Genomic DNA, 144,179 nt, shown 5'->3' on the forward strand with positions numbered 1-144,179 from the left:
TAAGAACAGTTTCAGGTTAAGAACGGCCCTCCGGAACGAATTAAGTTCTTAACCCGAGGTACCACTGTATACTTTTGTCTCTACTCATTTATCCTATTTTTTCCCCTCCCTCCCTCCCCCTTAACCCCCTGCCCAAAATGTCCTCTCTTCCAATCTTTAACCATGTACACAGATTTTATTCTAATTTGGATGCTTGGGTTGGCTTCCCCCTGTGCTATCCAATTCCTATAACTTGTCCATTTATTCAAAATCTTTTGACATTTGTTTTCCCATGTATCTTCCGTCATTACCTGTTCAAATATATCAGATTGTATGTATTCAAAAAACTGGAGGTGTTAATGACTGAAAGGCTGGCATCACTGTATCAAGTTAATCATTTTCTTCTGAATTAATTAAACTAAATAGTTTTCAATGTGCAATTAATTGCTACTGTTTTGAATTTTATTTTGTTTTTTCCTTCCTTCTGGTCACACAACCTGCTGTTTTGAATAATACTTTTCAGAGTAGGGAAAGGGGCACGAGGGATTAGTTTGTGGAACCAAATGGATGGTGGCTCTGAAACGTTTGGGAACCCCTGTCTTAAAGAAAAGGTGTATGATAGAGATGAATGAAATTATGAGCTGTGTGGAGACAGCGAATAGGGTTCTCTCTCTCTCTCTCATAGTTCTGGAACTCAAGAACATCCATTGAGGCTGAATTTTGGTAGATTTGGGACAAACTGATGGTGTGGAGAACGTGGATCCACTCTCATAATCACAGAACCCATTGGGGCTATCCATTGAATCTGAACGAATCTGGAATATTCAGGACAGACAAAAGAAAGCTCTTCTGCACACAGAGTATAGTAGTGATAGCCACCAACTTGGACAGCTTTCAAAGAGGATTCCATAAATTCAGGGAGCAAAGAGTATGACTGCATGAGACAAGCCTTTAGGCAATGATGTTAAGCAGATAATTTTGCTGCTACTGAATGTCAGGATGCTGTCAGCAGCTCCTGGCTAGTTGCCCAGGGAACTATTAAGACAAGGAAAAGTTTCTTACTGCCATTTTTTATTTCAGACTTTACAGAGAAAGGCTATACGATACGATAATCTATATTGTCATTGTCCCATACAGAACAACAAAATTGAAAAAATCTACATCAGACTTTCAAAAACCCACAAGCCTGCTATCCCAGCTATCCCAGCCTGCTTAGCCCCCTAAAAACTCTGATACCCCATAATTAAATACAGTATACTCCCATAGAGACTATGGGTTTAAAACCAAAATTGCATTTGGATAGAAACTGTTTCTCAGATGGCTAGTCCTAGTCTTTATAACCCTGTACCTTCTTCCAGAAGGCAGAAGCTGAAAGAGATCATTTCCGGGGTGCGCACTATCCTGCACTATCTCTGCAGCTTTCGTATGACACCTGGAAGTGTAGATTTGATCCAAGGTGGGAAGAGTGCACCCAATTATTCTCTCCGCAGTCTTTACAACCCTGGACAGCATTGTTTTTCCCCTGACCGTGCAGCTCCCAAATCACACAAACAGACCATAAGTTAATACACTCTCAACAGTACAATGGTAAAATGCCATCAACAGGTCCTTTGAGAGAACCCAGCCTCTTGGATAATGGCGTTGTCCCGGGTGAATCTCCACACACACCCCTGTCTCTCCCACTTCCTCATCACTTCTACGGGTACTGCTAAGTGCCCTCTGTCTTTGAGCTCTTTGCTCTCCTACTTTTAAGGCTCGCCGGGTTCTGGGAGATGGAGGGTCTGGAACGCTTTCTAATGGCAACGTGTCAGCTGGGTGTTGTTCTGGCTGTCCCACAATTTCCCAGCTTCCCCCTTCAACTACCTCTGAGCTGTGACCTCCTTCAAACCGCTGTTGTAAAGCTATATTGTCTTCCTTTCACTCCTCCCTGGAGGGGTCCGGATGGGGAGGCAGTCTCCACCATTCCTCCTCTGTCCAGTCCCTGAGACTGAATTAGGTTGTTTTGACCTAGGGAACAGGGACATCGGCCAAGTGTGGGTTAGTTTCACATGTCTCCCTTCAGAAGTCCATTCTGTTTCCTCATTCATTTGCATTTTTGTTAAAAAAGAAGTAAATATTTGTTTTGTTTTATTTCTTTGGGAATATATACGGCTCAGTCAAAGAGCTATCTCTTGAGCATCTCCAGGTCAGACTAGGTCTTCCTTATGAAATAAAAAAATTAAGGTCTTATATATATAATAAATGTTCATAAATGTACCTGTCTAGCACGCACATACATATGGGGACCACATATCTGGAGCAGCACAGGAAGACTGTCCTGAAATCATTTTGACTCCCAAACTGACCAAATGTTTGTTCTGCAAGGAGGGAGGGGGTGAGGGAACTTTCCCATTGTCTCAGGAATTAAGAAATCACCATCTCAAAGGAATAGCCAGACTACCAGGAAAGGCAATCAGATAAGGCATTATCAGATAACCTGGCAGACAGAAAAAACAACAACATTCAAATTTCTGTTGTAGACCACCTTTTCTGTGATGTAGGTATGATGTTTGTGTGGGGTGGTCTTGGGTTACACCCCTTCTGTGATGTATGTATGATGCATGGAGGAGTGGCCTTGAGCTCCAGGGCAGGGAATTTAAAATGCCTATATAAGAGCAGGCACACCTTGGTTCTGGGTCCTCCTCCTTCTCCTGCGGGTGAGGGGAGCACCCTGTTGCAACAGTTCAATAAAGATCAGGCTTTGCAAGTTGCTTTGCTTCTCAATATTCTCTGGTTGGCCTCTGTTATTTTCTCCGACCTATGGAGAACCTACAAAGGACTCTATAAGGGCTCTTGTGTTCCCCATAAGGGAATAAGGCAGATTTTTGTTTATTACACTTACATTCTTGTGCTCGACTGAAGGGAAGGTAGAGAGGGGTTTGTGGGTGAAATGAGCCTATGGGGCAAAGATAGCACAGGACAGGCAAATCAATACCATACATTTAAAGTACATTCAATGTGCATTTAAAGCACCTGACTTCCCCCAAAGAATCATGGCGACTGTAAATTGATTCTTTAGGCAAAGCCATGTGCTTTAAATCGGCTGCTCCTTTTTTTTCTTTTTCTTTTTTTGGAACAGAGTCCATGCTATGATGGAACAGGCGCCCTCTAGCGGTACTTTCCAGATTGTTGTTTTGAGGAACATTTCCAGCTGCAGGAAAAGGTTTCTGAGGACTGGAATCGTGCTCTGTTTTCAGGAAACGAATTGTACCTCAGTGATCGATCCAGTGCCAGATTTACGTAGAAGCTAAACAAGCTATAGCTTAGGGCCCCACTCTCTTGGGGGCCCCCAAAAATTTTTAAAGGGGGAAAAGCCACGATATGCATTTCCAAAATATAAGATAAAAAAACAAATAAAATAAAACCTACATACAGCAACAGTGTTTTATGTTGTGTAGGCTCCTATGATGTAAGTCATGGGCCTTGTCTGCTAGCCTGCTCCCTAAAATATCATTGATTTGCTCATTTCCATATATAGGGTGCCTATATTCTGCATGGACTGGTTGCATGGCAACACGTGCAAATGGCATTAGATACCTATTAGGTCCATAAATTACCATATAGCGTATATTCAACACACAAAAACAGCAACAATTTGTTGTTGACAAAGGACAGCTGGACATATAAAGGGCCCCATTACCTTCAGTAGCTTAAGGCCTCATCCATGAAGATAGTTCCTGCTTCCAACTGCAGCATCTCCAGGTGGGACTGGGAATGCCCTGTTTGAAACTCTGGAGAGCTGCTGTCAGGCATTGTAGGCAACACTGAGCTTGATGTTCTAGTGGCCTGACTGAATAAGGCAGATTCTGATGTTCCTAGAACTGTCAGAGTAAAGGATAGATAGGAAGACTATACATCCAATCAATAGAATTGAAAGTGACCCAGACAGATCTATCCTCATTACCAAGTAACAATTCTCTGTTTATGCTCATGAGGAGCTTTGCTGGATGTTGTGGCTACTGATCTGGGGTCTCCTCTCCCCTGAGCATTTAGCATGTTCCTCCAAATCTGGAAAGAAGAAGTTCCTCAGTCTTCTTCCAGCTGCTGGAATGTCATTGGCCAATTGCTTCTGGCTTCTGGGATGTTCCAACTTCAACATCAACAGGTGAGGTTCAACATGACCCACTTAAGCCTGTGGCTTCCTGGCACCTCACCACAGAGTACCTGAGTGGAACATCCAAATCCAAGAACAGTTTGACCTAAAGCTGGATGAATCATTCATTCCAAACATGGCAAGTCCGCAGGAACATTCCATTCCTGATCCCAACATGCCTCCTGCAGCCAAATAATCTCTCTCTCTCTCTCTCTCTCTCTCTCTCTCTCTCTCTCTCACACACACACACACACACACACACACACACCTTGACTGGTGGAGGTTGTTCCTTCTTTTTGGCCACTAGAGGGAGAAGGAGACAATGAAACTTGGAGAACAGTTCCAACATAAAAGAGTGGCACACCAAATTACTCTATGTCTCTTGGAAATAAATCACTCCATCACAGTTAACATAGTTTATTATTCTTTCATTTATTCATTCATTCAATCAATCAATCAATCAATCAATCATTAAATTGGTATAACACTTTTCATCTGAAGAACACAGGGCAGTTCCCATCATCTAATGGATGGCCTAATGACACAAAAAGACCTCTGCTGGGTCAAGCCAAGGGTCCATCTAGTCCTGTATTCCATACCCTCCAACATTCCTCAGATGAAAATAGGGACATTTCTCCCTCCCCCCTAATTGACTCTCCTCAACTCACAATTTTCTTCTGTGTCCCCCCACCACCACCACCAACAGAGCATTTCCTGTCAGAAGAAGTGCCGACACTGCTTCACAAACAGGACATAGGACACATGCCCTCCGCAATCTTGAGGGGAAACCCTAAATCCAAATTTTATTATATTTTATTCCAGGCATAGGCAAACGTCGACCCTCCAGATGTTTTGGAACTACAATTCCCATCATCCTTAGCTAACAGGACCAGTTTGAAATCATGTAAAATGGTGAGCACCCTCTCAAAACCCTTTAAACACCCTCTCTGCAGCTCTCTCTTCAATCCATAACAAAAATACTGTATCCAAAAATATTCACAACCAGAATTGAAGCTCTGGGGCTGGCAGGAGGCTGGAGGATGTGCAGGAAAGCAGCTGCTGCTGCACCACCCCACACACCAGCTGTTAGGCGGGGAGGCGAAGCAGCCTAAACAAAGCCCCGCTGAACCTCAGGTCTCTTTGGGGCTTCCTTTGCCCTCACTGACATACTCTTCGGGCTCTGCAGAGGTTCTCCTCATGAACCACAAGGACTCTCCAGCTCGCTTCCACAATTTCTGGGTTTGAATTCAATTATTTAGTTATTATTTTATTATTTCCTGGTGCCACATGAATATGCTGAGCGATACAGCAGACGTGCTGCCTTTTCCTTCCCCCTGTGCTGTCTCCTAAGTTGCTGAGATTTCCCATAGCCTAGCTCTTTGCTCTTCCCCTTTCCTTTTACCTCTCCTCTATCATGCATTCCTTCCTCTCTGATTGGAATGTGCTGGCTTTGATCTTCCAGCCGGTTGAGCATGTGTGGGTTTTTCCTTTGGACCTGCCCTGCCCAGACTCTTCTGGTCAACTCACCTCTAGAGCATGAGCAGAGCATAACAGAAGAAATTAAAGTAGTCTCCTGGATTAGGCCAATGACTCATCTAGTCCAGCATCCTGTTCTCACAGTTCCCCAGATCCCTCAAGAAAGAACCCTCAAGAAAGACTCCAGCACATCTGCGGTCCCTGAAGCTGAAGTATTACTGCTGGCTAAGCCAGGTGAGAGTGGCTATTGGTGCTCTAACCCTCTGTGAGTTAGGGACTTATCCTGCATGCAAAGACAGGCTCCGGCAGATGGACTGAAGGAGACCTCTAGTGGGTCCAGTGGTCAAGAAGGCTGTTTCTGCATGTGATGTAGAGGGAAGTGAGGGGGAGGTGGAACTGGTCAATGTGGCAAGGAGAAGGAAAACTCTCATCCTAAACCTCCACTGCCTTCTGGGATATCTTCAGGAGAAGAAAAGGCTAAGGAGTAAAACCTATACAAATCCAGATTGGAGTCCCTTAGATGATAGGGTGGTGCCTAATATGCCTCCTTCTGGCAGCCAAGCTGGTGCCAAACATACTGCTCTGCTTTCCTGTGGACCACATCAGTGAGGCAGACAGGGGAGTCTTGTCATCTGGGCAGCCTGAGACCACAATGCGCACTGCCCAGCCTTGCGAGCCAGGGAGGTTGCTTTGTTGTTGCTAACACAGCAAATTAACTTCCCCTCGGAGGTGCACTCTCAAGGCACACAGATGCCAATTGGCCCTTAGTGTGGAGGTACAGCGCAGTCATCATGGCTAGCAACTATTGGTAGCTTTCTCCTCCATGAATTTTTCCATGAATTTTAAAGTCATCCAGGTTCTTGGCCATCTTTGCCTTCTGTTCCAGATTTTAACTGTGCTGCCGTGAATATTGCAACATTCATCTTTATTGAATGTCCATGAGTTCTAGTGCTATGGGGGGGGGACTTTTTTCTAACTGATGCACTAGCCAGCTGCTCCTGACAGTGATTTTATTACTGCATTGTGGGAGGTTGTTGTTTTTTTTTTTAAAAAAAAACTTTGGTTGGGATAATGCTGGGACCTCCTTAGCAGGAGGTGGTACACAAATTTAATGAAGCTGAACTTAAAAGAGGCATGTGCCAAACGGATTATGACAATGGAATTCAGGTGGCAGAAAAAGACATCATAGATGTGTTGATTTAGAGATAAGCTTTATTCTCTCCCATGCATTAAGGGAGATTGAAACAAGGAAATCAGCAGCAGTGGGTGGATGAGGAAACACCCATCCACCACAAACATCCACCACAAACATTCATAAATTACATTGAAGAATGAGCCACACACTGAACATTAAATGCTATTGAAGAATGAAAGTGCATGCAGAAGTTTCCTGGGTTTAACATGTCGTTGTCAGGATGCTGATGCAAGGTAGCAAATTTAGCTTTTCTTGGGTTGCTTGGCAAATGCTGCATTTTACTTGATGTTTGGCAATGGGCAGACCTGCTTGGTTTGCCCAATGCATGGTGGGACGACAATGGGGCACTTGGTCTGTGAGGATCCGCCACCAGATCCGCCGCTGCTGCAACAGACAGCTCCGCCACTGCCGCTGCTGCAGCACACAGCTCCGCCACTGCCACTGCTGCAGCAGACAGCTCCGCCACTGCCACCACCACTGCTTCCACCAGGTACAACAATGGTTTTCCCACTGCCGCCACATCCTCCACTGGATCCTCCTCCAATCACCTTAACCCCACCTGAGCTTCCACCACCGGATGAGCTACAACAAACAGCACCACCGCTGCCACTGCCGCCGGACGAGCTGCAGCATACTGCACCGCCACTGCCGCCGCTACCTCCACAGCAAACCCCTCCAGATCCTCCACCAACAACTATGGGGATCTTTTGCTGGCCACCTCCATATCCACCTCCATATCCACCACCCATTCCACCTCCAACGCAACACCCAGAAGACTGGCCACTGCCGCCGGATGATCCACAGCACACTGCACCACCGCTACTGGATCCGCAGCAAACTCCTCCAGATCCTCCGCCAACAACCATTGGGATCTTTTGCTGGCCACCTCCATATCCACCTCCGCTTGGTACAATGATGACTCCGCCGGACTGTCCGCCATATCCTCCTCTGCCGCAGCCTCCGCCTCCACCACCACCTCCAGAGCAGCAGCAGCAGCCGCCACTTGAACTGCCGCAGCAGCAACAGCTGCCCCCACTTTGTTTTTGCTGGCTCATCTTTTGGCTTTTGTGTGGTGTGTTAGACCTGGAAAGTGGACAAAGCATAGTTAATGCACACTGCTGGTTGCAATGCTCATTTCTTAAAGGGCCTCATCCTCATGGTGGTCAACTTGTGTCCAGGCTGCAGCACCAGAGAGTACAGGTGGCGATTGGCAGTGTGTTGGATCACATGGTTGAATGCATGCATGTATACATAAATACACACACAAACACACCACCTTACTCCATATTTTCATCTGAAGAATGCTGGAGGGTAGGCCATTTGGGTAATGGTCACAAAGAGGATGCAGGTGGAACAAGGAGCCTGACCCAGGTGAAAACAGGAGGGGGGGAGAAGGCCATAAGCTGAAACTCAACATGTGAAGAGACACTGCCCCCTACTGGGATTCAGCCAAGCAGCAGACCCCGCCACCTGCACTCTCGTTTCGCCGCAGCTGCAGCTATGCCGCTATCCCTCTTGTTCCCCAACTAACCATAAAAGGCTGTTTATTTCCTAGTGTGCCCTTCTTTCCCAGGGCCATTTTTCAAGCAGACCACTTCCCCTCCCTCATTCATGGATTCCATGCCTCGCCCAGGGATCCAAATTATTTTCCTCACCTCTTCTCAGGTTAGTTAGCAGTTCCCCCTACATGAAAGTCACTGTTGAAACAAAGGATTCTTATCATGGAGGATCCTTCCATTGGGTGATCCTTGCCCTGTGATTTGAATTGGCGCAACCCAGTGACCAACTGACCACCTCCAGAATCCCTAGCTTCATCTCTCTGTTTCCTGTACTTTCTGCCTTGATCTGTTTCTTCAGTGCTACCTGGTTGGCTGCCAGCTAGCAAGCCAAACCATATATCTGGTGTAGATACGGAGGCCAGATAATGTGAACAACATGGCTCCCCTGCAACAGCTAAGCAGGTCTGGCCCTGCAAACAGGGAATGGATGCATAAGGCTTCTTCCGGGAACAATTCCTCAGTGAACCTTTGTCTGACAGATTTATCCCTTGATAATCATAAAGGATTAAAATGTCTCTTGGAACAGGTTTAGGTAAGGATGCAAACTCTGGCTTAGCTGCAGCTATCATTCAAGCATTGCTGTTGGGGAGGACATACCAATTCATTTGCTGTGATCTCAGCTGCTCAGGTGCCATCACCCATTCCCGAATACAACAATCCTCTGCATGTTTGTGGATACAGTAGCTACACTGCATGCCCGCATTTCACCTCCAAACCTTAGCAGCAAATACATATACAGTGGTACCTCGGGTTAAGTACTTAATTCGTTCCGGAGATCTGTTCTTAACCTGAAACTGTTCTTAACCTGAAGCACCGCTTTAGCTAATGGGGCGTCCCACTGCCTCTGCACCGCTGGAGCACGATTTCTGTTCTCATCCTGAAGCAAAGTTCTTAACCTGAGGTACTATTTCTGGGTTAGCAGAGTCTGTAACCTGAAGCATATGTAACCTGAAGCGTATGTAACCCGAGGTACCACTGTACCCAGAAACAAATCTGGGCTCCTTTGTGCCCTAGGTATGGAGCTGTATTGGTGCCCACCCCCATTTCATGAAAAGGAAAAACCATGTTGTTATCATAAATGACTCTCAAGTGGGACATTTAACAGAACAAGCCTATAAATGACTACTCAAAGGCAAACCTCACCGAGTTCAATGGGGCTTACTCCCAGGAAACTGAGTACACAGGACTACCGCCTAAATCTGGCACGCCAGAGACAGAACGTCTGGCCATATTTCAACTGCCTCTTTGTTACCTTTGACAAGGTGCCAGCAGAAAGGCAATAACTTTGAGGTTCCACACTTTTCTCAGAAGAAAGCCCTACTTAAATCAATGGTCCCTATCTCCCTGGCAAACTTGCAACGGTGTGTGTGTACTGGAAATTGGCCGAAGCGGGAAAGAAACAAAGGAAAGCCACTCGGCTATAGTAAATTAAGAGGCTCTCCTGACATGTCTCAGCCAGCACATCAACTGAAAGGCTGCTCTCAAGGCAAGCAGGAGTGGAGTGCCGGAAAAGCAGGCATTCTGTGATGTATGGCCCTGTAATGGAAAGCCACACTGCACAAGCTAACCACCAGCTTTGCCAGCCAAGTGGGGAAGGGACTCCACAGGGCTCCTGCGATGGCCAGTGCAAGCAGCCAGATTCGTTCGCCGAACCGCCAACGGAGGCAAAATTTTGCGCACCCACAGTCTGGGCCCTGGGTGGGGGCAACCTAGCCAACCACTAGGTATTTCCCTGCCTGGACTAGAAAACAGAAGAAGAACTCTCAACAGATTCTCCTGTTCCTCACTTAAATCTAGATGGATGACCCTCTCCCTCCATTGATTGTAAAGGAAATCTATACTGTATCAAGAATCCAAATCAACCCTTTGCACCACGATCCTACAAAATGAATAGTATATTGGTTAAAGCTGCAGATGGTTCCGTGCATTAAAGAGAAGGAAGATTATCAGAGATCTAAGCCTTGAACTTACCTCGTTGGACAAATGTGGAAGAATGAAGGACACGCTGCAATGGATTCGAATGATGAGCTTGCAGACCAGAGCTCCTCTTTATACCCATTTTCTGGCCGCTCCTATGGGAAGTGAGGCACCCCAGGAATGGTGAGTGACACAGCTAGAATCTCCCTTAACAACCGGCCTCATCAATCCCAAGATGTCAGACACGTCATAGGAGATCCATATCTCTCTTTTGTATCACTTGCTATTTTTATGGGACGTAAACAGCTTAATGAAGGTGCTACACCTAATGAGTAAGTTCCTGCTTTGTAGTGGTGCCTCACATGTTTGTGGGGGCTCTTGATGGGTGACATATGCAAGGACTGGTTTTCTTTAGGAGAGAGGGTGGCTTCTGACAGGTTTAGGCAAATCAGTCAAATCAGGCAAATTACCAAGGTGGTTTATTTTCCTCACCAGAACTCAGTTCTGGCACCTCTCAGGTGGGTGCCAATGCTATTCTAAGAGAATGGGGGTGCTATTTGTGTTGAGTTCCAGCACCTCTTTTTTATAGAAAAAAAAGCACTGGTTATTACAGTTGTACCTCGGGTTACATATGCTTCGGGTTACAGACTCCGCTAACCCAGAAATAGTGCTTCAGGTTAAGAACTTTGCTTCAGGATGAGAACAGAAATTGTGAAGAATGGAGACTGAAATTGACAGACTATGCGGAACTGGATAAATTAACTGGGAAAATCAGATACACCAAAGACCAAAAGTTCATCGAAGACTGGGGAAAGTTTGTAGATTATCTGAAAAACATATGTGGAGTGAACACAACGCTAGTGGGATTTCAAGAGGCACTGTAAAAATAGAGAAGTATTGTTAATATGAAATAGTGGGAGAAGGGAAGTATAATGGCAATATGTAAGAAGGGAATGTGTAACTAAAGTTATAAACACGGATGATTGTCAGAGACGCTGAAGGAAGTTCAAAAAAGAGACAATTGTTTGTATTTTGGATAAAAATGTATAACTGTATGCAAAATCAATAAAAAATTATTATATATATAAAAAAAGAGAACAGAAATTGTGCTCCGGTGGCGCAGCAACAGCAGGAGGCCCTATTAACTATAGTGGTGCTTCAGGTTAAGAACAGTTTCAGGTTAAGTATGGACCTCTGGAACGAATTAAGTACTTAACCCGAGGTACCACTGCACTGCACTTATTTTTCCATAAGTTAAGAGACAGCGGTAGTGTGATATTTAGAATGTCGGACTAGGACCTAGGAGACCAGGGTTCAAATTTCCACCCAACTATGAAGTTCAGTAAATGTGGCCTTTGCTACCTCATAGGGCTATTGAGGGGATGGAATGAGGAGGGTGAGGACCTTGCATGCCACCTTGAGCTCCTTAGAGAAAAAGGAGAGATATAGATGCAACCAACTAATCAATCAAATCTCCTCCCTGCCATTTCTACACTAATCTGCATTAAGAAATAAAAAAAGAGCAAGTAGATTTAATGTTAGACACGTTAGGTTGTACCCTATTAGATTCTGCTTAGATTAAACCTATTGAAAACAGAGGGCATAAATTTAGTCATTAATATTGGTTGGTATACTCTGAATATGACTAACATTGGATTCTCTGAAGCAAAGGATATGTTCACACATTTCACAGAGCGCAAGTGCCAGCTGCTTCTACACACGTACACCGGTTGTGTGAAAGAGCGTACACTTGTTAATTTGTACGGCTCAGCAACTGTGTACACAGATACATTGCCTGTGCACTGATTGAATGTTACATATATGTGTGCAGACCAACTGTTTGTGTGCGTGGATACACAGATTGTGCGGACAACCCTAATGTCCTCAGAAAGACATAGCAGGTCAAGCTACTTCTAATATAGTATGAATCTGAAGTGGGATAATATGAAACGGACACATACAGTTTAATTGGGTATTTTTAGAACTGTGCCAGACCCGGTTATGACTTGAAGCCTGATTGAGCCTCCAGTGGCCCCAGTGGCCTCCAGTGACCAGATACAGATCCCAAAGCTGAACCAAACTGGGAGGGGGGTCTTACACACTTTTAATTAGGGTTTGACTCCCTAATTAAGCATGTGAGGGTGGTGACACAGCCTGTTTCTTAGTCTCTGACTCTCCTGCTGTTTAACAGTCCTAAATCACTCCAGCTGGACATGGTCTGACCCAGGGTGATTTGTGGTTTCCTCAACCTTCTCTGGCTGAATCTCAAATTGATCTAAACTGGTCCAATTCAGTTCGAGATCTGGGATCACAGCCACACATTAATGCTTTTGAATAACAGTTGCTCGAAATCACAGAAGGGGAGAGTGCTGTTGCACTCATGTCAATCTTCCACAAACCAAAAAGAGAACATGGTAAGAGGACAGGACATTGAGTTTTTGCTTACATTATTCACATTGCTGTCGAAAATATATGTATTGTGCTCATTGCATGTCCCCCAAGCATGTTTTCCAAAGATTAATGGGATATGTAGAAAGTTAATCTGGGATAGTGGACCACTTCCTTTTGATTTGAGAGAACACAGCTGCCAATAACAGAAGGAGGTTATTCCAGACGTACTTTATATTTTATTAGTTTAGCCAGTGTGGTGTAGTGGTTGGAGCGTTGGAGTAGGACCTGGGAGACCAGGGTTCAAGTCCCCGCTCAGTTATCAAGCTCATCACTCACAGGGTTGTTGTGATGATAAAATGGGGATGGGGAGAACTACATACAACCTTGAGTTCTTGGGAGGAGACGTGGGATGTAAAAGCTATACATAAATAAATGGAATAAAAAAATATCCCTCAAAGCATATATCTCAGCACATAGAAATGATTAGCAAATGCTTTCTTTTATGAATAGCCCAGATTGGGTAACTTTAGAGATGGCTTACTTAACCCTCCCTCTTTGGTCCCTTGTTGGACCTTCACCACTTTCAATTTTAGCAACTAGAGAGATTTGGTGTATCTCAATACCTACCATTTGAGCCACATGCTTACACTAAATTCATCCAGATTTGTAATTCTGGATTTGTAATCCAGAAAATGTAATCCAGATTTGAAGAGAGAGGCAGCCTTTATGTGGAAGAAATGGGCTGAATATGAGATGCCTACATTAGAGCTGCTGTTTAGATGCATATTTTTTTTGGTCATTTCCTGATTTGCAGAAATGACTGGCAAGTGCAAAATAGAAATACAGTGGTACCTTGGTTTAAGAACAGCTTAGTTTATGAATAACTTGGATTAACAAAGCTGCAAACCTGGAAGTAGGTGTTTTGGTTTGTGAACTTTGCCTTGGAATAAGAACATGTTTCGCTTCCTGTTGAGTGTGTTCCATTTGTAAATTGAGTCCCCCGCTGCTATGGGAAAGCACACCTTGGGTGAAGAGTGCTTTGGTTGAAGAATGGACTTCCGGAATGGAATAAGTTCGTAAACCAAGGTACCACTGTATCTCCAATTACCGATGGGGTTTATTTATGGACCATCTGCTTTGAGCACTTCACCACCTCCTACATTATGGAGAGAATTATTGGATCCTTACAGAAAGCTAAATCTACAGTTTTAAATGTTTTATGAGTCTTTTAAAGGTTTATGTTCAGGAAAGAAAGGTGTGGAATATGGAATTATAATATGTCACACAGCCTAAATAATGGAAAATTGCTTTGGAATCTAAAGTATACAATATATTTCCTAAGACTTGAGATAGAGTTTGATGTAGCAAAATTTAACATTATGAGCATATTAGACTCAAAAATGTTTGTATAGAAACCCACTGTCCAATACAGATAAATGTTGGAGGTATTGACTTGTTGAGGAATATAATGTGGGGCTTGTTCACTGATATATTCTTCTTTGTACTAATACTGTTGCCTGAATCAATTTTGTATTGGTGAAATCCATAGTGTTTGCATAGTGCTCATGTTCTTGTAAATGATATTCCTCTAGTATGGCGATTAATGGCAGGACAACAAAAAGAAACAAAGAGATTTATACTTTGAGTATAAATTCCCTTCCCAGATCTACAATCCCAGAGTTTCCTGTGAAGAAAGATGAATTGTTAAATCACTCTGGAATCTGTAGCTCTGGGGTGGGAATTGAGTCTCCTAACAATTCTTAAGGTAAAGGGGACCCCTGACCATTAGGTCTAGTCGCGGACGACTCTGGGGTTGCGGCACTCATCTCGCTTTATTGGCCGAGGGAGCCAGCGTACAGCTTCCAGGTCATGTGGCCAGCATGACTAAGCCACTTCTGGCGAACCAGAGCAGCACACGGAAACACCATTTACCTTCCCACCAGAGCGGTACCTATTTATCTACTTGCACTTTGACGTGCTTTCAAACTGCTAGGTTGGCAGGAGCAGGGACCGAGCAATGGGAGCTCACCCCATCGTGGAGATTTGAACCACCGACCTTCTGATCAGCAAGTCCTAGGCTCTGTGGTTTAACCCACAGTGCCACCCACATCCCAACAATTCTTAGCACCATTAATAAACAACAGTTCCCAGAATAATTGGAGGGGAGAGCCATGACTGTCTAAAGTGATATCATGCTGCTTTAGACAAATGGTGTCAATGTGGTCTAAGTCTCAGAGGTGGTGGTTCACAAATCTTTTTCAGACTTTGGGGTACCCTAAGGCTGCTGATGCCCACCTCTTGTCTGTGGATAGTACCATTGCCACCATACCAAAGAAGACTTGAGACAAGACAACGTCCCCACTCCTGAACCAACTACCAGCTGTACTCTATGACCATGCAGTGAGGCTCAAGGAAAATCTCCCCCACCCACATGTGCTCCTTCAGTGCACAAACCTGACAGGTGCACCACGGCCCTGTTGGTCAACATTCACCCCAATGTGCTTGCCAGGATGCTTTTCAGCAGCCTAAATAATGGCTTCCTCTTCCCTTGAAATGCCTTGGAAATTTATGTCTCCAAATGTTGCTTTTCCTGAATGTGCATATCAGTTCTCATCCCAGATCTCAGCTTGTCTCATTGCACAGTGAGTGCTTTCAGTAACTTCTGTCCTCAGTAATGCATCTAGTAAAAGCCACAAGTGGAGGACAACCCACGATGGAACATGAATAATGACCTACATATGTGTCTTGCCCACATATAGGCGCAGAGAACAAAGGCACAAAACAACAGTGCATGCATTGAAATATGGGCCACAAATTTATGAGCCTGATGTGCTGCATTCTTGACTAGTTCAAAGCAATATTTCTAAACTCAGGGCAGGTATGCTTACTGCCAGTAAGACAATCAAAAGAATCACAGGAATTGCTGGAATAATTTTCCTCCAAGGATCATAGAAAGCTGCTTTATAAAGTCGGATCACTGGTCCATGTATCTCAGTATTGTTTCACAGCTCAACAGCATCTCCCTATGGTTTCAGGTGTGGGGCATTCCCACACCTAAAGCAGGTATACTATAAAACAATGGCCAATGTTATGTCTGCCAGACATCCGTGGACTGCAGCCCCTATCATCTTGACTGATGACCATCCTGGCTGGGGGCTGATGAGATTTGTAGCTCCCGCCATATGGGGTTTGTTTGCGTAAGCCATGCTTTTACACTCTGATGTACTCTGGTGTCAGCCATGGTCTTCCTGGGTCTTCATCTTCATTTGACACTAAGCCTTCTTGAGCCAGCATGTTGGACTGTGAAGTAGGAGATATGGGTTGTAATCCCCATTCAGTCATGAAGCTCACTGAGTGACCTTGAGCCAATCATCCTCTTTCATGGCTACTAGCAATGATGGCCAAGGTCCTCTTCCATGGTTGGAGGCAGTAATGCTTCTGAACACTAGCTGCTGAAAACTTCAGGAGGGCAGTGTGTTCATTTGTTCAGATCCTGATTGCCAGTTCCTGATGGGGCATCTGGTTGGCTAATATGAGAAGATGTTGGACTTGATGGGCCTTTGGCCTGATCTACTAGGTGGCTGTTGTTGTTACAATTCATACTTGTCTTTCATGTCACAAGGCAGGTTACAACAATTTAAAGACAACATTAATATTAAAACATAATATTACATATTTTTTTTAAAAAAACCCAGTTCAAAACAAATGAAAATTGAAAAAAATAAGGTGAGTCTTGAAAATATACAGATGTTCAGCCTACAACATAATATTATTGAATGAAGACAGCGAAAGGGTGGGGAGATCTGGCTTGGCAGACAAGTGGGATAATAATAGTGAACTCCCTTTTTTAGTGCATGTTTGTGTGTTAATGACTTTCCCTTCCGTCTTATCATCAACACAGATCAAAGTAGCAGATAGACTGGAAGCAACATATCTCCTCAAGATTCTTGGAATTGACCTACCTCAGGAATGGCAGTAAAGAGAGGCAATTGAAGTTGAACACACTTAACTTTCTGGTGGAGGTTGTGGGATACAAACAGGAGCAAAAGATCTCACAAACACCTGATGCATAACAACAGAGGAGAGCACTAAAGCACACCAAGCAGATTCCTACATCCTAGAACCTCTAGATATTACTGACACACTTCACTTGTGACTTCTACCAACCTCAAGGAGAACAGTATTCTGGTTACAGCTTAGCTTTTAACGCAACGCTCAGGGGACTTAGCTAGACTGGTAAATAAAAAGTGTTTTATATGCATTGTGTATGCAATATAACACTGTGACACCAGATGGTGCTGTGGAGTCCCATCTTTCCCTACTAGATTTCCCTGTATGAGTTTGCAATGTGTTTCAATGAATCACTTCTTTGACGTGTCTAGATCCAGTCCGTTCTCTACCCCCTCCCATTTCCTTGACTCCCTTTCACCCAGCCCTATCCTCCCAAGTCCCCTTCGCAACATCCCAGCCCTTATCTCCCACTTCTGCATTCCTTTAAGCCTTCCCCTCCTTCCCTCCCTCCCTCCCTTCCCTACCCCCCACCCCTCTTGTTTTTCTATCCTTCAAGCCATACTCTGCTATGCTGTACTATAGTGCACTATATTAAATCACACCAATTGCTTAGTTCTGAAAAACCTCTCCTCCTAAAAGAGGGGAGGGGTTGTGAGCGGGAGCCAGTCTGCAGCAGGGGGGGCGTCTTTGCCCCCCTGTGTCAGCTTACCTGGCTGCCAACCAATAGGGCTGACTTGGGGGCAGGGTTTAGGTGCATTCAAGCAGCCGCGGCAACCCCGTGCCTTCATTGTGCTCCCAGAAGTCGATGGATCACCCGCCCTACCTCTCTTAGGTAACATCTATGCTTCTGACCTTGCTCTGGACTTTGGTTGGTTGCCCTAGTTGCCCGGGGGGGGGGGGCTGGTAGGAATTTTTACCCATCTGGCAAATTGGCACCAGCCTCTTGGTTTTCCGCCTACCTCGTAGCAATTCGTCACAACTTTTGAGTATTGGCTGTTAGGCATTGGAATATGTGTCGTGTGTTGGAGGGCAGGTTGTGACCATCACCTACCCCTCCCCTTTTTGGTATTCCGTTAAAGGAATCCGGTGGTCGTGGATCCTGTCCAATGCCCTGCTGGTGGCTAGGGCCAGGGCACGACCCCCAGTGACATCAGGGGAAGCTTCCAGTTGTATTTGCACCAACAACCTCCTCCCACTGGCTGTTAACCTACGAATGACTCCCTGCCGAGCGGGGTGGAGTCACGTATAGATTGTTTGATCCAATGCCTAAGCCAATACCGCTCACATGCTGTAACCAATAAAGTTGTGGCCTTCTTTAGCCCATTAACCTAAAATACCTGTGTCCCTGTGTCTTATTTATCTCTAGCGGGTGGCGGGTCCTCAACTCACAATAAGGGCACCTCCCACAGAGGGAATGTGCTTTCTCCAGTCAAAACCAAACAAAGTGTAAAGTGAAGTGGGCAACAGCTGAGCCTATGGCTAAAAACAACATCCTGGGTTAGGACGTTGCCAGCACTCTACACATCACAGCTGGAGACCACACGCTTGTGGTGGAAGATGATTTTGTCTGGTTGATCTACATTTAAATTTAAACAAAGTTTAAATTTGGCAAAGTTTTTATCGGTGGTTGCAAGAACAAATGAGCCCTATATTCTAAACAAAATGCTTGATTAACCTGGAGGTAGGCTGTATGAATTGTGTATTGATTTGTAATGATTTGTTGGGTCTCTGGACTGTAATAAAGATTGACTGATAAATTTAAACATAAATAATTCTCTTTGAACCCGGCTTCCACATTCATCATATTGTTGTTGTTGTTGTTTAGTCGTTTAGTCATGTCCGACTCTTCATGACCCCATGGACCAGAGCACGCCAGGCACTCCTGTCTTCTTCATCATATTACCAATACTTTATATCGTTTCCATGTTATATTTCATCATTACAATGTAATGATACAATGTAACGTAAGAGGGAAAATGACTCTTACTCACACAAGGGATTCTAATTAGGCATTTCAGCTATGCGATGTTGAGTGCTTTCTGTTAGCCCTGTCCTATCTTGTTTCTGCCCTGCTTTCCTTTTTTAAAAAATTCAAGCAACTCCATGAATGAAGAACTTGTACATTGACCACTAAGAAGGAACAATATGTTGTAGATATCATTGCGAATTTATTGTGCTATTTTTGTGATGTACAAATGACGTAGAAGACTATTTATCATTTCTTATTCCTATGATCCCTGTTTATAAATGGTCCTTGTTTAAAAGGTTTATATACATTCAGGCTATATTTCAACATAATATTCTTGAATGAGGACAGTGAAAGGGTGGGGAGATCTGACTTGAAGGACAAGTGGGATAATAGCAGTGAACTCCCTCTTCCTACTGATATTATGCTCACCTGGTGCTGATATTTCAATTGGACCATTAGTAGATGTCATGTACACTCAGGCATTCCACAAATGTTTTTTTGGTTCCTCCATCAAAAAATGTGTTTGTCGTGACACTGCTGCTATGTTTGAATGACATTCATATATTGCAGTGATATTTTCATGTAAAAAATGCACACATGCCTTCACACCCTTGACTTATTGGCCTCCCCAAAAATGGTATTGATGTTTATTGGAATATTAAACCTTCCAAGTTGCTGATTATCACTTTCCTCAGCCTGAAAGTTGGTGTTTATACTACATTTTTAAAGATTTGCCTTGAGAGAGTCTTTAAACCTCTTTTGTTGACCACCAACATTCCGCTTTCCATTTTTAAGTTGCTTTGGAAGACGATAATCAGGCATCCAGACAACATGACCAGTACAACGAAGTTGATGTTGAAGAATGGTGATCTTTGCTTCTTCGAGTACACTGGCATTAGTTCGCCTGTCTTTCCAAGTGATGTGTCAATTTTTTTGGAGACACTATTGATGGAATCTTTCGAGGAGTTGGAGATGACGTTTATAAGTGGTCTTGGAAATATAGCTAGCCATAAGCTAAATTGGTCAATTGTTTGAAAGACTGCTGTCCTCAGGTAAACCAACACACTTGGGCAAGGAAGCCAACAGAATGTTTTTCTTTAAGATTCATTTAATTGGTGTGTTTCCCTGGTTCATAACAAGCCAGAAGGCAAAATGCCTTTCAATACATTACAGTGTTGTTCCTTCCAGTCTTACTGTTGAGGTAAACTTAAGTGGATGCTTGAGATTCTTCATGGCTTCTGTTCTGTACCAACTTGATCTGCACCTCCCAGACTAAGGGGTGAATCCAAATTTAACTCCCCATTTTCTGAAATTTTGAAAATTGCAAGTATTCCTTGTTTTGAGAGAATATGGCATTTAAAATATCTGTTTAAATGCATTGTGTGTGCTTGAGTGGTGTGGAATCTGGAGTTGGAGCAGTCAGCAATAGTTTAGCAAAGGCAAAAGTCAATGAACCTGGTATTTTATATCAGACCTGTCCATTCCAAACATTCTGTTCTGTCTCCCAGACACAAGGTGGTAACTGTGATGTTGAATATACACCTGGGAAAGAGTGTCAGGTAATCCTGGGCCTCTCGCTCCACTGGATCTCAGCCTAAGAACCTAATGCCTAGCCTTGACCTGGTACTGGACACAGAATCCTCAGAGGATGAACCAGACACCTCACATTGACAAAGATCAATGACTTTGAGTAGCATTCAGGATCCCATGAAACCAGTATCCAAGGCCTTCTTGGGAAAGGAACCTGCTGAAGGGCCCTTGGAGATGTCAGAGGAGGTACTGGATCCAGCAACATACTCCAGTCTTTGAGAATTCTGGAGCCATCAGACTGAAGATTGACAACATAGCATGTGTTTACAAATTCAGAATCAACACACCTCATGAGTAAGCAATCTCTAAAGTGCCATCTCTTACCAGCACTTGGTGCTATGGTATTGTGGGGCTCCTTAGGTAAAGGTAAAGGGACCCCTGACCATTAGGTCCAGTCGCAGATGACTCTGGGGTTGTGGTGCTCATCTCACTTTACTGGCCGAGGGAGCCAGCGTACAGCTTCCGGGTGATGTGGTCAGCATGACTAAGCCGCTTCTGATGAACCAGAGCAGCACACAGAAACGCCGTTTACCTTCCTGCCAGAGCGGTACCTATTTATCTACTTGCACTTTGACGTGCTTTCGAACTGCTAGGTTGGCAGGAGCTGGGACCGAGCAATGGGAGCTCACCCCATCATGGGGATTTGAACCGCTGACCTTCTGATCGGCAAGCCCTAGGCTCTGTGATTTAACCCACAGTGCCACCCGTGTCCCATGGGGCTCCTTAGGTCCAGTTTAATCCTCCATGCTATCTAACATCTTCATGAAGCTGCTGAGTGGGGTCATCTACTCCCCATGTGAAATATCTCAAACCCTGTAATCATCATCCGAGACCTTTCTCCATGTGCCTCCTCCGTGAGAGGTCCAGAGAGCATCAAACTTGAGAACAGGCCTTTTCTGCGTTGGCTCCCCGCTTGTGGAATGCTATCCCTAGGGAGTCCCACATGCTGTCCTTGTTGCATTTCTTTAGGCGCCAGTCGAAAACATCGCTCCTGACTTACTACACAATCGATGATCTTTTAACATTTGTGTTGGGTGGCATTGTTTTTGCTCATTATTGCGGTACGAATTTATATATTTTTACATTGTAAAGTGCCCCGTGATCTTCAGATGGAGGGTGGCATAGAAAATTAATTATTTTTATTAATAATAGCAAATTGCTGTTGACACTGCTATTCCACTTTAAGGAACAGGCATGGGATTGTTGTGTGTCACATGTCTGTTTACATTCCAGCACAGTAAGCTGGGAACTTCAGTTGTACATGTAAAGCTTTTGCTTTTAGCTGTTCTCTCTGAGATGACATGAGAGAGACGACATGTTTCTTTGTCCTGATTTATGATTAATAAATCTGTAGTTATAGTATGTTTCCACAAGCCTCATGCCTATTCTGTGTGCGCAGTTTGATCTGCTGATAGTGTGTCCTGGCTCAGAAGCCCATGTCACTTATTTACATCGGAGCAGAGGCGATGGCCTTCACAGTGGCAAGGCTAGAAGTAGACAGTCCAGCCAGGGCTAGCCGGCTGGCCTCCCGGCCCTCTGCATTCCAGCACTCTCTACACTTGGGATTCCTCACAACTAGTATTCAGAGGCATATTGTCCCCAACTGTGCAGGCGGAGCATAGCGATTGTGACCAGCAGTCATGAGAAGTTAATAGAGAAGGAATGCAGCTTAGTTAGTGAGCATGCCTATTAGAAGCCCAATGATAGATATTAAGATGATATGTCCATAGTCTTACTGACAGATCTATCCTCATTCCCAAGTAACAATTCTCTGTTTATTGGCAGGCAGAGCTTTGTTTGATGTTGTGACTAACTGATCACGGGTCTCCTCTCACCTGAGCATCCAGCATGCTCCTCCAAACCTGGAAAGAAGAAGTTCCTCAGTCTTTTCCCAACTGTCTAGCATGACAGCTGCTGGAGTGTCATTGGCCAATTGCTTCTGGATTCTGGGATGTTCCAACTTCAGCATCAACTGGTGAGGTTCAACATGCCCCACTTAAGCCTGTGGCTTCCTGGCACCTCACCGCAGAGTGGAACATCCAAATCCAAGAACAGTTTGGCCTGAAGCTGGATGAGTCATGCATTCCAAACATGAGAAGCCAACACCATTGTCTGGTTGCTGGGACATTCCATTCCCACTCCTGACAAGCCTCCAGCTGCCAAATGATGTACGTTTTTCATCCACCGCTTGATTGGTGGGGGTTGTTTCTCCTTTTGGCCACTAGAGGGGAAAGGGGACAATGAAGTAAAGAATCATAAAAAGGTAAAGGGACCCCTTACTATTAGGTCCAGTCGCAGACGACTCTGGGGTTGCGGCGCTCATCTCACTTTATTGGCCGAGGGAGCCGGTGTACAGCTTCTGGGTGATGTGGCCAGCATGACTAAGCCGCTTCTGGCAAACCAGAGCAGCACATGGAAATGTAGTTTACCTTCCTGCTGGAGCAGTACCTATTATCTACTTGCACTTTGACATGCTTTCGAACTGCTAGGTTGGCAGGAGCAGGGGCCGAGCAAAGGGAGCTCACGCCGTCGTGGGGATTCGAACCACCGACCTTCTGATCGGCAAGTCCTAGGCTCTGTGGTTTAACCCACAGCACTACCCACGTCCCAAAGAATCATAGAATTGTAGAATTGGAAGGGACCCCATGGGTCATTTATTCAATTTGTATTGAATTGGATAGTAGAAGATCACAGGACAGTTCACAATGTAAAATGGCACAAGAAGAGTGTGTGTTTCTTGGTGGCTGATTAGCTGTTTTCCCTGTGTAAAGGTCAGAGGGGGCAGGGTTTCTGTTGAGGCAGGGGATTAGCTGTGGGAGGAGCTTATCAGAGTTTGTAGGGCAGCAGTTGAAGAAGGAGCAAAAAGGGTTTTCTTGTGTGTGTGTGTTTCTTGGTGGCTGATTAGCTGTTTTCCCTGTGTAAAGGTCAGAGGGGGCAGGGTTTCTGTTGAGGCAGGGGATTAGCTGTGGGAGGAGCTTATCAGAGTTTGTAGGGCAGCAGTTGAAGAAGGAGCAAAAAGGGTTTTCTTGTGTGTGTGTGTTTCTTGGTGGCTGATTAGCTGTTTTCCCTGTGTAAAGGTCAGAGGGGGCAGGGTTTCTGTTGAGGCAGGGGATTAGCTGTGGGAGGAGCTTATCAGAGTTTGTAGGGCAGCGGCGCGCGCCTAGTGGCGCGCGCAGTTATACCCATCTTTTAGATTTAGGGGAGCTAGTCTCAAACGTTTGTTGGGGGAGACCTAGGGGTTTTTTTTGTGGGGGAAGTTATTTGTCCTGTCTTCAAGCTTTTTATGATGGAGGACCTCTGTAGCCACCCCCAACAACACGATCTCATGATGGAAGGGGAGGGAACAGCTGCAGTCGCCTGCGATTCCTGCGCAATGTTTGCCATCTTGCCAAAGGTTGCAGGCAGCTTTACCTGCAGCAATTGCATGTTGATTGCCCTATTAAAAGACAAAGTCCAGCAACTGGAGGAACGTGTAGCTACGCTCCAAAGAATTAGAGAGCTGGAGCTCTTCTTGGAAGCAACAGAGCACACCGTCCCCACCAAGGAGGAGACAGGGGACTCCCCTGACAAGGAGGCTTGTTCACCAACACAGGAGCCAGATATATGGAGAAACGTGACTCAAAGAAGTAGGAGGCCCAGGGTCCACTCTGATTGTCTAGAAATACACAATCGCTTTGAGGTCCTCTCCCCTAGCATGGAAGACGAAGAGCAGACTCCATTTGAGGATCTCTCCCTCATTACAGTCGATCAGGTATATGAAGACGAGCAGCAAAGTCAGTCCTCAGGGAATGTGCAGGTGACCTTGGAACGGACAGCTCACGGAAGAACCCCGACCAAACCCAAGAGGAGGCGTGTAGTGGTGATAGGGGATTCCCTACTGAGGGGAACAGAAGCAGTGATCTGTGGGCCTGACAAGATGTCTCGGGAAGTGTGCTGTCTCCCCGGGGCTAAGATCCAAGATGTAACTGAACGACTGCAAGGAATCATAAAACCCACTGACGAATACCCCTTCCTCTTGGTTCATGTGGGAACCAATGACACTGCAAGCAATAGCCTCCAGAAGATCAAAAGAGACTACGAGGCTCTCGGCAGGAAATTGAAGCAACTAAATGCACAAATTGTCATCTCGTCTGTCCTCCCAGTTGAACGACGTGGCCCAGGGAGAGAGGGGAAAATAGTGGAAGTGAACAGCTGGCTTCGCAAATGGTGTAAACAGGAACAGTTTGGATTCTTAGATCACGGACTGCAGTTTCTTGAAGATGGACTTCTGGCAAGCGATGGGCTGCACCTCACAACGGTTGGGAGAAATGTTTTTGCCAAAAATCTCAGAAACCTCATCAGGAGGGCTTTAAACTGACTAATGTGGGGGAGGGAGACAATGCTCCTGAAGGTAGGAGTCTATCAATAAATGAAGATGATCATCCAAATGTCATAGACCAAATGGAGCAAACAGCACGCGGACCTAGTGGTGGGAGGAAAAAATCCTTAAATAAGAGACACGGGGGAATGATTAATGGACTTCAATGTCTGTACACTAATGCGCAAAGCATGGGAAATAAACAAGATGAGCTTGAGCTCTTGGTACAGCAAACTAAATATGACATAATAGGCATCACTGAAACCTGGTGGGATAAGTCCCACGATTGGAATGTAATAATGGGGGGATACAATCTATTTCAGAGAAACAGACCAGACAAGAAAGGAGGAGGAGTGGCGTTATATGTCAGGGATGCGTATACCTGTGAAGAGATCCAAGATTTAGAACCTCAAAGCCAAAGTGAGAGCATTTGGGTCAAAATTAAGGGAGAGAAGAATAACAGAGACCTCATTGTGGGAGTTTACTATAGATCCCCAAGCCAAACGGAGGACATAGATGATGCCTTCCTGGAACAGATGGCCAAGCATGCAAAAGGAAGGGAGATAGTAGTAATGGGGGACTTCAATTACCCGGATATTTGTTGGACGTCAAACTCAGCCAAGAGCATAAGGTCAAACAGATTCCTCACTGGCCTAGCAGACAACTTCATTGTCCAGAAAGTGGGAGAAGCAACAAGAGGAACAGCCATTTTAGATCTGGTCCTAACCAATGTTGATGACCTGGTTAGTGGGGTAGATGTGGAAGGATCATTAGGCGCGAGTGATCATGCTCTTCTGAAGTTTACTATACAGCGGAAAGGAGCAGCCAAGCATACTAGGACTCAATTTCTTGACTTTAAGAAAGCCGACTTCATAAAACTTAGGGAAGTGCTGGGTGAGATCCCATGGACAGCAATACTTAAAGGAAAGGGAGTTCATGATGGCTGGGAGTTTGTTAAGAGAGAGATAATAAAAGCACAACGACAGGCAATACCAATGAGACGGAAACATGGAAGGTGCCTAAAGAAGCCAGGGTGGCTATCTAAAGAACTTTTAACTGAATTAAGATTAAAAAAGGATGTGTACAAAAAATGGAAAAGGGGGGAAACCACCAAAGAGGAATTCAAACAAATAGCCAGCACGTGTAGACACAAAGTCAGAAAAGCTAAAGCACAGAATGAACTCAGGCTTGCTAGAGAGGTTAAAAGCAACAAAAAAGGCTTTTATGGGTATGTTCGTAGCAAAAGGAAGAACAAAGAAACTGTGGGGTCACTCAGAGGAGAAGATGGTGAAATGCAAACAGGGGACACAGAAAGGGCTGAACTACTCAATGCCTTCTTTGCCTCAGTCTTCTCCGATAAAGAAAACAATGCCCGACCTGAAGAATTTGGAGCAAATGATTCAGCAAAGGAAACACAGCCCAGAATAACTAAGGAGATAGTACAAGAATATTTGGCTAGTTTAGATGTATTCAAGTCTCCAGGGCCAGATGAACTGCATCCAAGAGTATTAAAAGAACTGGCAGATGTGATCTCAGAACCACTGGCAGTCATCTTTGAGAATTCCTGGAGAACAGGCGAAGTCCCGGCAGACTGGAGGAGGGCAAATGTTGTCCCTATTTTCAAAAAGGGGAAAAGAGAGGACCCAAATAATTACCGCCCAGTCAGTCTGACATCAATACCAGGGAAGATTCTGGAGCAGATCATTAAGCAAACAGTCTGTGAGCACCTAGAAAGGAATGCTGTGATCACCAATAGTCAGCATGGATTTCTGAAAAATAAGTCATGTCAGACTAACCTGATCTCGTTTTTTGACAGAATTACAAGCCTGGTAGATGAAGGGAACGCAGTGGATGTAGCCTACCTTGATTTCAGCAAGGCATTTGACAAGGTGCCCCATGATATTCTTGTAAAGAAGCTGGTAAAATGCGGTCTTGACTATGCTACCACTCAGTGGATTTGTAACTGGCTGACTGACCGAACCCAAAGGGTGCTCATCAATGGTTCCTCTTCATCCTGGAGAAGAGTGACTAGTGGGGTGCCACAGGGTTCTGTCTTGGGCCCGGTCTTATTCAACATCTTTATCAACGACTTGGATGATGGACTCAAGGGCATCCTGATCAAATTTGCAGATGACACCAAACTGGGAGGGGTGGCTAACACCCCAGAGGACAGGATCACACTTCAAAACGACCTTGACAGATTAGAGAACTGGGCAAAAACAAACAAGATGAATTTTAACAGGGAGAAATGTAAAGTATTGCACTTGGGCAAAAAAAATGAGAGGCACAAATACAAGATGGGTGACACCTGGCTTGAGAGCAGTACATGTGAAAAGGATCTAGGAGTCTTGGTTGACCACAAACTTGACATGAGCCAACAGTGTGACGCGGCAGCTAAAAAAGCCAATGCAATTCTGGGCTGCATCAATAGGAGTATAGCATCTAGATCAAGGGAAGTAATAGTGCCACTGTATTCTGCTCTGGTCAGACCACACCTGGAGTACTGTGTCCAGTTCTGGGCACCACAATTCAAGAGGGACACTGACAAACTGGAACGTGTCCAGAGGAGGGCAACCAAAATGGTCAAAGGCCTGGAAACGATGCCTTATGAGGAACGGCTAAGGGAGCTGGGCATGTTTAGCCTGCAGAAGAGGAGGTTAAGGGGTGATATGATAGCCATGTTCAAATATATAAAAGGATGTCACATAGAGGAGGGAGAAAGGTTGTTTTCTGCTGCTCCAGAGAAGCGGACACGGAGCAATGGATCCAAACTACAAGAAAGAAGATTCCACCTAAACATTAGGAAGAACTTCCTGACAGTAAGAGCTGTTCGACAGTGGAATTTGCTGCCAAGGAGTGTGGTGGAGTCTCCTTCTTTAGAGGTCTTTAAGCAGAGGCTTGACAACCATATGTCAGGAGTGCTCTGATGGTGTTTCCTGCTTGGCAGGGGGTTGGACTCGATGGCCCTTGTGGTCTCTTCCAACTCTATGATTCTATGATTCTATGATTCTAAGAGCTCTGCTGGATATGATAATGATGATGATGATGATGATGATGATGATGATGATAATTTATACCTAAAGGTCAGGGGTACCTTTACCTTTACCTATGGAACTAGAACAGATGGACAATGGTAAAAGATGCAGCAAATTTAATCTTAAATGTGGAACCCATGGAGGGAGGGAAGAAGGTCTGAAGGTTCAAAAGAACCTTTTATTTTAATGTTTGAAATTGTTAAAGTTAAAATGTAAAAAAATGTAAAAAAGTAATACTTTTTTAAACCCCCCCCCAAAAAAAGAGTGCTCATTAATGGTTCCGTCTTGCTCTGGTGACAGGGACAGCCTAACTACTGTTGCCTATGCTCTGGTAACGTCAAGGTTAGATTACTGTAATGTATTATACGTATGTCTACCTCTGAAGATGGTTCAGAAACTTCAGCTGGTGCAGAATTCAGCGGCCAGGCTGCTCACTGGAGCAAGATGGTTTGAGCCTCTTGCACCGATCCCGGTCCGACTGCACTGGCTACCACTTAGTTTCCAGACCCAATTCAAAGTGCTGGTTTTGATCTATAAAGCCTTAAATAGCTCAGGACTGCAATACCTCAAGGACTGCCTCTTTCCATATGAACCTACCTGGACCCTAAGATCAACTTCTGAGGCCTTTTTCATGTGCTTCCTCCTCCAGAGGTCCGGAGGGTGGCAGATCAAGAACAGGGCCTTCTCGGCAGTGGCTCCCCGTCTGTGGATTGCTCTCTGCAGAGAAGTTTGCCTGGCCCCTTCATTACACACCTTTAGGCGCCAGGCAAAAACGTTCCTTTTTAACCAGGTCTTCGGTTGATCTGATTTACATCCTATGCCCTTTTAAAATGCTGGGGGGGGGGTTGCCAGCGGGGTTATTGGGTTGATGTTTTTATTTTGATTATGTATTTTGTGATTTTATATTTTCATTTTATTCTGTGAACTGCCCTGAGACCTTTGGGTTTAGAGTGGTAGGTAGGTAAGTAAATAAATAGCAGAGTGTTTGACTAGATAACCCTCAGGGTCCCTTCCAACTCTGCAATTCTATTTTATGATTCTTCTCACCTGTGATTCCTAGAAACTAGGATTCAGAGGCATACAGTGGAGGCAGAACATAGTCCTTGTGACCAGTAGCCACTGATTGTCTTCTCCTTCATGAGAAGTTAATAAGGAAGGAATATAGCTTAGCTGGTGTGCATGCATTCAATCCCTAGAATCACCAGGTAGGACTGGGAATTTTGCTTGCCTGAAACCATGGAGACAGACAGACAGAAAATGAATATACAGTGGTACCTCGGTTCACGAACTTAATCCGTTCTGGAAGACCGTTCTTAAACTGAAACCATTCTTAAACCAAGCCACGCTTTCCCTAATGAGGCCTCCCACCGCTGGTGCCCTTCCACCATTCGGATTTTGTAGTTAGACCAAGGTAAAATTCCCAAACCAAGACACAACTTCCAGTTTTGCGGAGTTTGTAAACCAAATTGTTCTTAAACCGGACTGTTCTTAAACCGAGGTACCACTGTAGAGAAATCTGAACTAGATGGACCAATGGCCTGAGTCTGTGTAAGGCAGTTTCCTCTGTTCCTATGCTTATCTGGACCTATTTAACTAACGTGGCTAATAGCCTTTCACAGCTGGAAGAAAGAGGATGAGGACAGAAGAATAGCAGATGCATCAGGCCAGTGGACCATCTAGTCCAGGATCCTAAAGATCTAACCTCACAGTGGCCCATCAGATTCCCTAGGAAATCTGCAAGCAGGATCTGACTCTCCCCACAGGGAATGTTGTAGGTTTTTTAAAGGGGCAGTGAAATAATATAAACTATGTAGACTCTAAATCATGGTAATCATGATTGTACTATCCCTAGGGAAGCTTGCCTGGTGCCCTCACTAAACATCTTTAGATGCTAGGCAAAAACATTTCTCTTCTCCCAGGCCTTTGGCTAATTAAATGATCTATGGCCTTTCAAACCGTGTTTGGTGGGTGTAATGGGTATGAGTTACTCGTGCGTAAGCGGGTGCCTTTCTCGGTTAGTTTGCCTTGTTAAACCTTTCTGACTGCACAAACCCTTCTCAACGCGGCTGCCTCAGTCACTGGCAGAATCCGCCAGTGGGTGTTTCTTGAACCTCTTCCAACATAAAAGTTGTTTGACACCCAGTCTCCTCCTCCTCTCACTGCGTGGGAGTCTTCTGCGCAGGGAAGGCGTGGGTAGCGGAGGACCTGGGCTCTCCTCACTGATGTCCAATGAAGAGTCCTGGAGCCAATCTCTCCACTTCCCCCGTCTCCCTCCCTTTATCCCCGGTGTTGCGCTGATTGGCTTCCCCCTCTACTGAGCTGTTTCTCCCCCTGCTGCTGGGTCCTTCGCCAGCATCATCTGGGAGCCTCCCCTTCGCCTCTCGCTCTGATGTCAGTTCCCTGACAGTGGGTTATTGTTTTAGTTTGTTATTACAGTGTGTTTTTATATTGTAAAGTGCCCTGTGAGTGAATGAGACCCTGCCCTACCAATCTCAGTCTCTGTAGTCTCCCACATGTCTGCCTACAAGTCCAGGGGGTTGTCCTGCTTATCAGCTTCCTCATCCTTAGCCATCAGTGCCATCTTTGTAGGACACAACAAGGAAGAGAATGAGGACCAAACTAGCACGATCTTTTATATGCGGTGAACTTGTAAAAGGGTAAAAGAGTATTTGGAAATGATCCATAATAAATTGAAGAAGAAAAAATGTTTACAGTCATACCTTGGGTTGAAGTTGCTTCAGGTTGAGCGCTTTTGGGTTGCGCTCCGTGGCAACCTGGAAGTAACAGAACGCGTTACTTCCAGGTTTCGCCGCTCGCGCATGCGCAGACAGTCAAAATGATGTCACGCGCATGCGCGGAAGTGGCGAATCGTGACCTGCGCAGACGTGGGTTGCGTTCGCTTCAGGATGCAAACAGGGCTCCAGAATGGATCCCGTTCGTATCCAGAGGTACCACTGTAAAAGTACTTTCCCCCTAAAACCCAGAGTCCTTTCTGTCGGGAATAATTCAGACTGAAATTCCCAGGTGTCAAAAAGGGTTATTTTTGGGCTTGCCTCTTGGGCTTGCCACTAGGAAAGTCAGCAGTTCGAATCCCCGTGACGAGGTGAGCTCCTGTTGTTCGGTCCCAGCTCCTGCCAACCTAGCAGTTTAAAAGCACGCCAAAAAGTGGAAGTAGATAAATAGGTACCACTCCGGCGGGAAGGTAAACAGTGTTTCTGTGCACTGCTCTGTTTTCACCAGAAACTGCTTAGTCATGATGGCCACATGACCTGGAAAAACTGTCTGCAGACAAACACCGGGTCCCTCGGCCAGTAAAGTGAGATGAGTGCTGCAAACCCACAGTCGTTCACAACTGGACTTAACTGTCAGGGGTCCTTTACCTTTACCTTACTGCGGCCTATGTTTTGCTAGCCCCAAAATGGAAAACGAGCAAGGTCCCAACCAAAGAAGAATGGCAACTTGTTGAAAGAATATGTGCAGCTTGCAGACTTAACATATATAATAAAAGAACAAGAAGAACATACATTTAGAGGAGACTGGAAAACGTTTATTAAATATATGGGAAATAATTGTGTATAGCTGGAAACGTTGGCAGCATTAAGATGAATTCAACAGTGTAAATAAGTTTTGATGGATGCAATAAGCGCATACTGAATGGGATTGTTTTTGTAAAATATGCAGGGTTGTATGACCTATAAAATGAACCATGGAAAGAGAAGAAGGGAAGTCATTGATATTTTAGGGATGTAAAAATGAGTATTTAAAATTATATATATATGAGAGAGGGGGGGGGGACCAAACTGACCAAACTGACTCTTCCTAACTGACTCTGACACAGTCTACTGGAGGATTCCCAACCTTCTGCCCTACCAGTCCCATTGGGGACCAATAACCACTGCTGTCCAGGTTTGATGGGAGTTCCCTATAGTGAAAGCCGCTCCACTGACCTTTAACATCCAGGTGTATTCCTTTATCACATGTTGTGTTATTGAGTGATGGACATTCTTGTGTGGAATAGATTGAAACTGCCTGAGTTGTGTGTGTACCTTAGCTGTACCTCCTGAGTTTGGAACTGGATCGAATAAAGGTTCCTTCAAATCCATCAGGATTGGTTCCAAACTTTTCAATTTTATACAGCTTAGGAACCACCTAAAACACCCCACCTTTCCCCATGTGCAGCTACCCAGATACTGAGATCATCAATTGACGTCCTCCTTTTCCTGCCACCTCCGAGAGAAGTCCATAAGCAGGTATGAGGAACTGGATCTTCTCTCTGGTAGTCCTCCATTTATGGATTTCTTTCACTATAGATTCCAACCTGGCTGCTCTTTGTCTTCCTTTTTGTACCAAGTAAAGACTTGTTTTTGGTTTTTTTTTTTTAGAAGTTTGGCAGCTGAAATTGATGGAATTTTTCAGAATTGGCAAGTTTAACAAGTAGAATTAGAGATAAGGATGAGGCAGACTTTAAGGAGTTGTGGTGAATGTTCATAGATTGTTTCTTTTAAGAAAAACCTACTGTGATCTTGTTAAAACACAAGTATGCTTTGAATAAGAACAGCAGGAGATCTTATCTGAGAAAATTGTGTTGAAGATAAGGTGTAGAATAACTATAATATGCAGCAAGATTTGAAAATTTGGGGGAACCATGGAGGTGTGTTGAATTATGACAATGGCAATGGCGTGATGGAAGAAGACACTGCAGATGTGTTGATTCTGAAATAAGTTTTATTCTCTCCCATGCATTATGGGAAATTGAAGCAAGGAAATCAGCAGGGGTAGGTGGATGAGGAAACTCCCATCCACCGCAAACACACACAGCCATTCATAAGTTACATTGAAGAATGAGCCACACATTGAACATGCAAGCATAAAATGCCATTGAAGAATGAAAGAGCAAAGAAAGCAACATGCAGAAGTGTCCTGGGTTTAACATGTCATCGTCAGGATGCTGATGCGAGGTAGCAAAGTTCGCTTGGGTTGTTTGACAAATGTTGCATTTTACTTGATGCTTGGCAATGGGCAGACCTGTTTTGTTGACCCAATGCATGGTGGGACAACAATGGGGCACTTGGTCTGTGAGTATCCACCACCAGATCCGCCGCTGCTGCAGCACACAGCTCCGCCACTGCCACTGCTGCAGCAGACAGCTCCGCCACTGCCACCACCACTGCTTCCACCAGGTACAACAATGGTTTTCCCACTGCCGCCACTGTATCCTCCTCCACCGTATCCTCCTCCAATCACCTTAACCCCACCTGAGCTTCCACCACCGGATGAGCTACAACAAACGGCGCCACCGGAGCCGGACGAGCTGCAACATACTGCACCACCACGGCCGCCGCTAGCTCCACAGCAAACCCCTCCAGATCCTCCACCAACAACTATGGGGATCTTTTGCTGGCCATATCCATATCCACCTCCATATCCACCACCCATTCCACCTCCAACGCAACACCCAGAAGACTGGCCACCGCCGCTGGATGATCCACAGCACACTGCGCCACCGCTACTGGCTCCGCAGCAAACTCCTCCAGATCCTCCGCCAACAACCATTGGGATCTTTTGTTGGCCACCTCCATATCCACCTCCATATCCACCTCCGCTTGGTATAACGATGACTCCGCTGGACTGTCCGCCGCCGCCATATCCTCCACCTCCAGAGCAGCAACAGCAGCCGCCCCTTGAACTGCCGCAGCAGCAACAGCCACCCCTGCTTTGTCTTTGCTTGCTCATTTTTCGGCTTTCGTCTGGTGCGTTAGACCTGGAAAGTGGACAAAGCCTAGTTAATGCACACTGCTGGCTGCAATGCTCCTTTCTCAAAGGGCCTCATTCTCATGGTGGTCAACTTGTGTCCAGGCTGCAGCACCAGGGAGGTGAACCCATGTTTGTGTGTTGGTTTGTTTGTGTGTGTGTGTGTCAGGAAGGAGAGACAGTTCAGGACCAGTTTCCTTTCTCCATAAATGTCCATTCATTTAAACACTTTGATCTCTGAAACTGGCACTCTTACAGATGCCACATGGTACTCATTGCACATTTCTAAGAAATTGATATTTGCACCACCCACATTTCGGAACTTCCTGACAGTTGATATCAGGTTGCAGTAGCATTTTCTGCCCCTGCTAGAATATCTTTCTTTAATCAAGCCTATTGAGAAACAATGATGGTTTAATGTGGCTTTTAGCTTATTGGTTATTTTAATTATCCTTTGAATGTTTTCATTTTTTTAAAAAACCTGGAAAGTCTTACTGTTTCTTTTTTAAAAAAAAACAACCTTCTTTTGGAAACAACTGAATAGCATACAAATTTTGAGAGCTATAGGTAGGTAGATGGATGGATGGATATGATTCTAGCTGCCATGTAAACGTATCTAGCCAGTGCAAAAGAAGTCCCCACGTGTAGAACATAACCATGTTGGGGCGAAAGGTTGTAATCTAGTCTACTCACTGACGTGCCATGTTTCTCAGACTGTATTGTCCTGTATCCCTTTTTTTCTATTTTGTTCCTGCTTTGCAGTGATGGAACTCAGACACTGATTGACCACCTCCAGAATCGCTAGCTTCAGCTGTTTCCTGTACTATCTTCCTTGAATCTGCTTCCTCAGTGCTTACCTGGATGACTGCAAGCTAACAAGCCAAACCATTTATCTGGTGTAAATATGGAGGTCAGATAATGGGATAACATTGCTCCTCTACACGAGTTAAGCAGGTCTGGCCCTGCAAACTGTGCATGGATGTATAAGGCCTCTGCCGGAAACAATCCCTGGGTGAATTTTTGTCTGACAGATTAATCCTTTAATTTAAAAGGATTAGAATGCCTTGAAGAAAACTTTGGCTTAGCTGCAGCTATCATTCAAGCATTGCTGTTGGGCAGGACACACCAATTCATCTGCTGTGACCTCTGCTGCTCAAGTACTGTCGCCCAATTCCAATTACAACAAGCTTCTGCATGTTGGTGGATACAGTAGCTACACTGTGCACCAATATTTCACCCCAAAGCTTAGCAGCAAATACCCAGAGAACAAAGGGAGAACTGTTGGAAATCAAGCCACTTCTCATTTCCATCGAGAAAAAAGTCCCTCTCCCTCCAATGATTGGAAGGAATTGCACACTGTATCAAAACCCGAATCAACCCTTTGCAGCCTCCTACCCAAATAGCATTATCATTGCATCAGTGCATAGCTGAAGATGTTTCCATCCATTCAAAGGAAGGAGGATGTTCTGAGCATTGAGCTTACCTTGTTTAGCAGATGTGCTGGAACGATGGAGAAGTCTCAATGGATTCGAATGATGAGCTTGGGGACCAGAGCTCCTCTTTATACCCATCTTCTGGCCACTCCTATGGGAAGTGAGGCACCCCAGGAATGGTGAGTGGCACAGTTACAACTTCCCTTAACTGTCGGCCTCATCAAACCCAAGATGTCAGACAAATCATGAGATCCATATCTCACTTTTGTATCACTAGTTATTTTACAGAGCGTAAACAGCTTAATGAAGGTGCTCCACCTAATGAGTAAGTTCCTGTGATGCTGCTTTGTAGCGGTGCCTCACATATTTGTGGGGGCTCCGGATGGGCGATGTATTGAAGGGTGGGCTTTGCTAAAGATAAGCAAATCAGAATATATCCTGTCCCAATTGCTACTGCACTTGTTTATCCATAGGTTGAGAGACTCTTGTGGTACAGTCCTTAGGGTGCTGGACTGGATGTGGGAAACCAGGGTTCAAATCCACTTTTGACAATGAAGCCCATTGAGTGTGACCTTGTGTTCAGCCTAACCTATCTAACAGGACTGTTGTAGGGATAAAATGAGGAAGGGGAGAACCATGTAGGCCACTTTGAGTTCCTGGGGGGAAAGGAAGAATATAAATGCACTATATCAATCAATTAAGTCAGTTCTCTGTCATTTCTATGTTATTCGGATTATTATTTTCTAAATGTGTGGATTTGTTGATAAACACTTGTCTAAGTTCTGCTTGGAGTAAACCTATTGGAAACCAGCAGCCTAAATGATTTGTGAAGGGATCTACTCTGAATAGAACTAACTTTGGGTTCTTTGTAGATGTGTACACACATGATATTGAGCAGAAGTGGAGGCTTTTTATACACCTGTACATCAGTTGGTGTGAAGGAGTGTACACTTGTTAGATACCCTCCAACATCCCTCAGATGAAAATAAGGACACTGGGCTTTGAGACGCAGCTTCTCTCACTCCAGACAGCTACTCCCACACCACACCACTCCCCCTCTCCTATCTCCTTCCTCCCCTCCTTCCCCTTCCCTTCCCTTCCCTTCTACCCTGCTCTCCCTCCTTCCACGCCTTCTACCATTCCTTCCCCTACCCACTCCTTTCCCCTCTCCACCTTCCTTCCTTTCTACCCTTCTACCCTTCTACTCATCACCCTCCCCCTTTCCCTATCTTCTACCCTACCCTACCCTACCTACTTTTCCAACCCTCCCCTCCCCAAAGTGGGGGTGAATGGCATGTGCCCCCTTCCACCCTCATCAAACACAGGGCACAGAGAACCCCACCATCCTCCTCCTGTTTCAGCTTGCTAATGTGCTTGCTAAATGTGCAACACCTCTCCCAATTTTCCTGTTGGGTCCAAGCAACACACCCCACAAACTTTCATTCTGCCTCTCAAGTAGCTTGAAGCAGAGTTCCAAAAACCTTCTTACAAGCATCCAAGTGGCCCTGAGGACAAAAGAGGATGAAATAACGAGTTCCCTTGTAATATATCAGTGCTCATTTCTTCTCTTTCCAAAATAAGTTTTATCTTGAACAATTGCAAACACAATTAGTTAACCCTTCCCATGTTTCCTAAGAAGGCTTAACAATCTGAAGGACATCGTCCTCTTTCTATGCTCCTCCCAATGGAAACATGCAGACGGGGACAGATATACCCCTGCTTTAAGTCATTTACACACTGTCTTCACTTTTATATTATTTACTACAAAGCTCGATGAGTAAGCTCTTTAGCGACAAAATGTTGGATTACTGGAACGACATCTGAGCACGTTATATCACAAGTGGGCTCTTTATTACTGCACTTGCTATTGTTTAAGATAAAAACTACAGTGGTACCTTGGGTTACATACGCTTCAGGTTACATACACTTCAGGTTACAGATTCCACTAACCCAGAAATAGTACCTCGGGTTAAGAACTTTGCTTCAGGATGAGAACAGAAATCATGCTCCAGCAGTGCGGCGGCCCCATTAGCTAAACTGGTGCTTCCGGTTAAGAACAGTTTCAGGTTCAGGTTCAGGTTTCAGGACCTCTGGAACGAATTAAGTTCTTATCCCGAGGTACCACTGTATTTGGGAAAGAAACTACTTTTGCCATTTTTATGGATGTTTATTGTTTGTTTACAGATAGTTGTCTTGGAGATAATATATGGTGTCGATTGCAATAGTCATTGCATCACCACCCTGTTCATTGTTCTATTGATGACCATTGGAGCAAGATGGAAGCCCAGAACAAAGGATGGCTCCCACTTTTATCAGTTTTACAAAGATACCCACAACACCCCTAAAATTACTTCATGCATACATCACAAATTGGGAGGGTCTGGTGACAGAAACATGAATGTCAGGTTTGCCCCCATCCTTCCCTTGACCTCCACCATACACCCAAGTTTACAAGTTCCTGGTTTCCCAGGCCAAGTTAATCACACCTCTTTGTCCTTACTGAAGACCTACTGGTAATCCATTCTTGGATGGTTTGCCATTCTCCATGGGATGACTGCCTGTCTGGCACCCAGATGCCAGGATGCCAGTGATTATCTCTTGTGCAAGAGGCTGCTGTGTACATGATCCCAGGTTTCAGGGATTATGGCTGCCCATATCACAGACTCTCCCCTTAGTAGCTACTCCTTTCTTGAACAGAACAAAGTTGGAATGGTGCAAATCCATACTGGATCGTTTTATATGACTTTGCAAAGTTTTCTGTATAGTTAGAGTTATGGTTTTCCCAGTAGTGATTTATGGAAGTGAGACTGGACCATAAAGAAGGCTGATCGCTGAAGAATTGATGCTTTTGAATTATGGTGCTGGAGGAGACTCTTGAGAGTCCCATGGACTGCAAGAAGATCAAACCTATCCATTCTGAAGGAAATCAGCCCTGAGTGTTCATTGGAAGGACAGATCCTGAAGCTGAGGCTCCAATACTTTGGCCACCTCATGAGAAGAGAAGACTCCCTGAAAAAGAGCCTGATGTTGGGAAAGATGGAGGGCACAAGGAGAAGGGGATGACAGAGGACGAGATGGTTGGACAGTGTTCTCAAGCTACCAACATGAGTTTGACCAAACTGCGGGAGGCAGTGGAAGACAGGAGTGCCTGGTGTGCTCTGGTCCATGGGGTCACATAGAGTTGGACACGACTAAATGACTAAACAACAACAACAAAAGTTTTCTCAGTGAGCCAGGACGTAGATACGTCCATCAGTGAATTGTCACATGTGATAATGTGCAGCAAAAGCGCCTTGAATAGATAGGAAAGACTGTGATGAAGTGCTCTGTGGGGACACCTGCAGAAGTGATTGCGCCAATCTTGGTAGTCTGGTTGTGTGTGCACAATATCTGCTGGAGTGGCAAACCCCCCAACCTTTACATAACTTCCTGCAACAAATGATGTAGCTGTTTGAACAATGCTTGCATTTGAGCATGATCAAGGATGGACTGGACATGTGAAATGGCATTTTTTTATGTGACCTGATGGGTTTGAGAGACATGGCAAGGCAGGATGAAGATAAGAGAGATGGGGTGTTGTAGAGGCAATGGAACAGTGTACTTTAAAGGTAACCTGATAGACAAAAATGTTGCTTTTCATGAGTGTGCATGAGCAATGTAAGCAATGATGTGACAAAATAGAACCAATTAGCTTAAAGTTCTTTGTTTGAGAAGATGTTAAAGAGTCCTTTGTACTATGACATGGGCATCTCTGGCCCCCACCTTACCTGGTGGGTGAGGGATTCTACTAAAGCAGTGAAATAAAGATCACCCTCTTGAGTGCCTTCAATTTGTTTAGATTTGAGCTCTGTCTATTTGTATAGTCTCACCTGGAAAACAGACTTTGGTGGGTTGGGAGAGTTCTCACAACAAAAATATCCCCTCCTTCAAAATTCTGAGAGCAGGAGTCTCCAATACCACTTTAACAAAGACAAAAAATGTGTGGGTGATTGAAACACCCCCCAAAAAATGCACCCCCTGACTTTCTGGTCTTAAAAAAATGGTATTAATGTGGAATATCAAAATACACACACACACACACACACACACACAATTTTTAAAGTAAATTTTCTACATTTCAAAATATTCATTTAAACAATCTTAAATCAGTGACTTCTCTTCTATTTCCGTGGTTCATTTTGCATACCAAACATCCCTGCATATTTTACATGAACTAAACCAGTCAGTACCATTGTTACATCCATCAAAACTTATTTATACTGTTGAATTTATCTTAATGCTGCCAGCATTTTCAAATGAACTCAATTTTCACTCATATATTCAGTAAACATTTTCCAGTCTTCTTTAAATGTATATTCTTGTTCTCTTATTCTATATATTAAAACTGCAATTTGTGTGCATTCCATCAGTATAAGTTGCCATTCTTCTTTGGTTGGAACCTCGCTCGTTTTCCATTTTGTGGGTAACAAAACACGGGCCGCAGTAGTAGCATACATAAATAGTATTTTTTGACACCTGGGAATTTCCCTCTGAATTATCCCCAACAAAAAAGGACTTTTTTTTTGGGGGGGGGGGGAAAGGTACTTTTAAACATTTTTTTCCAATTCATTATATATCATTTCCCAATAATCTTTTACCCTTTTACAAGTTCACCACATATGAAAGTCTTTTGATGACTATTCTCCAGAACATTTATCCTCCTCCTCCTCATCTCTCATTGGATTCCTTACCTGCCCAAATTAAATGACATCATATATTTTTCTTTTCTTTTTTAAATGCCACTTGATACAGCCCAAAAGCTACATTTCCTCTTGTAGAACTTCTCAGGAACCACATGCCAATGGTGAGCAGGGTGAGAGGCAAGACTAGATGTGAATTTTACAGACCCAGTATACCTGAAGGAGAGTCTCCACCTTCATCGTTCATTCCAGACCCTGAGGTTCAGTACTGAGGGCTTTCTGGTGGTTCCCACCCTGCGAGAAGTGAGGTTACAGGGAAGCAGGCAGAGGGCCTTCTCGGTAGTGGCGCCCATCTTGTGGAATGCCCTCCCATCAGATGTCGAGGAAATAAACAACTGTCTGACTTTTAGAAGACATCTGAAGGCAGCCTTGTTTAGGGAATTTTTTAATGTCTGGCATTTTATTGAATTTTTAATATTTTGTTGGAAGCTGCCCAGAGTGGGCAGGGTATAAATAACAACAACAACTTCTTCTTCTTCTTCTTCTTCTTCTTCTTCTTCTTCTTCTTCTTCTTCTTCTTCCTATAGGCTACATTCACATCAGAGGTTTTCTACCCATACACAATTTTACCATCCGAAATAGCTTTTGTTTTATCATGGACTTCCGTTGTTGCCTTTATCTGTTAAAATTAATTGATTCATTAATGTATTTAACAAGTAATGCAGTTAATGCAAATCAGATGGATTGAATGGATCAAATAAATGACTGACTAGACATATATTTATAGTTACAGATAGGTAGCCGTGTTGGTCTGCCATAGTCAAAATAAAAAAAATTCCTTCCAGTAGCACCTTAAAGACCAACTAAGTTAGTTCTTGGTATGAGCTTTCGTGTGCATGCACGAAAGTATCTGAAGTATCTGAAGAAGTGTGCATGCACACGAAAGCTCATACCAAGAACTAACTTAGTTGGTCTTTAAGGTGCTACTGGAATATATTTATAGTGTTATAGATCCCAGATACTAGTTGGATTTTGATTATTTGGGATATGAAGGGAAAACCCAACCTGCCATGAAATTCCTCCTCTAGCCTATTTAAAACAACCTGGCTGAGTTAAGGCCATTAAGGAAAAATAAACGGCCATTGAAAGCCATTGGCAATGCCAGAGAACTGTCCCTCCCTGCCGTTCCGGGGTGTAAAGAGGGAAAGGAGATTTGGAAGTTTCCTAGAGTAACTGGGTATGATGTCATATGAAAAGTTTGTGGCCTTTTTAGCACAAGGCTCGGGACAGGAGAACAAAAACAGAATGATTTTGGTTGGTTGGCTGAAGGCAGGTGTGGAGACTCCAGAGCTGCACTGCTGTGAGGTACAACCTCTCTTGAGATGACCGTGCTATAACACAGGCATAGGCAAACTCCGGCCCTCCAGATGTTAGGGACTACAATTCCCATCATCCCTAGCTAACAGGACCAGTGGTCAGGGATGATGGAAATTGTAGTCCCAAACATCTGGAGGACCAGAGTTTGCCTATGCCTGCTTATAACATCTGCCAGTGGCGCCAACTCTAGGGGCCCCTAGGAGTCCTAGCGATAAGGTTACCAGATTTTTTTAATGAATCCGGGGACACTTTTCAACTTCAATGAATTTTGTATGGGGACTGATTTGTAAATCTGGGGACTGTCCCTGGGAAATGGGGATGTCTGGTAACCTTATCCTAGCTCCTACAACGTTTTATTGTGGGTGCTCAGATCCACAGCCTCCGCTACCATCTGCTGTGCACCGCTGCTGCTGTTTACACTGGCAGAGGAAGGGGGGTTTGCGGGGTTCGGTGCGCACTGGGTATCAACCGTGAGGGCATGTGACATCACCGCACCACACCCAACCCTCTCTCCGCGGGGGCAGCATCCCCAGATGCTTGCCGCATGGGTGGCAAGCTGTTAGGGACGCTCCCTGCACAGGCGACTAGCAGAGCCCCCCCCCATGCTCGCCACATGGGTGGTGGGTGGCCAAAGATGCTCGCCCTGTGGGCGGCTAGCCTTGCCCCATGGGCCGGCTAGCCCGGCTTCTGCACCGCTCCGGGTGCTGGGACACGTATCTTCACCCCTGGCTGTGTATCACGGCTGCCACTACACCACACTGCTGCTACACTGCCACTGTGGGGTGCCTTTACTGTGAAACAGGAGCCTGCCACAGTCTCTGGAAGGCCCACCAGTGCTTGTTGGGGCCTCTGTAAAGCCTGATGAGGCTCGTTGGGCCTTCCAAAGGCTGTGGTGGGCCCTCACACGTTCTCCCACGGCCCCATTGGGCCTTCTGGAGGCCACAACTGGCCTCGTCAGGCCTTCTAGAGGCTTTGATGGGTCCCACTGGGCCTCCTCCTACCATATGATGTCATACTGTGTGCCATGTGTGACATCCCAAGCCCAGCGCCTCTGACATCTACAATCCCTTTATCCTAACTCAAGTGTAAAGATTTGAATAAATCAGATTTCAAACAATACGTTGACCAGGTGTTTATGAAATATTGGTGGACATCAAATTGTATAATGAGTGCTCTCCATTTGGAAGTTGAAGTCAAATTCATAAATGGAATGCTAAGCAACAGCCAGTTATAACTCCCCAGCTGTTTACAGATAAGTATCCTCTCCCTGTATCCTTAACTATCAGGAAGAACTTACTTCCTCAACCACAAAAAAACACTTCCCGTATCTCGGACAGTTGCACCACTTGAAATTGCAGTGTAAGCTTCTGAGAACAGGGAGCTGCCTTATCTATTTGGTATCATGTTTATTCCAACTCCACCACCGCCTCTTCCATTGGATTCCTTACCACTCCTTCACCATAAAGCCCCATGGTTAGGCTTGCCATACGCCAGGAAAATTCCTGGCATGTCCTGGTTTTCAGGTGTAAAAATGGCATCTGGGAGAATGTTGCCAAATCAGAAAAAAAGTCAGGAAATACCCAGATGTATGGCAACACAATGGGAAAAGCAGGGAAAAGAGCTCCATAATTTTGCTGGTTTCCTTAAAAAAACCATTCATCAACTTTGTTGGTGTCAGGAGTTTTACTCCTTGAAATATGGAAACCCTATCCATGGTGATTTCCATGATTTTTTAAAAAACACAAGATTAGAACCAGTTAAAAGAATATATATACAATCAGAAGGACAGCTGGAGTCATATATGCAACTTGGATGACTATTGAAAAGTATCCACCAAATTCATGGTACATAAAGCTATCAATGAAGACTGCCAACATAGCAGGATAGATAGTTGAAACTTTATTTACATTAGCCAATGGCGATAGCAACAATAAAACATTACAGTGTACGCAGAAAGGGAAATTTGATATAAGAGCACAAGTCCTGAATCAATCAGCCCTTATTCTGATTGCACCTGCTATGAACCTAGCAACCTTTGCTGTTATCCACTCACTTTGATCTGATGGAAGAAAGGACATTGTGGCAGTGGCTGAGCGCCCCGGGATGGTTAGTACGAGTGGGGTGATGATCTTGTTCCTCAGGTCTTTGTAGAGAGTGCAAGGCAGGAGGACATGTGCCACTGTTTTGGTGCTACCGTCTCCACAGCGGCAAAGACGTTTCTCAGGCAGGATTTTTTGGAATCGACCCTCAAGTACTGCAGATGGCAAAACATCCAGGCTTGCATGTGTAAAAGCACGTCTGTATTTTGGGATAATAGGTTTGTGCAAATATGGGGCCAGAGAATCAAAATGGAAAAGTGGAAAATGAACATACCAAGGGCAGAATTTCCTTATAGTGGCCAGGTTGTTCTGATGCCAATATTTGCTTTAGTAGGGCCCACAGTGAGTAGGTGTTGTGGGGATAGGCCACAAGAGTGAAGTTTTTGATAGACAGTTTTAAGCCAGGCACCTTTATGCCAACATAGCATGTATATACAGACTCAGAGTTGCCAGATGATTTGTGAGTAAGGCATCTCCTTGCAACTGGTATTATGGTCTAAGAGGCCAGAGTAAATAAAGTCTCCCTCTGGACCCTTCTCACTTCTGGAAGCAAAATGGGCCTCTGGCTTCCGGTGCTTCTGGATTTTGCCTCTGGATGTCAATGATTTTGAGCTGGACTGATTCTCTGCGCTTGACGTTGATTTGTTTGGACGGCATTGCGTCTCAAACTCTGCATTTTTTGGTGAGCCTATTGCCAAAAGGTTTATACTTTCTAAGACTGGGAGGTTAGCCCCTAAGTATACCTGAAGGAGTGTCAACCACTCCCATCGTTCTGCCCAGACACTGAGGTCCAGTGCTGAAGGCCTTCTCAAAGGAGTCTCGAAGCAAGTCACAAATATAAGACAGAATAAAATGAAAATAAAGCAACAAGATGAAAAATACTTGCAATAACACATAAGATAGAATGAATGAACCTGCAGCGAAGTCAAATAGGGTCCAGTGCCAGGGCCTTCTGGTGGTTCCCTCACTGCGAGAAGCGAATTTACAGGGAACCAGGTAGAGGGCCTTCTCAGTAGTGGTGCCCACCCTGTGGAATGCCCTCCCATCAGATGTCAAAGAAATAAAAAAAACTATATGACATTTAGAAGACATCTGAAGGCAATCCTGTTTAGGGAAGTTTAGATGGATGGGGTAGAAATAAATTATTATTATTATTATTATTATTATTATTATTATTATTATTATTATTTCCATATGAGTGTGGTATTCTCCCCACTGTGGATGGTCCTATTAGGCAGCACAGCACTTCTTCCAATCAGAACTGGTTGGTGGCCCTTAAGACTTGTGCCAAACAGCTTTCACTTCAAGTTCTCAGAGTTGCATCATTCTGGAGTTTTGTAGGAAATGTAAAATGGTGGTTTATTACTGGGGCTCCACAGATTTCTCACCATTAGTGGGCCTGCGCCAGGGCACAGGGGCCCTAGCAGGTACCTGACAATGCTGGGTTCTGATGGTTCTAGCCCTGTAGATCATAGTCCTTGACAATGTGTCATGACTTGTACAGGCTTGGCCTAACTGCTGTGTTAATCACAACAGAACCTTTCGTTAGGAGGTATGACAGCCACGATGCACTTGCCTCCATGTGACCTTGTCACACGTTGACTTGTTACTTGATTTAATGTAACATGATGCTCCATAGTTCGGAGCAAGCTTGGTCAGGTTCCTGATGATCATCAGATGATGATCTGTGCTCTGGATGATGATCACGTATGCTATGCACCTGAACAAGCAGGTTGAGGCCAAGTGACAATGGACAGACACGGTTCAATCCATGAGAACCTCCAGTTTAAAATGACCCAGGGAAGAGGAGTGATGGAAGACCTCTCTTTGCTCTGATACTTGGAGATGGACCATAGCTTTAGTGGTAGAGCATCTACTTTGTTTGAAGGAGATTCCAAGTTCCATCTCTGATGTGTTCAGGTAGATCTTCAACCCTGAAGAGTTACTGCTGGTCAGCAAAGACAGTACCAAGTAGATTAACCAATTTTCTGGTCCAGTGAAGGGCAGATTCCTGTGTGACCAAGTGGTTAACTAGAAGTTAAATTACATTCTTCTTGGTCAGGCGAGTGAGCTGTGACCATCCAGATGCCACTCCCAAGTCCCATTATCCCTGACCATTGGCTGTTCTATCTGAGGCTGAAGCTGGGCTCTAAAAGCATCACATTAGTCACCCCTGTTCTAATCACTAGACCACACTGCTGCTCCTCATTGTTCTAAACTTTCCACCCAGACCTTGGGTGTTTTATGTGCCATCCCATTGAAGGAATCAGGTGTCTTGCATTAAAAAAATAAAAATAAACTGGGTATGGACTCACCCATGCATACATCTTACTATTGACTTATATTCAACACTGGAAATGCTTTTGATTCAAGTAAGGTTTGAACATGCACCTAGTCATGTTTCATTTAGTTCCTTGCGGCTTCCATCTTTTTTATGTGGAGCTTGGGCAGGAATGGTGAACTCCCACTTCAGTTGCCTGATCCTTCCCCACTCCCAAAGACCAGTTTGGGCAGTGGTGTCAAAAAGAAAATAAAACACACCGGAAGATGCCTTTTGTTGAGCCAGGTCCCTGGTTCATCCAACTCTGTATTGTCTATCCTGATTAACTGTAGTTCTACAGGGTTTAAGGCAGAGGGACATTCCTACCTGGAGATACCAGGGGTCAAACGTTAGGGGCTTTCCTTATCTTCTTATTATCCTGCCTTCCAATTTACTCTGCAATTAAGAGTCTGAATCACAGGGGGGGGACTTTTGACCCTCCAGATGTTGCTGAACTGTAAGTAGGGCTTTTATCAGCCAGAATTTACTGGAACTCAGTTCCGGCACCTCTTAGGTGGGCACCATTGCCATTATAAGAGAACAAGCGAGGTGTTAGTTGTAAGTTCAGGCACCCTTTTTTCTAGAAAAATAGCACTGTCTATAAGTCCCATCATTCCTGACCATTGGCCATGCTTCGTGATGGGAGTTGCAGTCCAATATCATCTGGAGAGATTTTACTTTCTTGGGCTCCATGATCATTGCAGATGGTGACAGCAGTCACAAAATTAAAAGACACCTGCTTCTTGGGAGAAAAGCGATGACAAACCTAGACAGCAGCTTAAAAAGCAGAGACATCACCTTGCCGACAAAGGTCCATATAGTTAAAGCTATGGTTTTCCCAGTAGTGATGTATGGAAGTGAAAGCTGGACCATGAAGAAGGCTGATCGCTGAAGAATTGATGCTTTTGAATTGTGGTGCTGGAGGAGACTCTTGAGAGTCCCATGGACTGCAAGAAGATCAAACCTCTCCATTCTTAAGGAAATCAGCCCTGAGTGCTCACTGGAAGGACAGATCGTGAAGCTGAGGCTCTAATACTTTGGCCACCTCATGAGAAGAGAAGACTCCCTGGAAAAGACCCTGATGTTGGGAAAGACTGAGGGCACAAGGAGAAGGGGACAACAAAGGACGAGATGGTTGGACAGTGTTCTCGAAGCTACAAACATGAGTTTGACCAAACTGCGGGAGGCAGTAGAAGACAGGAGTGGCTGGCGTGCTCTGGTCCATGGGGTCATGAAGAGTCGGACACAACTAAACGACTAAACAACAACAACATCTGGAGGGCCAAAGTTTCCCCACCTCAGATCTGCATTGAATGCTTGCAGTTTTTTCACAAAGCTATCAGGTTGGCTACAGCGGGTGCATTATTAGAAGCTGGTGTATATATAATTGAAATAAACGATTCAATGTTTGCTTGTTTGTATGTTGTGGATAATTGTTTGCCACAATGGGCAAGTGTCACACACACACACACACACGGATGCCTTTCTGCATGTATCTGAAACAGCTCTACCCAACCACAAGATGGCGCTATCATCATTGTCAGGGAAATCCCAAGTTCTTTCTTTCTTTCTTTCTTTCTTTCTTTCTTTCTTTCTTTCTTTCTTTCTTTCTTTCTTGGAGAAGAAACTTTAAAAGAAGAAAAGGGGGTGTGCAAAGAAAACCCTTCAGAAAACAATTTTTAAAGAATTCCCAGTGAGGACAAAGAATGCACTGCAGATGTGAACACTGTCAGTTGGCGTGAAAGAGAGAGAAAAAATAATGCAACACAGGTGGGGTAGAAGGGGAAAAGAAAATGTGGAGTCTCCTGGATGAAATGATGACTGGATGGCACACCAAACGGAAATGATCTACAAAGCAGCTTTTTGTTGCTGTGCATACTAGGCGCAGAGGACTTCCCTCCCCCCTTTCCATTTTTTGAAGTAACCAGATCTAGTTTGTCAATCCTGGGTTTATAAATGGGTCAACAGCTCCTTAACAACTGGATTCCACAATTCTCTGAGACTCCATCATGAGAACTTTAGGTTGTTAAGGGTGCTGAAAGTTGCTAGGAGGCCCCTATATTGGTCACAGAGCTACGATTTGCAGAGTTCCTGGGAAGGTAGATAAATTGGTAAAACTCTCTGGGAATGTTACAGATAGGTAGCCGTGTTGGTCTGCCATAGTCAAAATAAAAAAATAAAAATAAAACATTCCTTCCAGTAGCACCTTAAAGACCAACTAAGTTAGTTCTTGATATGAGCTTTTGTGTGTATGTACACTTCTTCTGAAGAAGTGTGCATGCACACGAAAGCTCATACCAAGAACTAACTTAGTTGGTCTCTGGGACTGGTAGCTCTCCGAGGGGAGCAAGGACCTCCTAATGACAAACTACAGGTTCCAGGAACTGTAGGGTTGCCATATTATTATTATTATTATTATTATTATTATTATTATTATTATTATTATTATTTCCAAAGGTAAAAATCCTGACAAAAAAGGTATGGCCCTGCAAAATTTAACCCTACCAAACCCCCAGACATTTGCTTAAAATTGTAAAAATCCCCCTGGATGGGCATGTAGGCCCCCCAAAAGAGGACATGCCCAGGATTTTTTTTATATATAAAATTTTTATTGGTTTTACAACAATTTTTAAACAATACAAACAAATAAAAAGACAAACAAACATGTATAATTTCATAGCCTTTTTTCCATAACCTTCTTTTCTCGGACTCCCCCATACCTCCCCTTTCTGCATCCCAATTTTCCAAATTGTTTCAGCAACTTCTATGCTATTTTATCAAGTATGTGTCCTCTTAATCTTTTCTTTAACTTAATCTTATGTTACTGTATCCCTTTTTCTCTCAACACCTCAGCATTTTAACATTCATCAATTTTATAATAGTTCTTAAGATAAGTTTTAAATTTCTTCCAGTCCTCTTCCGCCGTCTCTCTCCTCTGATCACGGATTCTGCCAGTCATCTCAGCCAGTGTCATATAGTCCATCACTTTCATCTGCCATTCTTCCACGGTGGGTAGATCTTGTGTCTTCCAATACTTTGCGATGAGTATTCTTGCTGCTGTCGTAGCGTACATAAAAAAAAGTTCTGTCTTTCTTTGGCACCGATTGGCCGACAATGCCCAAGAGAAAGGCCTCTGGCTTCTTAGGGAAAGTACATTTAAGTACCTTTTTCATTTCATTATATATCATTTCCCAGAAAGCCTTAATCTTCGGGCACGGAGGACATGCCCAGGATTACCCAGACGTATGGCAACCCTACAAAGTGCGAATCAGACACACACACATGAATGAAGCAAAGCCCTGTTGCCTGCCCCTATGTGGTGATATATTGAACTGCAGTTGACAGCATCCTTGAGGAAGTACCTTCAGGCCGTGAGCTAAATCTGCCCACACAAATTGATTATTGAGCACTTCTGGGCTGGAAGGAGAAGAAGAGGGCTTCCTACTCTACTTAACTCTTGCTTGGAAAACATGGTTCTCCTGAGGTCTGGCGTATGCCTATATCTCTGGTTCTTCTTTGGTGTTGACTTCTACATGGTCCTACTTTGTCCTTTGATTCTCTTCTGTCCTATGAGCTCACTCAACAATCCTGCTGATGGATCTTTCTAAGAACATAAGAACAGCCTGGCTCCGTTGGATAAGGTCAAGGATCAGCTTGGAGAAGAGAAGTGTGATGTCAACACATGTCTCTCACATCAGATGCTTATCATTTTCATTTCCGGCCTCATCACCCATGTTATTAACATGGCTTAACTTCAGGCAACAATGGGGCTGATGGAGACATTGATAGCCTGTTCCTCCATAAGGTTGTCTAATTCTCTTTTAAGGCCATCTAAGTTGGTGGCCATCACTGCTTCTGGGGGAGTGATTTGTACAGTTTAACTATGTGCAGTGTGTAGAAGGACTTCCTTTCATTTGCCCTGAATCTTTCAATATTCAGCTTTATAGGATTTCCACAAGTTTTGAGGGGTAGTGAGAACTTTTCCCTAACCACAACAGGGAGGAAGAGACAATTGGCTGGCTCTGCCTGTCTTTAGCTCCAGTGGCATCTACTGCAAATCCAGCCTCACCTGTCCCAGTGGGCACAAGCCACCATGCAACTGAGCCATGTGAAAAATACAACTGACACCCATGAAATAAATGTATTCTTAACTTAGGACCGCAAGGAACTGCCTTTTTAAAAAACTTGAACAGCAACATCCCAACTTTTGTTAACTAGGCTCTCTGCCATGACCTTGAAGAACCACCTTGACCACTGCTTATAGATCATTCCTAGTTGCCAACCAAGACAACAAATATACAGAAGATCTGACTTGGGGGAGTGGAGGTTCTGGTCAAGACTCAGTTCAGTAGTCATCTGCGAAAAGGATCCATCCCATTGTCTTTAAGAACATAGTTTCAGGATATAGCTGTCCTTAACAACACCTTTCTATTCCCCCCCCCAAAAAAAAAACCCAGTTGTGTCTTCTACTATGCTCTTCCATTGGTCAAATGAATCACTGGCCCACCAGATGTTGTTGGATTCCATTTTCCATCAGTCCCATTCGTCATGCTGATTGGCAGTGGAGGCTGGTCTATTTGGGTGAATGGGACATTGACAACCTCAGTTTCCATTCAGCCAGCCCCCCCCCCCCATGTCTGCCTACGTGTACAGGAGATTGCCTTGCGTGTAAGCTTCCTCCTCCTTAGTCTCTATGTTGTCCTGGTAGGACCCAGGAAAGAAGAGGGTGGGGGGAAATTTAGGATGAATGGACTCTTCTTGCCATTGACTCTGGCTCCACCTACTGGTGTCCTTCCTGCCTTCTGCCCCACCAGTCCCATTCTAGGAGCTTTTTTTTAATGTTTATGTGATTGTGAAAGCTTTCACTCTACCATTATGGCTCCAGATCGCCTTGGGGCTTCTCTTGCCTTCAGAAAACAACAACAACGACAAACCTGGTGAGCTCTACACTCAGAGGAACATAGAGCCTTTCTTGTCTTCAGGGACCTTCAGAGAGAGGGGGGAAGGAAGGAAGGAAGGAAGGAAGGAAGGAAGGAAGGAAGGAAGGAAGGAAGGAAGGAAGGAAGGAAGGAAGGAAATTGACTCATTTGTTAATAATTACACTCCATTTCTAGGATGCACAGCAGCTGCAGGAACAGCACCTCTGGAAGCAGGCAGCACAATTGTAGGCAGAACATGGGACCTTAGCATGAGCTTATGCCTGTGACTTTTGGGCCCATTTCTAAGTACTCCAGTCCGTCTCACTGACGTGGGGATTCGGGGCACAGTCCTTCAATGGTTGCACTCGTTCCATTCTGGTTGGGAACAGAGGGTGGCACGGGGTGGGGGGTGGGGAGCTGTCATCGCAATACTCCTTGGTGTGTGGAGTACCGCAGGGCGCAATTCTCTCCCCGATGCATTTCAACATCTTTATGCGCCCCCTTGTCCAGCTTGTCTGGAATTTTGGTTTGGATTGTCATCAGTATGCTGATGACACCCAACTCTATCTGTTGATGGAAGGCCATCCCTGCTCGGCACCAGACACATTGATCAGATGTTTGGAAGCTGTGGCTGGATGGCTACATGGGAGCCTGTTGAAGTTAAATCCTTTGAAGACAGAGGTCCTTTGTCTGGGTTGACATGATGTGGGGTTGGCGGGCCAACTTCCATCCCTTACAGGGGCGCAATTAGTGCCAGCGCCTTCCGTCAAGAGTTTGGGTGTAATCTTTGACGCCTCCCTTTCTATGGAGGCGCAGGTGACAGCTATGACAAAGGTGGCATTTTTTCATCTCCACCGAGCTAAGCAGTTGGTCCCTTTGTCTCTCTCGCCCTGACCTCGCCACTGTGATCCATGCAACGGTCACCTCCAGGCTTGACTATTGTAACTCACTCTGTGTGGGGCTGCCCTTGAGACTGACCCAGAAACTCCAGCGGGTGCAGAATGCCACGGCGAGACTCCTTACGGGGTCCTTGCCATGGGATCACATTCACCCAGTGCTATACCAAGTGCACTGGCTTCCGGTGGAGTATAGGGTCAGGTTTAAGGTGCTGGTTTTAACCTTTAAAGCCCTATAGGGCCTAGGACCCTCGTACCTATGGGACCACCTCTCCTAGTATACCCCACAGAGGACCTTGCAGTCTGCTAACAACAACACCTTGATGATCCTGGGCCCCAGGAAAATTAGACTTGCCTCAGCTAGAGCCAGGGCCTTTTCTGCCATGGTCATAGCCTGGTGGAATGTTCTCCCACAAGAGACCAGGGCCCTGTGGGATTTGACATCTTTCCACAGGGCTTGTTCCGCCAGGCCTTTGGGCAGGATGCAGTTTGACTTACTTTCCTTTGTATAAAACAAGTCCAAAGGAGGCCCCCCAACCCACTCACAGGTCCTTGTATGATCAGTGGAAACAGTTGGTCCTGGCAAGTACTAACCACTCTCACTTCCAACCTGATAATTGCCACCTGCCCAGATTTTAACTTGTCTGAATTAATTTTAAGATGTATTTTACTTAATTGATGTCTGTTTTTATGCATATTGTGTTGTTTTTATGGTGTTAGCTGCTCTGAGCCTGGCCTCGGCCGGGGAGGGTGGGATACAAATAAATTATTATTATTATTATTATTATTATTATTATTATTATTATTATTCTACTAGAGAGTGAATCTGGGACATTGTGCTTTCAGAGCCTGATCACTGAGTTGTGAGCTCTCCTACCAGAATGTTGCTTGGAAGTGACTGTGGGTCAATTTGAATATATATAGCTACCTTATACTGGGAAAGACTATGTGTTTGTGAGAGCTTACAACCACCCACTATGGATCCTAAGGGTCTTCAGAGCAGCATGAGCATAAGATCATAAGGACGTAAAAAGAGCCTGCTGGATCAGAGCAATGGCTCATCTAGTCCACCATCCTGTTATCTAAGTTCCACAGATGCCACCATGGGAAACCCTCAGGAAGGACTCAGGCAGAAGACCCCTTTCCTCATTTGTGGTTTGAGGAAGTTGGTATTCAGATGCAGTACTGCCTCTGAGCTTGAAGGGAGAGCATAGTCATCATGGCAGGAGCCATTGATAGTCTTCTCTTCCACAATTATTTCCCCCAGTCATCATTGAAAGCCATTCAAGTTGGTGGCCATCACTGCCATTTCTGGGAATGCATTCTAGAGTTCAACTATGCTGCCCTGAATCTTCAGCTTCTCTGAATATCCACAAGTTCTAGTGCATTGAGAGAGGGGGGAAACCTTTCCTCTAGATGTTGTACCAGCTGCTCCTGATAGTGATTTTATAACTGCTTTGGGTTGGTACTTTTTTTTAAAAAAGAAAACTTTGGTTGGGACAATTGTGGGACAACCTTAGTGGGAAGCAGTATACAAATTTTATAAAGCTGAACCTAAAAGAGGCATGTGGCAGATGGATTGTGATAATGGCAAAGGGGTGATGGAAGAAGACACAACCGATGTGTTGATTCTAAGTAAGCTTTATTTAATCCCTTGCATTAAGGGAGATTGAAACAAGGAAATCAGCAGCAGTGGGTGGATGAGGAAACTCTCATCCACCACAAACACACACACATTCATAAATTACATTGAAGAATGAGCCACACACTGAACATGCAAACATAAAACACCATTGAATAATGGAAGGGCAAAGCAACATGCAGAAGTGTTTTGGGCTTAACATGATGTTGTCAGGACACTGATGTGAACTGGCAAAGTTAGCTTATCTTGGGTTGCTTGGCAAATGTTGCATTTTACTTGATGCTTGGCATGGAGCAGGGCTGCTTTGTTTGCCCAATGCATACTGGGACGACAATGGGGCACTTGGTCTGCGAGGATCCACCACCAGATCCGCCACTGCTGCAACAGACAGCTCCGCCACTGCCGCTGCTGCAGCAGACAGCTCCTCCTCCTCCTCCACCACCACCACCACCACTGCTTCCTCCAGATATGACAATGGTTTTCCCACCTGATCCTCCACCTCCTCCACCTCCTCCACCTCCTCCACCAGATCCTCCTCCAAGAACCTTAACCCCACCTGAGCCTCCACCCCCAGATGAGCTACAGCAAACGGCACCACCACCGCCACTGCCGCCAGACGAGCTGCAGCATACTCCCCCACCAGATCCCCCACCACTTCCTCCACCTATGATGATGGTTTTCCCACCGGATCCTCCACCACCTCCTCCACCTCCTCCACCAGATCCTCCTCCAAGAACCTTAACCCCACCTGAGCTTCCACCACCAGATGAGCTGCAGCAAACGGCTCCGCCGCCGCCGCCGCCGGATGAGCTGCAACATACTCCACCCCCACTGCCGCCACTAGATCCTCCACCAATAACCATGGGGATCTTTTGCTGGCCCATGCCACCACCAGATCCACCTCCACCGCAGCACCCAGAAGACTGGCCGCCGCCGCCGCCACCGCCACCGCCGGATGATCCGCAGCATACTGCACCGCCGCCGCTAGCTCCACAGCAAACCCCTCCAGATCCTCCGCCAATAACTATGGGGATCCTTTGCTGGCCACCTCCATATCCACCTCCACCACAGCACCCAGAAGACTGGCCGCCTCCACTTGGTATAATGATGATTCCGCCGGACTGTCCGCCGCCTCCGCCGCCTCCACTGCAGCAGCAGCAGCCTCCTCCTCCTCCACCGCCAGATCCTCCGCGGATTTGCATCATCCCACCGCCACCGCCACCGCCGCCGCAGCCACCAGATCCTCCTCCGCCTCTTCCGCAGCAGGATGAGCTTTGGCTTTGGCCTCCGCCTCCGCCGCCGCCTCTTCCGCAGCAGGATGAGCTTTGGCTTTGGCCTCCGCCTCCGCCTCCACCGCCGCCTCTTCCGCAGCAGGATGAGCTTTGGCTTTGGCCTCCACCTCCGCCGCCACCTCCAGAGGAGCAGCCGCCGCCGCCGCCACCGCCGCCGCCGCCGCCGCCGCCTCCTGAACCGCCGCAACAGCCCCCGCTTTGTCTTTGTTGGCTCATCTTTCGGCTTCGGTGTGGCAGTTGTTTCTGTGAATTAAGCCTGAAACAAGGCAAAGAATGGTTATGGCACACTGATGACTGCGGTGCTCGTTTCTGAAAGGGCCTAGTGGTCCTCAGGGTGGTCACTGAGGCTGCAGCATCAGGTGGTGGTCACTTGTGCTGGATCCCATGATTGAATAATATATATAGCTCAGGACCAGTTTCCTTGTGAGATTCCCTCTGTATATATCCACTCAACAGCTTTGATCTATGAAACTAGCACTGTTCCAGGTACCATATAATACTCATTGCACATTTGTAAGAAATGGGGTCCTCCCCCAATTGATATCAGATGAGCATCCTCACTGTAGTATAGTCTGCCCCTGCCTTAAATGTCATTGTTTAAGCCAGCCTATCCTGAAGCATAGAAGATTGGCGTGTGTTTTAATCTGGATTTAGTTTACCCATTATTATTTTATTATTCTTCAAATGTTTTTAAATGTTTTTAACAGATTTTTCCCCCTGATAGCTTTACTGTTTCATTCTTTTTGTAAACCTCTTTTTTGTAAATGATAAAATAGTACGTAAATTTTGTGAGCTATGGATAGATGGACAAGTGGATTGATATGATTCCACCTGTCATGTAAGCATATGTAGACAGTGCAAAATCAATCAATCAATCTCACACATTTTTAAAAAATCAGCATGTCAGGGTGGAAGGTTCTAATTAACTCCCTGGCCTGCTATGTTTCTCTGATTTTATTGTCCTAGATCACTGCTCCATTTCCCCCTCTTTTGTAGAGTTTTATCAACATTCTGATATTTTGTTTAAAAATATATATTAAGGGTTCAAAACATTTTTTTGCCATTGGTATTGTTATTTCCTGTGCAACCTACATGAAAGGCAATGTCTAAATTTAATTATTTTTTATAGCGGAGGATCCATTCGTTAGGTGATCTTGCTCTGGTGCTTTGAAATGGGGCAACCAGTGACTGATTGACCACCTCCAGAATCCCTAGCTTCATCTCTCTGTTTTCTGTACTTTCTGTCTTGGATCTGTTCCCTCAGTGCTACCTGGTTGGCTGCCAGCTAGCAAGCCAAACCATATATCTGGTGTAGATATGGAGGCCAGATAATATGAATGACATGGCTTCCCTGCACCAGCTAAGCAGGTCTGGCCCTGCAAACAGGGCATGGATGCATAAGGTTTCTTCTGGAAACAATTCCTCAGTGAACCTTTGTCTGACAGATTTATCCCTTGATAATCATGAAGGATTAAAGTGCCTCTTGGAACAGGTTTAGGTAAGGATGCAATCTCTGGCTTAGCTGCAGCTATCATTCAAGCATTGCTGTTGGGGAGGACACACCAATTCATTTGCTGTGACCTCAGCTGCTCAGGTACCATCACCCATTCCCGAATGGTTCTCCATTCCTCGTTTACATCTATAAGAATGCCCCTCTCCCTCCATTGAATGCAAGGAATTGCACACTGTATCAAGAAGCCAAATCAACCCTTTGCAGCCTCCTAACCAAATAGCATTATCATTGCATCAGTGAATAGCTGAAGATGTTTCCATCCATTCAAAGGAAGGAGGATTATCTGAGCATTGGACTTACCTTGTTTAGCAGATGTGCTGGAATGATGGAGAAGTCTCAATGGATTCGAATGATGAGCTTGGGGACCAGAGATCCTCTTTATACCCATCTTCTGGCCACTCCTATGGGAAGTGAAGCACCCCAGGAATGGTGAGTGACACAGTTGCAATCTCCCTGAACAGGTGGCCTCTTCCAGCCCAAGATGCCTGACAAGTCATATGAGATCCATATCTCACTTTTGTATCACTAGTTATTTTATGGATTGTAAACAGCTTAATGAAGGTGCTCCACCTAATGAGTAAGTTCCTGCTTTGTAGCGGAGCCTCACCTATTTGTGGGGGCTCTTGATGGGTGACATATGTAAGGATGGGCTTTTTTAAGGGGAGTTGGTGGCTCCTGATAGGCAAATCAGTTTATATCCAGTCCAAATTATGACTGCACTTATTTACCTATAAGTTGAGAGACATTGGTTCTGTAGTGCTTAGAACATTAGGCTAGGACCTGGGAGATCGGGGTTCAAATCCCCTTTTGGAGATGAAGCTCGCTGTTGTGAGCTTGGGCCAGCCGCTGCCTCTCAGTCTAACTTACCTCACAGGATTGTTGTGGGGATGAATTGAGGAGGGGGAGAACTATGTATACTACGGTACCTTGAGTTCCTGGAGATAAAGGAAGGATTCAATATGTCAGTCAATCAAGTCTCTTCCCTGCTATTTTTATATTTATCCAGCTAAGTTCTGCCTAGAGTCAATCTATTGAAAACAGAGGACTTAAATTAATCTATCTGCCGTAAATAGCACAAGCACTGCATTCTCTGTCCCGACAAGAGCAAGCTGTTTCTACATGCACACACCATGTTGTGTGAAAGGATGTACACTTGTTAATTTGCACCACTCAACAATTGTTTATATTGATACATTGACTGTACAATAGGTGAATATTTTATTTGAATAGTTTCATGACTGTAGAGACTGTTTGTGTACACGGGTTCAGAGACTGTACAGTTGTTGAGTGTAATGTGTGGACACCCCATATCACCTCAGTGTTTGAGCAAGGAGTTCTCTACTGGCCTTGTGGCTCCAACATAATTCCAAGAATATAGTAGAAATAAATAGACATAGCCAATTTTGTGGGATCATTTTCCAGCCCTGGCGATTTATAATATAGTATGAAACTAATGTGAGATAATATGAACCTACTGTTAAATGGAGTAATTTTTTAAGACTTTGCACACACACACACACACACACACACACACACACACATACACAAACACCCCAGTATGACTTGCAGCCTGATTTAGGGCTTTGGAGTGGCCCCAATCTGAACCAGGACAATCTGGGGCTGACCTGATCCAGATCTAGATCTCAGACCAGACACAAACTGGGAGTCTTTCACAGTCTTTAATTTGGGTTTAACTCCCTAATTAAACATGTGAGCAGACAGGCACAGCCTGCTCCTTGCTGTCTGACCCCCTTGCAGTTTTAAAGCCCTGGATCACTCTAGTTGGACATGATCTGAACCAGGGTGATCAGTGATCTGTGGTTTCCTCAGCCTGCTCTAGCTGAATGTCATGTTGACCCAAATTGATCCAATTCAGTTCGAGATCTGGGGTCACAGCCACACATTAATGTTACTGAATAAGGGTTGTTGGAATCGACAGAAGGGGAGAGCATTGTTGCACTAATGTCAATCTTCCACAAAACAAAAAGGGAACACAGTAAAAGGATAGGACATTGAGTTTTTGCTTACATTATTCACATTGTCATCAAAGATATATGTATTTTGCTCATTGCATGTCCCCCAAGCATATTTTCCAAAGATTAATAGGATATGTAGAAAGCCAATTTGGGATAATGGTCCACTTCCTTTTGATTTGAGAGAACGCAGCTGCCAATAACAGAAGGAGGTTATTCCAGACATTGCTTTATATCTTATTAGTTTAGCCAGTGTGGTGTGGTGGTTGGAGTGTTGGAGTAGGACCTGAGAGACCAGGGTTCAAGTCCCCGCTCAGTCATCAAGCTCATCACTCGAAGGGTTGTTGTGATGATAAAATGGGGACGGGGGGAACTACATACAATCTTGAGCTCTTGGGAGGGAGAAGTGGGATGTGTTGTTGAGCTCATGTCTACTTTTCACAGCACGGAAAAGTGAACATGGGGAAGAGGCTGGGACATTGAGTTTTTGCTAACATTATTCACATTGCTACAGGTGATATATGTACTTTGTGGTATTTCATTGCATGTTTCCCAAGCATATTTTCAAAAGATTAATATTTAGGAAGATAATTTGGGATAATTGCCAACTTCGTTTTTTATTTAGGAGAGTGCAGCTGCCCATTGAAGAAGGCAGTTATTCCAGACATTATTTTATAGCTTATTAGTTTATTCAATGTGGTGTATTGATTAGAGTGTTGGACTAGGACCTGGGAAACCAGGGTTCAAATCTTCATTCAGTCATCAAGCTCACTGGGTGATCTTGGGCCAATCATTCATTCTTAGCCTAGACTTCTTCACAATGCTGTTGTGAGGTTATATACGCCACCTTGAGCTCTTAGAGGAAAAGTGGGATATAAATGCAATAGATAAACAAACAATAAATAAAATGAATGAATGAATAACACAAAGCATATCTTTCAGCACATACAGATGATTGGCAAGTTTCTTCTTCTATGAATAACCCAACTTGGGTAACTGTAAAGATGGTTTATTTAAATCCCCTCTTTGGATGACTTTTATTGGGTTCTACAAAACAAGGGACCTCCAACACGTTCAGTTTTAGCAACCAGAGAGATATGGAGTATATTGTCTCAGCAGTTACAATTTGGCCCAAATAGTCATGCTAAATTTACTTCATTCTGTAATCCAGATTTGAAGATAAAGAGTTGTGGAAGAAATGAACCGAATATGAGATGCATACATTAGATCACCTGTTTAGATGGATAATTATTGCCTTTTCCTATTTTGCAGCTTAAATATAAATGACAGGTGAGTGAAAAATTCAATTACCAACATCTGCTGGGGTCTCTTTATGGTCTATCTGCTTTAAAACCTTCACCACCTCATACTGTATTGGGGGGAATTATTGGATCCTTTCAGAATGCTAAATCCACATCTGTAAAATTCATGTTCAGGAACTCAGAGAGGCATGGAATAGGGAATTATAATGTGCCACACAGCCTAAACAATGGAAAATTGCTTTGGAATCTCAAGTATTTAAATTGGGTTTGATGCAGCAAAATTTAACATTATGAGTATGTTACTCCAAAATGTTTGTATAAAAAGTATAGAGGTTGTCACTTCTATACTGTCATCTTGGGGAGATGGGCCCTAGGACAGAAAGGAAGGGTAGGGTGTTTCCTTAAAAAACAACAACACACACACCAGTGGATATGGAGCCGTCCGAGTTTGTGTAGGAACCATCTAAATGACTGGTGGTAAGCATCAAACTCAGGGACCAAATGTGGGCCACAAAGACCTCTCTATGTGGCTCTCAGGACTCTTCCCAGGCCACAGCTTTTATTCAGTGTTTTTCCCTGGTTGTGATGTGTCCTTGAACTCTGATCATGCCCTCTTACTTGCCGCAATGGAGGGTAGAGAGGGGCAAGTGGAAGTGTTTCGGTAGAAAGCAGCCAAGAACACAAAGATAAAATTCATATTTCTTCTTCTGTCCACTTTTACCTCTGAGCCTGCTTCCAACTGACAAGTGGCCCCTGAAAGGTTGCCTGGAAAGAACAATGTTCTAAATATCTCATTTGTATATGTATATATCCTTATCTATATCTCTCTAGATATCATCTATATGATTGAGAGTGTTATAAAATCAGCAAAGAGCAATTCACCCAAGCTTGCTGTCTCTCTCTAAGGTAAAGGTAAAAGGTAAAGGACGCCTGGATGTTAAGTCCAGTCAAAGGCGACTATGGGGTTGCGTCTCTCATCTCACTTTTCAGGCTGAGGGAGCCAGAGTTTGTCCACAGAAAGCTTTTCTGGGTCATGTGGCCAGCAGGACTAAACTGCTACTAGCACACAGAGGACCGTGAGAAGTGCCAGAACATGCGGAAATGCCGTTTACTTTCCTGCCACAGCTGTATCTCTTTATATACTTGCACTGGCATGCTTTTGAACTGCTAGATGGGCAGAAGCTGGGACAGAGCAATGGGAGCTCACCCCGTCACATGGATTTGAATGGCCAAACCTCCGATCTATCTCTATCTCTATCTCTAATCTCTATCTCTATCTATCATCTATCTATATCTATCTATCATCTATCTATCTATCTATCATCTATCTATCTATCTATCTATCTATCTATCTATCTATCTATCTATCATCATCATCTATCTATCTATCTATCTATCTATCTATCTATCTATCATCTATCTTCTATCTATTTATCTGTATGTGAAGTTTTAAATTCTTATAGCAAAACGTCTCAGCTTCCACCTTCATCAGTGATTAAGTCATTAATCGTCTTAGTAATTGACTCCATCCTCCAGGAATGATGGCTGTGATTAAGTGATCAGCACTTGCAGCCTGAACTTTGGAAAAAGAGGGAGTGATAAATCTTAAGGCAATCTAGAGCTACATAGAGTAGAGTAGACTTGCCCTGCCACATTTAGGGAAGCCTTTCTGATGGTTTCTCCTTCCCTTGAAATGCCTTGGATCTTTGTTGCTTTTGGTTAAGTTCAGTCTCAATTCTCTTCCCAGGTCTCACCATCAACTTGGCTCATTGCATGGTTTAATGTGTTAAACAACTTCCGTCTCTCAGCAATGTGTCTGGCGAAGGCAACAAGTGGAGGACAACCCACACTGGAACTTGAATTATGACCTACATACGTGCTTTGCCCACACATAAATACAGAGAATGAAGACACAAAACAACAGTGCATGATTTAAATATGGGCCACAAATTCATAAGCCTGATATGCAGCATTCTTGACTAGTTCAAAGCAAAATTCCCAAACTTAAGGCAGGTATGAATGCACCCAAGGAGGAAAAGTCAATCAAAAGAGTCACAGGGGCTGGAAGAACTTTCCTCCAAGGATCAAAGAAAGTTGCTTTACAGAGTCAGATCAATGGTCCATCTAGCTTCAGGTTACAGACGCTTCAGGTTACAGACTCCGCTAACCCAGAAATAGTACCTCGGGTTAAGAACTTTGCTTCAGAAAGTGTGTGGTGGCAGCGTGGAGGCAGTGGGAGGCCCCATTAGCTAAAGTGGTGCTTCAGGTTAAGAACAGACCTCCGGAACGAATTAAGTTCTTTACCCGAGGTACCACTGTATTGTTTACACCACTGCTGGTCAAACTTGGTCTTCCAGCTGTTTTGGGACTACAACTTCCATCATCCCTAACTAACAGAACCAGTGGTCAGGGATGATGGGACTTGTAGTCCCAAAACAGCTGGAGGGCCAAGTTTGGCCATCACTGGTTTGGCCATCACACAGATCAACAACATCTCACAAGGTTTCAGGTATGGGGCATTCCCATACCTCAAGCAGGTATACCATAAAACAGTGGTGGCCAATGTTGTGTCTACCAGATGCCCATGGACTACAACTCCTACCGTCTTGACTGATGACCATCCTGGCTGGGGACGGATGAAGTTTGTAGCCCCTGCCATATGGGGTTGGTTTGCGTACACCATGCTTTTCCACTCTGATGTACTCTGGGGTTGGCCATGGTCTTCCTGGGACTTTCCTTCAATTGACACTAAACCTGCTCAAGCCAGGATGTTGGACTGGGAATTGGGAACTGGGAATCCAGAGTTGTAATCCCCACTCAGCTATGAAGCTCACCGAGTGACCTTGAGCCAGTCATCCTCTTTCATGGCTATTAGCTATGATGGCCAAGGTCCTCTTTCAGGGTTGGAGGCCGTAATACTTCTGAAAACCAGTTGCTGGAAACTGCAGGAGGGGAGACAGCTCTTATGTTCAGGTCCTGATTTGTGAGCTTCCTGATGGTCATCCGGTTGGCCACTGTGTAAATAGGATGCTGGACTAGATGGGCCTCTGGGTTGCTCCCGTAGGCTGTTGTTGCTGCTGCTGCTGCTGTTACAATTTATTACCTGCTGTCAGGGGCTCAGGGACAGAGGCACAGGGGAGAGAGGAGATGGAGAGCGAAGGGGAAGGATCTGAGGGCAGCGTAGGGGAGTATGACAGTGACCCGAGAGATTCCATGAGCTTCTCCAGCGAATCAGAAGATTCCCAGAAGGAGGCACCGATGGTCAGGGCAAGGAGGGTCCCAGGGGGGACACACCAGAAACAGGGGGCCAGCGGGGACTCCCAAAGCAGCAGCTGGAAATCAGGACCAGCTTCCCCACCAGAGCAGAGTGGGGGGGAAGAGTCCCAGGTGTCAGGTGCAGCTAGCCCCCCCGAAGGGGGAAGCAGTGACAGGAGCAGTGAAACGGTCAGGAGGAAGGTTGCCGGCTGGGCGCGCGCGCCAAGTTCAAATGTACAGGTGCGCGGGACAGCAGAAAGCCCGGATCGGGAACCAGGTCCTAAAGCCCGCCGGAGGCAGGGAGAGGAATCAGGAGACTCAGCATCAGAAGAGTCTAGGAAGGGCGAGAACCCAGCTGGCAGGCGGAGCCAGAGGAGGAAAGAGCAGAGGAAGAGGTGGAGCAAGGCTAGAGTCTTAAACTGGTGCCTGGGGGGAGGAGACTCAGACGGAGCTTCGGCGGTCTAGAGTTTCAGACGTAGAGCTGCACGCTGCCGATGTGAAAGACAAACTGAACTTCAATAAAGACTTTTGTATATAACAACGAAGTGGCGTTGGTCCTTTGTGAGCTGGGACCTCAGGCAGCTCTGACACCTGCCCTTTACTGTAAGGTCCCAAGGCAAGTTACAACAATTAAAATACCACATTAATACTAATATATAATATCACAAAATATTAAAACCTCTGAAAAATGGCAAAAGTAAGTTGGGTCTTGAAAATATACATTTTCAAGCATAATCCTACAACACAATATTGTTGAATGAAGGCAGCAAAAGGGTTGAGAGAACTGATTCGGGGGATGTGGGATTATGATAGAGGCAACAGAGCAGGCACCAAATCACATATCAACCAGGTCTTTTAAAAATACAGTGGTACCTTGGATTAAGAACTTAATTCGTTCTGGAGGTCCGTTCTTAACCTGAAACTGTTCTTAACCTGAGGTTCCACTTTAGCTAATGGGGCCTCCCGCTGCCACCACACAATTTTTGTTCTCATCCTGAAGCAACGTTCTTAACCCGAGGTACTATTTCTGGGTTAGCGGAGTCTGTAACCTGAAGCGTCTGTAACCCGAGGTACCACTGTAGTGATGGACAAAAAATTATATTTGAAAGGCAAAGTCAAATGCATGAATGGAAAGCTGAGCAACAGCCAATTACAAGTCCCCAGCTGTTTAGAGATAAGCATCTTCTCTCTGTATTCTTAACTATCAGGAAGAACTTCCTCAACCACATTAAAAAAAAACAAAAACACTTCTTGTATCTCGGACAGTTGCACCACTTGAAATCTCAGTGTAAGCTTCTGAGAACAGGGAGCTGCCTTATTTATTTGTTATCGTGTTTATTTCAACTCCTCCACCGCCTCTTCCACTGGATTCCTTACCACTCCTTACCATGGTGGATTGCAAGATTTGAAAAACACAGGATTAGAATCAGTTAAAGGAATATACAATCAGAAGGATGGAGTGGGTCACATATCTAATTTGGATGGCTTTTGAAAAGGATCCAGAAAATCTGTGGTATGTAAAGCTATCAATGAAGACTGCCAACATAGCATGTGTTTACAGACTGAGAGATGTCACATGATTCATGAGTAAGGAATCCCCAAAATGTCTTCTCCATCAGCAGCTGGTGTTATGGTGTGGTCTAAGAGGCCAGAGTAAATATAGTCTCCCTCTTGACCCTTCTCACTTCTGGAAACAATAAGGCCCTCTCGCTCCTGGTTCTATTCCCCTCCCTTTCCTTGCCATGCGATGCCTTGCCTGTACTCCCCATGACAATGACCTTGGACTGTATTGCATCTCAAACTCTGCCTTCCTTGGCAAGCTTTTTGCTAAGAGGTTTATACTTCCACTTAGGTTGGGAGACTAGCCCCTATGTTGCTCCATGGGCATGTGGCGTTCTCCCCACTCTGGATGGTTCTATTAGGCAGCACAGCACTCTTCCACTCAGAACTGGTTGGTGGCCCTTATGACCGGTGCCAAACAGCGTCCACTTCAAATTCCAAGAGAGCCTGAGCTTTGTAGGAAATATAAAGCGGTGGCCTATTGCTGGGGCTTCACAGAGTCCTCACCATCAGTGGGCCCTAGCAGGTACCTGAGAATGCTGGGTAGTGACAGTTCTAACCCTGTAGCTCACTATGTGAGTCCTTCAGAATGTGCCATGACTTGTATAGGCTTGGCCTAACTGCTGTGTAAATCACAATAGAACCCTTTTGTTAGGAGGCAGCATGACAGCAACAATGCACTGGCCACCATGTCACTCTGTACTTTGTCACACTTTGACTTGTCACTTGTTTTAATGTAGCATGAGGCTTGGTCAGGTTCCTGATGATCATCAGATGATGATCTGTGCTCCGGATGATGATCATCTATGCTATGCACCTGTACAAGCAGGTTGAGGCCAAGTGACAATGGGCAGACATGGTTCAATCCCTGAGAACCTCCAGTTTAAAAGGACACAGAGAAAAAGAGCAACGAAAGAGCTCTCTCTGCTCTGGGTCTTGGTGATAGACCATAGCTTAGTAATAAAGCATCTACTTTGCTTGAAGGAGATTCCAAGTTCCATCCCTGGTGTGTTCAGGTGTGTTCAGGTAGGTCTTCAAGAGTTACTGCCAGCCAGCAAAGAAAGTAACAAGTAGATTAACCAATTGTCTGGTCCAGTGAAAGGCAGATTCCTGTGTGGCCTAGTAGCCAACTGGGACTTAAGGGCATTGGAACTCCAGTTGGATTCTGGTTGGTCAGGAGAGCAACCTGTGGCTAGCCAGATGTTACCCCTAATTCTCATCATCCCTGACCATTGACTGTGTTGTCTTGGGGTGATGGGAGTTGGAATTCAAAAGCTTCTGCATGGCACCCCATTAGCCACCACTGTTCTAATCACTAAACCAATCTCTAAGTGTTTTATGTGCTGCTCTGCTGAAGGAATAAGGTGCCTTGATTTTTTTTTTTTAAAAAAGAAAATAAACTGGGTGTAGGTCTACCCATGCATTTCTTTCTACTGACTCATTTTCAACAGTGAAAATGCTTTTAATTCAGGCAAGATCTCATTTCTTCCTTTATAACTTTCATCTTTGTTATGTAGGGCAAGGGCAGGATTGCTTAACTCCCACTTGAAGGGCCTGATCCACCATGCTTGCTGGGGCTGATGGGAGTTACAATCCAGTAACATCTAGAGGAACAAGAAGTTCTCCACACCTGACCTACATCGAACTCCTACAATTTTTCACACAGATTATCAGATTGGCTACTTTGAGTGCCCAATCAGAAAGCTTGGGCATATCTACGTGTAATAAATGAATTGACGTTTGTTTGTTTGCTTGTTTGTATGTCATGGATCCTAAGTCATTTTTGTGTGATATGTTACTTTACCGTAAACAGCACTGTGGACCTTTATGAAATCTTTAAACCACCCTTCATCAAACAAACAAACAAACAAACAAACAAACAAACAAACACTTCTCCCTGTCTGGAATAACTTATTGAAGCAACAGTTCTTCATTGCCATCGCCATCTGCAGTTCTGTGTTTTCCCACAATGGGGCAGTCACACACACACACAAACAGAGACACAAACATGCACTTGAATGCTTCTCTTTATGTATCTGAAACCACACTACCCAATCCCAGTGCCTCCCCCCCAGAGGGTGCTACCACCAGAGGCATACCTAGGCTCCCTTGCAACCTCTACAAGGAGGTGTGTTGGTACCCTCCATTCCCCACTGGTCCCTTGCACCCTTGGCAAGGCTTTCTCCATCTTCCTTAATGATTTTTGCACCCCCTGGACCTGTGATCTTGGTGGCGGCCAACTTGGCCAATCCCTCAGTATGCCCCCAGCTACCAGCTACTTTGGGAACCACCAGTTGGTGAAGAGTTAGACGAGGGTCAGAACTTTCTTCGTTAAGAAGGCTGCCTTCTGCAGTTCTTTGGTTTGCCACATGAGGCAGCGACACACAGAGTTGGGTGGAGTGGGGGAGATTAATGCCTCTCTTTATGTATCTGAAACAACACTGCCCAAGCATCTTCATTGTTAGGGGAACCCAAAGGTCTGGAGAAGTGCCCAAGGAACTTCAGAATAAAAAGGGGGGACCCAAAGAAAACCCCCAGAAAAAATACATTTAAAAATGCAGTGAGGATTGAGAATGCTCTGCAGGTGTGAATACTATCAGTTGAAGTGTGAGAGAGTGTGGAAGTTTGTTGGGTCGTATAGCAAATGACCCACTGAGTCCACTGCAGCAGCACCGACAAGCTTCAAGTGGCGCCCACACACTTCCACTGCGCACGCTGCCACTCTCCCCAGTTGCTGGGTAATAGCAGAGTTCACACGCAGCAGCAGATGGCTTGTCTGTGTCAACATGGTGTCCTTAATAATGCAGCTCGACACCGGTTCTTTTCATCCAAAAATACTTTATTTAGTAAAGCTCAAAACAGAAAAGAAAACCTGCAGAGTCTAGCTGCATGTTCCCAGCTCTCTCCAGCTTAACAGAAACGACATGACCTTGCCAGCGTTCGCAGATGAAAACCACACTCTCCCAAGAGAGCTCAGCCCCCATAAAATCAAAGATCGAAGCAAGAATCATGTGGGCAGTGCACCCAGGCGATAAGAATGCTCCTGGAGTGTTTAACTCCTGACAGTCCAGAACCATAACAGAGAGAAAAGAAATAATGGATAGATGGAAGAAGAAAATGGAATTCCCTGCATGAGATCATGGCTGGCAGGCATCCTGAACAGGAATGATCCACAGAGCAAGTTTTTGTTGCTGTTCCTACCAGGGATGGAGGACATTTTTTGAAGCAACCAGATCAAGTCTGTCAGTCCTACGTTTATACATGGATCAGAAGCTTCATGTTAACTGGGTTCAACACTTTTCTGAGGCCCCATCCTGAGAGCAGTAGCATGTTCAGAGTGATGAAAGTTATTAGGAGGCCCCTGTTTGCCTCATGTAACTATCATTCCCAAAGCTCCTGAGAAGATGGATTGATAGTTAAACCATTCTGCCAATGCTAGTCCTATGAGGGGGAGCTGTGATTTCCCAATGGCAAACTGCGGCTTCCAAGATTCTTTGGTGGAAGGCATGACTGTTTAAAGTAGTATGATACAGTGCAGATGGGCACCTGAATTTTAGGAATGGGGATTCATTTCAAACTACTGCCTGCGGAAATGCATGTTTTACACAGAAATTGTGGCAAAAATGCTTATTATGGACACAGGGAACCTGTACAAAAGCATACAAAAATGAGTATTTAGGGTAAGGTGCATACAACTGAAATGAATGTTTATATATACCGAAAGTGGGATTGATTGATTGATTGATTGATTGATTGATTGAGTGATTGGATGGAATGGCTTATGAGTGAACATATCTGAAATTAACATTTCCTGTTATTTTGCTCCTTGTACAGAGATTTGCATAAAGAGTTAATCTTCCCACTGTAATGATTTCATCTGGAGCATACATCTATGGAAAGCTGTCTGGTTTTCATAAACTCGAATCGGATAATTAATTTATTTCGACAGCAGTCTGTCACAGTAACTTCAGTGTCCTGGATTCCTAAAGAGGATTGCTAGCAGCAGGTTTTACGTAATTTAAATACTATTACTGTGTGAAATGTTGCCTCCTTGGCCACACCCATCTAATAGCATGATTACTTAGATCAGGAGTGAGGAATTGGATCCATCCTTCAGACCGGAGCCTTAATCCCCCTGTCCACGCAGGCCGACTTTAGCAAGTGGGTATGGCTGCTCCCATGAAGCTACAGGGGCTATCACTCAAGGTTAGATCATTTGCTTTCAATGCAGAACATCCTGGGTTCAGTTCTGGGGAAACAGTTCTGCCTGCAAACCTGGAAAACTAGACCATGAGGACAATACTGAGCTAGATGCACCAAGGGCATGACTCAGTATAACACAGCTTCTTTTGTTCAAAAAGCCTTGCTGTTGGTGCCAATCAACCGATCAGCAGTTACAGAGTAAGGTAAAGGTAAAGGGACCCCTGACCATTAGGTCCAGTCATGGCCGACTCTGGGGTTGCGGTGCTCATCTCGCTTTACTGGCTGAGGGAGCTGGTGTTTGTCCGCAAACAGCTTCTGGGTTGTGGCCGGCATGACTAAGCCACTTCTGGAGAAACCAGAGCAGCGCACGGAAACGCCGTTTACCTTCCCACCGGAGCGGTACCTATTTATCTACTTGCACTTTGACGTGCTTTCGAAATGCTAGGTTGGCAGGAAGTTACAGAGTAGGGCTGCCATATTCTGAAGAGCAAAAAAGAGGACACATCTGCCAACTTCTGTTTTGAACTACGGATCACTGTGACGGCTTTCATTTTAAATACCCCTACTGTCAGGGAATGGACTGAAGAGGGGGGCTGGGAATTGCCCCCTCCATCCCCTCAGAATCTTTCAGAAGAGGAGAGGGAGTGGGAAGATTCACACACACCCTTTTCTCCAGCAGTTTCAAGAGGAGAAGGAGACAGGGTTGGTTTACAGCTACGTGAAGAAGTGCCAAGCAGGGCTGTCTTAAGCATATGCAGCGCTGGGGTGCAAAGATCCTCCCCCCATGCCGGTGCCCCACGTTGTCCAGTCCCAGGTGCTCAGGAGGGCGGAGCCGGTCAGCCTCTTCAGCGTCTTACCGGCTTCGTAACCCCAAACTTGCAACACAGAGATGCCCGCAGCAGAAGAGCCCATCTTGGCATTCCAACCAATGGGTGGGCTCTTCCCTGGACTCAACTCTTGGGCCCTGGACTCTCAGCCTGGTTCCCTTGAGAGCCCAGCGCCCAGGTGCCCCTCACCCCTAGCACCTATGGGTAAGACGGCCCTGTTGCCAAGCTACGAGATAGTGGGGGGGGGGGGAGTTGGAGAGCAACCAGCAGACACATCCTTAGAGAGTTTGGGAACTCCTCCTTCTCCAAGGACTCACAGATCACTCAGAATTCAAGGACAAAGGGCGCTGCAGAGTTTGCATCCTGTGGCATCCCATAGAACCACAGACTGCTGTTGGAGAAGGAAAGGGAGGGGCTCAGAGTGAGCAATGTCCTAATGGCGTTCAAGACTAGATTCTTTTTCTGATCCACAGTTACTGAATGGAACCATAAATACGAACTTCCTTGTTCCTTCTTTGATACTGGAGGCTCCTGGGAGGAAGAGAGAATCCCTCAAGCCTGACACCAGTATATCTAGGCTATAGAAGCTGTGATATATTGGAAGTAGCAATGTTATTAACTTCAAAGAGCCTGCCAGAGCAGAGTCGCAGGTGCCACAACTACAAATGTTCATGTGACCACGACACTGGCCTACAGCCACTGCTCTCATTGGCCCTGTTCCATTCATGAAAAATGGTCAGGGTGGGAACACGGCACGTGAGGCTTTTACAATTGTTTTCATTTAAAAAAATCTTGGGTTACTGTAAACAAAGCAAACGAACCAGAAACCCCGGACATTTTCCCAAATTTTAAAAACCTGCCTGGACAGAAATTTTAATCCTGAAATAGAGGCTGTGTCTGGGGGAAACAGGACACGTGGCAACTCTTTGAAATCCATTTGCAGAAATCATAGAATCATAGAGTTGGAATAGACCACAAGGGCCATCGAGTCCAACCCCCTGCCAAGCAGGAAACACCATCAGAGCACTCCTGACATATGGTTGTCAAGCCTCTGCTTAAAGACCTCCAAAGAAGGAGACTCCACCACACGCCTTGGCAGCAAATTCCACTGTCGAACAGCTCTTACTGTCAGGAAGTTCTTCCTAATGTTTAGGTGGAATCTTCTTTCTTGTAGTTTGGCTCCATTGCTCCGTGTCCGCTTCTCTGGAGCAGCAGCAAACAACCTTTCTCCCTCCTCTATGTGACATCCTTTTATATATTTGAACATGGCTACCATATCACCCCTTAACCTCCTTTTCTCCAGGCTAAACATGCCCAGCTCCCTTAGCCGTTCCTCATAAGGCATCGTTTCCAGGCCTTTGACCATTTTGGTTGCCCTCCTCTGGATAGCACCTGCAAATGGACATTTCCCCCCTCTGCAGAGAGTGCGTGGAGAAGGCTAAATTTTCAGACTTGACTTGAATCTATACTGTGGATGCAACTGGACTGTGCTGATCAGCTGATCAGCATTGGCCACAAACTCCACTTGGCTGCAGTAGTAAGTGCCCAGGAGCTTGCTGTTGACACCGGTCATCTGGTTGGTGCTGTCAAAGAGCCCTGCTTTTGAAGCAAGCTCAGGGAGCTCATGTGAAGACTCCTGATTATTCCTAGGCAACCGTGTCTTTGCCTGTGCCACCTCTGATATCACATATGAAGGCAGGTGTGGCTTAGAGATAGTAATAATAGTAATAATAATAGTAATAATAATAGTAATAATAATAGTAATAATAGTAATAATAGTAATAATAGTAATAATAGTAATAATAGTAATAATAGTAATAATAGTAATAATAGTAATAATAGTAATAATAGTAATAGGGGACGCAGGTGGCGCTGTGGGTAAAAGCCTCAGCGCCTAGGGCTTGCCGATCGAAAGGTCGGCGGTTCGAATCCCTGCGGCGGGGTGCGCTCCCGTCGTTCGGTCCCAGCGCCTGCCAACCTAGCAGTTCGAAAGCACCCCCGGGTGCAAGTAGATAAATAGGGACCGCTTACAAGCGGGAAGGTAAACGGCGTTTCCGTGTGCTGCGCTGGCTCACCAGATGCAGCTTGTCACGCTGGCCACGTGACCCGGAAGTGTCTGCGGACAGCGCTGGCTCCCGGCCTCTTGAGTGAGATGGGCGCACAAACCCCGGAGTCTGTCAAGACTGGCCCGTTCGGGCAGGGGTACCTTTACCTTTAATAATAATAGTAATAATAATAGTAATAATAGTAATAATAGTAATAATAGTAATAATAGTAATAATACCCCGGCCATCTGGCTGGGTTTCCCAGCCACTCTGGGCGGCTTCCAGCAGAACATTAAAATACAATGATTCATCAAATATTAAAAGCTTTCTTAAAGAGGGCTGCCTTCAGATGTCTTCTAAAAGTCAGATAGTTGTTTATTTATTTGACATCTGATGAGAGGGCATTCCACAGGGTAGGCTCCACTTCCGAGAAGGCCCTCTGCCTGGTTCCCTGTAAGTTCACTTCTCACAGGGAGGGAACCACCAGAAGGCCCTTGGAGCTGGACCTCGGTGTCTGGGCAGAACGATGGGGGTGGAGACACTCCTTCAGGTATACTGGGCTGAGGCTATTTAGGGCTTTAAAGGTCAGCACCAACACTTTGAATTGTGCCCAGAAATGTACTTGGTGCCAATGTAGGTCTTTCAAAACCGGTGTTATATGGTCTGGGTGGCCACTCCCAGTCACCATTCTAGCTGCCATATTCTGGATTAATTGTAGTTTCCAGGTCACCTTCAGGTAGCCCCATTTAGAGCACATTGCTTTAGTCCAAGCAGGAGATAACCAGAGCATGCACCACCCTGGCAAGACAGTCCATGGGCAGGTAGGGTCTCAGCCTGCGTACCAGATGGAGTTGGTAGACAGCTGCCCTGCCCCACAGGCCAAACGGGGAACTATACCACATCCAACCAATAAATCCGGGGGGCATTTCCCAAAGGCGGTGCTTTGTCCTGGATGTTAGGCAAGTCAATCAAAAAATCACAGGTTTGTGGTGTCCTTGCTTTTACTTTTTCAAATATGGCAACACTAATATAATGTTAGGTGGCTGACTGTGGCTAGGGCAATATCTGAAGAGCCCTTTCTGTTGTAGGCAGTTGTGCTGACACAGGAAACATGCGCTACAGTCTCAGGAATCAACCGTCTCCATTTGCTGAATGTGCCGGATAGGTGAAAGGCTCATAGTCATAATTAACCAACTAAAGCTCTATTGCCATATGGTGAGAACCAGAGAGGGCATCAACTAAATAATGTGTTCATTGAGAAATTGAGTCTTTTTGTGACATCCTGGAGTAATAAGATACAGGATAATGTAAGCCCATTTGTGTCTGTTAGAACATTGTGACAGTAATCTTTAGGACTGATTCTGCTTTGGAAATGTGTTTGTCTAAATATGTTCCTATAAATGTTGTTCTAGATAATCCCTTCTACTTTTATTTTATTTTATTTTGCATCTGTTATTATTCAGTCCGTTAGGTTTTATTATGAATAAATATATGAAATGAAATAAATTTTCCTGTCACAATGGATATATGTGACTTCCTGGTTCAGAGGTGGGTTCAACAAATGTCAAGAAACAAGAACAGAGGACAGCTGGTCTCTGTGTGCCTTCCCTATGGGCTTCCCAGAGGTATCTGATTGGCCACTGAAGGGAACAGGTTGTCCGGACAGTTGGGCCTTTGGTCTGATCTAGCAGGGCTCTTCTTACACAGAAAGAAGGAAAAACTCAATAGTGGTTATTTTAGTTCTCAAGAAAGCTTTATTATCTCCCATGCAGTAGTGGAGACTGAAACAGGAAACTGTAAGGGCATACTGTCAATACCGCTTCAGCATAAATAAACATTTCTTTCTTTCTTGGACAATAAAACATTGAACATGCAATAACAAACCAACAAAATGAAATGCAGAAGATGCAAGCAAGGGATTGTGACTGAGACTGAGAAGAAGGCATGCAACGTGCAAAGCTGTTCCACATTAAGGTGGGATTTCACATCAAGGAGAAATAAACTGGCACTTCAGTCTCATATTCCATCCGGAAGAACACATTGTTGTAGAATGAAGCAAAGGACGTGGAAGCCTTTTACTTGTGGCTGGGTGGCCATTGGGAAGATTGCTTGGTCTGGGATAGGCCAGGTGGGAGGCAAACAGCTTGCTTTGTCTGCATGGAGCCCCCACTGGAACCTCCTCCAATGCAGCAGCCAGAACCTTGGCCACCTCCTCCACTACTGCCTCCTGATACAATAATGGTCTGGCCACCTGAACCACCACCACCACCACCAGAGCCTCCTCCAATGCAGCCGCCAGAGCTCTGGCCACCGCCACCACCGCCACTACTTCCACCACATGGGACTACGATGGTCTGGCCACCTGAGCCACCACCACCACCAGAGCCTCCTCCAATGCAGCCACCAGAGCTTTGGCCACCTGAGCCACCACCTCCTCCAATGTAGCCGCCAGAGCTCTGGCCACCTGAGCCACCACCTCCTCCAATGCAGCCACCAGAGCTCTGGCCACCAGAACCTCCTCCAATGTAGCCGCCAGAGCTCTGGCCACCACCACCGCCACTACTTCCACCACATGGGACTATGATGGTCTGGCCACCTGAGCCACCACCACCACCAGAGCCTCCTCCAATGCAGCCACCAGAGCTTTGGCCACCTGAGCCACCACCTCCTCCAATGTAGCCGCCAGAGCTCTGGCCACCTGAGCCACCACCTCCTCCAATGCAGCCACCAGAGCTCTGGCCACCTGAGCCACCACCTCCTCCAATGTAGCCGCCAGAGCTTTGGCCGCCGCCGCCGCCACTACTTCCACCACATGGGACTATGATGGTCTGGCCACCTGAGCCACCACCACCACCAGAGCCTCCTCCAATGCAGCCACCAGAGCTTTGGCCACCTGAGCCACCACCTCCTCCAATGTAGCCGCCAGAGCTCTGGCCACCTGAGCCGCCACCTCCTCCAATGCAGCCACCAGAGCTCTGGCCACCTGAGCCACCACCTCCTCCAATGCTGCTGCCAGAGCTCTGGCCACCACAACCAATAGATTGACCACCCATTCCACCACCACCACCAGACCCTCCTCCCATGCTCTGGCCACCACTGCCCTGGCCACCACTGCTCTGGCCACCACCCCCTGATCCTATAATCTTAACTCCACCAGAGCTTCCACCTCCTCCTCCTCCCCCTCCTCCTCCACCACCAGATCCCCCACCTATAACCTTAATTCCACCGGAGCTTCCACCTCCTCCTCCCCCTCCACCACCAGATCCCCCACCGCTAATCTTAATTCCCCCAGAACTTCCTCCTCCTCCTCCTCCTCCCCCTCCACCACCAGATCCCCCACCTATAATCTTAACTCCACCAGAGCTTCCACCTCCTCCTCCCCCTCCACCACCAGATCCCCCACCAATAATCTTAACTCCACCAGAACTTCCACCTCCTCCACCACCACCAGATCCCCCACCGATAATCTTAACTCCACCAGAGCTTCCACCTCCTCCTCCACCACCACCACCAGATCCCCCACCGATAATCTTAACTCCACCAGAGCTTCCACCTCCTCCTCCTCCACCACCACCAGATCCCCCACCTATAACCTTAATTCCACCGGAGCTTCCCCCTCCCCCTCCCCCTCCCCCTCCACCGCCAGATCCCCCACCAATAATTTTAACACCTCCTGATCCTCCTCCACCCCCACTGCTACCCCCTCCACAGCATATCCCTCCTCCACCACCAGATCCGCCGCTCATGTATGGGATCTTCTGCTGGCTCATTCCACCCCCCTGTCCCCCACCAGATCCTCCTCCGACGCAGCATCCTGAGGACTGTCCACCAATGCTGCCTCCTCCACCACCACTTGATCCTCCTCCACAGCAGCCTTGTCCACCTCCGCCTCCGCCACCTGAGACAATGATGATCTTCTGGCCGCCTCCACCACCGCTGCCTCCTCCACCACTGCCTCCGCCACAACAGCAACAGCAGCCTGATGACCCTCCTTGGCCTTGATAGCTGATGGAACCTCCTCCACTACCTCCACAGCATGAGCCTCCACCGCCGCCACCACCTCCTCCACCTCCTCCACCTCCTCCTCCAGAGCAGGAGCCACCACCCTGCTTCTGCTGCATAGAACTCATCTTCCTGTGTTGGTGTGGAGCGTGTTCTTTCTCCTGTTTTGTTTCCCTTCTGGTGGTTTAGCTCTGGAAGATAAGTAAGACAAAATCACCCTTTCATGCATCAACAACCTTCCAAGGGTTCACATGGCAATGGGAAGAAGCAGTGACGTAGCGTGGGGGGTGCAGGGGGGGGCCCGGCTGCACCAGGCGCAACATCTGGGGTTTAGGGCTAGGGGGTGCAAATCCATGGGTTAGGGGGCGCAAATTACTTGCCTTGCCCCGGGTGCTGACAACCCACGCTACGCCACTGGGAAGAAGAGTCAGGAGCAAAAGTGGGAGGGGCAGCAAAGGCAAATTTCACCTTTGTGCAGTTGGCTGGTTTCTGCACACACTCCCAAACCACTCCCTGTTCTCCATTCAGGCACACAAGAAGCATCCCCAGAGCTCAAGCAGACTTTTCATCCAGACACCAACAGGGAGCATATGATGGAGGTAATGGCATTGTAATATGGCAAAGCCAATTGTCTCCGAGATTTTGTACCGAAATCTCAAAGGGGCATGCAAATCCAAACAAAAAGGAATCAATGTAAGAAATGCAATATGAATTCCAGTGTCAAAACCAAACTGCTTCTGTGAATTGATTACTGATTCACTCATTGAAAAATGAAATGTCTAGACAGTGGTACTTCTGGTTAAGAACTAGTTCCGGAGGTCCGTTCCTAACCAAAACTGTTCTTAACCTGAGGTACCACTTTAGCTAATGGGGCCTCCCACTGCCACCGTGCCACCAGAGCATGATTTCTGTTCTCTTCCTGAAGCAAAGTTCTTAACCTGAGGTACTATTTCAGGGTTAGCAGAGTCTGTAACCTGAAGTACCTGTAACCTGAGGGACCATTGTACAGAGTTATGGCGGCAACCTGTAAATGGAGCATTGAATTTGGTTTCAAAATCAAATCTGCGGTGCATCTGTGTCTATTTGCTAACCCTATCCATAACTGCTTCTTTACTTTGCACTAGAAATATATTATCATATATAAATTTCTCTTAAGCAGTCATTGATTGCATCAAAACCCATCTCTAAAACATCCTCTTGCACAACAGAAGCTATCGTTTTATAATTAGTTCATCTTCCATATTCAACTCCAGCTGAATGACTTAGTTCTGTTATCGGTCAAATGCATGCAAGCATACGGACTTGACTTACCCTCTCCAGCAACAGGAACCAGCCGAGAAGTTGAAAGTGAGTGAATGAAGACATCATTGGGTCCAGATAACTTTTTATACCATCTCAAGGCCTCTCCTACGGGATATGATACACCCCTGGGCATGATGACTTGCATATTTACTCCCTGCCTAATGACTGGACTTTCTAGTCTTAGATGCATAACAAAGGCAAGAGATTGACGTCTGTCATTGCTATAATTGTTGATAAATAAACATGATTAATTAATCATGAGCTCCACCTAATTCCTTGGCTAAATGCAGCCTGTTTGAGGCAGTGAAAGAGTCCTTGCAGGTGTGCCAGAAATGTGTAAACCCAGTCTCCTTATTTCCATAATTACAACAACAATAATTTTATTACTTAAATGCCACCCATGTGACTAGGTTACCCCAGTCACTTTGGGCGTCTCCCAACAGAATATTGCTACTAGAATTGAGCAAAATATGGTTTCTCTTTCTCTTTCTCTTTATTTATTTGCCAAAAGATATACAAAAGTTTATCTCCAATACACCAGAATAAATGAAATAATATTAAAATCTAAAATGGAACAGGAGCAAAGAAAAGGGAGAGGGGAAGAGGAGGGGGAAGAAAGAAAAATGAAAAAAGAGAGAAAAGAAATAGAAAAAAGATTTTAAAAGTCGGCTAAATTTAATATTCACTCATTGACACCCAACTGTTCTATTTTCTATAAGCCAATATTTTTTTAATCTTCAAATCCAAATATTACAAGTTCATTTTCTCTTTCATGCATAAAGTCCATAAGAAATTTCCAATTCTTAAACATAAAGGGACCCCTGACCATTAGGTCCAGGGGTTGTGGTGCTCATCTCGCTTTATTGGCTGGCCACATGCGGGTCATGTGGCCAGCATGACTAAGGCACTTCTGGCGAATCAGAGCAGTGCACGGAAACACCATTTACCTTCCCACCTGAGTGGTATCTATTTATCTACTTGCACTTTGACATGCTTTTGAAATGCTAGGTTGGCAGGAGCTGGGACCAAACAATGGGAGCTCACCTTGTTGCGGGGATTTGGACCACTGACCTTCTGATCGGCAAGTCCTAGCCTCAGTGGTTTAACCCACAGCACCACCCGCGTCCCTCCTTCCAATTCTTAATAAAGGTCAATAATGATTTTTCTCAAATTACGCATTAACTTTGCCATCTCACCTAAGTCCAATAATTTCATTAGTCATTCCTCCGTAATAGGAAGAGCTGTATCTTTCCATCTTTGTGAGTACAACAATGTTGCTGATATAATCATATATTGGAATAATCTTCTATAAACCTGTCGTTCTATAAACCTGTATGGTAAATGTATCCATTAACCGTAAAAGAAAATAGTTCTGGCTTCAGTTGGAGATTAACCTTTAAAATCTTCTGTTTCAATGTATGTATTTATATTTTTATCCTTTTCACATGTCCACCAAACATGATCAAATGTCTCCCCATGTTCTTGGCATTTCCAGAAAATACCTGAAACACTTTTGTGTATTCTAAACAATTTCACAGGAGTTAAATACAAATGATGCATCATTTTATAAAAGTTCTCTTTAAGATTATAACACAATGTAAATTTTAACCCTTTAGTCCGCATATACTCCGCCTGTTCCATCTGTATATTATAACAAAAATATTTTGCCCAATTAATAATACGTTCTTTAACTTGTTCTTCTTCGGCTTTGAATTTCAACAAAATTTTATACATCTTTGCAGCAAGATGTTCATCTTCTGCTCTCAGTTAAGTTTCAAAGCCTGTCTTTCCTTGTTCTATATCTATACCAAATGTGTTTTAATCCAATTTAAACCTCTGTGCTAATGGCATATAAGAAAATCACCGAAAATGATAACCTTCCTCTATTAGCTGTTGTCTTCTTTTAATTTTATAATCTCCTTGATGCAATTTTAAAAATTATTGGCACGTTGTACATTTCTCTTTGCGTTTTATCTCTTTTCTGTAGGAAGCTTCTTGTGATAAGATCCATAACGGTGTCTTTGGGCACAAACCAGGTTTGTATTCATTCCAAATTATTAATATGGCACATATAGTAAAGTGATTTTTAAAGTCCACTTTAACTTTGTGGTGCCACAAATATCCACGCCATCCAAACTTTAGGTCATGTCCCTACGTTTCCAGGAGTCTCTTATTTCTCAATCTCATCCAGTCCTACATCCACACTAAAAACAGGCTGCAAAATACAGTTTAAGGTTTGGTACACCAATCCTCCCTTTTCCTTTGCATCTTGTAATATTTTAAAACATGGTGTCGTTTCTCCCCCCCCCCCAAACCTTGATAAGTATTTTTGTCATTGTTTGAATGGTACTGTAAGTCATTAGCTGTAATGGAACAAAAACATCATTCTGTGCAATATATTCATCTTTATCACAAAAATTCTACCCACCAAGGACAATATTAATTTTTCCCAACTTAACATATCTTTTTAATTTTCATCCATGTCTTAACATACTTATTTTGAAACCACATACAATTTGTATTTGTCATGGTAATACCCAAATACTTTACTTTGTTCCAATTTGAAATTCACTTTTCTCAATTAAAGTCTTTTGATCTTCTGTTGTCATATGTTGTATTCTTGGGTTTTTTGATGATTAACCTTAAAACCTGCTAGCATGCCAAATTCATTTAAATTAGCAGAGTACAATTATTCCCACTTTTTTCTTTCTTTCATGAACAGGACTTTGTTACTTAACTGATTTGTATCTATATTTGTTATTTAGCTCATTTGTATCTCTATTCATTTTAAATTCCTTTTCACCTGTTCTTATAATTGTTTATATACAGTCGTACCTTGGAAGTTGAACGGAATCCATTCTGGAAGTCCGTTTGACTTTCAAAACGTTTGAAAACCAAAGTGCGGCTTCTGATTGCTGCAGGTAGCTCCTGCAGCCAATCTGAAGCCACGGAAGCCCCGTCGGATGTTCGGCTTCCAAAAATAGTTCACAAACCAGAACAGTCACTTCCAGGTTTGTGACGTTTAGGAGCCAAAACGTTCGAGAACTAAGCTGTTCAGAAACTAAGGTAAACGACTGTATATTATAAAATAGAACATATTTTTAAAATAAGTTGTCTGACTTTAAGGGATTTTCCCCTTCCAACCACCACTACCTTCAACTGATAACCAACATGGTTGAACACTTGGATCGTACACTGTACCTGATGTACACTTTCCGGTAAGAAAATGGCTGCAGATATGATCATGAATTTATATTGTGCCATCTATGCACATCAAACCTTAACTTCCGGAAGCACAGTGGAATATAGCATATGTTTAGTGCTCATTTCCAGTGTCCGGGGGGGGGGGGATCTGTTTGCAAATATGGAAATGAGCCCTAAGCTGTGGATCACGAGACTGAGATCAAACCAAGAACCCCTTGCCGTTTCGTAGCTATATCTGTATATTACTTGACCAAAGGCCAGCCAAGTGCGTAGCGGAACCTTTGGAGATGATGGCTGGTATTTCCTTATAACTGCTATTAACGGAAAGGACCTGACCAATCTGTTCTAATTCCTTCCAGGCGATATAATTGACTAATAAGAACCAACTAAGAATTCATTTCCACAAATTAAAGGAAGACAGTTCAATTATCATCCCCGTCAGTGTTTGTAAAGTACAGTTTGGGACAGAGAGAGAAAGAGGTTGATAAAGGTCAGGACATTAATTAGCCTTATTTTGCCTTTGCTGCATGCTAGTATTTGTTTGTGGATTAGGAAATATAGACCAAGGCATTCTTAGTCAAGCTCACAAGTAGGTGGCTGGGATGGATGGAAGATTGAGGAGAAGATTCCTTTGCAGCTGTTGGGTGTGTGGCCACAGATCAGCACCTAGAATGAGTCATAGAATGAGGGTCATCTAATCCAACCCCTTGCAATGTAGGAATCTCAACTAAAGCATCCATGCCAGATGGCTATCCAATCTCTGCCTAAAAACCACCAGTGAAGAACAGGCCACCACCTTCCGATGGAGTCTGTTCCACTGTCCAAGAGCTCTTACCACCCAAAAGTTATTCCTGATGTTTAGTCAGAATCGCCTTTCTTGTAACTTGAATGCATTGATCTGAGTCCTACCCTCCACAGTAGGAGAAAGCAAGCTTATTCCATCTTCCATGTGCCAGCCCTTGAGATATTTGAAGATGGCTATCAAATCTCCTCTCAGACTCTTTTCCAAGCTAAACATAACCAATTCCTTCAATTGGTCCTCATAATGATTGGTTTCCAGAACGTTTATCATCTTGGTTGCCCTCCCATGTACACAGTCCAGCTTCTCAATATCCTTCTTAAATTGCGGTGCCAAGAACTGAACACAGTACTCCAGGTGTGGTCTAAACAAGGCAGAATTGAGTGGGAAGATGACTTCACTTGATCTGGACACTATATTTTTGTTAATGCAGCCTAGAATAGCATTAGGGTTTTTTTGTTTGGGTTTTTTTTTTTTTTTTTTTTTTTGCTTCTACCACACACTCTTGACTCCCCTGAAGCTTTTGGATTACTAAGATCCCTTAGCACTATAGTTGTCCCCCATTTTATATTTGTGCAGCTGGTTCTTCCTGCCTAGGTGAAGAACCTGACATTTGCCCCTATTGAAATTCATTTTTGTTAGTTTGGGCCCAGTTCTCCAATCTGTTAGGTAAGGGTAAAGAGTAAACCCCTGACCATTAGGCCCAGTCACGGATGACTTTGGGGTTGTGGTGCTCATCTCGCTTTATTGGCTGAGGGAGCCGGCGTACAGCTTCTGGGTCACGTGGCCAGCAAGACTAAGCCGCTTCTGGCAAACCAGAGCAGCGCATGGAAACACCGTTTACCTTTCCACCAGAGTGGTACCTATTTATCTACTTGCACTTTGATGTGCTTTCAAACTGCTAGGTTGGCAGGAGCTGGGATCGAGCAATGGGAGCTCACCCCGTTGCAGGGATACGAACCGCCAACCTTCCGATCGGCAAGTCCTAGGCTCTGTGGTTTAACCCACAGCACCACCCGCGTCCCTATTGAAATTCATTTTTGTTAGTTTGGGCCCAGTTCTCCAATCTGTTAAGGTCAACTTAAATTCTGATTCTGTCTTTTCAGGCAAATGATGTCATTTGCAAATTTGATGAGTATCCCCTCAGTTCCTTCATCTGAGTTATTTATAAAGATACTGAACAACTATGGGCCCAGGACAGAACCCTGTGGCACCCCACTTGTCACTTTTTTCCAGGATGGAGAGGAACCATTAGAGAACACTATTTCGGTTTGGTCAATTAATAGGTGGAAATCTACCTAACAGTAACTTTGTCCAGCCCACATTTTAATGACTTCTCAGCAAGAATATAATGGGGCACTTTGTCAAAAGCCTTACAGTGGTACCTCGGGGTTAAGAACTTAATTCGTTCTGGAGGTCCGTTCTTAACCTGAAACTGTTCTTAACCTGAGGTACCACTTTAGCTAATGGTGCGTTCCGCTGCCGCCGCACGATTTCTGTTCTCATCCTGAAGCAAAGTTCTTAACCCGAGGTACTATTTCTTGGTTAGTGGAGTCTGTAACCTGAAGCATCTGTAACCTGAGGTACCACTGTACTGAAATGAAGATAAACTATGTCAACAGCCACTATGTCAGGTATCTGAAAAAGTGTACCTGCACACAAAAGCTTATACCCAGAACAAACTTAGTTGGTCTCTAAGGTGCTACTGGACTAATTTGTTTTTAAAAAACCCCAACATTTATTTATTTATTTATTTATTTATTTATTTATTTATTATTTTGACTGCATCAGACCAACACGGCTACCTACCTGAATCTATGTCAACAGCATTAGTGATCCACTAAGTTTTTAACTCTATCCAAAAAGTAAATAAGTTTCGTCTGGCATTAACTGTTTTTGAGAAATGTATGTTGGGTCTTAGCAATCACAACATCCTTTTCTGAGTGCTAACAGACCAACCATTTAATTATACGTTCTATGTCAGGGACGTGGCTGAATCGAATGCCTGGGAAGAGTCCTACACTGGAGATGAAGGATTGCTAGTACAAAGAGCATCAGAGTCTGACCCTGGAGACGAAAGAATGCAGACAGAGCAGGTGTGGGTGAACTTCACCAAGAGTTCCCTGACTCAGCTCGAGCAGCAGACTTGGACAGCTCACAAGAAGTGGGGGAGAGTTAGATGGCGGTGAGGGGGTTGCTATGCAACCAGCAGAGAAACAGCGTGCAGAGGGTTCTTCTTTTGAAAGCAGGGAGGGGGAGGGAATTCCAATCTCCTTCTCCCCGTACCGGAAGAGCTGAAAGGGTTAAAATTCAATGAAAGAGGAAGGTCTGGACTTTGGCACCCTTTTTGCTGTGACGGGGCGGAGACTCAGAGTGACCAACTCGTATCAAAGTGTGGCAGGTTGGGAGCCACGCTTTGGATGGAATTTATAAATAAACTTGCTATAAAACTGCCAGAGAGTCGTTAATTCTTATCGGGGCTTGCTTGCCTGCCTGAGATCATTACATTCAAGGACCTTTCCTGATATCAACGTCAACATGTTACCTAGGTCTTCTCCCTCCCCTCTCAGATTTTAGTTTACAGAAGTCCTGATCAAATTGCTAGAGCATATAGATAAAAGCCATATATCAGTAACTTTCTCAGCACCTTTGGGGGAAAAGACACTCATCTCCATAAAACAGGGGGAAGTGTGTGAGCATGCAAAAGGCAAACTCTCTGTACCATTAAAAAAAATTCATTTTGCATTTATATCCCACCTTTCTCTCCAAGGACACACACATGGTTTGGGGGCTGCATCTGGGGCCTCAAACATTTCCCCCCTGTTTTATTTCCCCCTGAGAACTTGCTGTGTTTTTGTGGTGGCACTGAGGGATATATATACAGTGGGGAACTTTTTGTTCTCCAGATGCTGTTAGACTACAAATCCCATCGCTCATAGCCATTGGCCATGCTGACGGAAACTGATGGGAGCTGGAATCCATCTATACCTGAAGGTCTATAGCAGCAGTTCTCAACCTGTGGCTCCCCAGATGTTGTTGGACTACAACTCCCATCATCCCTGAGCTCTGGCCTTGCTAGCTAGGAGTGATGGGAGTCGTAGTTCAACGACATCTGGGGACCCACAGCTTGAGAAAGGCTGGTCTATAGGCTTAAGATGGCGAACTTATGGCTCTCTAGTTATTTATTGGACTCCAGTTCCCATCAGTCCCATTCCAGCATGGCCAACGGTCAAGGGTGATGGGAGTTGGAGACTGAGAACAGCTGGAGAGCCTAATGTAGAGGAATGTGAATGAATATTAAGATGACACAAAGCGGCTCCATGCAAACTGCCCATAGTTACACAACCTGCAGCAGCTGCTGTTTATTTTGAAATGCCCATTACCTGTTATAGGGCAGTGATGTAACAAGGTTCATTTCAGGCAAGCAGGCGAGACAGGAAACTGTCTGACTCATACAGTTGGTTGCAGACGCCTTTGTCAGTTTTCTTTAGATGAAGCAGGAGAACGGTTTCAGTTACGGAGCATAACGTAAGAACACTGGAAGAGACCAGCTAAATTAGCAGGAATGGTCCATGTCTCTCATCATCCAGGTTCTCACAGTGGCCAATCAGATTCCTCTAGGGAGGCGCCCTCCTTTCTATCCCCCCCCCCAATTAGCACTGAAAAGTGAACAGTCACTGAAAGTTCCAATTACTTACCATGGTCAATAGCTATTGAAAAACCATGAATTAGTCTAATCCCATTTTAAAGCCATTTAAGGTTGGTCTATGGGGGTCATGAAGAGTCAGACACAACTAAACGACTAAACGACAACAACAAGGTGAATTCATTAGCATGCCTTGGCCCAGCAGATTTCATAAGTGAAGGTTGGTGCTTATGGTGATATTGATCATTAATTACCCGCCTTTCAAACCAAGGTCACATGGCAGGTTACAACAATTAAAGCGCAATGTTAAGAATACTTAAAAACAACTTAGAATCATCTAAATAAGGTGGATCCTAAAAAATATGCATATTTCATGTCAAGAAGGCCCTTTGCCTTGCTATCTGTAACTTCTTGCAGTGAGGGAGCCACTAGGAGGTCCTCAGATCTAGATCTCAGTGTCTAGGCTATCAGTGGCGTAGCGTGGGGGGTGCAGGGGGGAGCGGCCACACCGGGCGCAACATCTGGGGGTTAGGGTTAGGGGGCGCAAATCCACGGGTTAGGGGGCGCAAATCCATGGGTTAGGGGGCGCAAATTACTTGCCTTGCCCCGGGTGCTGACAACCCACGCTACGCCACTGTAGGCTATGGTTTTTCTTATACCCCATTCATTCGCCTAATTGTTTAGCTAAAAGGATTCAATTTCCTTGGATTTGTGATGCCAGCCCCCTAGTGCACAACAGGTGTGTTATTTACTGTATTTTCGCTCTATAAGACGCACCAGACCACAAGACGCACCTAGTTTTTGGAGGAGGAAAACAAGAAAAAAATATTCTGAATCCCAGAAGCCAGAATAGCAAGAGAGATTGCTGCTTTCACTGCGCAGCAATCCCTCTTGCTGTTCTGGCTTCTGGGATAGCTGCGCAGCCTGCATTCGCTCCATAAGACGCACACACATTTCTCCTTACTTTTTAGGAGGGAAAAAGTGAGTCTTATAGAGCAAAAAATACGGTAATTGCCCAAGCATTTTATGGAGGCACAGGGAGAGTTCTCATCCAGAGCAGTTAGGAAAGAACACTACATATAAGCATACAGTTAAATGAGTCCTGTGGCAGATCCTTTAGTCTAACCAGTATGGCCATTTATGCATCTCAGTATTTTGCATGTCATCCAAGATTTATGTGTGAGCTGAATTGGAGGCAACTGCTAGCAGAGTCAGCAAGGTTTGTGAATGTGGTGCAAGGAAGCAGACCATTTAATGGAATGGAATGTGTATCAAGATTCTGCATTTAATGTGTACAGGCACATAAAGCATATTCATTTTAATAATCAAGGAAAATAATTCCACTAGCAACAGAATGGTTTCTCTCTCCTTCCACATAGCTACTCCACCAAGAGCCAGTGTGGTCTAGCAGTTAGCATGCCAGACCTGAGAGACCAGGGTTCAAATCCTGCTGTCAGGAGCCAGAGTCAAGCACAGGTCAGCCAAAGAGCCAACACGGTGTCAGTGAAGTTAACTTTTTATTCAAGAAACCAAAACAGCACAGGCCTAGTGATTCCAACAATTCCAGTAGATCTTGCCCCAAAGTGGCAGTTGTGAGGGTCCCTGCGTTCCCACCACTCTCAAGGCTTGCGTACAACTAAACTCTGCCCTTTTCATTTATTTGCATGTTTTACTGGACTGGGGGGGGGGCAGAGAGCTGATTGCAGCAGGAAGGGGAGACTCCCTGGATTTTTCAGCAGCCTGTCTCATCAATGCCTCTTGCCCCCTTTCCTTCCTAGTCACCTTTTCTGACTCTGAGCCTAGACTGCTCTCTGCCCCAGCCTCCTCCTGCTCACTAAACCCTGTTGCCCCTTTAGCTTCCAACCCCTCCTCTTCCCAGGCTTTTCCCTCTTCTCCCTCTGACCACTCATGTTCATCCCACCACCAGTCCCCTGGCTCTGAGCTTTCATACCTTGGGGGTTCCCCGGCTCATACCGTTCACCTTTCCTCTTCATCAAGCCAGTCCATGACACACAGTCATGATGCTCACTGAGTGTGACCTTAGACCAGTGTTTCCCAACCGGTGTTCCGCGGCACACTAGTGTGCCGCGAGACGTTGCCTGGTGTGCCGTGGGAGGGAGGCGGGCGAGTCGGGCGGCGAGAGGCGGGGCGGCGGCAAGGAGAGGCCGCCCAGCGCAGGGCTCTCGCCGTCTGCCTGCCTGCCTGGCTGCCTGCGTGGCGCTGACGTCACGGGGCTGTAACGTGCCCCACATAGGGACACGCGGGGCGGCGAGCGAGCTCCCTCCCACATCCCATCGCCGCTCGCTTCGGCCAGCCTACTGGGCTGTCGCAGGCGGAAGGCCTGCGCATGCGCGAGGTTTTCGCGCCTTCGGGATTCCCTTCACGCCTTCCTCCTCCTGGGGCCTTGAGAGTGCGGGAAGCGGCAGCGCGAGACCGGCGTTGAGCCTGGTAGGTATTGCGCTTGCCAAGGCAGTCATTTGGGAAATGAAAACTTGCAAAGCAAGCAACCAGTTCAAGCTGAAGTACGTGTATGCTTAATATCCTGTATCTGAAACCTGTTCTGCCCCTCCCCCACACTTATTGCCATTTTCATCTACACATGCAGCAGAGTAAGTTGACCCAGAATAGTACCAATTCAGATGGCAGATGGGAGAATGACAGTGCTGAATGCTTTCCCATGTAGAACAGTCCCTGCAAATAAAAACCTAGCATATTTGGAAGAGGGATGCTAGCCTAACCATTACCTTCTATGCTGTTACTATTTTTTTATTTTTTTTTTACATAAGTAAAAAGTGACCTTTCCCCATCTGGCATGGTGGTGTGCCTTGAGATTTTTTTCATGAAACAAGTGCGCCTTTGCCCAAAAAAGGTTGGGAAACACTGCCTTAGACCAATTACTGCCTCTCACCCTAACGTATCTCGCAGGGTTGTTGTGTGGATTAAACGAGAAGGGTGAGAGCCAAGCATGCCATCTTGAACTCCATGAAGAAGAAGAAAAGTGAGATGTAAATGCAATTAATTAATTAATTAATTAATTGGTTGCTTTATTTATTTTAAAAATAAATAAATTTGTAACACCTGCTATTCTGCCTCACCTACTTAGGGATTTCTCATTACTCAAGTTTACCTGTGCCTGGTCTGTTTGTTTGCTTAATCCATGTTCTTCAGTCTTGCTTAACACCGTATTATCAGTGAGCACCTGATCTGTCACACATAATTTATGCTGTGTTTTTTACAAGTGTCTCATGGAGTTGTTGACCAGATATATATAAATTGTATTATATTTTGTGCATGTAACTAACTGCTCAACGTACCTGGAAGAGCTGTCAACAAACACACATGTAACTGTTGTTCTCCACAGGATTTTCTTTTTACTTTTCTTTATACTTTCAACAAATCAAAAAGACTAGGGGCACTCTCTTTTTAATTTGAAATAGAAAATAGCAAAGGACCCAGACCCCACATGGACCATTTGAGCGCGTGTGGGCTCATGTCCAAATTTATTTTGGAGGATACTGTCCCAAAAGGATTTTTCAAAATTTATCTCTTTAACTTCCCATGTCCTCCCCAAAAAATGAAGACACCACAAGGCAGGAAACCTCTTTGTTTCAATCTCAACAGGACAGTAAATTATTTTCCACGAGATGAATGACTTGTCAAATCATGAGTGGGTTTTTTTTATTATAAAATATCATGTTTTATGTTTTCCGCCAGAATGGAAAAGAGAAATAAGGACAACTGTGGTGTGGCGAAAGGCAAAGTGAGACCTGTATATTATGTAATATCTTGCAAGCCAATTGAGCATCAATGCTGAGTTATTTCTTCACAGTAGGCATTGGGGTTGCGAAGGAGAATCATGTGGATTTGGACTAATATCAGGAACATCAGAAGAACTGGACTGGACCAAAGGCCCATCTAGTCCCGTTTCCTGTTCTCACAGTGGCCGACCAGATGCCACAACGAAAAATCTGTAAGCAGGACTTGAGTTTTTAGTTATGAGCATGTGGAAAGGAAGCAGTCCACTTTTGACATTGCCCCCAGCAATTGCCTTCTCTCTTCTTAACTCCAGGAGATGTTATTTTGGATTCTGTGGACAGGATGGAGGTGCCTTCTTCTGTTGATCTTGGGGAGGTGAGCACATTTTTGGTGGAGGGCAATCAACATCTTGCTTTGGTGGACATTTCTGTGGGTTGTCTTGGCATGGCTGTGGCTTGGTTGGGCACTGTGATTGCTGGGAAGACATCCTTCAGAGTGTTCTAAAAGAGATAGCAGAGATATTTTTATTATTATTGCTTACAGTCTTCTTCTGCCTGCCTTCCCTCCATCATGGAACATAAAGTAAGGTACATGTGGTTCTGGTTCCAATTGGTAATCTCACCACTGTATTCTGCACTACCTGCAGTTTCTCTACTGTCTCCAGAGGCAGACCCAAGCAGTTAACATTGCAGTCATCTAACCTAGAGTTTACCAGACCATAGACAACAAAAGCCAGGTTATTTATGTCCAGAAAGGGTCACAGATGGATGAATACTGCCATTACTGTTACTACTTATAACTGTACACTGGGCAAGATCAAGGTTTGAGGGGATCCTGTGCAAAGTGACCCATTGATGGGTCTTGATGGGATTCCCTGGCACTGGTGAGAACCAGGAAAGCTCCAAGAAGCACCGATTGCCCAGTTCTAGGGGCTGATTTTTGATCTTTAGAAGCCCTGTGCAAAGTGCAGGACAAGATAATGCTTCGAGAAGAGCTTCAATTGAACACAGCTTTCAATTGATTGGTCCTGCCTGCAAACATCATTTCAGCCAAGCCCCATCTTTACCTGTACAATACCTAATGTCAGATATAGGGTAGGTGAGTGTGGCTTGGCTGAAAAGTCCTTGTGGGCCAGATGGTAGGCCACTTCTCTAAAGCCAAAAATGATATTTCTGGGTTTCTCAAAAGATCAAGTGCTGGGTGTCGATTTGGACACAATAGCTAAGCTCTTAAAGGTGACAATTGAAAAATCTGCATAACTAAAAACTGGAATTAAAGGAATCCCTCAGCAGTAAGACAACAGTTTGGAAGAAAAACACCATAATATCATAGTGATGATTAAATTAACTCATTTTAGGAGAATCTGTAACGAGCAGCCAAATAAATTTATGGAATCAATGGTTCTGGAACAACAAATACCAATGCAATAAAATATATTTTACACTAGTGTGAAAGCATTATAGGTAAGGATGTCAGAGAATTCCAATCAAAACTGAAATGGGGGAAGAAATTGCCCATGATTTACATGTTATTTGCAAAATATTGGACGCTCGAGTATCAATCTCCTTTCACCAAAGCACAATTTACCTCCCCCCCCCCCCCCGGTCTCTGGCAGAAAACATAAAACGTGATAGTTCCAAAAAAACACTCATGTCTGTGACATTCTGTATCCATTAATCTTGTGGACAAACATTTCCTATTCTAATGAAAGATTTAAGAGGGCATTGCTTTCCGCTCTGCTCTCTATCTGTCACACGCAGCACGGTTTTCCTCCTCCTACAGTTCATCTTCACTAAAAACCATGTCATTCATCTCACTCTCTACTGTGGTAAATTCACTTACATTGTGTTATTTACATAATGGATTGCATACATTATGCACGCTACGTTGTCTTCACATTATTCTACCCTATTCGTTTCAATGTAAAGGAAACATGATGCAGCCAGGGAAGAAACAATATCAACTATGTATCATTTGAGGACCGGAAGCCACAGGGTCCTCTGAAACTAATCATGAGAATGTAAGAAGAGCTTGCTGGATGAGGCCAATGCCCCATCAAATCCTGCATACTGTTCTCACAGTGGCCGACCAGATTCCTCTGTGGCAAATGCACAAGATGGACCTGAGCACAAAAAGCAAATTTCCCTCCCTGCAGTTTCCAGCAACTAGTATTCAAGAGCATTACCCTTTTTGTGTGTTTGCTTACTTGCAGCTATTTTACAAGTTGCACAAATGTCTGCTGCTCGACGGCCATCATAGAATCATAGAGTTGGAAGAGACCACAAGGGCCATCGAGTCCAACCCCCTGCCAAGCAGGAAACACCATCAGAGCACTCCTGACATGGTTGTCAAGCCTCTGCTTAAAGACCTCCAAAAAAGGAGACTCCACCACACTCCTTGGCAGCAAATTCCACTGTCAAACAGCTCTTACTGTCAGGAAGCTCTTCCTAATGTTTAGGTGGAATCTTCTTTCTTGTAGTTTGGATCCATTGCTCCATGTCCGCTTCTCTGGAGCAGCAGAAAACAACCTTTTTCCCTCCTCTATGTGACATCCTTTTATATATTTGAACATGGCTATCACATCACCCCTTAACCTCCTCTTCTCCAGGCTAAACATGCCCAGCTCCCTTAGCCGTTCCTCATAAGGCATCGTTTCTAGGCCTTTGACCATTTTGATTGCCATCGCTATTTATCTCTTTTATTTCATTTGTTGGCGTGATTTATATCCTGCACAATCAGGGCCAGATTTAGGTCTGATGAGGCCCTAAGCTACTGAAGGTAATGGGGGCCTTTATATGTCCAGCTGTCCTTTGTCAACAACAAATCGCCGCTGTTTTTTTGTGTTGAATATATGCTATATGGTAATTTATGGACCTAACAGGTATCTCAAGCCAGTTGCACATAACAAAATATGTATTTTATCAAAGTAATTGTTGAACTGAAATACAATTAAGAAGAAGTATATTAATAGTGAAATACAATTAAGAAATATAATTGAGAGGGACGCGGGTTGCGCTGTGGTCTAAACCACTGGGCCTAGGGCTTGCTGATCAGAAGGTCGGCAGTTCGAATCCCCACGACAGGATGAGCTCCCGTTGCTCGGTCCCAGCTCCTGCCAACCTAGCAGTTCAAAAGCATGTCAAAGTGCAAGTAGATAAATAGGTATTGCTCCGGCAGAAAGGTAAACGGCGTTTCCATGTGCTGCTCTGGTTCACTAGAAGTGGCTTTGTCATGCTAGCCACATGACCCAGAAGCTGTCTGCGGACAAAACACCGGCTCCCTCAGCCTATAGAGCGAGATGAGCTCCCCAACCCCAGAGTCATCCGCATCTGGACTTAACAGTCAGGGGTCCCTTTACCCTTTACCTTTACAATTAAGAATTATATTGGGGGGGGGGCAAGAGAGTGGGATCCTAAGCTTTAGCTTGTTTAGCTTATACGTAAATCCGGCACTGTGCAGAATTAACATACAGTTAGGTTAAAATGGGAGTTAACAAGGTAGCGAGAAACCAATCCAGCTGTGCTCTTCTCACATTCTGACCAGACCGGAAAGGTTTCAGATTCCCTGTTTGGGACATGACATAGTTCAGCAGTAATGCATCTTCTTCGCATGCAGAAAATCTCAGGTTTAATTCCGGGCATCTCCTGTGATGGGCCTGAGAATGCCCTCCTTCTGAAACCCTGGAGACTTAGTGCCAGTCAGTCTGGGCAGCACTGAGGCAGATGGTTCACTGGTCCAACTCTGTACAAGGCGGCTTCCCTATGCTCCCATCAGATCGACACAAAGCAAATGCAGAGAATGTGAACTTTACAATGGCACCAACATTGCACCTCTATGCTGCTCTTATTATTAATTGAAGAACATAAGGTCCTCCAGATTTTGTTGGACTATAGCTCCCATCATTCCTATCCACTGGCCATGATGGTTATGGCTGATAGGAGTTGGAGTCCAACAACATCTGGAGGGACACAGGTTCCACATATCCAATGCTGAGTTTATTCCAGCTATTCTTTCATCATCATTTTATGACCCACAAGGGATTCCCATGGCCAAGAAGACTCACCTGGTCTTGCAGTGAGTCCTGGAACAAGTGCAAGGCATTCGGTGAATGTAAGGCTTTTGCGGAGACTGCAGATGCTTTTAAAGCCCGTCCAGTGCATGGAAAAAACCCTTTGCATGTGGACAGTCAATTCAATACCAGTTAAAACTAGATTTAATTACACCTTTGGCTGAACTTGTAATTTTTATGGAGAATTCCCCCATACCTGTTTCTGTGTCATTTATTTGGCAGTTATCGCAATATGGAGACCCACCCTAACGAAAATCATAAGGTTATGGTCCAGGTGTCAATCAGTCTTGTGAAAGATAGTTGATGTAGCATGTTCTTCAAAGTGATTTTTTTAAATGTACTTTACATTTTTACAATGTATGAGAGGTCCTTTAGAGCCTATTAAGGCCTGAGACATTCATTTGTGGAATCTTTTGGGTTGCATCCAGATTGGAGTAGGCCAACTGAAAATAATGGGCATGATGAAGGTATGAAGGTAGATCCATTAATTTCCTTCTCTCTCTTTTTTTTTTTTTGGACTATTTTATTCATTTTATAGGAAAATAACATGTCATATAGAGGAAAGAAAATTAAATAAAGATACAGTAACGTCAAATAATTGAATCGCTGAAGGCATCACTGAGGCTTCAATTATCTGTGACATTTGTTGTTGTTGTTTAGTCGTTTAGTCGTGTCAAACTCTTCGTGACCCCATGGACCAGAGCCCGCCAGGCACTTCTGTCTTCCACTGCCTCCCGCAGTTTGGTCAAATTCATGCTGGTATCTTCGAGAACACTATCCAACCATCTCGTCCTCTGTTGTCCCCTTCTCCTTGTGCCGTCCATCTTTCCCAACATCAGGGTCTTTTCCAGAGAGTCTTCTCTTCTCATGAGGTGGCCAAAGTATTGGAGCCTCAGCTTCACGATCTGTCCTTCCAGTGAGCACTCAGGGCTGATTTCCTTAAGAATGGATAGGTTTGATCTTCTTGCAGTCCATGGGACTCTCAAGAGTCTCCTCCAGCACCATAATTAAAAAGCATCAATTCTTCGGCGATCAGCCTTCTTGATGGTCCAGCTCTCACTTCCATACATCACTACTGCGAAAACCATAGCTTTTACTATACGGACCTTTGTTGGCAAGGTGATGTCTCTGCTTTTTAAGATGCTGTCTAGGTTTGTCATTGCTTTTCTCCCAAGAAGCAGGCATCTTTTAATTTTATGGCTGCTGTCACCATCTGCAGTGATCATGGAGCCCAAGAAAGTAAAATCTCTCACTGCCTCCATTTCCTCCCCTTCTATTTTGCCAGGAGGTGATGGGACCAGTGGCCATGATCTTCGTTTTTTTGATGTTGAGCTTCAGACCATATTTTGCGCTCTCCTCTTTCACCCTCAATAAAAGCTTCTTTAATTCCTCCTCACTTTCTGCCATCAAGGTTGTGTCATCTGCATATCTGAGGTTGTTGATATTTCTTCCGGCAATCTTAATTCCGGCTAGGGATTCATCCAGCCCAGCCTTTCGCATGATGAATTCTGCATATAAGTTAAATAAGCAGGGAGACAATATACAGCCTTGTCTGTGACATAGCCTCTCCATAAGTAAGTATGAGTGGCTGGAGGTCTGACTTTGACATAACTTACAGTTACAAAGCTGATATATGGGGAAGGCACCTTGTCAAAATGACTGTATTTCACTTGATCTCTAACAAACTTTCTGTGTTGCATTAATTTCAAAGGGCATGTTCTGAGCATGCTAGTCCAGACCAGGATACCTGAAAGACTCCCTGCCCCTGTACATACCCGATAAGATCACTTAGGTCATCTGGGGAAAATATCTAATCATGGCTCTTCACCCTACAGAATATCATAGGGTGGAAACCCCAAAATGGGTCTTTTTGTGTTGTTGCCCTGGTGCTGTTGAACTCCCTTTCGTCTTCTGTGAAGCAGCAACCATGGCTTGCTTCAGGCTTCTTGTAAAGATATATCATTTTTGCCCTGAAGCATAAGATTGGACCCTGTTTTACATGTTTTTTCTGGTCTTTTCTGGTTTTATTCACTTTTAGATTTACAAATAGAGTTTTTATACTGCTGCTGTACTGGTTTTAGGTTGTGGTTTTGTTTCATTCATTCATTCATTCAGTTAATTGCATCTGTAGCCTACCTTTTCCTCCAAGGAGCTCCAGGTGGCATATGTGGTTCTCCACCACCTCATTTAACCCCCATAACAAAACAGTGACGTAAGTTAGGCTGAGAGGCAGTGACTGACCCAACTTCATGTCAAGTGAGCTTCGTGTGGCTGAATGGGGATTCAAACTGTTGTCTAAGAATATTGTTGACCTACAGCTCCCATCCTCCTTGACCATTGGCCAGTGACTGGGGCTGATAGGAGTCCGACAATATCTGCAAAGCCACAGGTTCCCCGATTCCTGCTGCAGGGTTTCAAACAAGCCAATATATACTTGTTGGGATGGAAGAGTTAGAGGGCACATCAGTCAAAACTGGCAAATAACTTTATTACCCCTCCTAAACAAGAATGGGACAAGAACAATAGGAATATCCTCCATGTGACCTCCAAAATCTCTCCCAACCCTATAATTCTATTATTTCATGCCAAGTTAAGGTAGATGCAACATGTCTTTTCCCATCATGTTCTCCTGGTATTTTGAGATCTGCTGTTCTTCTACATGACCTTCCTTTTCTGGACCACTAGGACCCTTCTTAGGCTCCGATCCTGCAAGGGCTTCTGAGGTCCTGATAAAGGAGATGTTCCTTCCTACCTACTTCTCTCCCAGTGTGCCAGTGTGGTGCACTGGTTAAGAGCGGTGGACTCATAATCTGGTGAACCGGGTTCGCATCTCCACTCCTCCACATGCAGCTGCTTAGTGACCTTGGGCCAGTCACACTTTTCTGAAGTCTCTCAGCCCCACTCACCTCACAGAGTGTTTGTTGTGGGGAAGGAAGGGAAAGGAGTATGTCAGCCGCTTTGAGACTCCTTAGGGTAGTGATAAAGCGGGATATAAAATCCAAACTCTTCTTCTTCTTCTTCTCCCTTTCACTTCCCATTGCACCATTCACGTTCAACTAGATGGTATCCCAAAGAACGTATGACCTCAGAATTACCTTCCCTTACCCCAGGAAGGAAAGAACATGAATTAATCTCATTCCCTGAGTCATAAAACTTCTATTCCTTTCCTTTTATGAGCCCTTTCTATTTCAAACTCTCTTGTTAAATATAAGCCGTGTCCCCACCCTTTTCGTCTCCTTTGTATATATTAGTTGATTTATTCTCCATTCCAACGGGGACTGACAGTTCTTATTACTATTATTTTAAATTTTTATTAGCAGCCAAGGTGATTATTATGAAGGTGGAGTTTTGCCGGTGAGATTATGCAACAAACTTGAGATGCACACATCTTTGCAAATCATGGGCCTGTCCCTCTTGGATCCTCCACTCTGATTGCAAAACAGGCGGAATCATGAATCTTGCAGTCACTCCTTAGATTTATTTTCTTTCCGACAGAGGCAAGCAATTTACATTTAGGGGGGTGGAGTACGCAGGAGCTGTTATTCATCACAGAGATGTTGAGGCATGGCTGACATGTGCCCACTCCCTTGTGGCCCCTAGTCCTGTTAATATTCCCTATTTTTCAGTAAGATTTTAGTCAAGTTTCCCATACTACAATAAGATAACAGCTCCAAAAAATAAAATAAAATACAAATTGAATAAATAGAATGCAGTGTCCTCTTTTAAGGGTAGTTCTTAGCCCTCACCATCCAAAGAAGGTGGTAGCTTCTCCCGACTCTCACCTGGGATATTTCCTTTCTCATCCCAGCCTCTCACTCTGGGAGACCAACATTTCCTTGCCTCTTACCAAAGGTGCTCCATCAATCATCTTCCACCCCAATGAGTATACAATCCCTGGATCTTAATAAAGGCCCTGAAAAGAAGAAGAAACAATTAGAAGAAGCAAAACAACAAAAAGTTTTTTTTTGGGGGGGGGGGAATAAGAAGAAAAAGGGTGAAAGAGGAAAAAAGACAAAAGACAAAACAAATCTCGTCTCCATACATAATAAAATTAGAGTATTTTTTCTGAACAGTTGCAATCAGATTCTGTACTGATCACAGTACTAATTATGCAAAGCATTCGTCCTGACCAAAGTAGTGTCTGTGGCAAAGCAGGAAGGAGAAAAAACACAACACACACCCATATATTATTTACCTCCTCCTTGCTAATCCTCACTTGAAGTGTGCATTTCCTAATATCTGTTTTCAACAGCAATGACCTAGATGACTTCCACACAGAAGTCCTTCAAGATTCAAGGTATCTTATGGATAAAAACACAGATAATCCACTCTGAATGCACAATGTTTCAGGTTCTGTCCCTGGTGGAATCTTCAGGTAGAGCTGGGCAAATTCCTCTGGAGTGCTGCTGCCAGTCTGTGTAGACCATGCATGCCTAACCCCTGGCCCACAGGCTGGATCCAGCTGCCTAAGGCCTTCAGTCATTTGGCAGCTGCTTGTTTGTTTGTTTTTTAAAAAGAGTGTTCATGTCAGGGACCATGTTGAGGAGGACTGCACTGAGGAGGAATGGTGGGAACCGTCCCCACGCCCTGACCCTGAATCTTACCAGAAGCAGGAGGACAGTATAGATTTAGAACAGCGGTTTGCAAAGGGGCATAGTTCAGAAGGCAGAAGCTGGGATATACTGGATGGTGAACAGCTAGGAGAAGAAACACTGGAAGGGAAAGGGTTAATAGATTCATAGTCTCTGGACAGCATTCACCACACCATCCCCAAAGACACAGAGAGCTCAGAGAGTGTTAGAGCAGAAAGCACAGAGGGTACAAGCTCAGACTACAAAATGTAGGAGTGACGTAGATTAATAGGGACAGAGGGGAGGGTGAACCTTAATTGGGAGCATCACCATTCTAGGGAGACACTTTCTTTTGTCTCTCACTGTGTTTATTATAGAAACTAACTGGTAAGACCTTCCTTCCATTTGATCTGCTTATTTGATCTGATATTTGATCTGATACCCCAAAGTCTAACAGTATTAGAGTGGAGAACTGGAGCCTGGGAAACCAGGGTTGAGATACCACTCTGTCATGAAGGTTGCTGGGTGACCGGTTTCCTAACCCACCTCATTCTTAGGTCAGGATGGGAAAAGAAAAGCTGGGAGAGCTGCTGGCAGTAAATGTAAAAAGTAGAAAAGTTTTTCTCTCACTCTCATAATTCTAGAACTCAGGCACATCCAATGAAACTGAATGCTGGACGATTCAAGACAGACAAAACTTCTTTGTACAGCAAGTTAAAACTCTGGGATTTGCTCCTACATGAAAAGTGATAGCCCCTGACTTGGATGACTTTGAAAGAGTACAGTGGTATGGCAGGTTAAGTACTTAATTCATTCCGGAGGTCCGTTCTTAACCTGAAACTGTTCTTAACCTGAAGCACCACTTTAGCTATTGGGGCCTCCTGCTGCTGCCGCACCGCCGATTTCTGTTCTTATCCTGAAGCAAATTTCTTAACCTGAAGCACTATTTCTGGGTTAGCGGAGTGTGTAACCTGAAGCATATGTAACCTGAAGCGTATGTAACCTGTGGCACCACTGTATTGGACAAACTCTCAGAGGATAATGGGGTGATCAGTGGCTACTGGTCATGATTCCTGTCTTCTGTGTTCACTGCTGGAGGAATTATGCCTTTGAATGACATTTGCTGGAAATCACAAGCTGGGTGAGTGCTGCTGTGCCCAGGTCCTGCTTGCCAATTTGCCATTGGGGCATCTGGATGGCCAACATGGGAACAAGATGCCTTGGGCCTGAACCAACTGGGCTCTTATGTTCTTAGCTCTCTCTCAAGCAAGCAAGTAGTTAGAGGCCCTTCATATACTCTTCCACCACAGTGTTCAGTTCCCATGCCATGTGTGGTCCTACTTAACTCAACACAAGTAGGTTAACACACCTTCATTCTGGGTGTGGGTACAACAATCCAGTCAGATTTCCCTGCCCCATCTGGAATGCAAAACGTCATCCCAGGACAGTTGCCTTCAATCCATTAATGTTCCAAATAGCCAAGGAGCTCATTGAGTTTGTTTATGTTAATGACCTATTAACAAAAGGAATTAGTAAAGAGAGACATGGTGGAGAGAGCACCTGGCATGCAGTGATCTTAATTGGCATGCACATAAAAATGGAAATAAGCTTTCAACAGGGCAGGATGTGTCTGTTTAACACAAAGACAGAAAGGAGTGTCACATAAAGGTTATAGGAGGGATGGGGAACTTGAGGCACTCCAGCTGTTGCTGGACCTCAGCTCTAATCAGCCACAGCCCTCTTGGCCAATGGAAATCGATGATAGATTGTGTAGTCCCACAACACCTGAAAGACCCCAGGTTGGGAAAGTCTGGCTTAGAATAGAGGGAGCCTTTTCTCTTGCAACTTTGGCTAACATTCTTTTAAAACTACCCTAGTGGGTGGCCAGGACGTGGGTGGCGCTGTGGGTTAAACCACAGAGCCTAGGACTTGCCGATCAGAAGGTTGGCGGTTCAAATCCCCGTGACGGGGTGAGCTCCCGTTGCTTGGTCCCTGCTCCTGCCAACCTAGAAGTTCAAAAGCACATCAGAGTGCAAGTAGATAAATAAGTACCGCTCCAGCGGGAAGGTAAACGATGTTTCCATGCGCTGATCTGGTTCGCCAGAAGTGGCTTAGTCATGCCGGCCACATGACCTGGAAGCTGTACGCCGGCTCCCTCTGCCAGTAAAGCGAGATGAGCGCCGCAACCCTAGAGTCAGTCACGATTGGACCTAATTGTCAGGGGTCCCTTTACCTTTACCTAGTGGGTGGCCATCATGACAGTGGACGCTCAGGTTGTGAACGTGATCCATGCAGGAGGCACGTTCGTAACCACCAGTGTTCACAACCCGCACCGCCGCATCTGCGCACGTACGGGTCGCGATTCGGCACTTCTGCGCATGCGCAAACCACGATTTAGCACTTCTGTGCATGCATGAGCGCTGAAACCCGGAAGTAACCCCTTCTGGTTCTTCCGGGTTTGGCACGGTGTGCAACCCGAAAATGCGCAACCTGAAGCATCTGTAACCTCAGGTATGACTGTACTGGGTGGCCGAGGGTTTACCTATGTGAGGAGGAGGATTTTCTTGTGACTGTCATGAGTCTTCCAATGTTCAGCTTCATTAGATGTTCCTGAGTCCTCATTATGAGAGGGAAGAAAACTAATATTGACCCACTTTATGACCATATATGTTTCTTCATAATACAGTATGTTCGTTACACAAATGAAATTATTCAAAATATTCACTCTGAAATGACATCCAACCGATCTACTTTCTGTTAGGCAATAATTCCCCAATCTTCCAACCCAAATGTCTCAGATGAATTCCTTTTCCTCTTTACACAAAAAGTCAAAAACGAGTTCTCTAATTGTTGTTATCAATAAATTTCAGCAATAGTTTTTCCTCTATCAACTTTGTCTCCAGTTAACGACAACTACCATTCCACTTTCTTCATGCTATGCAAAATGTTATACACCCCACCATCTCTCCACTTACTCCCATTTTCTCTAAAATAAAATAAAAACTCATAGGGGAGCTGCTCCACCTCCCACCCCTGATGATTTGATTGAATGGCTTCATTCATTTAAAGGTGATAGCTTTAGGCCATTTCCGTGTCCATAAGAACACAAGAAGAACTTGCTGGATCAGGCCAAAGGCCCATGTAGTCCAGCATTTCACAATGGCCAACCATCAGATACCTGTGGGATCAAGTGCAAGAAGACTCTCCCCTCCTGCAGTTTCCCAGCAACTGGTATACAGAAGCATTATGTTCTCTGACCATGGAGGCAGAGGACAGCCACCATGCCTAACAGCTGGCAATAACCTTATCCTCCACCAACTTTTCTAATCCCTTTTTAAAGCCATCCAAGTTGCTAGCCATCATTGCCTCCTATGGGAGAGACTGGCACACTTTGGCTACGCACTGCTTGAAGAAGTCCTCCCTTTTGCCTGCCCTCAATCTTCCATCGTTGAGCTGCATTGGGTGTCTGCTTGCATACGTGCGACTTGAATGACTAACTGCAAGGTGTGGAGGTGTCTAATGTCGGCGTGTTCATTAGTACATTCCTACTCAAAGTGGACCAAAGAATTATAGGCATGATCTAGAGATGCTTCTTCTGTCCACACCTAGCAAATCCCACAAACCATCTAGAACTTAATGCTTGAGTCACCCTCCCTGTGATCCAGGTGTAACTGTACACCTTATTTTCTCCTCCACCTGATTCACCACTGCCTGATTCCGGAGGCATCTCCCTCTGTTTACATACCTATCTTCAATTTCCATCACGCTCACCTGGTTTGGGCACCCAACCAATGAGGTCAGTTACTCAACAGAGCCCTCCATCGGGCCAGCGGTGGAGTAGACTTTGTTTGGGTCGTGGGTGAGCTCCATTTTTCCAAAACCATTTTTCACAGTTTTCATCTTTATATTAAGACTGTGCACTAGATCTAACCAGATCCAACCAGATCCTGAATCCTGAACTGCATTGGACCAATTAGGGTCAACTTGGAACTTGACCAAATGTGGTTCAGGAGGCCTCAGGTCACCCCAGGTTGGATCAGGTCCAACCAGAATGATCCAGAGCTGTCAAAAAACGTCTGGCAGTGAGGAAAGCGGGAGAAGAATAGCAGGCAGCCTATATGTGGGATTCTCTCTCCTCCCACAAACACATTTTAAATCTTCACTTCTTCAACCACATGACTATGAATAGTAGTGGAAACTCACAAAAGGGTAGGTGGCTACAGCCAGTTATGTTGCTTTCTTCTATTCCCTCCCAATTCCAATTCAGGAGAGAATTCTGTCTGCTTTCATGTTCCAGAGTGACCCATTTTCAAGCCCATGTAAGCTAGAAATGGTGAGGGAAACCACACCAGCACCACCAAGAATGTCACACAACTTCCTTCTCTCCCCTACATCATCCCTGGGACAAGAGAATGTTGCAAGATGCTAACTCCTCTTCTGAGTTACTCCCGTAGTCATGGTTCTTGGCACAGAGCAATTACACCCAACCTGCAATTTTAACCTTCCCTCTTCAGTTTGCACCTTCCCACGCCCATGAAGCATTTGGCAGCAGCCAGAAAACAACCTGAGTCACTCTGCCAAACGGCCCATTATTTAAAAAAAAAAATCAAAGAAAGTAGTGGAAAAGATATATTTAGGACCCAGTTGTTCATAGCCAAGGTGCGTGTCAGGGTTTGATTCAGCAACAACAAAACTACCCTGCCCTGCATCTCCCATTAGCCAGGACCATTGGCTGTGCTGGCTGCTGAGGCTGAAGGGAGCTGGGGTCCATCATACATGGAGGGTCACAGGCTGCCCATTCCTGCTTTTCACCTCTGTAAGCATATTTAAGGTGTGATCCCAGATTGGTTGGGACATATGTCTAGAACAGGAGTCTGGAACCTTTGGCATTCTAGAGCAGGGGTCAGCAAACTTTTTCAGCAGGGGGCCGGTCCACTGTCCCTCAGACCTTGTGGGGGACCAGACTATATATTTTTTTTGGGGGGGGACACGAATTCATATGCCCCACAAATAACCCAGAGATGCATTTTAAATAAAATGACACATTCTACTCATGTAAAAACACACTGATTCCCGGACCATCTGCGGGCCGGATTTAGAAGGCGATTGGGTCGGATCTGGCCCCCAGGCCTTAGTTTGCCTACCTATATTCTAGAGAGTGATATATCTCCTTACTCCTTTCAATGATGGTGATCCTTTGGGAGCAGGTGGCGCTGTGGTCTAAACCACTGAGCCTCTTGGGCTTGCCAATCGGAAGGCCGGCGGTTCGAATCCCCGTGATGGGGTGAGCCCCCTTTTCTCGATCCCAGCTCCTGCCAACCTAGCAGTTCGAAAGCGTGCCAAAAAGTGCAAGTACCGGTAGATAAATAGGTACTTTGGTGGGAAGGTAAACGCTGTTTCCATGCACTGCTCTGGTTTCGCCAGAAGCAGCTTAGTCATGCTGGCCACATGACCTGGAAAAACTGTCTGCGGACAAACGTCGGCTCCCTTGGCCTGTAAAGCGAGATGAGCGCCGCAACCCCAGAGTCGTCTGCAACTGGACTTAACTGTCAGGGGTCCTTTACCTTTATGAGTTGTTCTTTTCCAAGGAAAGGGGTTTTATAAGCATGTGATCAGGAGTGCCCAATTAAAATGGGATGGCAAGGTGGCTATTTAGGCCAGCACCAGGTCCTGTTCTTCTAACTTCTCTTTTCAGTGCCGTTTCTCCTTCCTTCCTCTACAGTTGGGTTCTTTGCTAGTCACCCTTTTTGGTGACCGAGTAGGAATTTTGAGGGGAATGCATGAAATTGCTTCATGAAATTGCTATTCATCAACGAAATCAAATAAATCCACAAATCTCTGCCCACTTCCAGTGATAGGTGCTGGAAGACATTTCTGGCACGAGTTGATCCCTGTTCACGGGAATGTTGGTCCACCCCTTTATCTATTTGTTACTCTGTTGCCATATACTTAGTTGCTATGTTATCACCTGCTCAATCCTTTATGAGCTATTCCTCACGTAGTGGAAACAGTGCTGCCAGTGGACAAGTTATAGCTGAGTATCGATTTCCAAATAGGATGGCTTTAAATGAAGTTTAGACAAAGTCATGGAGGATCAGGCAATCAGTGGTTACTAGTCATGATGTCGTTATGTTCCAAACAGTACTATTTTTCGGATATGCGCAGCTTGCAGACTTAACCTACTGTATAGAATAAGAGAACAAGAAGAACACACGTTTAAAGACAACTAGAAAATGTTTATTGAATTCATGGGGGCAAAATGCGTACACTCGAATATGTTGGCCGCATTAAGATAAATTCAACAGTGTAAATAAGTTTTGATGGATGTGATAATGGAATGCTGAATGGTTTAGTTTTTCTAAAATATGCAGAGATTTATAATATGCAAAATGAACCATGTCAAAATAAATAAAAAAATTAAGAAATTGTCCAGTAGCACCTTAGAGACCAACTAAGTTTGTTCTGGGTATAAGCTTTCGTTTGTATGCATACTTCTTCAGATACATGCACATGAAAGCTTATACCCAGAACAAACTTAGTTGGTCTCTAAGGTGCCACTGAACAATTTTTTAATTTATTTCGACTGCGTCAGACCAACATGGCTACCTACCTGAATCTAAAATGAACCATGGAAAGAGAAGAAGGGAAGTCATTGATATTTTAAGGATGTTTAAATGAGTATTCTAAATTGTAAAACAGAAAATTTAATAATACACACACACACACACACACACACACACACACCCCTATACATGAAGGAGCGTCTCCACCCCCATTGTTCTACCCAGACACTGAGGTCCAGCCCTGAGGGCCTTCTGGTGGATCCTTCTCTGCAAGAAACCAAGTTACAGGGAACCAGACAGAGGGCCTTTTCAGTAGTGGCACCCGCCCTGTGGAACTCCCTCCCTCTCAGAAGTGTCAAAGAGAAGAACAACTACCAGACTTTTAGAAGACATCTGAAGGCAGCCCTGTTTAGGGAAGCTTTTAATGTGTGATGGGTTATTGTATTTTAATATTCTGTTGGAAGCCGCCCAGAGTGGCTGGGGAAACCAAGCCAGATGAACGGCGTATAAATAATAAATTATTATATTATTATTATTTTTCTAGAGAAAGAAGTGAAGGAACTCGCCATGAATGTCTCGCTTGTTCTCTTACCTACCGAAGAGGTGCCAGAACTGAGTTCCGGTGAATTCTGGCTGGAAAAAAAGTCCTGCTTCCACGTCCACTGGAGACAGTAAGTCTCTAAATGCCCATTTCAATGAATCAGAAGTAGTGAGCGTGCTCTTGTGTTCAGGTCTTGCTTGAAGGGTTTCCCATTGAGGCACCTAGTTGGCCCCTGTGAGAACAAGATGCTGGACTTGATGGGTCATTGGCCTGATCTATCCAGCAGACTCTACACCAGTGTGGTGTAGTGGTTAAGAGCGGTAGTCTCGTAATCTGGGGAACTGGGTTCGCTTCCCCGCTCCTCCACATGCAGCTGCTGGGTGACCTTGGGCTAGTCACACTTAGAATCATAGAATCATAGAGTTGGAAGAGACCACAAGGGCCATCGAGTCCAACCCACTGCCAAGCAAGAAACACCATCAGAGCACTCCTGACATATGGTTGTCAAGCCTCTGCTTAAAGACCTCCAAAGTAGGAGACTCCACCACACTCCTTGGCAGCAAAATTCCACTGTCGAACAGCTCTTACTGTCAGGAAGTTCTTCCGAATGTTTAGGTGGAATCTTCTTTCTTGTAGTTTGGATCCATTGCTCCGTGTCCGCTTCTCTGGAGCAGCAGAAAACAACCTTTCTCCCTCCTCTATGTGACATTCTATTATATATTTGAACATGGCTATCATATCACCCCTTAAGAAGTCTCTCAGCCCCACTCACCTCACAGAGTGTTTATTTTTGGAGAGGAAGGGAAAGGAGAATGTTAGCCACTTTGAGACTCCTTAGGGTAGTGATAAAGTGGGATATCACATCCAAACTCTTCTTCTCTTCTTATGTTCTTAACAGTTAGAGGTGTGGGCAAAAGAAGTGAAGTTGAAAAAAAGCAGCCCCCAAATTAGGCTGAGCTTAATTTACAAGCTGCTTTACAAGCTACAAAACTGGAGCACAAACCAAATGTTGTGGTTGGTGCACATCCTGTTAGGTCTCCCATCCCGGTTCTGTAATCGTCAATAAGAGGGTCATATTGTGCAGAGGAAGCAACTCTGTCTCAAGCCACCAGGTGGCAGAATCCTCTTGGCTGCTTTGCTTCTTGAAGTCCTGACAACATGACAACGGACTTGGTGATGAGGCCAGTCTTCTAAAATGACAGGCTGCTGCTGTCCCCTGGTGGTGAAATGTGCAAAGGCATCATGTTCCTTCCCAGCCTGCGACTGTGACTACATTTGCCTTCCTTAGCTTTGAAGTTTCTGGCCCCTCCCTGCTTTTCACTGGCTAACTCGTTTACCTCCTCCCTTGTATTTGGGACCAGTGGCGTAGCGTGGGGGGTGCAGGGGGGGCCGGCCACACCGGGCGCAACATCTGGGGCTTAGGGTTAGGGGGCACAAATCCACAGGTTAGGGGGCGCAAATCCACGGGTTAGGGGGCTCAAATTAATTGCCTTGCCCCGGGTGCTGACAACCCACGCTACACCACTGTTTGGGACAGAATCAATTTGGGGCCAGAGTTAATGTTTAATTGTGGGGGGTTTTTTTAAGCCCAGATGGCTGGGGGTAGAGGAAGGAGACACTCCATCCGCCCCTACCAGGGCCGTCTTAAGCATATCTGGCGCTGTGGTGCAAAGATCCCTCTGGCGCTGCCCCCGTTTCCCAGAGTTGTCGACCTTTTTTAAGGGGGGGACCCCAAAGTTTATGACTTTTTTAAGGAAAGGCTGCTCCCGCCCTCGCGTGCAGCTGGGCATCGACTCCCACAGCGGGATCATAGTGTGGGGTTGGGCAGCCAGGCACGATGGGGGGGGGCGGCACGGAGGCAGGCGGGGGTCTCATCCATGCAGGGACAGGCGAAGCAAGTTGGGCCGACCGCATCGCCACAGCAATCAATCAATCAATCAATCAGAACTTTATTAGCAAAGCCAACAGGCCACAGCTATACAAGAATTAGAAATAAAATAAAATAAACATAAAGAGGGGATAAAAACAAACAAAAGGAGGTCCGTCAGGTGAACACGTCTGTCACTCAGATGGTGGCCCTTAATTTCACAGCTCTCTCGATGTACCTTGCGACCTTCTCTGTTGTCTGACTGTCCGTATCAGATAAGAGAAAGAACAGTATAATGTCTTGTGGACGGCCGGGGTTCTGGAGAATGAGTGGAGTAATAATCTCATTCCTTAGGTCTTTATAAAGGGGGCAGGATAGAAGGACGTGGGACACTGTTTCCGTGTTACCATCTCCGCATGGGCAGAGTCGTTTTTCAAATGGAGTCTTTTGGTAACAACCTTCGAGTACGGCAGAGGGAAGGACATCCCATCTAGCCAATGTAAAGGCGCGTCTGTATTTTGGGATGGTTAATTTAGACAAATATGAAGCTGGGAAGTCAAAGTGGGCAGGGGGAGAGTAAGTATACCATGGACACATTTTCTTTAGAATAGTCAGGTTGTTTTGCCATTCAATGTCTTTCAGGCGCTGGCCTATTAGGCTCTTTGCTTTACTAAGGCCCATTGATAGTAAGGATTGCGAATGCAGACCGCATGTAAGGAGTTTTTGATGCACAGTTTTGAACCACATGCTTTTATGAGGGTCTTGCATTACTAGAGACAGTAGGCCGGGTGGATTTAGATTAAGGCGAAGCCAATAGTTGAGTGTTCTTTGCCAGCTCTGAGTTTCTGCAGATGGGAGGCAGGCCTCGAGTCGTAAAGCTGCGGTTGGGACACAGGAGGGGACACCGAATATCTGCCTTAGGAATTTGGACTGAGCAATTTCAAGACTTGAGCAGTGGTTCCTCGCCACAGCAGAGAAGCGCACTCACTCAGCCGCAGTCTTGCCGTCCTTGCTTGGGGAGGGAGGGGAGAGTGTGACTGGGAGGGGATCGGGCAGGGGAAGGAAACGTGGTTCGCACTCTCCCCCCCCCCCCAATTCCAATCACGAAAAGTTAAAATGCGGCTTAAATTTGCAGCCTTACAAAAATTGGCTTTTACAATATTGCTGCTGAAACAGGCAAAATGGAACACACACAAAAAAGTTTTACTGCCTATTTGTGATTTTAGCAATTGTAGGTACTGTAACTTTTGCAGGTTTGCAAGATCAAAGGCTTATATATGATATACGATATCTTTATTGTCATTGTCCCATGCAGGACAATGAAACTGAAAAACTACATAAAACTACATAAAGCTATTACAAAACTACATAAAACTATATAAAAACTACATAAAACTACATATGGTACATATATGGTATATGGTAAATGTTAAAATAAAATCACTATTTTATTCCCTGAATCTAATTGCCTTTTTTTCTTTTTCTCTCCAATTTTAAGCGAGTGGCTTATATTTGGGTCAATACAGTATATGATAGATAGATAGATAGATAGATAGATAGATAGATAGATGATAGATAGATAGATAGATAGATAGATAGACAGACAGATAGACAGATAGACAGATGATAGATGGTAGAGAGATAGATGATAGAGAGATAGATGATAGATGATAGACAGATGATAGATTTTATAGAATTATTCAGAAACTGACCAAAAAGAATGGGACCACTTGAGATTCAGGGGCTTAAATATTTCCATTTGTTTACTGAATGTGTATACAGAGCTTAAAGAGGAGAACCAGGGACAGGGATGTGTCTCCAATAATGAAGTCTTGCCTTTTGGGTTTGGTTGATTACTATTATTATTATATTGCTGCCTATTATTTCCTGCTGTTAAATGGGCTACAGAGACACGATCTGCAATGTTGAGAAAGGAATCAGGTCAGCTGCCACCTGTCAAATCAGGGAGCTTCCAATCTGTCCCTATTTCCAGGTGGTTTTCAATCACAAGTGTTGGCAGATTCAAGTTACGCCATTATAATGGATAATTAGGCATCTTGCACAACAAACCTGCTTCCCCAACAGACTGTGACTTCTTGCTATCAGGAAAATGATAGGGAAATGCCCCAGAACATGTGGGGCGATGCTTGCTTGATGCAAATGCAGTTTCACCTTCCTGCAAACAAATGACGATGAATGCTGATTAAACAGTGAATGTTGTCTGATCTCTCAGTAAATAAATCAGAGTGGATGCTCACCTGTTTGTCTCATGGTGATGGTGGTGGTGCTAGGTAAGCCTTAAACACATACAGTCCCACAATAGTGCACTCTGATGGATGAGTGCCAATCATTTTGGAAGCAAGATAGGGCTCTCCAAAAATAAGGGAGTTGTTTATGCAAACTTAGGAGTGGGGTACCCCTAGATACACAGTGTATATGTTTGTAAATTTATTTGACAAGCACCTGTCAGCTTCCAGCCAGGGGTACATTTGCTAATCTTTCATAATACAGTCATACCTCAGGTTGAATATGCTTCATGTTGAGCGTGTTCGAGTTGTGCTCCATGGCAATCCGGAAGTAATGGAGCATGTTACTTCTGGGTTTCGCCACTGGCACATGCGCAGACCCTCAAAATGATGTCAAGCGCATGCGGACAAACCAGCAAAAAGTGACGCGTGCACAGACATGCCATCGCTAGTTACGTTTGCTTCCGGAACAGATCCCGTTCGCATACCGAGGTACCATTGTATGGTGCCCTGAGTGAGCCCAAAATTTGAGGGCACAGAAAATTTAATAATATATATACCGGTATATATAATTTTTACTAAATTTTCTGTTTTACAAGTTAAAATGCTCATTTTATATCCTTAAGATATCAGTGACTTCCCTTCTTCTCTTTCCACGGTTCATTTTACAGTACATATCATAAATCCCTGCATATTTACAAAAACTATACCATTCAGTATTCTATTTTTGCTTTCATCAAAACTTGTTTACACTGTTGAATTTATATTAACGCTGCCAGCGTTTTCAGCTGTACACAATTTCCCCCCTATATATTCAATAAACATTTTCCAATCTTCTTTAAACGCTAAGTTCTTCTTGTTCTCTTATTCTACATGTTAAGTCTGTGAGTTGTGCATATTCTGTCAACTTAAGTTCCCATTCTTCTTTAGTTGGGACCTCGCTCGTTTTCCATTTTTGGGCTAACAGAACACGGGCTGCAGTAGGGGCATGCATAAATAACCTTTTTTGACTCCTGGGAATTTCAGTCTGAATTATCCCCAACAAAAAGGACTCTCTTTGTTGTTGTTGTTGTTGTTGTTGTTGTTGTTGTTGTTGTTGTTGTTGTTTGGAATGTACTTTTAAACATCCCCCCCCAAATTCATTATGGATCATTTCCCAGAACACAGGGGAGTTGTTGCTGTCATTTGCATATATTGAACTATGGAAGGAGGGAGTGATGGCCAGCAACTTTAATGGTTTTGAAAGAGGATTTGACAAATTAATGGGAGATTAGGCTACCCCTGACTACCAGCCACAATGCCTACGCTCTGCCTCTACAGTCCAAGGCATAATGCCTCTGAGCACCAGTTGCTGGAAATCACAGTTGGGGAGAATATGAAAGTTCCAGTTTGTGATTGAATCCCTCCTAAAAAATACTCTCAGTCTGCAGTAGGGATTGGTGAGAAATTCAATTCAGATCACGTCTAAAGATGAGCTATTAAATTTGCATTTTCCACAACAACATGAGAACCAAAATACAATCTTCCTCCAAATGGCATACTTTTCCAAATTTTGCAGCACAGTTCTCCAACCAACCCATCTTTTCAGAAATGTTAATGTATGTTTAAGTTAACGTTACCAAACGTCCCTCTTTCCCGGGGACAGTCCCTGGAATTTCAAATCAGTCCCCTGACAAAATCCTAACATTCCTACTGAAGTTGAAAAGTGCCCCCGGATTCACTGGGAAAAAATCTGGTAACCTTAGTTTATGTTTAGTATGTGAAATTTGCTGGTGAATTTTCATGAGGATTAACAATTGAATCTCAGATAGCTTCAGAACTGAATTGAAGATTGGAAAAATGAGAAACTGAGGAGGTCAGAATTGACAGATCCTTCTTATTCCTAGCCTGGAGGCACCCATTGCATATACAGTGGTACCACGGGTTACAGATGCTTCAGGTTACAGACGCTTCAGGTTGCAGACTCTACTAACCCAGAAATAGTACCTCAGGTTAAGAACTTTGCTTCAGGATGAGAACAGAAATTGTGACAGGGAAGCTTTTAATGTTTAATAGGTTATTGTATTTTAGTGTTTTGTTGGAAGCCACCCAGGTCTTTGTGTGGTGGTACTTGCTTTGCTGATAATGCAAAAATGTGTTTTCAAGTAATTTGGTAAACACACCTGTAAGAAAAGGGAGTAGGTTGGGATGATTATGGAAATCACCCAGCAAAAGGAGGCTCAACCCAGACTCTGACACTCACCTAAGCAACGTATTGGAAAAATGAAATTACACCTACAAAATCAAGAATGGCAAGTTAAACTGTTAGAATATCAGCAAAGGGCAAAAAATGACAGGGAGGGTAAGAGGGTATTCAACGCAAAATGTAAACCAAGAATGGATAATATTCAAGGAATATCTGAAAAATTACTATGTCAGCAAAAACCTCCTGGCAGATCTTGAATGAGTCTTGCAATGTAAAGATAATATATGTAAATTTAATGTTTCTATTTAATTTCTCTTTTTTCTTTTTCTTTTTCCAAAAGACTTAAGAAGATAATATAATAATATGATACTGTGTAATATATAACAAGTGTAATTTAGGGTTTTTTTGAGAACTATTGGAAGTCTATTTTAAGTCTTTTTAAAATTTCTTGTAATTTATTTTTTTTGCTATATGGGATGGGATACAAATTATAATGTAGTATATTGTCGTATAAGTTTGTGAAATATGTTTAATAAAGATTGTTGTTGGGTTTTTTTTTTAAAGTGTTCTCAAGTATTTTGGTAAACACACCTGTAAGAAAAGGGAGTAGACTGGGATTATTATGGAACTCGCCCAGCAAAAGGAGACCCACCCCAGACTCTAACACTCACCTAAGCCAGAAATGAGATAGGTTGTGGCTTTCCTTACACTAATTGCCAAGTGATAAGCTCACAAAGGTCAACTCCCTTCCCTATCATCAGAGCTGGTCCCCACCCAATCAACATTCATTCCCTGCCTCAGCACCTCCATGACTTACATACTCCTCCCAAAGAGAACAAATTTCCTCATTCTAGGAGTGCTGATCCGCTGTTCTGCAATGCCTTGGAGAGCAGGCGGGGCAGCAGGGCTATGTCAATTTCAGTTTCTGACTAGTTCTTCAGTTTTCCGTGCTTAAATTAAGCCATCTACATTTCAACACCAGTTTGCATTAAAAAAATAAAAGTCCTCATGAAAAATTAATCAACATTTTATCACAAATTTCTCCTAGACACACATCTTTGTATACAGTCACATATCTATATTTATCTATAGCCAGTGCTTTTTTTCCCTGGGAGTATGCAGGGGTATGCATACCCCTAAACATTTTTTCATTTCTTCTCTAGCACAGTGAATCGTCAGTTCTGCTGCTATCCCCAATGGCGGCCTTGTTTCCTGAGTCTCAGACAGAAGCTAGCGTTTAATGTGTGAAGCAGTGTGGAGTGTGGATGTGTGGTGTTTTACGGAGGAATCGGGAAGATGTTAGTGCACACAACCTCATGCCAATGTGGATGTTACTGTGAGCTGTCAACTGCGTAATATGAGGTAACGCATGTTCTTTGTACTTTTGTCCATTTACTGTATTTATTTTCACTGATTTAAACTATAAAATGGTGATCTTCTTGAGTTAAAAAGAGAGTGCCCCTAAACATTTTTTTAAAGAAAAAAAGCACTGTTTATATCTATGTATAAAAAAAATAAAAAAAATGTCCGGTAGCACCTTATAGACCAGGGGTTGCCAACTCTCGTGTGGCTGTGATCTACTTTCAGAATTAAAAACCGGCAGTGATCTACTCCCATTTCTGGGGGGTTCAGCTCAAAGTGATTGAGCTTTTTTGGGGAAGGAAAGCCCTTCACAAAAAGATTGCTGTGGATGAAAACAGCAGCACAGAGAAAGCTCCGTCTTCCCTTCCAGAGATCAAACAACAATGGAGGGCAGGGCGAGGGGGCGAGGCAAGAGTCAGTTTTAGCGACGCTAAGGAAAGGGAGCCAGAGATCGACCGCAATCTACCAAAACCTCACAATCAACCTGTTGGACATCCCTGTTATAGACCAACAAAGTTTGTTCTGGTATAAGCTGTCGTGTGCATGCACACTCACACGAAGGCTTATACCAGAACAAACTTGTTGTTGTTGTTTAGTCGTTTAGTCGTGTCCGACTCTTCGTGACCCCCTGGACCAGAGCACGCCAGGCACTCCTGTCTTCCACTGCCTCCCACAGTTTGGTCAAACTCATGCTGGTAGCTTCGAGAATACTGTCCAACCACCTCGTCCTCTGTCGTCCCCTTCCAGTGGTGTAGTGTGGGGGGTGCAGGGGGGGCTGGCCGCACCGGGCGCAACATCTGGGGTTAGGGTTAGGGGGCGCAAATCCACGGGTTAGGGGGCGCAAATTACTTGCCTTGCCCCGGGTGCTGACAACCCACGCTACGCCACTGTCCCCTTCTCCTTGTGCCCTCCATCTTTCCCAACACCAGGGTCTTTTCCAGGGAGTCTTCTCTTCTCATGAGGTGGCCAAAATACAAACTTACTTGGTCTATAAGGTGCTATTTATTTATTTATTTATTTATTTATTTATTCGACTGTGTCAGACCAACATGGCTACCTACCTGAATCAATATCTAACAATATCATCTATATCTAGCTTTCTGAGTTTGGGGGATTCAATTGTTGAAGTATCTAGACCAGCTTATTGGTGATGTAATGGGTCACAGCATGTTCATTAGTACGGCAAAGCTTTGTGCCAGAGGGCAAATGGGTAGGTCCTCCTCATGGGTAGCCCCCCCCCCCCCCCGGGCTGGTAGTGAGAAAGACAAAGGGAGAGCAAAGTATGTGAGAGATGTGTAGAAGCAGAAAGAAGCCATAGTCAGAACCGTGCTTGTTTTCTGCTGGAATCCAATGTTTGATTTGTGTTTGAAACCACTGGTACGTGCTTATCAGATAGAATTCGCCAATGCTCCTGAATTCCAGTTACTGGAAACCACAGGAGGGGAGAGTTGCTCTTGTCCTTGAATCCTGCTGGTGGGTTTTCCATAGATATCTACTACCCGTGTCCACTGTTGTTGTCTACGCTCTGGTAACCTCAAGGTTAGATTACCAGGGCCTGAACTCACATCATCCTTGACCATTGGCCAACACTGGCTAAGGGGATCTGGAGTCCAAGAAATTCTCAGACTACAACTCCCAACATCCCTGGACCAGGTGTGGCCTTTGGGCTCAGGGTTTGTTAAAAGCATGTTTTCCAGCTGCACAAATCCCCACCAGGCACCCCGCACTTAAAATAAAACCCTGAAGCCATGTGCTTTATACCCTGTGTAAGCAACCTGAAGTTCCATGGGAAGAGGTGTCAACTGCTAAGCCACTCTGAAAATTGTAGCTCTATGAAGGGAACAAGGATTTCATAACAGCTCTCAGTACCCTTAACAAATGACAGTTCCCAGGATTCTTTGGGGGAAGTCATTACTGTTTTAAGGGGTGCAAGTTTTCAGCCATGAGATCTTTGAGATCTCTTAAAGTCAGCTTTGAGCCTCCTCTGTGCCTCTGCTGCTCCAGAGAAGCGGACACGGAGCAATGGATCCAAACTACAAGAAAGAAGATTCCACCTAAACATTAGGAAGAACTTCCTGACAGTAAGAGCTGTTCGACAGTGGAATTTGCTGCCAAGGAGTGTGGTGGAGTCTCCTTCTTTGGAAGTCTTTAAGCAGAGGCTTGACAACCATATGTCAGGAGTGCTCTGATGGTGTTTCCTGCTTGGCAGGGGGTTGGACTTGATGGCCCTTGTGGTCTCTTCCAACTCTATGATTCTATGATTCTATGAACCGTTAAGACCTGTAAATGATCATAACTGCTCCTTTTGGACAAAGGGAGCAACGCAGAAGTATTTAATAAATCAACCAACAAATGGAAGCTGTAAGGCAACATAGCATTTTAATCCACATGGGAACTGATCCAAGAAAAAGGAGGTCCTGGAGCCATTTTTGGACCATATGAAAGAGACTGTAAACAAAACTAGCATCCATTTTGGGCAAAGCAACTGGTGGCAGGCAAGGGTTTGAGAAGAACTTTGAGCAAAGCTTTGAGAGGCATATTTTTATATCTAAAAATGCTATGCTTTAGAAACAGCTATTAGCAGAACAATGCTATGCATTTTTACTCATAAATAAGTTCCACTCTGTTCCATGAGGACATCCTCCTGGGTAAATGTGAATAGAATGACAGCTTCATTTTTGTACATAGCAAAGCTGTTCCTTTCCTTTCTGACCAAAAAAACGCCCCCATCCATAGTTTTAGTGTGTTTGGGTGTATGAATGAATGCATAGGATTTGTTGTTTGAAGCTTCTGTAGCTACGATTATAAAACTAGAAGAATACTTTCCCCTTTCTACCTACATTTCTACCCCTTTCTACCATATAGCTAAAGACAATAGGAATTTGATTAGAAACCTCAAAGGCTTTCCAGATGTTCAAGCTGAATACACGTGGTTTGGGTAGAGGCCAGACTCACCCCTCCAACATACACCCATTGATTTTACAGTCTGAGTAGAACCCCCTATTTGAAGAGCTTGTCAATGAGAACCTGCTTTCCCAGAGTTCCAGATCATGTGGATCAGGGTTCTAGATTATAAGGCCAGGGTTCAAGATTGCATGGATCATGATTCCGGGTTGCATGGAAGAGCCAGCATATGCACGGTTCTTCCCACATCGATAAATGTTTAGGTATATGTCAGGAGTGGAGTGTACTACCACAAGCCAACTTTCCCCACCAAATGCACACAACTTACATAATTTGAGGGTATGGATAGAGCTCTGAATGTCTATTAGAACTGATAGACTACAGGGCCTGATGTCGTGTCCTAATGCACTCTTACTACAAAATGATTCCCCACCCACCCTGGGCCATTCTACTTGCAAACAAGGGCTTAGATCAAGATGTTGAGCTTCCTTCCAGATAGTGGCTGCACGGATCCCTACTTAGCATAGCATGATTTATAGGTTTTGGAGGCTGTGTACTGGTACATATTACGAGGTGGGAAGCATCTGGAGGAGGAGGGGAAGCCGCGTTGCGCTCCGAATTTTGGACCACACGACATGGGGTGCTTGGGCATTCCTGACTGCACAAGAATAGGAAAAGGACCCGGAAAAGGACCTGGAAAAGGACCCGACAGGTTGCATCTCTCAGGGTGGTGCTGCAGAGGATCTTTAGTGTTGCAGGTCTCATGACAGGGTTTGGCGCTTGGGGACATGCGCGGGGACGAACTTTTCTCAGCGCATGCAGCGTCACAAACCTCAGCACTCTTGGCCTCGGCAGGCACCGGGGATTTCGGGGTGCACGGTTCGGGACACTGAATCTTGCACTTCAGATCACAGGGTTCCGGGCACCTTGCTGCAAAGGATGGGTGGTTCTTGATGCATGTTGAATGTTTCATCGCAAAGCACTGAGGTCCTGGGTTGAAACACGGCCCTGAAGTTGGGAAGCTGTGCTGGATCCTGCAATGGTGGCTGTAGAAGGCCATAATTCTGCAATGCTGGGGATACTGGAAGGAAATATTTTGGGATAAAGGGTCAAAGCTGTGAACCAACACTGTCCAAGCATTAGGAAATTGACTGTTCCACACCTTCAAGAAACCTCTGCAAAAGGGAAATGTTTTGGGGCTCAATAATAATAATAATAATAGTAATAATAATAATAATTTATTATTTATACCCCGCCCATCTGGCTGAGTTTCCCCAGCCACTCTGGGCGGCTCCCAATAGAGTGTTAAAAACAATAGAGCATTAAATATTAAAACTTCCCTAAATAGGGCTGCCTTCAGGTGTCTTTTAAAGATAGGATAGCTGCTTATTTCCTTCACATCTGAAGGGAGGGCGTTCCACACGGCGGGCGCCACTACCGAGAAGGCCCTCTGTCTGGTTCCCTGTAACCTCACTTCTTGCAATGAGGGAACCACCAGAAGGCCCTGGGCAGTGGATCTCAGTGTCCGGGCTGAACGATGGGAATGGAGATGCTCCTTCAGGTATACAGGACCGAGGCCGTCCATGCATAACCCTGATCCCACTGAACACACCGAAGAAACCTGCATTGGTCCCAAGGCATCTGGAAGTGATGCCTCCAATGATCCTGTCTTGCGCCCCACCTTGATCCTGGCTTCTCTTCCAATCATCTCTGGACCTCAGGAGCAAAGGCTGCTCCCAAGGATCTGTGTCAAAGATATCAAATGTCACTGCTTTTCATTGCACTAATTTGTCGCTGGTGATGTCACAACAGCAGTGGTCACTGTACCAATGCCCAAACTCATCTCAGGTCTATCTGCATGCCCAGTACCCAACACAGCTGAAAGAAAGTAAAGGGACCATGGGTGCCATGCTCAAAGCAGCAGATCAAGGATGAATAGAGACAGGCTTTTCAGATAACGAACAAGGATTTCCTCAATGACATTAATGCAGGGGACTCACTTTCACAGTATCATCATCATCATTCAAATTAGGCAATTTAAGAACACAAAGTAACCCAAGGAGAGTTCTGCTGGATCAGATCCTAGGTTTATCCAGTTCAGCATCCTCTTCCCTACAATACCCAACTAGATGTCCATAGGAAACCCACAACGAATTAAGGCAACAACCTTCCTCTCTCCTATGTCCCTGACACCTGATGTTTACAAGAAGGCTGGCTCTGAATTTGTGGGCTCCCTTTAGCTGCCGTGGCTAAGAACTGCTGACGGACCCATGAAAAGACACAAGAAGACCACTGATGGATCAGAATAATAACTAGTCAATTACCCTTTCTTAAAACAGTGGCCAACGAGTGAAAAGCCCACAAGCAGATCATGACAGCAACATCCCTCCTCTGATTGTCTCCACATCACCAAGTACAGTGGTACCTCAGGTTAAGAACTTAATTCGTTCTGGAGGTCTGTTCTTAACCTGAAACTGTTCTTAACCTGAAGCACCACTTTAGCTAATGGGGCCTCCTGCTGCCACTGTGCCGTCACTGCACAGTTTCTGTTCTCATCCTGAAGCAAAGTTCCTAACCCGAGGTAATATTTCTGGGTTAGCGGACTCTGTAACCTAAAGTGTATGTAACCCGAGGTACCACTGTGCCCAGAAGTAGATGGAGGTTCAGAAAACAGCAACTCAAATGACTAATGTGATGGAATAAACAGCTCTATGAGGAACGGTTGTAGTATTTGGGACTCTAATCTAAAAAGGCAAGAAATAGGTGACTTTATAGAAGTTTAGACATGGTATGGAGAAAGTGGATAAAGAAAACTCTCTCTCTCTCTCTCTCTCTCTCTCTCTCAATATTAGAATTCAGGAATGCTGGAAGATTTGAGACAGATAAAAGAAAGGACCTCTTCATGCAGTGTATAGTTAAGCTATAGAACTCACTCCCCAAAGAGGATGACTTTAAAGGAAGACTGGACAGTTTCATGGAGGGTAAGGCTATCAATGGCAGTGGCGTAGCGTGGGGGGTGCAAGGGGGGCAGGCCGCACTGGGCACAACATCTGGGGGGGGCGCTCGCTGCCTCCGGAGTCGCCGAAGAGCCTCGGGCGCAGGCTGTAGCGGAGCCGCATGTCTCGCGGAACCGACAAGCTGTGCGCGCGTCCGGGCTGAAGGCGCCCGGCAGGCAGCAGCTCTGAGCGCTCGCTGCGGAGGACGCGCCAGGCAGCCCCTCCTCACAGCCCCGCCTCCGCCGCTGCTGCTGCAGCTGCTGGGCCATGTTTCATTTTCCTCGCCTCTCTGCCCCCCTCCTCCTCCGGGCAAGCAGCGCCGTTTGGGCGGCAGCGCCAGCGGCAACTCGCAGGTTAGGGGTTAGGGGGGGCGCAAATTACTTGCGTTGCCCCGGGTGCTGACAACTCACGCTATGCCGCTGATCAATGGTTACTAGCTATGATGGCTATGCTCTGCCTCTCAGCATGCTCCATGCATTGTAACCATGCACGGTTGGAGGCAGTAATGCTGATAAATATCAGTTTCTGGAAGCCACAGGAAACAGAAGTGCTCTTGTCTCCTGGTCCTGCTTGCAGGTTTCCCATTGAGGTATCTGGTTGGCCACTATGAGAACAAGATGATGGACTAGATGGACCATTGGTCTGCTCCAGCAGAGCTCTCTCTCTCTCTCTCTCTCTCTGCCCCATACTACAAAACATCCCCACACAATTCACCCTTCCCTTCTAGGTTAGGGGCTCCAAACCCTCAATTAATTTTGTTTCCAACCTCTGCACCTCTTCCAGGTCTCCCACCACCAGAATGCACTTACCTTGTTCTCTTGGTAGAACACAACGAGCGTATCTTCTGAGATCAGTGTGAAAGCTGGAGCAGTTATATATATGCTTTCCCAGTTAAAGCCAAGGCCAGCCTGAGCCACCCTTGGGGACTTGAGGTACTAATTACAGATTCTCTAAAAATACGCTTACTAGCATCTTTTCTTTTTCTGGCCTATGATTTGGGGCTTGCGTTGCATTCAAGCACACAGCCCCCTATAAAAATGTGACGCCCGTTTAGCAAAGCACAGTAGTTCCTTTGATTTTTCTTTTAGGGAAGATGTTTTATAGAATACAGTCACTATTTTATGGGCTTCACAAGGAGGCTTGTACAGATCCTGCAACCTTTCCCTCTCTTTCGCATAGGCATATCTTTCAGTTCCATCTGGGATTAGCACAGTTCTGTACTGGTTTTGCAATCTTTTAAGAGTAAACATAAAAAGAGCACCATCGCGAAAAAGCATTTAGTGTGCATTTTCCAACTCCTCACCCAGGGCGGGTTACAACAACTAAGACACAGCACAGTGTTAAAAACATTTTAAAACAACTCACAGTCATAGAACTATACATACTTTTGTATGTGATTTTACGCAAGTTATTTTCCTTGATATGATGCCTTTTTGTATGTCATTTTTATGACGATATGCATTTTCACATGCAATTTCCCATATGTGTCGTTGTCGTCATCCCTGTCCTGTATTCAGATTAGATCAGGGGTCGGCAACCTAAGGCCCATGGGCCACAAGCCAGTGGCGTAGCGTGGGGGGTGCAGGGGGGGCCGGCCGCACCGGGCGCAAAATCTGGGGGTTAGGGGGCGCAAATCCACGGGTTAGGGGACGCAAATCCACGGGTTAGGAGGCACAAATTACTTGCCTTGCCCCGGGTGCTGACAACCCATACTACGCCACTGCCACAAGCGGCCCATGGACCCCTGCTGCCTGCTCAGGGACCCCCACTGCCCGCTCGGTTGGCTCCCGTGCGCTGCACTAAACTGGCACAGAGCAGAGTTGGGACCGCCTTCCATGATGCTGGCCAGCTTCCCATTGGCTGCAGGAAGCTCCTACAGCCAATGGGAAGCTGTGCACGCCTCCTCTGTGCTGGAAGGAGCACCGAAAATAGTGTTTGCGCATGCGTGCATGCGTGCGTACTCTGGCCCACCGCAGCATCTGTGGGACTGTGAACCGGCCCAAGCCATGAAAACTTTGCCGACCCCTGGATTAGACCCTTCCTAAGAATGTGTCCCCTTCAGTGGATAAATGGGCATCTCCTTGCAACTGAAATCATGTGTGACAGGGGCCATTTGGTGACCTGATTTCTGTGAGAATATACAGCCAAACTAATGATTTTAAAACACTTTTAGGAGCCGCTCATAAACCCCTGGCAGTAATTGGAATGTGGATGCGATGTGTGCTTTGGAAACATTTACAAGTGCTTCGGATGCCTTTTAAAGCTATGCAACACCAAGATCTCCAGCAAAGGGAGTTTGCTCATTGGCACACATAAATTTAGAGTTGACTGGACCTTTCCATTTGGCTTTCTCCCTGTTTATAATTTGTCCAGGTGGTCTTGTAGTAAGGTTAAGGCTTACTGGGAAATGATATACAATGAAATGAAAAGGATGTCTAAAATGATGTTTGTAAAAATAAAATGAAATAAATAACACCAGAAGCCTTTCTCTTGGGAATTATAGGGATAGAGCTACCTAAATTGTATAGAAACTTTTTCATGTATGCAACCACACCGGCAAGAATGCTACTTGCCCAAAAATATAAAGAAGAAGAACGGATACAAAAACTTATGGAATATGCAGAAATGGCGAAACTTGCCGGAAGAACAAGAAATCAAGATAACAAACTTTTTATAAAAGAATGAAATTGTTTATTGAATATTTACAGATAAATTGTAAACAGATAAAAACACTGGCAGGATTATTGTAATAACCTGCAGTTACATAAGAGTATATATTTAAAGAAGATAAATAAATGTGTAAGGTAAGATAATTTGGATATGCAGTAGATATTAAAAATAAATTTAAGAGGGGAAAGGAAGTCAAGTTTTAAAATGTCAAAATGATTGTAAAATGTATATGAAATGCATATACCTGAAAAGTATAAATAAAATTTAAATAATAACAATAATAATAATTTGTCCAGTCTTAAGTTCAGTCCACCCCATTTCCACATCAATATGTGACCATTTACCCAAAGAAATCTGTTCTCAGGAAAGTACTGTTATGTGTTTAGGGGACCAGTCTGGATGATGCCAGGTAGGGCTGGGAAAGATCCCCAGCCCAAAACCTTTGAAAGCTGCTCCCAGTTGGTACTGGGCTAGATGAACCAATGGTTTCACCCAGCACTAGTTATTATTTTTGGCAGGAATGGGGAGCCTATGTCCATCCAGATGTTGCTGGAGTCCAGGTCTCATCATCCCTGATCATGTCGGCTGCAGCTGGTAGGAGCTGGGTGCCTAAAGACCCAGTGCTAGAGCACCTGCTTTCCATACAGAAGGTCCCACGTCTTCAGAATCTCCTGGCAGGTCTGAAACCCTGGTGAGAAACTGCCAGTCAGTGTAGGCCATACTGACCTGGAGAACCAGTAGCCTGATTAGGTATAAGTCAATTTCCTATGTTCCTAATGTCTGGAGGACACCATGTACCCTACATCTTGCACAAGGGTTGATTTAAAGGGATGCTCCTAGGACATCCTTCTTCAACCTGTTGCCCTCTAGATATTTCTGGACTCCAACTCCCACCATCCCAGGCCATTGGCCATGCTGCCTGGGTTGATGGGGATGGGGGAGGACCCAAACTCAACCAATGAGGACTGAACATACTTAATTACATGACCAGGCACGACAGCCCCAGCCCCCAGGGATCATAAGAAAGGAATAAAGACTCTGACAACGTTATGGAATTAAAAATTAGGCCACAACTTTATTAAACTTCCGAATGTAGGAAGACTTTGGCTTAGGCCTTGGGCGTGTATCCCTCCCAGCCCCCCTCCAGCTGGGGGAACTGGGGCACATCAGGGTAAATGGGTTATGGGGGTGCTCTGCGAGACGTAAACGTAGCAGGCAGCCCAGCCCATATCCCCACATGCAGAGTAGTTCACTGACGACCTTTCAGTGTATGGTCAGTGACAGCCATTATATAGCCCCTTTAAGAGGGGGACCCTGGAATCGCCACTGCAGGGGGGTGAATCAACACTTTACCCCCCCCCCATATAGGGAAGAAAAGACTAAAGGATTCCACCCAAGGCCATAACCACCAAAGTTGTGACGAATTGCTACTGGGAAGACAAAACCTGCCAATGCAGGAAAATTTCTTCCTGGTCCTTCAACAGCAACCAGTCAAAGACCGTAGCAGCGCCTGCTAAACAGGAAGAAAAAGTTAATCTGCAACAAGAAAGCATTAAAGAAATGGAGGGTAGGGAGGGTGAATCTCCAGAGCCAACTGCCTGGCTATTGTCAGCTCCACCCCCTATTTATGAATGGGGCTGGCCCCACCTCCCAGCAAAAAACTTGATTACAGTGGTACCTCGGGTTAAGAACTTAATTTGTTCCGGAGGTCCATTTTTAACCTGAAACTGTTCTTAACTAGAGGCGTGCTTTCGCTAATGGGGCCTCCTGCTGCTGCTGTGCCAGTGGCGTGTGATTTTTGTTCTTATCCTGGGGCAAAGTTCTTAACCTGGAGCAACCACTTCCTGGTTAGCTGAGTTAGTAACCCAAAGCGTCTGTAACCCAAAGCGTCTGTAACCCGAGGTACCACTGAACTGAGGCTGGGCATGAACCTTCAAATACAATGGTACCTCAGGTTACATATGCTTCAGGTTACATATGCTTCAGGTTACAGCCTCCGCTAACCCAAAAATAGTACCTCAGGTTCAGAACTTTGCTTCAGGATGAGAACAGAAATCGTGCTCCAGAGGCGCGGCAGCAGCAGGGGGCCCCTTTAGCTAAAGTGGTGCTTCAGGTTAAGAAAAGTTTTAGGTTAAGAACGGACCTCCGGAACAAATTAAGTACTTAACCGAGGTACCACTGTAAGCCAGCCCCCTCTGTACTAGTAAGTTCCCTGGGAACTGTAGCACCACACCCGATCCCACAAAGGGTACCCACATTTTAAAGTGTGAGTGCTCATTACCATGAAATACTGAATGTATGTTACAGTGGTGTAGCGTGGGTTGTCAGCACCCGGGGCAAGGCAAGTAATTTGCGCCCCCAACCCATGGATTTTAGCACTGATTTTAGCACTGCGAGTGCGAGCGCCCCCCCAGATGTTGCGCCCGGTGCAGCCTGCACCCCCCCTGCACCCCCCATGCTACGCCACTGGTATGTTACAGGGAAAGGGGTGGTGATTGAGTGGAGCTTCCTGCAATAGGACATGCCTGGCTGTGACCATGAGAGTGGAGCCTTCCGAACTGCTGTTCCATTTTCTCACCATATTCTCTTGGGACTATTTTGCGCAGACATCGGTAGGTGTCAGCATTGCCTGCTGCCACAGAGACCTCACCTGTTTGCTTTGGCTCTTTTGAAAAGGCCAGGGAGAGGCTTGTTTTTTTGTGCTCCACCCATATCCTTCAGCTGTGCATCTAGAGAGGCTTTCACTCACCAGACCAGTGTAGCAACCTGGGCTAGACAGGTATGGCAGTTCCAGCCTGATTGTCTACATTCTGTGGGAATCCCCATGAACATAATGTAAGAAGAGCCCTGCTGGATCAGGCCAAGGGCCCATCTCCAGGATCCTGTTCTCACAGGGGCCAACCAGATGCCCGTGAGAATCCCAAAAACAGGACCTGAACAAAAGAGCCTTCATGTCCAACCAAGTGGTATTCACAAGCATCACTGCCTCCAGCCATGGAAGTAGAACATACCCAGAGTGACTATTAGCGGTTGACAGCCTTATTACCCACCATGAATTTGTCTAAGCCTTCTTTAAATCCATCCACATTTGTGGTCAAGTTTGTGGCCCCTGTGGGAGCCACTTCCATAGTTTCACTGTGCGTTGTGTGAAGAAGTGCTTTCTGTTTTGTGTCCTGAGTCTTCTGGAGAGAAAAACTTTTATCTATCTACTTTCTGGCAGTTCCCTCATTGCGAGAAGCAAAGCTACAGGGAACCAGGCAGAGGGCCTTCTCGGTAGTGGCGCCCGCCCTGTGGAACGCCCTTCCAGCAGATGTCAAAGCGATAAATAACTACCTGACATTCAGGAGACATCTTAAGGTTCAGGGAAGTTTTTAACGTTTGATATTTTATTGTACTTTTGTTTTCTGTGGAAGCCGCCCAGAGTGGCTGGGGAGGCCCAGCCAGATGGGTGGGGTATAAATAATAAATTATTATTATTATTATTATTATTATTATTATTATTATTCTCCAGCCCATGCTTAATTTTACAGACTTTTATCAGAACAGCCTTTACTCACATATTCTCTAAGTCTTATTCTTCAGCTTCACCTCATGAGGGCAGACAAGGATTATACCTCTTAGCTCAAAATGATAGCAATGAAACAGGCAATCCCAGATAATTGTCCAACTCCTACAGAATAGTTCTCCAATGTTGGTTTTTTTGACTACGTGCCATTCTGTGCATCTTCACACAGTGTCAATTAAGTGTTGGCCGAAAGCCAAGGATGACTGAGCAGAGATGACTGAGCCTGTAGATGAGAGACCTTGGATGAAGTTCAACCATTGGTTGAGGTCTCACACAGGCATGATGACTTATAACCTTACTGACTGGAAAGTTTGTTGGTCAGTGTGGAGTCTGAGAGTCATTTGGAGTTTGTTAAGAGAGAGCTAGTTAAGATCCATTTCTGTTCTCTTCTTGTATATAGTAACTTGAAGCCTGCTGGAAATCATAAACACCTATAAGTAATCAAGTTACCGGCAACATCGTTTTGTTCCTGCTTTGTCCATCCTGCCTGCAACTGATTGCTTTCTGGAACTCTGTGTATGCTCTGCTAAGGTCTGGCTAAGGTCCTGCAACAGGTCAAAGTTGCAAAACACCAATAGTCTCCAATGCAGATTTCAAAATAATATCAAGTTAATTGCTGACAGGAATTCCGTTGCACATACATTAATCTACTATATCTAGAGCAATGGGTGGGGGTGGCCCTACACAGATAAGGAGAAGGCCGACAGTTATGGGGCAGTAGCCTGAATCTGGGGCAGGGGTGCCAACTTGAATAAAATATTGTTGGGGGCGGGGGACAAGTAAGTCCTGCCTCGCATAATTGATCACATGATGTGGTGCGCACACACCATTTGAATGGCAACGCCCATCAGCTTTGGGGGCTCCTGGCCCCTAAAATATTATATTGGGGGGGCAATGCCCCCTTGGCCCCTAGGAGTTGGCTCCTATGATCTGGGGTTTGGTGAGCCCAGGACCAGACCAAGACATTTTGTTGGCTGAGTTGAAGGGCAAGAAGGCATCCCCATTCCATGTACCACAGCTAATTAAAAAGCAATCTACCAATGACAATTAGCTGAATCTTGCTTCAGTAATGGTGATGATGCAATACTATTCCCTGAAGGCACCAGGCTAGGGGTGTATTCAGACATGGAGGTTATTGTGTTGCTTTTCCTGATTATAATGGCAGCACTTCTGTCCTGTTTTCTAACACTCCTTTCATACTGCAGGACCTGTCGCATGATGATACTTTTTGACCAATGACTTTTTGACCAATGTACCAGCATGTGCTAAGTTTCATTCACACCAGAGGACATGGTCTGACACAACGTCTCTATTCCCCCACCCCTTTCTTCACATGCATTCTTTTGTTCTCCCATGATTTCCCATGAAAAAGGCTTTGCACATGTAGTGTCTTAAGCTCATTGGGTCTGTCTGTTCTTCGCTTTAAAAGCTCATGCCTTGCCAGAGGCACAAATCTTTTAGCACAAACAAAAGAGCAAAGCCATGGACTGCAAGAAGATCAAACCTCTCCATTCTGAAGGAAGTCAGCCCTGAGTGCTCAATGGAAGGACAGATCCTGAAGCTGAGACTCCAATACTTTGGCCACCTCATGAGAAGAGAAGACTCCCTGGAAAAGACCCTGATGTTGGGAAAGATTGAGGGCACAAGGAGAAGGGGACGACAGAGGACGAGATGGTGGGACAGTGTTCTCGAAGCTACCAGCATGAGTTTGACCAAACTGCGGGAGGCAGTGGAAGACAGGAGTGCTTAGCGTGCTCTGGTCCAGGGGGTCACAAAGAGTCGGACACGACTAAACAACAACGGAGAAAAAACAGTGTAGACAATTTAGATCTTCAATGGATTTTGTTGTTTTAGCCATTCTGCCCAACTGTAAGACCAGCAGCCCTGGGTCAGTTTTCCTTGTGGAGTGCAAAAACACTCTTCCCTTTGGAAAAGTCTTGGGCTTCTGTTCTTGAGATTTCCAGGTAGGTGTCAGGAACTGGACTGAGCATGAAGACTGGAAAGTGTCCCCTTGGTCTGCTCAGCTCCTCTCAGAAGAGGAGGGGGGAATGGGAAGGTTCGCCACCACCACCCTTGTCTCTAGCAGTTTCAAGAGGAGAAGGAGACAGGGCTGCATTACAGCTGAATGAAGAACTGCCTAGTTACGAGATAGTGGAGGAGGGGGGAGTGAGAGAGCAGCCAGCAGAGACCTCCCTGGAGAGTCTGGGAGATCCTCCCTCTCCAAGGGCTCGTCAATCACTCCACATTCAAGAATAGAGAATGCAGAGGTGTGACTCCTGGGACTTTCTGTGGGTATGCAATATGTTGTTGGGAAAGGTGCAATGGCCTGGGACTCTGACTCAGACTCTGAACCAGAGGAGACTCAGTCTGCACCAGATTCTTTGCCTCAGACATCATCTGAACCAAGTCTGGGGCCTGATCCTGAAGAGTCCCACTCTGCACAGTCTCCCCTGCAACAAGCACCAGCTGGGCCGAGTCAGGGGCCTGAGCCTGCCCTGGCTCCAGATGCAGGGATGACCTCATTGCCTTCAGCTGGGCAATCACTTACAGCTGCTCCACTACCAGTTGCGTCAGGGGAGGCTGAGGCGGCCCCTGGGTCTAGTAACCCACCGACGTCTCCCGAGCTGCAGAGACTAAGGTCTGAGAGAAGAAGAGATCTGAGTACTCACAGGAGGAGTGCTCGCCTTCGGGCGAAACAGGGAGGTGAGTCGCTGGGGGATCAGGACTGGCCGCTACCCCAACAAAAGATAAAAGGCTGTTGGACCCTGCCCCAGGTTGCACAAGCAACATTGCTGTATGCTAGAACCTGCTGGAGATCCTGTACCTGTCCTTGCCTGGTTTCCTGCCTCGTGTTCTACCTTGGCCCTGTTGGACTGACTCCCAGCGGAACCTTCAGATTCTGGACTGAACCTGGACCGTGTTTCACGGGTTACTCCCGGGCCCAGCACAGATGGAAGAGGAGGGACTCGGAGTAGGCAACGTCTCCTTTGCGAGGAGATGTGGATTCAGGTAAATGGCTCATCTAGTCCAGCAACCAGTTCTCACAGTGGCCAACCAGATGTCTCTATGGGGAACCCTCAAGCAGGACCTGAGCACAAGAGCACACTGCCCACCAGTGATTTCCAGTAACAAGTATTCAGAGAACTATAGCTTCCACCAATGGTGGTAGAACATAGTCATCATAGCTAGTTGCCACTGATAGCCTTGCCCTCCCTTGTCCAATTCCATAATAGGATGACGCTTGCCTGGTCGTATACTCCCCAATAAAGAATTTCTGGGAATGAAACTGGGACAACATGCACAAATATCCACAACAGTGTTACTAGCCATACTGAAAATCTATCTGCTTTCCACAATATTCCTCATATTAAGCTCATATTTCATTTTTGTTGTGGTGACAGTGGTGGAGCTTCATGGTCCGGCACTGGGGGGTGGAGACAGTGGCGTAGCGTGGGTTGTCAGCACCCGGGGCAAGGCACGTAATTTGCGCCCCCTAACCCGTGGATTTGCGCCCCCTAACCTGTGGATTTGCGCCCCCTAACCCCAACCCCTAGATGATGCGCCCGGTGCGACCGGCCCCCCCTGCACCCCCCACGCTTCGCCACTGGGTGGAGAGCAGGCAGTGGCAGGGCTGGCGCGCATCCTGGAGGCGTAGTATACTGCCTGCAGGGGCATGGCGCCCATTGCGGGCGGGGGGGCAGCAGCAATGGCACCCCACTGGGATCGTGTTGCCGGGGGTGGCACGCTCCCCCTCACTCCTCTTCCTCCACCAGTGGGTGGAGAAACTGATGCTACTCTAGATGTTTGTGGCACTCAATCCCACTCCAGAACATAAATCATCTGTATCAAAACTTACATCTTCCTAATATTTATATGGGGCAACAGAGGTTGCTGTCTTAAACAAAGTCAGATCATTGTTCCATCTAAACTCAATAATCCCTACATTGACTAGTGGTGGCTATCCAGGGTTTCAGGCAGGGGACATTTCCAACCCTACCTAAAGAAAATGGGATGGTATGTGGGACTTTTCTGCATACAATGTATGTGCTCTACCATTAGGTATGAGATGTTTCCCTAAAACACAGTTTGGGAAACTTGTGTCCCTTCAATTCACTTTCCCAAATATGCCTGGAGATTCTGGGAACTGAACCTGAGACCTTCTGCATGAAAAGCAGATGTTTTAGCACAGTGCTACAACCTTTTCCCAAGAACAGAAGGAGCATAAGAAGCTACTTGTACAAAGGCAAGACATGGTTCCATATAGCTCAGTACTGTCTACACTGTCTGGAAGAGGCTATCCAGGGTTACTGGCAGAATGACTCATCTAGCATAATGTGGAGATATTGGGGATTGAACCCTGAGATGTTCTGCATGAAAAGCAGATGCACTGTCACTGAACTGTGGCCCTTCCTCAACAATTGTGCTTGTCCCTAATGTTGCAGCACCTCAAAAAATGCTATCAATTCCTTTCTGAGGAAATTTTACGGAAATGTGCACCCAACATTACATTCATCGTCTATGTGGTATGACAATATAATTGATAAATAGTATGTTAAAAATGAAGCAGAGAGAAAAATCATTTGCTTTGCTGAAGATTTTAATGACAGAAAAGATGAGTACAATCTATAGAGATGTTTGTAGGAAGCAACCACCCCCTTCCACAGTGGAGAGGGTTATGGTTTTACAATGAAGATATTTGAAAGAAAAGAGTAAATGAAAAGAACAGGAAAAGAAATGAGGAAAATGTTGGAATAGAGGCAGAGAAAGACACTGCCAGGCAAAGTAGACACAGAGGCTGAGGACCCAGCAATCCCACCAAGATGGCAAGAGTGGAAGGTGCTCAACCCTCTGAGAAGACAACCCTATTTTGCCCAGTAATGTTGCATGGTCTTCTTGCATGGTTGGTGATCCACAGATGATTCTTCATAATGGCTTAACATGGACCACAGCATGGTTCGCAGCATGAGCTGGAGGCACTACCACAGTGGGCAGTACTGCACAGGTAAGCTCCTGGCATGATCACATCATAGCCTGGGTAGCCCATATCGACTCTCATGCCTGGACCAGAGCCCCCATGTCCACTCCCAGAAGATCCACAGGGTGGGCAGCAATCGGAAGCACACACAGTGCGGCAAGACACTTGGGAGCTGCCGTGGGAGACAAGACGGGGTCCTGGAACTGTCAGGGAACAACCGCCGGGTTGGACATGCACAGCTGAGGTGTTGCCAGTGTCAACCAACACTCCGCCACTGCCAGAACCAGATCCGCCACCACACGAAGTTCCACAACAGGCCATCTTGAGTGAGAGAGAGGGATCTGAAACACACAATAGAACAACATTGAACATACCGGAGGGGATTGGATGGATGGACCTCAGGCATAATCCCAGGCAATTCATGGGTACATGGATACACAGTGGATGGTTGTGCATCACCTTTCCCTCTCACATAGTCCTGCCATACTTGTCTGATAATTAATCAATGGAGCTGAGAAAGCAATGTATAGTGGTACCTTGGGTTAAGAACTCTGGAGGTCCATTCTTAACCTGAAACTGTTCTTAACCTGAAGCACCACTTTAGCTAATGGGGCCTCCTCCTGCTGCTGCGCCGGAGCACGATTTCTGTTCTCATCCTGAAGCAAAGTTCTTAACCCGAAGTAATATTTCTGGGTTAGTGGAGTCTGTAACCTGAAGTGTATGTAACCCGAGGTACCATTGTACATCACTGAAGCAAGAAGGATTGCCTGCCAATTTTGCTACTCCTGGGAAATCTTTTAGTTTCTGGGATTCAAACCTCCATAGAAGAGGCACAAATGCAACAAGTACAGCTCCCCTCCACAATGTGGAAAGATCAAAGAAACAGAACACATAGCATAGGAATAAAACAGAACCATATAGCATAGGAAAGCTGAACAGATTGTATTCAGTCGTACTCACTTGAGTTCACTAGTTGCAGAGATGCTGTTGGAAGTCAGCAAATGTTGATGGTGGCACTTCAGACCGTAGGCCTTTATATACGGTTCTAACTGGTCACATGGCTTTGTTATTGGGGCATGACAAAGGTCTTCAATTAGTTGCCTGCAGACATTCGCTGTAAGCCTTGCACCTAAAATATATCTCATAGCTTTACTCACTGCTCATGATCTATTCTCAGGTTATTATACCCCATAAAAACCTTCCTTCTTGTACATTGATGGCCGTATTCTTGGTTGACTACTAAATCCTATTTGACAAAATATACATCAATGAAGCGCATCGATTATGGGTGTCATCAACCCAAGCTTTTTTCTGGAGTCAAATTCAGATTAACAAAGTGTGTGACGCATGTATGTTATATTTGTCTTTAAGCATATATGTTTACTAAGAGCTTTTTCTCCTCTTGTGATTGGAGGTGAAATAGCTTAGTGGTAGAACATCAACTTTGCATGAAGTAGGTCCTACCTTCTCCAGGCAGAGCTAGGAAAGACCCTGTATGAAACCCCAGAGAGCTACTACCATTGTACACAATCCTGAGCTAGACAACTTGCTATAAGGCAGTTTCCTATGTTTGCTCCCATGCCTTTTTTTTGGGGGGGGGGGAATTATTAACATTTTCATGAACTACAGAGAACGTACGTCCTTCACTTTTTTTCAGGGGGGGGGATCAGATTATAAAGTATTTTGGTTACGTTCAATGTAAAATGTAAAACAATATAATATCCAAAGGTAGGGGAAGAGGGTAGAGGGTGGGAAGTTATTCTTATACACTATCTGGTTTTGTCAACTTGGTAGGTACGTAGGGTTTTATGTCAGTTTCAATTGAGTAGGTTCTCTTTCTGTATATTTATTGGTTTACATTGACAATGAGAGATGATTTGGGGGCACGCGTATTTATTTGCCTTTTTTAAAGTTTTTATTGGATTTTACAAAATATAGAAAAAATGCAAAGACAGGAGCAAGAGAAAAAATAGAAGCACAAATACATACTACAAAATACAACAACACACACATACTACAAAATACAACAACACAAAATATACAAAATACATACGTTAAAAACTAATAACAAAAAGAAAAGCACATATAAGTAAAACACAAAAATTCCTTCTTTCTTAATTTTAGATCTTAAATTCACATATTCTCTTGACTTCCTTGCGTCCCCCGTTCTTGTATCCCTTTTCAAAGTTAGTTCAGCAAATTCATAGCCCATTAATTTACCTATTGTTGGTTTAATCTTAAATTTTATCTTGTTGCTAGAACCCCCACAATTCATTTCAGTGTCATCAACATTCAGAAATTTTACAATGTTTCTGCAAATAGATTTTAAATTTCCCCCAATCTTCTTCCACTTGCTCTTCTCCCTGGTCTCGGATTCTGCCAGTCATCTCCGCCATCTCCATGTAGTCAATTAGTTGCATCTGCCAGTCTTCCACGGTGGGTAGATCTTCTGTCTTCCAATGTTTTGCAATAAGAATTCTTGCTGCTGCTGTAGCGTACATAAAGAAAGTTCTATCCTTCTTTAACACCGATTGGTCGACTATGCCCAGGAGGAAGGCCTCTGGTTTCTTCAGGAAGGTATATTTAAATACCCTTTTCAGTTCATTATATATCATTTCCCAGAAAGCCTTAATCCTTGGGCACGTCCACCAAAGGTGAAAGAAAGTACCTTCAATTTCTTTACACTTCCAACATTTATTATCGGGCAAATGATATATCTTTGCAAGCTTGACTGGGGTCATGTACCACCTATACATCAGTTTCATAATATTCTCTCTTAAGGCATTACATGCCGTAAATTTAATCCCGGTGGTCCACAACTTCTCCCAGTCAGCGAACATAATGTTATGGCCTATGTCTTGTGCCCATTTTATCATTGCCGATTTTACTGTTTCTTCCTCAGTATTCCATTTCAACAGCAGATTATACATTCTCGAAAGTGTCTTTATATTGGGTTCTAACAATTCTGTTTCTAACTTTGATTTTTCCACCTGGAAACCAATTTTTTTGTCCAAGTTATAAACCTCTCTTATTTGAAAATAATGTAACCAGTCTCGCACCTTCTCCTTAAGCTTGTCATAACTCTGCAATTTCAGTTTGTCACCTTCCTGTTCTAGAATTTCCCAGTATTTTGGCCATTTAGCCTCCATGTTCAGTTTTTTCAAAGCTTTCGCTTCCATAGGTGATAGCCACCTTGGTGTTTTACTCTCTAGAAAATCTTTATACCTTAACCAGACATTAAACAGTGATTTCCTGACAATATGGTTTCTGAATGCCTTATGTGCTTTAACCTTGCCATACCAAAGATATGCATGCCACCCAAATATATTGTCATACCCTTCAAGGTCCAACACATCCGTGTTCTCAAGAAGCAGCCATTCCTTCAGCCAGCAAAAAGCTGCTGACTCATAATAAAGTTTTAAGTCTGGCAGGGCAAACCCCCCTCTGTCTTTAGCATCTGCTAGAATTTTAAATTTTATTCTGGGCTTTTTGCCCTGCCAGACAAATCTGGATATGTCTCTTTGCCACTTCTTGAAACAATCCATCTTGTCAATGATTTGCAGTGATTGGAATAAAAATAACATCCTCGGCAATACATTCATCTTAATAACAGCAATTCGACCCAGCAAGGAAAGCTTCAAATTTGTTCAAATTTCTAAATCCTTTTTCACCTCTGACCAGCATTTCTCATAATTGTCTTTAAATAAATTCACACTCTTAGATGTCATATTCACCCCCAAATATTTAACCTTCTTTACTAGTGTTAATTCTCTCTCCTTCTGAAACCTCTCTCTCTCTATCGGTGTCAATTTTTTCTTCAAAACCTTAGTTTTCATTTTGTTCAACTTAAAACCTGCTACTTGACCAAAGTCCTGGATTACTTCTAATGCCCTCTTGGTGCTAGATATCGGCTCCTGTAATGTCATCATTAGATAATCTGCAAAGGCTTTAAGCTTATATTGTTTAACTCCGACCTGAATACCTTGAATCATTTGGTCCCTTCTAATCATATTTATGCCTTTTATTGCCTCTCATGAACTAGCTCTCATGTCTTTTGATAGGTTTTCTTCTGCTCCGATTCTTGGCTGTCTCCCCAACACAATTCCTTAAACTTGGTTCCCGACTCTCCTTTCCCTGTTGCTGGAAACCCCCAACCCAAGACCTGAATTTGGTATGCAATATCTCCTGTGCTTCCAGTTCATAAAGTGCCACGCTCTATCTCAGTGTAGCCAAGCAATCCCTTTGAAATGTGTGGTGTTCTAATAAAAGCTTATTTGATTCCATGCGCTAGTTAATACTGAGTATAATCAACTATTTATATCACACACAATCATTCTTTTGTCTTTAGAAATGTAGCTATTGCCTGATTGCTGTTGATTCTAAATGTGGAGGTCGCACACCTGAACAGCAGTTACCTGGTCAAGACCTAGGGCAGACTTCCTCCAACTCGGCCCTCCAGATGTTTTGAGACTACAATTCCCATCATCCCTGACCACTGGTCCTCCTAGCTAGGGATCATGATGTGTTAGCTTACATCAAGGAGGTGTAACCCATGGGCCTTCTAGATGTTGCTGGGCTCCAACTCTCATCTGTCTCATGTATCTCTTTCACTTGCTATTCAGAGGCCTGTTAGAACAGAATTTCCTCTTTCCCAACCACGCTTTCCCAACCATGTGGCCAGAGACCCAAACAAAATAAAAACAACCATACAAGTAAAAATAAGAATAATATTGAAAGTACTTTAAGATGGGTTACAATCATAGAATTGTAGAGTTGGAAGAGATTCCAAAGGTGACCTTGTCCAACCCCACTGCAATGCAGGAATTGCAACTGTAGAATCCCAGACAGATGGCCATCCAAACTCTGCTTAAAAACCTCCAATGAAGAAGAGTCCGCCACCTTTGGAGAAAGTCCATTTCAGTATCAAACAGCTCTTACCACCGGAAAGTATTTGTTAATGTTTAATTGGAATCCCATTTCCTGTAATTTGACATTGTTGGTTTGAGTCCTACTCCTTGGAGTAGCAGGAAACAAGCTTGCTCCATCTTCCATGTGATAGACCTTTAGATATTTGCAGATTACTCTCCTATCACATCTCAGTCTCCTCTTTTCCAGGTTAAATATACACAATTCTCTCAAACGTTCCTCATGAGGTCTGGTTTGGAGACCCTTGATCATTATATAATATAGAGTTGTCATATTTCAAAAAGTGAAAATCCAGACACAAATGTTTTTGAAGGGTTTTTCTTGGGGGGGGGGCAAAGCTGTCAAGATATTTTAAAGGAACTACGCCAAAATGCCATACATCTGATTTTCCCAGACATTTCAGTGATTTCTGCCTGCACACTGTTTCCAACGGCCTAATCTCGTTGATGTCTGGGATATTGAAGACGTATGGCGAATCTATTTATGTCAGAAAATCTATAACACATCTAAATAAACTATTATATGTTAATATGTGGACGTTTGAGGTAGGATAAAATAAATAACATAACCAGGTTAAAAAAAGGAACCTGCAACCAGAGAAGATATGTTTAAAGAAAGGAAATTTCTCCATGTTTTTGAGAAAAATGGAGAAATGTAGCCACTGTCCATTTATCTGTATTCAGCACTAAGGCGAACATTGCTGGATCAGGCCAATGGCCCATTTAATCCAGAATTATCTGCCCGCCATGGCCATTCAGATGCTTATAGGAGGGCCACAAACAGGGAATGGGTGATATAGCTAGTTCCTGGTTTTGCTCGCCCAAAATTCAGTTGCAAAAAAAATCACCAACACATGCTGTGGACAACCCAAATTCAATGTCTATCTGTCTACAAGAATCCACATTCTTTACACTGCCCTCGTTGTCCTCATTTTCACTCTAGAAAGAAAGCTTGATTTGGTTACACCTAGAAGAAGTGTGCTCCACCAATCTATAAAAAGAAAATCTACGTGATATAATATAGCCAACATACTAAATTTAGCTGAGAATAGATCATAAGTAGGGAGTAAAGCTATTAGATGTATTTTAGGTGCAAGGCTTACAGCGAATGTCTGCAGGCAACTAATTGAAGACCTTTGTCATGCCCCAATAACAAAGCCATGTGACCAGTTAGAACCGTATATAAAGGCCTGCAGTCTGAAGTGCCACCATCAACATTTGCTGACTTCCAACAGCATCTCTACAACTACTGAACTCAAGTGAGTACGATTGAATACAACTGTTCAGCTTTCCTATGCTATATAGTTAGGCATAGCTAGGTGTTCTGTTTCTTTGATCTTTCCACATTGTGGAGGGGAGCTGTACTTGTTGCATTTGTGCCTCTTTTATGGAGGTTCGACTCCCAGAAGCTTAAAGATCTCCCAGGAGTAGCAAGGTTGGCAGGCAATCCCTCTTTCTTCAATGGTATACATTGATTTCTCAGCTCCATTGCTTAATTTCTTAAGGATCAGACAAGTATGGCAGGACTATAGGGGAGGGGAGGGTGATGTACAACCATCCACTGTGTATCCATGTACTCATGGATTGCCTGGGAGTATGCCTGAGGTCCATCCATCCAATCCTCTCCTGTATGTTCAGTGTTATTCTGTTGTGTGTTTCAGATCCCTCTCTCTCACTCAAGATGGCCTGTTGTGGAACTTCGTGCGGTTCTGGTTCTGGCAGTGGCGGAGTGTTGGTTGACACTGGCAACAGCTCAGCTGTGCATGTCCAACCCGGCGGTTGCTCCCTGACGGTTCCAGGACCCCGTCTTGTCTCCCACGGCAGCTCCCAAGTGTCTTGCCGCACTGTGTGTGCTTCCGAATGCTGCCCACCCTGTGGATCTTCTGGGAGTGGAAATGGGGGCTCTGGTCCAGGCATGAGAGTCGATATGAGCTACCCAGGCTATGATGTGATCATGCCAGGAGCTTACCTGTGCAGTACTGCCCACTGTGGTAGTGCCTCCAGCTCATGCTGCGAACCATGCTGTGGTCCATGTTAAGCCATTATGGAGAGTCATCTCTGGATCACCGAACATGCAAGAAGACCATGCAACATTACTGGGCAAAATAGGGTTGTCTTCTCAGAGGGTTGAGCACCTTCCACTCTTGCCATCTTGGTGGGATTGCTGGGTCCTCAGTCTCTGTGTCTACTTTGCCTGGCAATGTCTTTCTCTGCCTCTATTCCAACATTTTCCTCATTTCTTTTCCTGTTCTTTTCATTTACTCTTTTCTTTCAAATATCTTCACTGTAAAACCATAACCCTCTCCACTGTGGAAGGGGATTGTTGCCTCCTACAAACATCTCTATAGATTGTACTCGTCACTTCTTTTCTGTCATTAAAATCTTCAGCAAAGCAAATTATTTTTCTCTCTGCTTCATTTTTAGCATACTATGTATCAATTATATTGTCATACCACGTAGACGATGAATGCAATGTTGGGTGCACATTTCCGTAAAATTTCCTCAGAAAGGAATTGATAGCATTTTCTGAGGTGCTCCAACATGAAGACATGCACAGTTTTTGAGGAAGGGCCACAGTTCAGTGACAGTGCATCTGCTTTTCATGCAGAACATCTCAGGGTTCAATCCCCAATATCTCCACATTATGCTACGTGAGTCGTACTGCCAGTAACCCTGGATAGCCTCTTCCAGACAGTGCAGACAAATACTGAGATAGATGGAAAAATTTCTTTCCCTTGTAGAAAGTAGCTTCTTCTGCTCTGTGAGGGATCTGGGAGAGGGGTGGCTAATTTGTCCCTGTAGTGTCTGGCTCACATGACCCTGGCAAGCTAAAGCACCCCTTCCCACATCAGATGACATGGGGGAACACCAACAGGTTACCAAGCCTAGCGCCTGCGCTCTGAGTACTCTGGGAAGCACAAGCACCCAGCATGAGGTGCCTTGGGAATAGGCGGTTTCTGTGTGGGGGCCTTGGCAGGAGCTTCAGGGTGAAAGCAGGCAAATACAAGACTCCTTTCTTCTGCCAAGCCCAGGCCCCGTCGAGAATTTGGCTTCAGGTATTAGGCAGCCAGCAATGCAGAGAACATCAATCAATGGGAGATATTAGACGGAACCAGCCTTTCTCTCCTTGGAAGTGCACATGGCACTTTCCCCCCCTCCCCCAACATGCCAGCCTGTAAGTCCAAAGTAAGAAGGAGGCTGCTGAAAAACTCTGGCTCTGGTTCATACTGGGTCAAGCTAGCCCCAGCCAGGCTTCCTCCCTGCCCACTGAGGGGGCAGGCAGGCAGACTCTCTGGCTCTCCTTCAGATAGTTGTGTAGTGTGCTGGAGAGAACAAGGAGGGGGTAGCATTCTCCAACACCACGCATGCAACTGGAGGTGGAAGATGGGAAAGAGGATGCAAGGTGAGGAGACACAATTTTCCCTTTCACCTCAGGCAGGAAAATTTCTTTGGTTGGCCTTCTCAGTAGCTGGGCATTTGCTTTTCATGCTGTCCCTGGTGTCCTGCCAAATACATGGTGGTTCTTTTAAAATGGGATTCACGGGTGTTATAGGAATTCTAAGTGCATACTGAAGCCATTTTGACTCTCCCAAATTGACCTCAAATATTTCTGTGCAAGGAGGAAGGAAAGGGGAAAAGCTTTCCAATTCTCTTTGGACCGTAGGGGCTTACACCTCCCTGTAAATACAGTCTGGCAAGTATGTGTTAAGCTGAGCACACTATCAATATATGTAAGACATTCAGGAACTAAGTACAGCGGTACCTCGAGTTACAAACACCTCAGGTTACAAATGCTTTAGGTTACAAATTCTGCTAACCTGGAAGAGTTACCTCGAGTTGAGAACTCTGCCCCAGGATGAGAACGGAAATTGTGTGCCAGTGGCACAGCGGCTGCAAGAGGCCCCATTAGTGAAAGCATGCCTCTAGTTAAGAACAGTTTCAGGTTAAGAACGGACCTCTGGAATGAATTAAGTTCATAACTAGATGTACCACTGCTAGTGCCAGGGAACTGACATCAGAGGCACGGGAGAAGGAGAGGGTCTCTGATTCTGCAGGAGAAGGTCCCAGCGCTAGGGGGAGACTCAGCTGGGAAGAAGGGGAAGAGAATGAGTGTAACACCAAGGATCCAGGAGAGCAACGGGACAGGGAGGTGCAGGGGCTCCAGGACTCTTCGTTGGAAGTTAGTGAGGAGAGCCCAAGCACCCCGCTGCCCACGCCCACCCTGCGCAGGAGACTCCCGCGCAGTGAGAGGCGGAGACTATTGGGCGTCAAACAACTCTTATGTTGGCGGCGCTTTAAGAAACGCCCACAGACAGATTCTACGAGTGACTAAGGGCAGCCACGCTGAGACGGGCTGCGCAGTCCGGAGGGTTTAACCAGGCAATCCGATGCTCAAACGGCGCAGGATTACGCACAAGTAACTCCCAACCACTACAGTTAGGCTTCTTACTCCATCAGTACACTATGCAGTTGCTCCCCCCCCATAAAGTAAATAAATGAAAATACTTAAAGTAGAAATTGTAGGAAGATTTTGACAGATTTTTTTCCTGAGCACTTGAGGTCAAAAGAAAGCAATTTAAAGCAACAGTTGTTGGGGCATTTCATTCTAAATCTTGTAGACAGAGGCTGCCAGCCAGAGGATGGTGACAACAGGTGGGTGTCTTGCCTGTTGGAATCTCCACTCGGCCCAGTTGATAATGCCTCATCTTTGGGCTGAGTCTCCGGAATCGCCTCTGACGAATAGTTAACGACCTCGAGCCTTTGATGAGGCTCCAAGGCACATTTTTTATCCTGCAGAGTTCCCAGCACAGGGAAGAGATGAGGGGTTTGGCTACATGCTATGCTTTATTTCTAAGCTACGCAGACAGCAAAAGAAAAGTACATCCTCTCTCTTTGAAAGCAGAGAGCAACTGGACAAAGGAACAAAGGAAACAGGAAACCACTAACGTCACATCCCGTCTCCCTTTCCCGTGAGACTGGAAGGTCTCTGGAATGTAAACAGAGTCCTGTGACTCCAAGCAGCTGCTCAGTGGCAAAACAGAAACTAACACTGCCACCCACCAAACCCCAACGTAACTCTTGAGATTGAGACTTGGTGGTTACTGTAGCAGAAAGGAGAATTTGGCCACTGTGTGTGCGTGTATCGGCTTATGTTGGGATGGTAGAAGAGCGAGGTACATCTAAGGCGGCTCTACCAGTGAAAAGACACATCGGTGTTTACCTAAGCACGGCATGGGAACTGACTGAGTGGGCACCGCTGTGAGGTAAATTGTGGGAATGGCGAAGGCACCCCCACCTCAGCATAAGAGAAGCCACAGCTTGTCTAGCCACCATGCCCACTTTCTGACCTTTTCTCCCTTGCAGAAAGCTTTGCTTAATGTTTCACTTGGCTGGAGCGTGATGGGTGGGTCAGACTTTGCCTAACGTCAAGGGAAGCACCTGTCTGACACGTGTATCACTAAAGTTGGAAATGTGCCTTGATGGAAATATGTTAAGTTCAGGGTAGTTTCACTATAGTTTCCAATTGATGACTTGTGCTAATAAAAGAGGCTCTGCAAAGCTAGCCGGCAGCTTGCTTGCTCCTGCACAGCTCACATGCATTCAACTCCTGTGTCATCCTGCCTTATTTCTACAGTAAATGTTGAGGCGACCTTTCAGCCTTGGATTCTTGGTAGGTTCTCAAGTGGCCATGTGGTGCAGATTCGTGACCCTTTTGGGCTGCAGGCCGTAGTTTGCTGACCTATGAGCTACAGGGTAGGCAATTTAAAAATTTTATATAAGAGCTTACACATTAATGTTCTGGGTTCCTATCCTCCCTGGGTGGGGTTAGCGGGGGACGTTCTGCAGGCTGTTGGTGGTCCCCCATGTCCCCTGTTGTGGGAAGAGGTGCTTTGCTTGCCAGGGTCATGTGAGCCCGACACTACAGGGACAAAAGACAACTTAGCCAACTCTCTCCCAGCTCCCTCACAGAGCATAGGAAGATACTTTCTACAAAGGCAAGACATTGTTCCATCTAACTCAGTATTAGTCTGCACTGTCTGGAAGCTGCCATCCAGGGTTTCTGGCAGAACAACTCACCTACCATAATGTGGAGATATTGGGGATTGAACCCTGAGATGTTCTGCATGAAAAGCAGATGCACTGTCACTGAACTGTGGCCCTTCCTCAACAATTGTGCTTGTCTTAATGTTAGAGCACCTCAAAAGTTGCTATCAATTCCTTTCTGAGGAAATTTCACGGAAATGTGCACCCAACATTGCATTCATCGTCTACGTGGTATGACGATATAATTGATAAATAGTATGTTAAAAATGAAGCAGAGAGAAAAATCATTTGCTTTGCTGAAGATTTTAATGACAGAAAAGAAGTGACGAGTACATTCTATAGAGATGTTTGTAGGAAGCAACCATCCCCTTCCACAGTGGAGAGGGTTATGGTTTTACAATGAAGATATTTGAAAGAAAAGAGTGAATGATAAGAGCAGGAAAAGATACAAGGAAAATGTTGGAATAGAGGCAGAGAAAGACATTGCCAGGCAAAGTAGACACAGAGGCTGAGGACCCAGCAATCCTACCAAGATGGCAAGAGTGGAAGGTGCTCAACCCTCTGAGAAGACAACCCTATTTTGCCCAGTAATGTTGCATGGTCTTCTTGCACGTTCGGTGATCCAGAGATGACTCTCCATAATGGCTTAACATGGACCACAGCTTGAATCAGAGCATGAGCTGGAGACCCTACCACAGTGGGCAGTACTGCACAGGTAAGCTCCTGGCATGATCACATCATAGCCTGGGTAGCCCATATCGACTCTCATGCCTGGACCAGAGCCCCCCTGTCCACTCCCAGAAGATCCACAGGGTGGGCAGCATTCGGAAGCACACACAGTGCGGCAAGACACTTGGGAGCTGCCGTGGGAGACAAGACGGGGTCCTGGAACCGTAAGGGAGCAACCGCCGGGTTGGACATGCACAGCTGAGCTGTTGCCAGTGTCAACCAACACTCCGCCACTGCCAGAACCAGATCCGCCACCACATCCAGAACCGCACGAAGTTCCACAACAGGCCATCTTGAGTGAGAGAGAGGGATCTGAAACACACAACAGAATTACACTTAACATACAGGAGAGGATTGGATGGATGGACCTCAGGCATACTCCCAGGCAATCCATGAGTACATGGATACACAGTGGATGGTTGTGCATCACCCTCCCCTCCCCTATAGTCCTGCCATACTTGTCTGATCCTTAAGAAATTAAGCAATGGAGCTGAGAAATCAATGTATACCATTGAAGAAAGAGGGATTGCCTGCCAACCTTGCTACTCCTGGGAGATCTTTAAGCTTCTGGGACTCGAACCTCCATAGAAGAGGCACAAATGCAACAAGTACAGCTCCCCTCCACAATGTGGAAAGATCAAAGAAACAGAACACCTAGCTATGCCGAACCATATAGCATAGGAAAGCTGAAGAGTTGTATTCAATCGTACTCACTTGAGTTCAGTAGTTGTAGAGATGCTGTTGGAAGTCAGCAAATGTTGATGGTGGCACTTCAGACTGCAGGCCTTTATATACGGTTCTAACTGGTCACATGACTTTGTTATTGGGGCATGACAAAGGTCTTCAATTAGTTTCCTGCAGACATTCGCTGTAAGCCTTGCATCTAAAACACATCTAATTGCTTTACTCACTGCTCATGATCTATTCTCAGGTTATTACACCCCATAAAAACCTTCCTTCTTGTACACTGATGGCCGTATTCTTGGTTGACTACCAAATCCTATTTGACAAAAAATAAATCAATGAATATATCTCATAGCTTTACTCCCTACTTAAGATCTATTCTCAGCTAAATTTAGTATGTTGGCTATATTATATCACGTAGATTTTCTTTTTATAGATTGGTGGAGCACACTTCTTCTAGGTGTAACCAAATCAAGCTTTCATTCTAGAGTGAAAATGAGGACAATGAGGGCAGTTTAAAGAATGTGGATACTTGTAGACAGATAGACATTGAATTTGGGTTGTCCACAGCATGTGTTGGTGATTTTTTTTGCAGCTGTATTTTGGGCGAGCAAAAGCAGGAACTAGCTATACCACCCATTCCCTGTTTGTGGCCCTCCTATAAGCATCTGAATGGCCATGGTGGGCAGATAATTCTGGATTAAATGGGCCATTGGCCTGATCCAGCAATGTTCGCCTTAGTGCCGAATACAGATAAATGGACAGTGGCTACATTTCTCCATTTTTCTCAAAAACATGGAGAAATTTCCTTTGTTTTAACATATCTTCTCTGGTTGCAGGTTTCTTTTTTTAACCTGGTTATGTTATTTATTTTATCCTACCTAAAACTTCCACATATTAACATATAATAGTTTATTTAGATGTGTTATAGATTTTCTGACATTAATAGATTCGCCATACGTCTTCAATATCCCAGACATCAACGAGATTAGGCCGTTGGAAACAGTGTGCAGGTGGAAATCACTGAAATGTCTGGGAAAATTCAGATGTATGGCATTTTGGCGTAGTTCCTTTAAAATAGCTTGACAACTTTGCCCCCCCCCCCAGAAAAACCCTTCAAAAACATTTGTGTCTTGATTTTCACTTTTTGAAATATGACAACTCTATATTATATAATGATCAAGGGTCTCCAAACCAGACCTCATGAGGAACGTTTGAGAGAATTGTGTATATTGAACCTGTAAAAGAGGAGACTGAGATGTGATAGGATAGTAATCTGCAAATATCTAAAGGTCTATCACATGGAAGATGGAGCAAGCTTGTTTCCTGCTACTCCAAGGAGTAGGACTCAAACCAACAATGTCAAATTACAAGAAAAGGGATTCCAATTAAACATTAACATAAACTTTCCGGTGGTAAGAGCTTTTTAACAGTGGAATGGACTCCCTCCGAAGGTTGTGGACTCTTGTTCCTTGGTGGTTTTTGAGCAGAGGTTGGATGGCCATCCGTCTGGGATTCTACCGCTGCGATTCCTGCATTGCAGTGGGGTTGGACATCTTAGGGGACATAGAATCATAGAATCATAGAATCATAGAATCATAGAGTTGGAAGAGACCACAAGGGCCATCGAGTCCAACCCCCTGCCAAGCAGGAAACACCATCAGAGCACTCCTGACATATGGTTGTCAAGCCTCTGCTTAAAGACCTCTAAAGAAGGAGACTCCACCACACTCCTTGGCAGCAAATTCCACTGTCGAACAGCTCTTACTGTCAGGAAGTTCTTCCTAATGTTTAGGTGGAATCTTCTTTCTTGTAGTTTGGATCCATTGCTCCGTGTCCGCTTCTCTGGAGCAGCAGAAAACAACCTTTCTCCCTCCTCTATGTGACATCCTTTTATATATTTGAACATGGCTATCATATCACCCCTTAACCTCCTCTTCTGCAGGCTAAACATGCCCAGCTCCCTTAGCCGTTCCTCATAAGGCATCGTTTCCAGGCCTTTGACCATTTTGGTTGCCCTCCTCTGGACACGTTCCAGTTTGTCAGTGTCCCTCTTGAATTGTGGTGCCCAGAACTGGACACAGTACTCCAGGTGTGGTCTGACCAGAGCAGAATACAGTGGCACTATTACTTCCCTTGATCTAGATGCTATACTCCTATTGATGCAGCCCAGAATTGCATTGGCTTTTTTAGCTGCCGCGTCACACTGTTGGCTCATGTCAAGTTTGTGGTCAACCAAGACTCCTAGATCCTTTTCACATGTACTGCTCTCAAGCATGTACTGCTCACATGGGTGGCTCTGTGGTATAAACCACTGAGCCTCTTGGGCTTGCTGATCAGAAGGTTTGCAGTTCAAATCCCCACAACGGGGTGAGCTCCTGTTGCTCAGTCACTGCTCCTGCCAACCTAGCAGTTCGAAAGCACGAAGTTTAAGTAGATAAATAGGTACCACTCTGGCGGGAAGGTAAACAGCGTTTACGTGTGCTGCTCTGGTTGCGCCAGTAGTGGCTTAGTCATGCTGGCCACGTGACCCAGAAAAACTGTCTTGGGGGGGGGGAGGGACAAACGCTAGCTCCCTCAGCCTGTAAAGCAAGATGAGCACCGCAAACCCAGAGTTTGGGTCTCCGGCCACATAATAAAAAGCATGGTTGGGAAAGATGAAATTCTGTGCTAATACACCTTTGAACAGCAAGTGAAAGAGATACATGGGACAGATGAGAGTTGGAGCCCAGCAACATCTGGAAGACCCAGATTTTAGATCCTCCTTTATGTAAGCCAATGCAATACCCTAGGTCAGGCTTCTTCAAACTCGGCCCTCAAGATGTTTTGAAACTAGAATTCCCATCATCCCTGACCACTAGTCCTGCTAGCTAGGGATCATGGGAGTTGTAGGCCAAAAACATCTGGGGGGCCAAGTTGGAGGTCTTGACCAGGTAACTGCAGTGCAGATGTGTGACCTCCACATTTAGAAGCAACGACAATCATGCAATAGCTACATTTCTAAAGGCAAAAGAATGATTACGTGTGATATAAATAGTTGTTTATACTCAGTTTTAACTAGCACATGGAATCAAATTAGCTTTTATTAGAACAGCACACGTTTCAAAGGGTATAATGGTAGTAGCTCTCTGGGGTTTCAAACAGGGTCTTTCCTAGCTCTACCTGGAGAAGGTAGGACCTTCTGCATGAAAAACTGATGTTCTCCCACTAAACTATTTCACCTCCAATCAAAAGAGGAGAAAAAGCTCTTAGTAAACATATATACATAAAGACAAATATAACATACATGCTTCACGAACTTTGTTAATCAGAATCTGACTCCAGAAAAAAACTTTGTTTGATGACTCCCATAATCAATGCGCTTCATTGATTTATTTTTTGTCAAATAGGATTTAGTAGTCAACCAAGAATACGGCCATCAATGTACAAGAAGGAAGGTTTTTATGGGGTATAATAACCTGAGAATAGAACATGAGCAGTGAGTAAAGCAATTAGATGTGTTTTAGATGCAAGGCTTACAGTGAATGTCTGCAGGCAACTAATTGAAGACCTTTGTCATGCCCCAATAACAAAGCCATGTGACCAGTTAGAACCGTATATAAAGGCCTGCAGTCTGAAGTGCCACCATCAACATTTGCTGACTTCCAACAGCATCTCTACAACTACTGAACTGAAGTGAGTACGATTGAATACAATCTGCTCAGCTTTCCTATGCTATATGGTTTGGCGTAGCTAGGTATTCTGTTTCTTTGATCTTTCCACATTGTGGAGGGGAGCTGTACTTGTTGCATTTGTACATCTTCTATGGAGGTTCGACTCCCAGAAGCTTAAAGATCTCCCAGGAGTAGCAAGGTTGGCAGGCAATCCCTCTTTCTTCAATGGTATACATTGATTTCTCAGCTCCATTACTTAATTT

General features: G+C 44.9%; 4 protein-coding genes and 6 long non-coding RNA genes across 13 annotated transcripts; 5 read left to right on the top strand and 5 right to left on the bottom strand.

The window, feature by feature from the left end:
• Positions 1–6,781: 6,781 nt before the first annotated feature.
• On the bottom strand, positions 6,782–10,457 carry LOC309520587 (uncharacterized protein). Its single transcript, XM_082202554.1, has 2 exons — positions 10,313–10,457; positions 6,782–7,865 (listed from the first exon to the last, which is right to left on the bottom strand). Exon 2 carries the CDS (start codon positions 7,835–7,837, stop codon positions 7,061–7,063), a length of 777 nt encoding a protein of 258 aa, XP_082058680.1. The 5' UTR covers positions 7,838–7,865; positions 10,313–10,457; the 3' UTR covers positions 6,782–7,060.
• Positions 10,458–32,318: 21,861 nt separating this feature from the next.
• Positions 32,319–34,962, bottom strand: LOC309520594 (uncharacterized protein). Its single transcript, XM_082202562.1, has 2 exons — positions 34,846–34,962; positions 32,319–33,372 (listed from the first exon to the last, which is right to left on the bottom strand). Exon 2 carries the CDS (start codon positions 33,342–33,344, stop codon positions 32,610–32,612), a length of 735 nt encoding a protein of 244 aa, XP_082058688.1. The 5' UTR covers positions 33,345–33,372; positions 34,846–34,962; the 3' UTR covers positions 32,319–32,609.
• On the top strand, positions 34,918–60,891 carry LOC309520779. Of its 2 annotated transcripts, none has more exons than XR_014214405.1 (3): positions 34,918–34,974; positions 58,677–58,795; positions 60,515–60,891. It is a non-coding gene; the product is annotated as an uncharacterized lncRNA (long non-coding RNA). The 2 variants fall into 2 exon arrangements; XR_014214406.1 differs by lacking the exon at positions 34,918–34,974 and adding an exon at positions 55,863–55,961.
• LOC309520507 (uncharacterized protein) lies at positions 52,711–55,991 on the bottom strand. 2 transcript variants are annotated; one of them, XM_082202389.1, is made up of 3 exons: positions 55,833–55,991; positions 53,428–54,275; positions 52,711–53,226 (listed from the first exon to the last, which is right to left on the bottom strand). In XM_082202389.1, the coding sequence occupies exons 2-3, from the start codon at positions 54,233–54,235 to the stop codon at positions 53,000–53,002; spliced, it is 1,035 nt and encodes a 344-aa protein (XP_082058515.1). In that variant the 5' UTR covers positions 54,236–54,275; positions 55,833–55,991; the 3' UTR covers positions 52,711–52,999. The 2 variants fall into 2 exon arrangements, with proteins under 2 accessions (XP_082058515.1, XP_082058514.1); XM_082202388.1 differs by having other exon boundaries at positions 52,711–54,275.
• Positions 60,892–61,039: 148 nt separating the features above from the next.
• On the bottom strand, positions 61,040–62,715 carry LOC309520778. The gene is made up of 3 exons (XR_014214404.1): positions 62,614–62,715; positions 61,687–61,870; positions 61,040–61,624 (listed from the first exon to the last, which is right to left on the bottom strand). It is a non-coding gene; the product is annotated as an uncharacterized lncRNA (long non-coding RNA).
• A 1,796-nt stretch (positions 62,716–64,511) lies between these two features.
• On the top strand, positions 64,512–65,338 carry LOC309520782. Its single transcript, XR_014214415.1, has 2 exons — positions 64,512–64,598; positions 65,106–65,338. It is a non-coding gene; the product is annotated as an uncharacterized lncRNA (long non-coding RNA).
• Positions 65,339–72,388: 7,050 nt separating this feature from the next.
• On the bottom strand, positions 72,389–73,816 carry LOC309520555 (uncharacterized protein). Its single transcript, XM_082202493.1, has 2 exons — positions 73,641–73,816; positions 72,389–73,607 (listed from the first exon to the last, which is right to left on the bottom strand). The coding sequence occupies exons 1-2, from the start codon at positions 73,738–73,740 to the stop codon at positions 72,733–72,735; spliced, it is 975 nt and encodes a 324-aa protein (XP_082058619.1). The 5' UTR covers positions 73,741–73,816; the 3' UTR covers positions 72,389–72,732.
• A 5,106-nt stretch (positions 73,817–78,922) lies between these two features.
• LOC309520790 lies at positions 78,923–82,488 on the top strand. The gene is made up of 3 exons (XR_014214423.1): positions 78,923–79,027; positions 79,525–79,655; positions 81,949–82,488. It is a non-coding gene; the product is annotated as an uncharacterized lncRNA (long non-coding RNA).
• Positions 82,489–91,979: 9,491 nt separating this feature from the next.
• LOC309520795 lies at positions 91,980–103,473 on the top strand. 2 transcript variants are annotated; one of them, XR_014214429.1, is made up of 4 exons: positions 91,980–92,080; positions 92,999–93,013; positions 103,114–103,300; positions 103,356–103,473. It is a non-coding gene; the product is annotated as an uncharacterized lncRNA (long non-coding RNA). The 2 variants fall into 2 exon arrangements; XR_014214428.1 differs by having other exon boundaries at positions 103,114–103,473.
• A 7,079-nt stretch (positions 103,474–110,552) lies between these two features.
• Positions 110,553–119,522, top strand: LOC309520774. Its single transcript, XR_014214401.1, has 4 exons — positions 110,553–110,770; positions 116,527–116,655; positions 117,454–117,602; positions 118,844–119,522. It is a non-coding gene; the product is annotated as an uncharacterized lncRNA (long non-coding RNA).
• The last annotated feature ends 24,657 nt before the right edge of the window (positions 119,523–144,179 follow it).

The sequence above is a fragment of the Podarcis vaucheri genome, assembly GCF_965113315.1.
Source record: "Podarcis vaucheri genome assembly, chromosome: 16".
In the NCBI taxonomy this organism is placed as follows: domain Eukaryota; kingdom Metazoa; phylum Chordata; class Lepidosauria; order Squamata; family Lacertidae; genus Podarcis; species Podarcis vaucheri.

Excerpts from the sequence above, each read along its gene's own strand:
- LOC309520507 (XM_082202388.1), bottom strand. The coding sequence starts at position 54,235 with ATGAGCCAACAAAGACAAAGCGGGGGCTGTTGCGGCGGTTCAGGAGGC.
- LOC309520594 (XM_082202562.1), bottom strand. The coding sequence starts at position 33,344 with ATGAGCAAGCAAAGACAAAGCAGGGGTGGCTGTTGCTGCTGCGGCAGT.
- LOC309520587 (XM_082202554.1), bottom strand. The coding sequence starts at position 7,837 with ATGAGCCAGCAAAAACAAAGTGGGGGCAGCTGTTGCTGCTGCGGCAGT.
- LOC309520555 (XM_082202493.1), bottom strand. The coding sequence starts at position 73,740 with ATGGGAGGAGGGTCTGGTGGTGGTGGTGGAATGGGTGGTCAATCTATT. Across the intron at positions 73,608-73,640 it reads TGGAGGAGGTGGTGGCTCAG|GTGGCGGCTCAGGTGGCCAG; the intron begins GTGGCCAGAGCT and ends GCATTGGAGGAG.